General features: G+C 41.6%; 1 protein-coding gene across 1 annotated transcript; it reads right to left on the reverse strand.

Moving 5' to 3' along the window:
* Positions 1 to 56,512: 56,512 nt before the first annotated feature.
* Positions 56,513 to 58,184, reverse strand: NOG (noggin). Its single transcript, XM_037400367.1, has one exon. It carries the CDS (start codon positions 57,410 to 57,412, stop codon positions 56,741 to 56,743), a length of 672 nt encoding a protein of 223 aa, XP_037256264.1. The 5' UTR covers positions 57,413 to 58,184; the 3' UTR covers positions 56,513 to 56,740.
* Positions 58,185 to 144,179: the final 85,995 nt, after the last annotated feature.

Raw genomic sequence — 144,179 nt, forward strand, 5'->3', positions numbered from 1 at the left:
CCCCTGGAACTCCCACAGCAGGGGTGTGAATATGGCCCTTCTTCACCATTTCCTTTCCACATTAGTCACATTTAGTCTTGCTCCACTTTCTGCCTCTGGAAGCCTAGCATAAGCACTGCGTCTGGTCAGGGGAGAAAGCAAGCATAGCATTTTCTGTAGGCAAGCATCCACAGCTCAAAACCACCTAATAACATGTCTCAGTTCTTCCTGACTTGGTGGTGTCTGCATTGGAGAGGCCAAAGGTAGCAAGAGAAGGAATTGGCCAGGACAAAAGTGCGTTGGCAGAGCTCTGGGAGGCACTCATGCAAATCCTGCCCACACAACACCTGGATCCATCCAGGGCTTTCATGATCGCTGGATTCGCCAATCTTTTTTTTAAAAGCAAACAATCAATAAAAGTAGAGAAAAAAATAATCAAGTAACTGCTTGGCCTGAAACTTGTTGCTACTCAAGAACTTCCCACATTGTGCTAAGTGAAAGCAAAGTGGGAAGCGTACTCTTTTGGGGTCCAATTCGCACCCAAGTTCTGGGCCTCAGCAACATTTGTTCTTCCAGTTCTGGTTGGGCCAAACAAGCAGAGTTCAGGGCTGAGCTGGCCGACAGGCTGGCTGATTCTGTGCATTTCTCAGGGAGAGATTTCTGAGAGTCCTTCAGGAACCCGAGATGGAAAGTAAAGCTGTTGCTCACGTGGGGAAGTCCTTCTGCACACCAGCTGCAGCAGTGTGGCAGCCTGCAATCCAGCAAGGGGAATGCCTCCACCCGGAGCTGCACATGTGGAACCGGCTTTCCACTTACGACACCCACTGCGGCCACCGCAGAGGGGCACAGCGGCGCTGAAATCAGCATCTGCAACAGCACGCGTAAGGAGGAAGTTTACGGGAACACTATGGCTGTTCTTCCTGCATCTCTCCCTCACCTGCACAGGCAACAAACATCTAGATTCCAGTTCTGCCAGTCTGCCTTTACCAACCTTTACATCATCTTTATTTGACTGAATTAACCCAAAGATTAATTTATGAACCACCTCTGTCATCCTAGCCTTTTCCTGTCATCTAGAAGGCAGGACTTTGTGTTTCTTCCTCTATCTGGAGAAGACAGCCTGAATCTTCACCCGAGTTATTTGCACACAGAGAGACCTTACTCAGAAGACCAGCTTCTAGGACTGAGACATACAAGCAGAAACAGTAACTGGTGTATCAGGCTTCCTGGTGAAGGTGAAGATACAACATTGTGGGACAAGAAAATCAACATCACCAAATCTGTCAAATATCAGAAATATTTCTTCCACAACAAAATACTGCCTGCGCTTGATCATTACTGCCAACCGCTTACTATCATTTAACTTCAGTGGGAGCAGCCTTATTTGCATGAGGCATAATTGCTTTGTCTTTATGGGAACTCGACATCACAATAAGCAATCTTCTAAAGACCCTTACGTGCAAATTATTAATTCAAGGTAAAGATCTAGAACCATCCAAGAGACACAGAGACTGCTGAAGCAGAGGTACAGGTTCTGGAAGGAGCAGCTAAACACCTCATTAACTGAGCTTCATGCCGTTTAGTCTGAGTGACTGAATATTTCCAACACAATTGAAACTGTGGTTCTCTGAATTAATGTTATTTTTAATAAAAGGAGGCGTTAAGTTGCCTTCTTTGGTGAGCATTGTGGAATGTTTCTAACTTCCCTACCTGGCATGGCTGCATTCGAGCGATACTTGTGAGGCACTTGGAGAAGAAATGTGCTATATAAAATCAGAGATTATGCCAAACCTCAGTGTTGGATTAATATGTCTGTATGAATTTAGAGGATGAAAAGCCACCTTCCATTTGGTGGCAAGGTGTCAAATCCCAAGTTAGTGTAAACCGATGCAGACAGTTAATTATAAGAAAGTTATTCCTGACAATCTGACCCTGGTCCGTTTGCCTGAAATGAAGCAACCAAAATCCTGGGTCGGAACATGCCAGAAGTTTGTATTAAAACAGACAGCTAGAACCTAGCTTTGCATTTTGGGCCTTTCTTTAATGCATATTTTTATACCGATGATATATTGCTATATAAATGAATTGCAGCAAATGCTCGTAAAGAAGCCACAAATCAGCAGAAAGATGATTTATAAATTACAGAATTTTAAGAGTATTAGATCTTTTCAGACTTTTTGTATATTCACCTGAAATTGCGGAACAAGCAGATACACTAGGTCAAAGTAAGAATAAGTTTCTGTTCAAAACTAAGGAGTGAATTTTCTGTCCTCTCAAACTCTATACATCTCTCCCATGATTTGGTAAATGGTACTTTGTGGAAACTCACTCTCTGCTAGTGCACAAAATTAGGACGCTGCCATCCAGTCCAACAGCATCGATTCCCCTTTGATTAAGAAAGAGCTGAGCACTGCGGCAGCAGTAATATCTCAAGCCAGATCCCTACTGCTACAGAGGGCACAGCAACACAGGCTACAGCAAACAGATCTGCAGGACCATTTTCAAAGTGGTTTCAGTGTCTCACTGGGAGATTTTTGCTGGCTAAATTAGCAAAATTCAGAGCATACATTAGGTCTGTGACTGCAGTTAATGAGTCCTTTGTTTTATTAGATGAATTGGTAAGGAGGGTCATTTTCTAATACATCTTTCCTAGCAGAGTAAAATATTCACCACTGAAAACAGCCATAGGCAATCCATTATTTTTATATTACCCATGTAAGTTGCTCCTTACAAATAATGAACACTCATAACTAAGCACTGCTCAGAAGAATAAATGACTAACCAGATTTTATCAGTACACAAGCTAAATTCAATGATTTATGAAGAAATCTTAGTCCCGTCTAATGGAATTTTCCCAAAATAAATTCATGTAAACAACTTGCCACAAAGAGGCAGTCAGTGCTGGTTGGTATGTGTAAACAGCTTTAACAGTTGAGAATATAATCTCCTTGACTGCTGGGCAGTCTGGGGAGATTCATGCAGAGTCTCCGTTCAGAAAACCACCTTTGGCTCTGATCCTCCTGACATCATAATGCCACCCATTTCATTAGTTTTTAGTAAATGCTACTATCATCGTAGATGGGTAGAACAATTTTGCCTCTCAAAGCCAACACATGAATCCCAGGATGAGAGTGACGGGTGGGACTGGTAGGAGGAGGTGAGAGAGACAGAAATGGCAAAAAAAAAAATAATCCAACTCCTGAATAAATGTATCACAGTGTATTCAGTTGCCGGTGGTGGATTACCAATACCTTTTTACATGTTCCTAGAATCAAGCTGAAAGTACAATGTGGTTGTATTAACGTGTTGCAGTCATTCTTAACATGTTTCCAGGGGAACTCCTGTTTACACGGTCTCCAACTACAAAGTGAAGTCAAATATTTAATAAATTATCTCACTGATGTTAACTAGTCCTGTTAGGAGATAACACTGAGAGCAATGTGTATAAACTGATCTGTGTGAGTGGCTCAAACTGATTTGGGCTGGCTCCCAAACAGCCTAGAGCACAGCTTTAAACCAAACCAAGCCATTTTCAGTTTGCATCATTATCTGCAATATTTCCTTCTCTGCCTTAATTCATCCTCAAAGGCAACACATCACAGTCAGCATTCAGTTCTATTAGAATACGGGCAAGTGGGCGGGCTGGCTGAGTACCAAAATGGCAAAGACAGTTCACTTTTTCTAATGACTATTCATAAATACAGCATCATTAGCAGTTTTATGGGGATGATAGCTACAGTACAGCGTGTTCTGCTGCTCAGTGGAAGAAGAAATCCTGCACTATACACACAGATTTTACAGGCTCTAATAAGTACCTTTTTTAGATTTGTACAACTTTCAAGGCTTTTTACAGCTAATATTTCTACATTAGCCTGATTCCCCAATATGTCTGCTAGACAGATGAAGACTGATGTTTTTTAAAAGGGACTAGTGATTTTGCATGCCTGTTCTGGGTTGCCTAACTTGAGCCAGCCCTGAGAACAGCCTGATAGTTTGAGGATTTCCAAAAATCAGTTCCTTTGAGGCGTCTCAGCATAACACCTCATCAGTCTCTCCTCAACTCTAGTCACTGACAAAAAAAATAAAATAAAAATCCCCAAACACTCCTTGCTCCTGAAGTCACTGCTGGAGTTGGACAGGGTGCTTCCTTACAGAGACGTAAGATTTAATTTGCAGCCACAGCCAAATGCTGCTGTTAGATAGCTGGCGATTACGATCTCAGCCTGGAGATGATCGAAGTGGTTTCTGTGACTTTTATCATGTAACTCTAAGTTTAGATCAGCACGAATTAGATCAGTATTCACTTCCACCGTCTCAGACAGCTGTCTGATCAGCTCTCTGTCACGTAACACGTGAGCTGCTTTGGACTACAGTTTCTTGACCATCAAAATTTTGTTTCAGTTTTTAGATTCCTTTTCGGTTAAAACAAAAGGAAGTATCTTCAGCCACCTGAATTAAAGGATATTATCTGTCCATGGCTTTTACATTAGAATGGTTTCATTTAAAAATAAGAACAGAATAGTTTAATTCAATTATTGGCACAAAAATAATACCAGTATCAGATAATGGAGACTTCCTAGGAAAGATATACCTGATGTCAGACAGCCTCATAAGCAGGCTGGCAGCCAGTTCTAATGGAAAAACAGTCTGTGAAGGATTCCCAGCATATTATATTCCCAGGCTTTTTAGAAACTCTTTTCTGCCTAATCAAAAAACAGAAGCTGTGTCTTCAGCAGATATAGAATAACATCCTTGCTGAAATACATCAGCCCAAGATCTGGCCCACAGCATGAATTTAAGATGTTTAGCTACACTTGAACCCAATTCCTTTTCTACCCACCTAGCTTTAATCAGGTGTGACAGCACTTGAAGTCAGTATGTTCAGGGCAGTGTGAATGAAATGGGAAATCACGCCAGCTCAGAATGACGGTGATTTACAGTGACTTTGCAGAAAAATATCTATCATGAATAAGGCATCTGAGAAGTCACACCTCTGTCCCTTGTCCATACCCACGTGCATGTACCTGCTGGCCAGTTCATATCCTATGGCTCACAAAACTGCTCATGGAGTGGGATCAACCAGCCTTCAGCTGCAAGGCGTGCAGTGAATGTGGGATCAGAGTGGACAGGTTTAAAGCATTCTGTGCAAACACGGATTAATCTACAAAAGAAATTAATGAAGCATTAAATGTGAGTGGTGTTTATGCAGCATCTGGGCTATACAGAGCTATAACTGTGACACCTTTGAAACCCCCTTCTTAGAAAGCTCTTTTCCTAGTCTCCTCTTTATAAAACATTATTTGTGGTCGTATACATGGAGGCACTGTATGCTGTTGGGAACTGCAGTAGCTTAGTTTACCAATACAAGTATTTCAGGCCTCTTATGGGCTATTTGCTAATCTTAATATAATCCTGGAAGATGAAATTTATAACTAGCTTTATGCATAGGGTATACCCAGAAATAGCACCAGTCTTCCAATCATATGGGATGCTGCTTCCACAAATAATGGATTTTCACAGTGTTGGGCAGCACTTTGGTTAGTGCATTGCAAAAGCAAGCAGGAGGAATCCCTGCTTTTTGTCCTGCTTTCACAGAATCACAGAATGGTCAGGGTTGGAAGGGACCTCTGGAGATCATCTAGTCCAACCCTGCTTTCACTCACTCTGTCAGTCAAGACAAATTGTTTAATCTCCTTACACCTTATTCTGGTAATCTGTAAATAGCTATTCTGAAGCTTAATTACTATTTGCAAAGCATTCAAGAACTTCCAAGGAAAAGCTACATGGAAACATAAAGTATCGATGCTTGCTCCTTTGAAATTTTGGAGCTTTTCATTAACCATCAAGAGGGTCCAGTTCTCCTCTTAATGACATCAGCTTTATTTCACTACAAGTCTCCAAAGTAATTATTTATGTTGTTGTAATAAGGAAAGATTCAGGCTGAAATTTCCTGCTTTCAGAATTGACTAAAGATCTTTGAGTTACGAGGGTAGTTCAATTTTAAGCTGAAACGGCCAGCAAGTTTCCCCAGCTGGTTATTCCAGACATCCATGCCATTCCCCTTCCTTCCCAGATTTTTGCTCGGCTCTCTTTTTTTATCCAGCAGCAGATTATTGTGGCAGTTCACCTTCCCACAGCGTATGTCAGGCTTTCACCTAGTCCAGGCTTACACCACTTTCAAAAACTGGTAATATTTCTCACATCTGGAAATGGTCAGTAGCAGGGGATACAATTCTCAGTTAAAATATAAACATAGAATTTTCTATAGTATATCGTATACAAGTTTGAAGTATAGTTCCACTTATCATCTGTGAATTGGATCTTTGCAATCTACATTTCATGGTGGCAGAGGACTTCATGAAACTCAGCACTTCTACAGGGCAAGTTGAGATTTTTTGTATTTTCTACTTAACCACCATTCAGATGTGCCTGTCATGTAGGTCCCCAACCCCTTAAGATCTTTTGACATCTCCAGCATAAGCACTGGTGCCACCTTCACATCCTACACTGTAGTCAGCTTGAGAACTTGTCAGTCTTTGGCCACTGGTGTCCCTCATCACAGGGCACGAATAACTTTCACAGTGAAACCTCTTCTCTCTAGACACAAATGCCTTTATTCTTGCTTTCTGTCATAACTTAGCCTGCAGCTATTAGTAAACTAACAAGCAGTAATATTTTCATATGGAACTCTTTTTGATGAAATCCTCCTCTTTATCCCTCCTGGGGGCCATTGCTGCAGCCCTCTTCTGTACCGGGAGTCCCGCTGGCGGCTGAGCAGGCTGCGGAACGGCGTCCTTTGGGTGTTAGTTTTGGAGTAAGCTGACAGCTCTCTGCAGCTCCCTGCTCGGTGTGTTAACCCGATTATGTTTGACATCTGAGGTCAACAAGATCATTGGAAAAGTCCCATTGCTGATTTTCTGAGGAGTCTCAGAGTTTTCTCCCTGACAGCTGGTTGTTGAAGTGCCTACCACGGATACCGTAACCAGATAGGAAAGAAAAATCCTCCTACAAACGTGGTCCTGGTGACCGCTGCTTTGTGCAATTGCTCCTTATGTGCACACATGAAGTATCTTGTTTGTCTAATTATTGGGATGGTACCAGAAACTATTAATAGCTATAAATGCAAATGTTGACTGTCTACCTGAGCTAGTGAAAAAAAAATCAGAGCTGCTGTGCTTTATGTAGGTTGGATATGCTAATGTCACTGACAAGGGGGAAAACAGTCTAAAAAGGGAAGATTAGTAAGAAATGGCATATACAGTTTTTAATACATGTCCTTACAAGAAAGAAGAATTTATTTCCATACCTATGCTACTGTATTAGGGATATTTAGATCAAATCCTAAGACACTGCAAATTGTTTAATTTAATTTCAATCCAACTAGCAGAGCAGCCACCAGGATCTCCAGAATAAGGAGGCTATTTTGAAAATTTGAAAGCGTAGCAGAAAACTCATATTTTTCCCCCCTTTTTTTCCATGTTTCCATTTTCCTTTAGATAAATTTTAAGTCCTTATGGAGTGCTTGGGTCACATTATCAAGCTTTTGCCCACAAGTACAAGGACTTTTCAAAATGAAAGCTGAGATTCTTGTGCATCCATATGAGACAGGACTGGGGCTCCAAGCAATGCACCAAACACTGTTAGACTTCCAGTAACGTGCCACGATTTACCATCACTGTATTGATTTCAGCTGAGCAGTGGTAATTTACACCTGGCAAGACAGTGGTCTCTGATTTGTCCATGAAGCAATAAATTTGATTCTGCTCTGCACCTATAGGGTTTTGTAGGCCAGATACCGTTCACAGTTGTCCATATATATATATATATAAACGTGCTCACAGATGTGGCACAAGCATGAGATTCACTTTCCTGTCCTTTTCCTCAGGCACTCACTGCCAACCCGAGCCTTGGGCATCTCGCCTGTGCCAGCTCCGTGACCCCAGATGCAGCCAGGTCAGCTGCCCTGCCACCCACTTCCCCGTGCTCTGAGGTGCACGACCGCAGCACAACAGAGATGGTCTGGCATTTGGAGTCACTTGGGACACCTCCGTCCCCCACGTGAGGCACAGCTCTCTTGCCTTGGGGATGCCACGAAGCAGCCTGTTGTGAGCGAGGCGCAGGACCATGCTGGTGCTCCTCAGGGCACAGGCTGGCCCTACCCATCTATACATGTCCTATAAGTATAAACCAGAGAACTGTCACCTACTAGCAAAGCCACCAGGGCCCCAGGACAGCCCTATGTGGGTGGCTGCAACTGGCCACGGGGTGGCGCTGTTACCCCAAGTTTTGGAGCTGGTCACTCATCCTCCCCGCTACAGCATGGAGCAGACAAGAACACAAAACAGCTGTCCCTTTAAAAAGTAAAAAAAAAAAAAAAAAAAAATACCCAACTATCTGGTATCATCTCTCTCTCCCCTTTAAAATGCCCCACTTTTTCTCCCCTGTCCTCCCCTCCTCTTTTCTCCTGGGAACCAGGATTCCTAAGCTCTGCTTGGAACCAAAGTTCAGATTTTTTGGCAGCGCGCAGGGACTCAAATGAGAGCTAAATTAAACCTTTTCAAAACTTCCCAAGCCAGCCGGTAGTAGACAAGAGGCACATTCCAGGCCCGTGTGGGAGATCTGAGTACTGAGGCAGACAGCAAAGGCAAAGGTGATGCTTTCGGCTTTTGCAGAGGTGCCAATCTGTCTGCCCGCGCAAAGGTCACTGCTACTGTCCCCACGAAAATAAAAAATCCCTCCCAGATATTTTCCTGGCCAGGCTAAACATTTGTTGTCGATTCCAAAAAGGATAGTACAGCAGTGGAGCGGCACGCTGGGATTATGGGGTGGATTTACAGTGGCACCGAGGGCAGGGAGTGGAGGCAGGAGTGCTTGCTGGTAAGGATGCAGTTTGTATTTGGGAACAACAGAAGGCCACACAGAAGATGCTGGCAGGATTAGGCAATCCTTATCCTTCCCTGATTTTCTGTTTGGGTCTGCTCCAGAGCGTACAGAAGACAATGGAAAGGTTTCCTGCTGGCTTTATGGACAATGACATTCACTTGCCATTTTTTTCCTTGTCTTTCTAAAGCAGCTTTGAAGTACGGGTGAGAACCACATCCAACAGAACAGGGGTGAGGAGGGAATCAGTACAAAGTTCTTTTTCTAGCACTGCATTGACCTTCTGCTGGGGATGCTTGGAAAACCAGCTTTGGGGAATTTTGCATTTTGTTGCAGTTTCATAACAGTAGGACATTTATTTGGAAAAACCAGAAAGTAGTGATTTTTCTAAGTTTTAAACCAAGATTTTTTTTTTTCCCCAAGATAAGGGAAAAGGACTAGTTTCAACCATTCCCCCCCCCCCCAGTCATTTTGTACAAACTGTTTCACTGAAATGATTTTGAACAGCAAAGTTTAATGCAAGGAAGATCTGGTTTCATCATGCATGGGCCACGTAACGCTGACTGCCACTGAGGTCCAGCTGGGTGCACCATAAGAGAGCAGGCCTACATTATTATAATTTTCTAAGTGTTTCTCTACAAACACCTAGGGAGAATCACCATTACCAGTCTCTAATGCAGCCTGGACAAGCATCTGACAGGAAGGACTGAGATAGAGTTCGCTCTGTTTCAGAGCAGGCAGAGGGACTGAGCTAGACTTTAGGTCTATGATTCTATGGCAACACCACAATCTCTGCAAAACTGTATGGTTTGTTCCCAGAACCATAAATCTAGCCTGGCATCATTGGAAACTCAGTGTTGGAAAGCTCAGTTTAATTTCAGATTTATTGCAGTAATCAAAACTGAACAAAATCAGCCCAAGACCAAGCCTCCTACCTGAACCTGTGACTTGTGGAGGGAAAGCTGCCTGAGTTTTCTGGTACTTACAAATTCCTGCTGGATCAGAAATGTCACAATCATTTTATGTCTTGGCTTTCAGTAGAACTGGAGTCAGAGCTGTTGCCCCAGACAAACAAAATAAACTCCTGGGTCTTAGTCTGTTGGCTGGTGATGAAGGCATAGTGGAGTATAGTAATTTTTGTTGAATTATCTAATATCCTCATGTAAATGAAAAATTGCAATGTCAGGCAATGACTGAGCCATCCTTTCTGTAAACATTAATCTTCACTCTATGGTTCAGTGTTTTCCTCGATGGTCCCTACCAAAGTCAGGGAGAGCAAAAATATATCTGCAATTTTATGACTGGCCTCCAAGCCCATAGAATTGTCGTCCTTCATGTGTAAAGACTAAGATTCTGATGAACAGTGGGGCCTTAAATGAATAAAAATTGATTTATTTATTTTATTCAAATTCATTGATCCATCTATAACTGACATCATACTCAAGTCCACGTGCCATCACTGAAATTTTTACTACTGGGGTACCCAAACACTAAATAAATACTGAGTCTCTAATCAATAGGTCCAGACCAATGAGTACCAAACCAGCAGTTACTCAAAACTGACGTATCACTGCTTTGACTTAAGGCCACCTAAAATTTTAAATTATTTTAAAATCTAGATGTTTGAATTTTGCTGCACTTAAAGTAGACAAGCGAACCATTTGTTGTAAAAGAATGTAAAGAGTTTATACCTTCCACTGGAAAAGCACTGGCCAACCTCCTAGCGAGATAACAATCTAATTATATACATTTAAAGTGACATTTAGAGGCCTCAGTACTTTTCATATTTGATCTTAGATCTTAGAGCTGGCATCTGTTTCTCCTTTTAGTTAAGAAACTATTTACATATTCCTAGGAGTATATCTCCAATTAGATCTTTTTCAGAACTGCACTCTCAACATTTCATATTAAGTTTCTTGGCAGACAACTATCTTTTTCTTTAAGAGATTTATTTATTCAGTTGGATACTTTTTTTCATCCTTTGCCTGGGCACTTAAGAGTTTTCGGCCTCACTATCCTATAATTAGAAAAATGACCCTACTTAGAAGTTTTAGAGCTCTGCTCCAAAATGTCTTCTTCCCAGTTCGTTTATTTATCCACCTTTTTACTGATGTGGTGTCATCTAGTAATCGCCTTTCTAACACGATCTGCAGCAGTACAGTGGAGTAAATTTAATCAGGCATTTAGAAACTTACGTTATCAAAGACCAACATCCAAAACAAGAAATCAGCTCACTGAATGACAACGAAATACTTCTACATTTATCATTCAATGAGAAGGAGAGGTAGGTGGGGAAGGCAAGAGGAAGACAGGGAAGATATGACCCTGCTGAGGACTGTCAGAAAATGTGAGTCCTTTTAAACAATTCCTTCTTTCTAGAGTCTACGGACCTGTTCCTACCCCAAAGCGCTAGGCAGAATTCCCTATTGCCTCGTTTCCCTGATCAAGTCTGTATATATTTTCTGTTTAGTTTTCAGCTAATTAAGTTGTCTGCCCAGGTGTCTCACCATGGACAAAATAACCAGACACCAGCTCCCCAGCATTTCACCCACCCCCTTCCCAGGGCAGGGGCACAGAGGCATACTATTGCTTTCTCCAGATATCTGACAAATGGATGTCTTCTGCAACACGCCTAGAAAGTCACCAAATCTGGACTCCTGTGGACTAGGGTAGGAAGCCAGGATTCCAGAATATTTCAAACTCCTCATAAAAGACACCCTGTCAGCACCCTCTGTGCAGTGCAGCAGGGTGGATTCCCCCCCAGCACTGCTGTTGACATCAGCACAAGCAAGACTCACTGTATCTGTCCTTAGTGGCACCACCATGAATCTCATTGACCTCTGAGTTATTCTTCTGCTTGACACTGGAATTCAGTTTACCAGAAATAGATATTCAGGATTTAGTATCTAAATATAAGAATAATAAACCGAAGCAGGCTTTAGCCCGTTAGATCTAAATTGCATTTCCTTACTTGTTACAGTAAAATGTTAAAACCAAGCCTAATATGAGTAAAACTTTACTGGCATCCAGCCCAATTATCTACGTACCACACGAGTGATACTATCTGCACTTTCTGACAGAGAAATAGGTGTGCTGCAAGATTGGTCAAAAGCATTTTGTGGGATCAGACTCAGGTGCGTACCTCCAGACGGGGCCACCAGAGCCAGAGAAACCTTCCCAAGCCTGCATCAGGGCACGGAAGAGTCAGTTGTGTCACCCATTTCCAGTGTGCAACTGTGTAGCCTGAACATCTCATCTGCATTTTACTCAGCTTTTGCTTTGAATCATTCTCTATAGGAACCTCTCTCTGCTCACCATTTAGTAGAACCACCATTTAAGTCCTAAAGAAGTGGCTGCTTCCAGCCATTCCCCAGCTCCCACTTCATGGGGGCAGGGCAATCAGGGACAATCCAGACCCACAAAATCAACTTAAAGCAAGTCCCTTGTCTCTAAAAATCAGATTAAGACCCTGTAACCAAAGCATTAATTTGCTACGGTTTATAATTTGTTTTAAATAATCTCCGATCCATATAAAGCAGTTGGAAACTCTTGTGATAGTGTGTTGATGGGCCATCTAGAAGCAGGCTGCCTGGAAATTCAGAATTGTGAGTGATCGGTGCATTAACTGCTCCTCCTTTACACCAGTGTCAGTCCAGCCTAACTCTGGGGATTTCAGGGTAATTCCCTCCACATTACAAACCAGTGAGACTCCGGTCTCCAGTGCAAGACACAGGCTGTAATTCCAGCTGGGGAACGGGGTGTGGTTTGCAGACATCGATAAACCATGGCACATCCCCTCTTGTGGTTCATGATGTCATTGGAATGACTCAATAGAATTACAGCCTTATGTCAATCTGGGTGTATATTATTCTATCGAAATTAAAGCTTTTGAAATAGGACCTTATTGTTTTTAATAACTTCAGTTATATAATTCCTTTCTCATGTTAGTGCTTCAATAAACATTTCTCATGTTAAATTTTACTCCAGATCCATCCTTGCCAGTTTTAGGCTCAGAACTGATATATTGGAATAATCCTCTTCGTTTTAAGTCCCACAGACACTGCGCTGTTCACATGATGTCATTCTGTGTATATTCCTTCATTTACTACTGGTGAGTCATTATTATCGTAGCTAATAGAAAGAGGATTATCTCTTTATTAAATCAAAGGCATGGCATTTTGTTGTTGGTGGTTCACCTCCTTGATTTTTAACCCTTTAGATGACATGAATCGGGATTTTTCAGCATGGGCTGTCATCCGTGAGAGGCACAGAGCTGCTGCTAGAAGCTTACCACAAAGCGGTCGGGGATCGTAAGACTGTTAATTCCTCACCCAAGATCATACAGGAGGACTGTGACAGAGCAAGTCACATGGAGCCAAAGCAGCATAAGAGTCTTTCAGTCTGGATTTTAGATTCTCTGATACCCCCCCTTTTTTTTTAATTCATAAATTAAATTAATCTGTACTGCAACAGCAGTGTTGTGATTATAATATATTGCAGAGACAGTAAAAGCACTCATAATAAGTTATTAATAAAAGTGAAATGATCAATATTGTGAAAAAAGTCCAGTAGGAAACAGGGCTACCTTTCTGTGAAAGATGAAGTAATGCTACTCTACAGTTTAGAAAGACAAGTATTTATTACAATAACCTTTTCTAGGGAACAGCTCTCATGAATAGAAGTTTTTTCAGAAGGCTGCAGAGCTTTGAAGAACTGAAAGATCAACTAGAGAAATTAAAAATGTCTGCATTAATACAGGAACTAGTCAGAAACCAGGATTTCTTTCTAGTAGGAAATTTCAGTATTTAAAATTTATTTTCATTCTAAGTTTAAATGTCAGATTTTCCCCATAAATCAAGATTTCTAAGACTTTCCAAAATTTAGAATTAGCTAACCATTTTTTTAATTACTATTACGTAGAAACAACAAAATATACTAATGCATTGTATGTTATTAAATATCTATCTTTGCAACCTTAATACAAAAATGAAAATCTAAGCATTAATTAAAATGATGAAGTCAAATTAAAATACTTCAAGTTCATACAATTTCTCTCAACAAAACCATGATGCTCTTTTTAACTGTCCCCATGGAAAATTTTGCCAAAATTGATACCCTCTCTGAAGAAGCATTTCAATTTTAGTGAAACTGCATTTATCAACAGCAAACCGCTCTGTTGATACAATTTCAAAGGGCTCTATTTAATTTAAACAGTGATCATTGCTGTGATAGAAACAAAAGCTGTCCGTTTGCACTACTGCAAGAAGAATGAGTCCAGAAAGCAGCTCCTAGACCTGTGATACCTCTTTACAGCAATCTTAAAGTCTCCACGAGTGGCTGGCAAGAGACGCGTTAAAAGTCTGCCATCAATCGTGGCTTTCTCAGATTGAAAACAAAAGATGCCAAGTCAGCCATCACCTTAGAGGAAAGAGCAGCTGCGGGTAGAATGTACAAGACTGAATGAAATCTTACTGGCACTTTTCCTTCTCTTATCTACCCTGTCACCCATTATCAGACAGTGGATTATAATAAAGAACACAAGGTTGAAACACAATTATCCATGGATGTGTTTGAGGACTCACAAATCTGCTAATGTTACTAACAAGCCAAGCTACCCATTGCAGAACACATCAGCACTCCAGACGAAGGCTTAACTGTTAATGAAACCTAAATCTCAGCTCCAGAGATAAATTTCAAGCTTCTTGTGGCTTAAACCGGGAAGCCAATACATCATGGAAACTTTTAAGAATTATCTAAAGAACAAGTCATGTTGGTAAGTTGCCATAATTAAATCTTAGCTGATTTCACATCTGAGGGATCTAAGAAGCAAGACGTTGTCACTGAAATTGTGCCTTACGTTTTTGTTACAGCATGTCAAAATCCACCACTAAAATACTGTGACAATGGTATCAGAACCAGGGTATTAATGCTTTTAACAGGAAGGAATAAGCTTCTGGATTCACAGTCCTAACAGTATCCTAACAGCAACCAGTGTCAGTCTGGGACCGAGAAAGTCAACAGCTTTAAAGATACAAGTCCTCAATACGATGCTGCTTATGTAACTAGGAACCTGGAAATCCAGATTTTCTTCTCACTTTTGTAACAGATTTCTGTTCTGACTATGGAAAGACCTTTTCTCTTAAATAAAACTTACCTTTTATAATTATATTGCTAAGTTATGCTATTATAATATTCTTTACAGTTACGACAATATTTGGAAAGAGATGCTTATTTTGGAGTAAGAATGCCCTTTTCCTTTAAACAGGTATATAGCCTTTTCAGAGAAGCGCAAGATAAATGGGGAAAGAGTGGGAGAAACAAGGCATTCTTATTCCAAAATAATTATCCAGGCATACATCTGAAATGGGATAACTACAGTGGTATAGACAAGCTTTAAGACAAGCACAGACAGGCTTTATGAGACACCTTGGGCCCAGGCCACAAAATACCTTCAGGATTAGGGTCCAGACCTTGAACTTGACTCGATACTCTCTGAAAGGACAATTTGGTATTCTCATTGTAGCGGTTACTGAGGACGGGCGTGACGGACAACGTGCTCAACAACAAAATCTCTGTCCTTCAGCACTCCATCTGTACAACAGGGATACATAATGGGGGTAATACACGTCACAGAATCATATGTATAACCATGTTATAAAAGTTTTTTGTTAATCACTTCTGTTTAGGTTGGAAATATCTAGAGATTAATAAGAAGCTCTGAGTAGTACAAAAACACAGAGATCTTGAAAGAAATATAGTGGTAACAGACACATTGCTTTCATTAACAAATCAGCTGCACCGCACTGAAAAAAACATACCACTCTTGCGCACACCAATCGTTAGGAGCTATTTCACCATCTCTGTATTACATATAAAAATGTAGAGATTTGTGTGAATGGCTACAAAATGTATAGGTAGACGCGATGCTATACTTGCACACACAAGCTTCCACAGACCCAAGCTGCTCCCCACTAGAGGGGGGAGAAGAGCAATTGCTTTGGCTAAATGCATGAAACAGAACAAAATCAAAACCACAGTCAGGAGAGTAACATACAATTCTAAATGGAACTTGAAAACTTGAGAAGTCATTTAAGGGAACCACATTAAATGCTAAAATGTTTAATGGGACCCATGTGTCTCAGGCAGAGAAAGAGAGTGAGAGAAATGTAACAGAGGAAATCAAGGAGACAATATGTCTGTGCGACTTGTTCTAATTAGGGGCACAGTGCTGGTGAGGATCATTCATTATAATTTAGTTAAATCTTTAGCATGGCAAAGGCACCTCGGTAGAGTAGTGTAAAACAAAAGACTCCCAGTCATAAACCAAGTTAAGGCCTACTGAACAGAGGTTAATTTCAGTCATTTGCGAACGCTAACGGCAGTACATCCCACCAACACCAGCACCGCTCCAGCTAGCAGATGTCTGCAAATTTGGCACGTGGGGGGTGGGACTGGGGAGGGCAGTGGCACATTGTCTCCAACTTGTCTGTCGCTTAACTGAGTGGATCTGTCTGTTTCTTTTAGCAGGGGTGGGAAAGGAGTTCAAAGAAAGAATCAAAACAATCCATCCATCCAAGCTCGGGAATATCTGAACTGAGCCCAAATATCACCAAGCACTTCCCAATCTCTGCTTTGAAACAGGAGAACGGACGATGATTTGTAGCAGTTTGGGATGATTTACACACACACAGCATGTGTAACGCTGCAGTGTTATTTTAAAACTTAGAAAGCATCAGAAGCCCGAACGGCGGTCAGGTTCAGGTTTGCCTTGCTGCACGGCACAGCTGCCCAACCAGCTTCAGCTGTGTTTCCCCAGCGCAAATTAGGGGCACAGTGGGCCTAATTGACATCGCATTTGCCATTGTGTATTTTAGGAGTAATTCTATTTAAATATGGGTCAGATTCTTAGCTGGTGTAAAGCAGCTGAGCTGCCTGCATTCCAGTGCAGATAAACTAATTCACACCAGCTGAACGCCGGGCCGGCGGAATTACATTGCTGTAAATCCAGCGCGAGATCAGAATGGCCTTAACCTGCGTTAGCACTGGTGGAACGGAGAACAGAATTTAACCCACAACATTTTGACACCATTCCAAATATTCGTAAACCCCATATTAATTTTGAGTGTAAATGTGCCAAATTCACCCTGGTGTCATTCAGAGTCCAAAAAAATTACACCCTAGGGATAAATTTGGCTCTGCATGTTTAATCTAAGTACAGGGCATCATCCCAGCAAGGAAAGCAAATGAGCAATAAACATAAGTTTGCTGTTGGATGTTGTCTCCTTACTCCTCCGCTTTCTAGTACATTTTGTTTTTGGAGCTTACTTAAACGAGCAGTTTATGGTTTGATCAAGTCCTAAACAGGAAACCTAAAGGGTTTATAAAACATTGAGCGTTCTCATTACAACTGACCTAAAAATCTCCAAAGTGGCAATCTTCCTTTCTATTATACCTGCTGGTACCGTGACAGGAATGTTTTCTAGTGGTTAACACAGACATCGGGGAGTCAGGACTCTTGAGGTCTCACTCTCAGCTTTGCCACTGACTTGTTGTGTGGGCTTGGGGGAATCATTTCAGTTCTTTGTGCTTGAGTTTACTTATACGGTGTGGGACAATTAATGATTGCCGAAGGGCTTTGGGTTCCTCAGATGAAAACAGAGGGGCAGTGTTCAGAAGTATGACAGGAATGCCCTCCCCTTTTCTACGTGACATTAGGGTAACACGCTAATCAAATTACACCATAAAATAGCCATAATAAACATTACAGTACCATAAAAATAACAATACTACTACTAAGACATAAAGATAATAATACAGAGTCATTTATAAAGCTGCTCATTACCATGTTGCCAGGCACCTTAAACACAAAGCAGAGTGCATCTTGGACCAAAATTGCTTTTGATGCAAGTGGAGCTCCACTGAATTCCGGAGAGACCATGCCCAGGCCATGCCAATCAATGTGCCACTACTCAAGTTACAGGGAATTTTAGCAGTTTTCACCTGAAAAAGTTCTGGCCACTTACACAACTCCTTTTTAAACCTCAGCAATAATAAGTTATGATAAAGCATGCAAAAAGGAAACCAAAAACCTAGATGAATTGCCTTTTCCTGACTCTAGAGCTCCAACCCCCACAAAACTTTTGAAACAAGGTTTTGGGAAGTGCTCCTTGCCCTGTCCTTCAGATACACTGAATATTGTTTTCCTTCCATTTGTGTGAGATGGCAAGGCCCATTTATTCAGAGATTGTTTCCATTCACTGACATAGAATTTCTTCAGTCTAGGTCACCAGCTCACAACTCAGGGCTCACCAGTATCGGACCTTTTTCCCAGCTCCTCCCAGTACGGAGGTTACCAGCTCAAGCTTGCCCAGCCAGGGCAAGAACAGGACAAAGCCACCACACCAGAGAGGGGGAACTGGGGGCACAGTACCAGGACCAACAAAGCCTGGGTTTGTGTTGCATCTGCCGGTGACTTCATCCAGGCTGCTCTTGGCCAAGTCACAGCACAGTCTATTTTAAACTGATTCTGCCTCTGTGTATCTTTGAAAGAGGGATTATGAGGGCTGATGTCTGCAGAGTATTTCCGTGATGGACACCGCTATGTGACATGTTACTTTCTCCTAGCAGCTACCAACTCATCACTTCATACTGCTGTAAGTCCAACTGCCTGTATTTCCTTAGTTTGAGGCTGCAAAACTTTCTTGGCTGATGTTAACTTTTAAGACTTAATGAAAGCAGTAACATGGACTTTTCCGGGAATTGCTACACAATGTATACACTACATACTACACTGCCTGAACATCACTAAGCAGACTGTTAGATACCAGTCCCGGGTTCATCTATAGGTTTGTCCAGACAAAGCTGTTCACCTGCTTGCTGAGTTGCAAAGTAAATAAACTCTAACAGAAAATTACCAAATTTGAATTGACTTTATAATAAAAGTAATTCCAGTGCAACAAAACACACAAGCCTCTCACACAAAGGTATAGTGGGTCGCACCAGCACAAAGTCTGTGATTCAAACCAGCAGAAATACCAGGAACTAGGAGCCAATTTATCTATCTACCTGTTAACAGAGCAGAGGAGTGGCAAGTGGCGCAAAAACTGTTTGAATTACTAAAAGTTCCCTTTACCAAGTGAGGTGACCATGCACTTAAAAAGTTTTAAGCTTGGTTCAGTGGGTAGGGGATCACTGATTCAAGAAGTGAGCTTCATTTCCAGCTTTCCTAGCAGGCTACTGCGTAAGTAATTTCTTTCTGTGTGTCTCTAAATCTCCTAATTATATAAATTCCAATTTGAACATTTAAAATGTCTATAGTTTAGACAGTGGATGAAAAGAACAAGACTAGCATTAGCAGCCTACTCTTTCCATCTCCCCACTGTCAAGGAAAAGGAAGCGTACAGTAAAACAGCCAGATGAACACTTGTCTTGCTTCCAAGTGTTTGAAATAGCTGGGCTGGCTGCTCCCCAAGGGATGTGGGGCTGGAAGTGATAACAAGACTGGGGGGGGTATGACCTTGCCAGCCACTGCCCTGTCCCACAGTACCTGAGCCAGGTGAGCAAGGCAGCCCCAGGGTGGCAGCCACATCTCCACATCTGGGGGTCCCTGGTGACAAGGTCAGGCTGAGAAGTCAAGCCAGGACCAGCTCCGGTGAGGTTAACCAGGTCAGACATTGTCACGGGCCTGCCAGGCAAGCCCACAGTGATAAGACAAGTCCAAGACCAAGCAGGGAAAACAGCCTGCAAGGCAAGGCCAGATCACAGGGAGCCACAGCCAGACAGAGCCACGACAGGGCTAGTGACTCCAGCAGCAGCAGGGAACAAACAAAGAGGGCAGAGCCCAGAGCTGAGCTTAAATACAGCTCCTGGACCCGTGGTGGGCAGGGGGCAGGTGAGGCTGGCTGGGGTGATGAAGGCCTGTTAGCACCTGTAGGGCCCTGACAGAAAGAACATTTGTCAGTTTTTGCTAGGGGAAAACCAGAAATTAGAGGTCAAGGAAAAACAGGAATAGAGATTTTCTGTGGGGAAAAAAGTATCTTTTCTTCTTTTCCCTAAAATTTAGAATATTCAGCAATATTTATCAACTCCACAACTGGCTAAGGAACAGCAAAAAAAGTATCTCAAGTTGCTCATAAAAAATTACTGGTATTTAGGATGTAAGGACTCCTTAAACCGTTTTTTCTGAATTAAGAATAAATCACTGACATTTTTGGAACCATATTTTTAAAAGCAATTTGAAGTGGAAAAGGAGAAAAAGCTGGCTTCTTTATACTGGCTCCTGTGATAAAGGGTATGCTCCAGTCAGTGGCCTCTGAACTGCCATACCGTGAACTCTCCTGAACATGATAATCATGCAAGTTGAATTTGTCAGCGAGATCATTACACCACCTGCTTGTAGAAAAATCACCATTCTCTAGCTAGTTCACAAATGACTTGATTGGCATAGTGAGAAGATGCAGTAGTGCTGCAACCTGGTAAGGCATCTGTAATACCATGCAGTATAGTCTAGTTCCTCCACCTGGTTCATCAAGATACTTGGTCCAGAATAAAAGAAAAATGTCAAGAGAAGGGATAACGAGTTGTAAGATAAAGAAATTGTGAATGAAGATAGTAAAGCCTCAGTGTAAAAATATTAGCATACACAGCCACTTGAGTGAAAAAGATCTGTACCATGCAAGAACGAATGCCGTGTACAGAAGAATCTAAGTAACATTTTCCATCTCACAGTCTGATACTCAGTCAATATACAAAGTGATTCAGTTTTCAAAACATCTGAGAAGAGACATATGCTAATGAAAACCACCAGACCCCAGGTCACTTCACATTCTGATGCCTAACTACAGTGGGAACCTACCCTTAGCTGGCAGCCTCTGGAGGTACACGTGCAAGTTCAGAGCACAGGTGGGAGGTAATCTTGCCTCTTGCAATTTTGGAGAATACACAAAAACCCCAGTGTGGTCAGCCTAAGTTTCTGCCCAGCTAAATACCATTCCCTTTAGTAAGCCCTTGCTTTCTCACAAGGTTTGGAAAAACTTCATAAATGTGTATGAAAACTGAAGTATAGGGAAATGCTCTGATTTAACCATTTTTAGACATTATGAAAGTATCAGAACCGGAAATACAGCTTCAGTGCTTCAGCTTATGGGCTCTTATCAAGACATGACTGACACCCTCAGTCACCTTGTCAACCTACTGAGTCTTCTGATTTCCTCTCTGTTGCTGACCATCACCATTTGGGGGCTGACAGTGTAATACTGTACTATTAACCACTCAGTAAGACTCCACAGTTCCATTTGCAATTATGGGTATCAACTAGATTCCAGACCCAGGGTCAACACCATTGTCCACGGAACAGCCACCGCTTTTCCACCTTGAGCTGTAAGATTTGCCCCGATGGGCCAGAAGGAAGTGCAAGGTGCAAGTGTTGTGTATGGCAAGCCACCTTGCGTGACGTGCCGTGCAAAGACCTAAGAGTCAGAAGCCCTCACTTTCATGCTGCTGAGGCCTCACCCCGTGAGCTGAGGCAAGACTACTCCATCACTCTTTTTGTTCTCGGTAGACTGACTGATTCTCCTGTTGAAATCCAAGGGAGTCTGAAAGCATTTAACTGCCTCACAAAGATATGTCATGCGATCTAACATTCTGAGCGCAGAACTGGGAGCCAGGAGCTTTTAATGGTGCCTGTAGGGATTGGAGCCAAATCACTTAACCTCTTTGCTTCTCATCCATAAAAAGAAAACTATGCTTGTGTTGCTGGCTGGGGTTTTATGAGAGTTAATTCATAGACCTGTATGGAAAATGACTCCTCTTCTGCTTCAGAAGTGCAAACTTTTTATTTTAAAAAACAAAATATGAATAATTTCAACAGAAACTAAGAGCCTGTAAACAGAAGTTTAAAATTTTGGCTCAATTGTTTGTGAGGGAAATAAACTTCTGCAGAAGCAGGCGTCCATTGTGAAAAAGATGGGGTTTTTTTTGGAAATTCAATTTTCCACTGAAAAACAGTTTTGACAAAATATTTTTGATCAGCCCTAACATAAGTGAGCCATTTTGCACTTAGAAAGTGCTGCGCTTGCAAAATACTTAGCAATCCTCCCATTGACAGCACACCCGGTGCCAAATAGTTGTATTCCCCTTAGCACAGTGAAATCATCAAGTACTTGCGGCTGATTTGCATCGTTTTTAATTTGTTTGAACAAGCTGGGCCAGATCCTCAGCTGGAGTCAATTAGCAATAAAGCCAGCGGCGTAACGCCGCTTTGCACCACGGAAAGCTTTGGCTCCTCGGTGCGTGCGAGGCCGAGCCCTGGCCCCGCGGTGCCACCGGCGCCGCCGCTAGAGGGCGCCGCCGCCGCTAGGGGGCCCCCGAGGTGCGGGAACCCCGCGGCCGCGGGCAGCGTGGGGGGGGCGCTGCCGCAGCCCCCGGCCCGGCGGGGGGAGCCTCAGGCGCGGAGAGGAGGGGGGACACGCTGCTGCAGCCCCCGGCCCGCTCACCTGCCTGCTGCTCGGGCTCCGTGTCGCGGCGCGGAGGTGCTGCCAAGGAGCCGCGGTGCGCTCGGAGGAGCGGGGGCAGCGGAGCCGCAGCGCCCCCCCCCCAGCCCCCCGCCGGCCGCTGCCCCCCCGGGGCGGGTCGCGCCCCCGCCGGCGCTGCCCGGGCTGGGAGCGGCGGGGCGGCCCGTGCCGCCGCTGTCCCGCTCCGCTGATGGAGCCGCAGCCGCAGTTGGCGGGGCAGAACGCCCCGCTGCCCGCGCAGGGCTGGCGGGCCAAGCTGTAGCTCGGCAGGGTGAGTTACTCGCAGGCGTTTATTCTTGTTGAAGTTACTAGGGAGAGCATTAGCCTAGCACCGACGTAAGTGGGATGACTGATGTAATGAGCTGCTGATGTGAGTAAGGCATTCACAATCCAGCTTCTAAGTACAAGATGCCTGGCTGCTCGGGAAGAAAAGCAACAAGGTTTGTCAGGTCAGGAGAGAAAGTCTGTTTAGTTCCAGTGTGTCTTCTGCAATTCTCACAGTAGCAAGGACAGATTTTGCCAAAGTCTGCCGTAAGTATGGATGCTGGCTCTTAGCTGATGGTAACAGGCAAAACTGATACTAAATGCAGCCCCTGCCAGCATAAGATGAAGCCTCTTGCTGAAGGACTTCCAGCTACAAGGCTAGAAACAGCAAATAAGCATGTCATACTCAGGAAACATTTTCCTACTGCCTTTATTCAAGTTCAGTGAAGCCAACTAGAGCATGGTGGGGCGTTACAAACCTGGCTGCACGGCTGAGAGGCAAACTGAAGCTGGAGCCTGTGATGTGTGCTTTGGGCAAGCAGGGTGTGAGGAGCCACCAGCCCAGGCACAAGGGCTGCAGACCTCACCGGGTGGCAGTTCACCTCCAGTGCCATGGCCTCCTGGGCACAGCCCGGGGCACAGCTAGAATGAGCTGGACTTGTGCCTCCATAGTGGGCCGTGTTCCTGGTGCTGATCCACTAAATTCAGTTTTCAAAGAGCATCAGTTTGCTTCTCTGTAACACAGTGAGAGCCCCAGCAAAGCTTCAGCTTTGCCAGGATATGGGTGTTCTCCTGCAGGCTGTATGGGGGCCTCTGCAGCTGTAAGAAGGGATGTGCCCGTCCTCCCTTGGCCTTGCAAAGGGCATGTTGCTCAGGTGGCTCATCGTTATCTTTCCAAACTAAAACCAGTAACAGTACCCATTCCCTCCCTCTCAAAAATGGCCTACTATCAAATACAGGCATCCTGGAATAGCCCTGACCACAGACACGCAAAATATACTTGCTATGAAATAGGTGAAGTTACATTCCACCAGGTCTATGAGCCACCAGTGGCAAACCCAGCAACAAGAAGACAACTGGAATGTGGATGTGGTGCGCAAGTGTGGCATGTACACAGCCGTGGCAGGCTGTCACTGCTTGCCACTTCAGGAGCCTGGCACAAGGCAACTACCACTAAGGCTCATCTGAATAATTCCCACATACATTCCAGATGTTGACCACATGGCTTGCCTTTGTAAGGTTTAAAAATAAGAGGGGTGAAGGAAAAAAGGGTGAAGTGTTTTTTTTCTTCAGTGTCCATATTTATTTTCTACACAGATGTTTGTAGTTGTACAGAATAAATAAGCATAAATCAGCCCTCTTTTTTTTTTTTTTTTTAAGTGCACTATATGATTCATATTTATGGAACGTGTACAAAACTCAGTGGAGCTAACAGAGCTAAGCTGCAGACTGTTGACATATAATAAAGGGCTGCATACTGGTTTTAGAGACATGAAAATCCTAAAATAACCACATTGATCAAAACCACAAATATCAATATTGCTGCTCTCCTTGCTCCATTTTCACCCAGCGGGCCTGACCCGGCAGCCTCTCTTCCAGCACTCCACGCAAGGTGCCTGTCAGCCTGGGGAGGCTGTGCCCTGCACGGGGTGTCGGGGCAGCAGGAGCAGCCCTGCAGGGAGAGAGGAGGCAGGTGGGTGAGGGCTGGGCTCCTCCTGTGCACAGCTCCTGCCCCAGCAGCCAGCTCCGGGCTGGATGCGGTGCTGCCGGCCTGCCCAGCAAATGCAGGAGGGGAGGTGGGCTTGGGTGAGCCGGTTCCTGTTCTCTCCAGGAGCTGGGACAGGGCTTCAGGGCTGCTGCCAAAGACAGGCTGTTAACAGAGTAATTAAACTCTGCTCAAATAAATCTGAGAGAGATATTATTTTCCCCTACGGGCTCCATTTGTTCAGAGTTCTCTCTTTTCCTGCCTAATTCAAGCCTTTTGTAAGTCAAACGTGCAAGCCCAGATGAAAAGGGTAAGCCTGTAGAGGGGAAATACTCCTTCAAGGCTGCAATACTGCATCTTAACCTGGAGAGGGTGGAATGGAATATGACATCACTGAATGTCACCTCCCAAGAAGCACTGTCTCTTCAACACTTACGGTACAGGAAGCCCCGAATGGTCTCTGCAGGGATGTACCGATACTATTTGCTGTGTATCACTCTTCACATACCAGCAGTGTCACAAAACCGTTTTGGCCCCAGGAGAGCTAGCTCTCAGGGGAAATCCTTTTTCTCCCTAGCAGTGACTGAGCTGGTGGCAGCTGATAGCACAACGCCAGAGCCATTATCTGGCTTACCCCTGAAGTTGATAATGTAACTTTGATGCTGAGCTGTAACTGCTGAGGGCAGAAAATGGATTAGGTAACTGTGCCATAAAGGTGAAGGATGGAGGCAAGTGCTGGCTGCACCATCTCATGCCAGACAAGTCAGCCGTGTCACCACAGTGGTAACATTTAATGGCCAAATGGCCACTTTCATTCTTTTAGGGGTCCATGAGGCTCCAACATTAACAGCTAGTTCCCAACAGTATCAGCACAAACACAGTATTTTGACTAAAAAAATCTCTCGCTTTTGTTAAAAATAAAACATGTTTCTGATCGGTTAGATGACTTTAAGCTCTCACTCCATTGCTCTCTGGTACTTAATTCATGTGCTTTGGAGGCAGAAAAGGTTAAGGAGATGCTACTGAGATTTGGATGGCTCATCCTAAGTAGCCTTAAAAAGCAAATGCCTGGGCCGCTAATGCAGTCCTCAGTCCTGCTGAGCCCAGTGAGCAAGCTACACTCTTAGTCACCTTCACTGTGAGAAGCCTTTTTTACATAACAAACTCAACCACAACTTCTCTAAAGACATTTTAATAGGAGGAAACTACAAAACACAACCAAGACCACAACTTCTGCAGAACATTAGGAAATAAAGGTCGTAACGCTGGTGATTTTTAATATACATGAATCATAGACCCAAGGTCTTTCCATGAATCATAACAGAAATGTGAAGAGTGGTATGGTCTATTAAAAAAAAAAAAAAAGAAGAAAAAAAAGGGTGTGGGGTAGGGGAAGAGGTAGGTATATGCATGCTGGTAGTTACTGCTGGTTTATATGATGAGCAAACTTTAGAAGGTCCCAGATGTTTCAAGTCTGAACTAACACCTAAAGGCAAAAGGGGTCAGAAAGAGCTCCCTGAGGTGCTCAGTGGGGCATATTCCGTAAGGAGCAGTGTGACCGAGGGAGGGGATGGGAAGACAGGCCTTTTCCTAGAACGCCAGCTGTTCTCTCCCATTTGCCATAGATCCAGCCTGGTGAATTGCAACAAGGCCTGGAAAACACTGCACTGTCAATGTAAGGGTAGATACTGGAACAAAACAGTGCCAATAAATGGTTGGTGCTAAACACAGTCCTTCATTCTCCCATTGCAGTATTCTGCTACAACTAACACTCACCTGTATCTGAAGTAACCTATTTCAAGCTCCTCAGCCTGGGTTTGAAGTGTGTCTGACAAGAGTTTAAAAAAAAAAAAAAAAGTTAAGTATCTTCCACAGAAGTTTTCAGGTATTCTCATTTCTCAAAAGATTCCTCTGCTAAAGGCTGACTGAGTTGTACTACTTCCGTTCAACATTTTGATTTTGTGATTAGCATTCACCTTACTCAATGTAACAGCAATTATGACTCAGAATGGGTAGATCAATCTTCAAGATACAGGCTATACTGTGCCTTTGGGCACAGCCTCCAAAACAAGGGTTGAAGTGTTCACCACAGTGTCTTGAAAATAATCCCCAGGGCATTCATGACTCAGAGACACACCTCTGAGTCACTATTCTTTCATTACTTCCTCTTGGTCTTTTGGGGTAGAAACTTACTGCTGGTTTACACCAGCAGCTAATTACAACATCTTCCTGCTATGCTGAGCTTGCCATTTTGGCTAGTGACTCTAAAATTAGAGCCAACATTCATTCTTTGCTCTACCTACTGGAATAAGGAAGTCACTTGATGAGTGAATCCTGTTCATCACACCCAGATCTGAAGCCGTAGGGTAAACTTTCTGAGTAGCCCAATTCATTGCCGTGGAATTATCTGCTGAGTGATGCAATACTCAGGCAGGACAGCAAAATGTAGTTTAAAGCTTGTGATCATTGAAAGAGATGACATGAAAAGCACTTTAAGGTTGTGAGACAGAATAAGGACCTATCATTAAAAAAGTCCTAGGAAAAGCTGGGGAAAAAACATTGAACTCTGGTTTGCAACTCACATTGGCTATGGGAAGAACTATCAATCATCACATCAATTGAACCTAAGCTTCTTGCTGTCATTCTTACCCAAAACAGCTGAAATCCAGAGTAGCTCAAAATAACCTGAATCCTTACTACATCTGGGATCAGATCTCCATTACGTACCAGTCTCTTGGTACCCAGGGTTGAGTCTTATTTAGCTAGTGATTGAGAGTGAAAAGATATCTTTCTGTGTCATAGAATATCACCACTCTCGCAGATGCCACTGAATCTATTTCCTTCAAAGTAATGAAGTGAGATTGTTTATGTGAATGCTTTCAAAGAGCTGAACCTGCGAGGTCCTGCTCACAGTTCAGGAAATCGCAGAATATAAATCTGTCCAAATCAGCCAAGCTCATACAAAATTCAATACTGGAACACAGCGACAGCAGCAACATCTTGTTCTTTTGGTGTAATGACTGTTGATGCTAGGATTTAGGAGGATTATGTCGATTTAGGAAAAAGAGGGGAATATTAATATACAAAATTGTTAAATGTCAAATCAAATCCTTTAATAATGTGTGTGTCTGGTTGAGGATGGGAGTGCTTTCAAAACTAGCTACAAATATTCAAGAAATCCATTTGGCAAGTTCAAACAAATAGCCCAAATCAATTACACACGCAGTATTCTTAAGGGGACACATTTTCAGCATAGTATGTGGAGAATTAAGCCCTCTGCTCCCATTATTGTTAATGGGATTGGCACACCCAATTCCTCATACACATGGTTGCAAGTTTAAAGCCAACAGATAAAAATGTGATTTTTAAAATAATGTTTTTATATTTTCTAGTCTTTCCTATGTAGTGTAACAAAGTTACTTTTGCGTTTGCTAAGAAATCTCAGTGCATACACTTAGGGTTCCCTGGCCCTACGTGTACTCATAGCTGAAACTGGGATGGAAGAGTGCAGGAACTATTCCTGACGGCTGTGTGGAGAGCTTCAGAGAGAAATCGAAGCTAGAAAATAAGAACTGTACTTTGTAGGAACTGCTAAATGTTAGCCCCTACTCTTAAGCATTTCTTATGCAGAACAAAAATAAGTCCCTCTGAATTTTCATGTGCAAGAATCAGAGAAGAAAACAAAAAGCTAACAATTCCAGAGTAACAATTAGTGTAAAGCTGCTGGATAAGCTTTAAATCTCTGAATCAGGGATTAGAAGCCAGTTGTCTCACGTTCCAAGTAACTGTCCCAACTGCTACCTTACCGACTACTTGAAATGGGTGGAAGGAACAGTTTCTTTCACTCTGCCCTTCTCTGATTTTGATCCAAAATTCCTTTTTAAATATCAGAATGTTGAATCAAGATTCAAAGTCTGCTTTGATAAACTGGTATTTTTCTACGGAAAAATAATCTGACAGTTGCAGTTAGTAATAACCATTGCTTTTGTCAAAGCACCCATGTTAAATTCTTTCAAGAAGATTCTTTGTTTACCAGGTTTTAGATTGGATTTACACTGAGTCAGGAACCCCTGAAATCTTTCCCCTGACCGCAGAGCACTTGGAGATGTGCCCTTTTCCATGGGCTAAAACGGCACCATTCAAACTTAGGTGTGTCTGGATGTCCTTCTCATAGCAACACATGGCAAAATTAAGAGTGAGTCTCTAGAAATCTGGTGCCATTTTTTAAGTAAGTAGATTTGGAATGCTCTCATCTGCCCTAGTGTGATTACTTGGAAGAAAACAGATCAAGTTCTGATGACCAGAATTTGATGACTTTCTGCAACAAGTTCACCAATGGATTCCTCTCTAATACTTCCAGTCAGTAACTGTTGGACAGCTGCGCTCTCTGCACTAATACCTGTATATTTCTCCAGAGTTTTTCACTGTAGGTGTACTATTGCTCAAGGGATAAAAACAAATTGTCTGTTAGTATCTAGAGGTTGGAGCCAGCTTCACAGTTAAGTGCTCTACACGCAAAGGACTGCAGAAGCGCTCTGTGAACTTGGCAAAAGAGCCCTTCAAATTCCAACAACAAAGTTTTGTTCCTGATATTCTGGCTAGCTCTTCTATGTTGAGTTCCCACAGATTTAGTTTACAGCTTAATTCAGTCTCCTAATTACACCCGTGTAGTCCAGTGAACAGGGTGCTAAGAGAATTTTGGAAAAAAGTGCTATTTCTGGCTTTATAGTTTACTTGCTCTGTGCTGCTATATTGCCTACTCCCTTCCCTCCTCTTCCTTCCTTAGGTGGGGTCTTTAGGAAAGATTCTCAATTTTTTGTAGCCAGGTAAGTGACGTTCCTCCTGATTTTCACCAGTATTAACCAGTAGAGGACTAGGTTTCAACAATGTTTTATGTAGACAGGAATTACTGAAACAGCAATGGTGGCCTTTCTGAAGGCATAAACTATTATGTTGAAGACATCTTCTGAAGCTGATAGTGATGGAATGGAAGAGAAGGGGCCAAGCTGTCTTGAATATGGATCCAGAAATTACTTAAATTCCATGAATCCTTGTACTTTGGTTTTGACTTAGAATGTTTAAGAACATGGTGTAAAACTAAGGTTTGGTTCCACAGCTGGTGTAAATTGGCATATATCCATTTACTTCAATCTGAAATGTGCTCCTTAAAGGTCACAATACCTGGAGAGTGTAAATAATTAGGTCTGCCGGTCAACAAAGCCTGCCAACTTGAATTAGCTGTTGGGCCACTTGAGTTTAAGACAAACATTGACTATTCATTGGAGAATGCTCTTTGCAGTTACTGAGACATCAGTGCCATTGCAGGTCAATATTTTCTCTGCAAAGTCCTATCTGACAGTCACTCTTTACACTTTCCCAAGCAACAAATGTTAAATTCTTTCAAGAAGACTCTTTGTTTACCAGGTTTTAGATTGGATTTACACCAGTGAAAGCCAGGAGGAAAAGTCATGGAAGGTTCTTTATGGAGTTCTGCGACGAGTGATTGTAAAAACCCCTAGCAGTTCAGTACAGACAGCATAATTTTCACTGGGAAACAAAACCTATTCTATGATCAGTCAGGTTTTTTACTTAATCAGAGTTTCCCTCAAGATACTCAACCAGCAATTCATTTGCCTAGTGGAACATCCTTCATAAGCAATTTCCATAACAATTGCCTTGCAGAACATGGTATGAATACATTAAAGATAATGTGTAATAAAGTGGATTATAGTTTAATCATTGTGAGATAGACATACTTCAAGCAGCTTATGGAAGTCATTTATATAAAGCCCTAGAAATAAAGATCCTGTCTGGTAACCTGGAATTTTAAGGCTCAATTTTTAAAAGGGGAAAGAAAATGTGGGTGCAATATATCTATATTAATAAAATATGCACTTTCAGAAACCACACTGCTATTTACTGTAGATGCCTACTTTGCCTAACATTAACTATTCACTGGAAATCCTGTCTGTGGTTAGGAAGACATGGCTGCATTTTCCACATGTAAATAGCCACTTCCCTATGAAGTGGCCTAAAATCTGTGCTGAAAATAATGCAGCAAGTACATCCCAGAGTGCACCATCGGTCCATATGAAGCCTTGCAACACAAGGGTCTCTATTCAGTACCCCAACGCAGTTTTAAGAGTGAAGGTGCAGTCCATACTTCAAACCCCATTACAGACTATTGCCCTGCAGAAGCCCATTCCATGTGCAACCTGCTGCTGTGCCAGCATGGATTCTGGTGTCTGGAGAACATCTCTCCATTATACCAATGTTATTGGATCAACTTCTGTTTTCTAAAAATGTCTCAGCAACCTTCCTTGGTCTAATGGTAAAGTATTAACCAGCATTACTTTAGATCTCCATTGACTCTCATTAGTCTTTACATTAGACTTTTCATTAGCCTTTTCTGGACTAGCAGAACTCTCTCTGGGAGAAAAAATAAAACAACAAATAACATTATCAGACCATTTGTGTAAGGCTTGGCTAATTCTGGTCAAGCAGCACAAACATTATTTATACACTGCAGTTAATTTCTCTTCATTTAACTGTAGCATCATTTCATTCTGTCCAGTGCCCTTTTTGCCTCCTGATAGTAATTTATATCTATTACAGCATTACAAAGTGTTCGAAGAAATGATGTAGCAGACTCAGAATTATAATGTCTTTTCATAAAAAAACCCAACTCTTACGACAGTTTGTAAATATTTATTGACCTCTGTTTGCCTTCTTGTCCTAAGAAACGTGTCCAAACTTTATAACCACAGTAGTGAAAGAAATATTTTTAAACATAAAACTTGAAAATTACTATTCCAATGTCTTCATGCAAATCCCAAAGCCAAGCCTTTATGTATAAACACTTAAGTATTAAGAGGGCTGGCAATACTTCTAATATAAAGTATGTGGTGAAGAGAGGGCCTATTTTACAAAAATGTAACAGGCATATAAATGAAATATGCTAAAGACTGTCACAGTTGAAAGTATTTGGAAGAAATGTTTAAAGGGATGGGGCTAAACTCTGACTACTGAAATATAAGTTTAACTTGCAGTGCTGCTTGAGATTATATCAGCTGGGGGGATGTGTCCACTGTCTAAAAATAGGAAAAGAAAGACTGGAACAGCTGTCACAGGGAATTTTGCTTTCAAGAAATGCTCTATTGTGACAGTCATTGCAAAGATAAGATTCCTTTCCAGATGAATAAAAGGGGTGGGGATTTCTGTGAGACAGAAAATGTCAAAGAACAAGTGATCTTCAAGATTACGGTTTCAGAAGTCATACTGATTAAAGCTCAGATCTGTACCTTTCAGAGCTGGTATGACTTCATGGTTTTGGTATTGGCAAGATTTCTGAAAATGCCACAGTATCGACTCAGAATTGTATTACAGCCATGAAAGTCAACATGCATTTCAGGACCGAAAAGGAGCCCCCCGGAAATACAATGGACGTTACAAGCTCTTGGAAATGGAGTTATTCCTATAATTACTAGGTTGTGTTGTCATAAACGGCCTAGTATTTGCCATGAATTGCTCTGAACATACAAAACATAGGGGTTCTCAAGGAATAGCACATAACGACTAATAAGGGAATCTTTATTAATTGCATTTCTAAGGTATGCTTTAGTATAGACAGATTAGTGATACACTGATTTCTAGTTATAATGGCTTGATTTCAAGTCTTTGGCACGCTTACCTCCCCTGTCTTACTGCTTCTGCTGGTTTTTGACTTTCATAGGCAACAAATGGCTTCAGCCCATGCTTGACTTTAAGAAGATGACTCTCCTCTTAATGGCAATAGGATTATTTACATCCTTGAAGTTATTCAGGTATGGAAGTTTCAGACCCTCTCCAAGTGACAAGAAGGCTAGGCTACTCTTTGTTTTCATGGGAGCCAAGCGCAAAGCTCGACTCAGGTCCTCCTGTTGTTATTAACGCCAGCACTGCACCATGTATGTCAGCAGCAGAAATAACAGAACCATGCCAGCCACTGACACTCCAGAGGAAAATTCTTCCTTGGCGGCTTGCTTGGTGGCACGTGATGAAAAAGTCACACCATGTGCCACAACTATCACACGACTGGCCAGCCTGCTCTCCAGGGTAAAATAGGTCAAGACTGAGATGCCCTGGCAGAGCCATGCAGGGAAGTTTGCATAATGCCTACCCCACTACATCTGACTTGAGCCAGTATTATTAATCACTCGCTTTCATGAGCAGTAAATTCACCCATAAAATTTAATTAGAAATAAATCTGTAACTGCATTTTTAAAATAAGGCATATGATACAAATGCCCATTAAAGGAGTGACATGAACACCCACTCGGAGCTTTACTGGGGAACCAAGAAGGAGGGTTTCTTTGTTGTTGTTGATCTGTAGCAAGTTTTAAAATACTATAAAAAATAAACATCAAGAAGCATTGTTTTGAAGGGGTAAGTTACACACCCTCTGAAAGAGATCTCTTGTCAGATCAGCACCCAAAACTGAACATGCTATTAGGCAGACTAAATAGTGAGCACAACACAACTTTGTATCACTAGGGGCCTCCCATATATTTGCCTAGACTACTTGGAGCTGACTAAGCCTTTTTCCGTGTTAAATAATAATTACATTTCTGGAAGAATTCAGCCCCAAATATTAAGCATTCCAGCCAGTCCGTCCAAAAGCAGAGGGAGCAGTTGCTGATCTATAAATACTGCTGCACCCAGGAGAAGTGAACGTTGCGAGAGTCACTCCGCATGGCCACCGAACCTCTTCACATCACTGCTGTGCAGAAAGGGGCTCCGCTGGGCTTGCTGCCAGACTGGTGTAAGGGAGCCAGCGCAGGTGTAACAAGGATGAAGCCACATGTGTCAAGAGACCTTTTCGGCCAACTTGCCCCCTGCCCCGCCCCAAATCACTGAACTTTGTATTCCTTGTTTGTACTGCTCAAGACATTTGCAAAACAAACTTTTTCATACATGATTTATATGCAAAGCAGTTAAAAACAAACTGACCTTTCTCACCCATCAAAAAGTCCAAGCTTGTTCTTGTATCCGATTGCCTACTTAAAACATCTGAGATTGCTCTTTGTTATGCATGGATATGCTTTTGTATGTGTCCCCTTACAGAAGTTCTGGGAGGAAAAGCAGTGAGGGGGTTTTGCAAGATGTTAGTTCATTTAGCAGATGGAACGGCTGAGAAAAATCGGCACCTATTTTTCTGGAAAAACAATGTTACATAAGCACTTCTGTAACTTTGTCTGTTTCATAAGTAACCTGGCAAGTTGAGTAATTCACATTCTGGGTATCATTCTAAAGAAATATTTCTAATAATCCTCTCTGTGTACAAAGCGGTATTGCCTCATCCTGGTCTGGCATTTAATCTACTAGATACTATTTTCAGAAAGGCTATTTCCAAATCCAAATAAAAACAACAATCTCACACTTATATAGCACCTTTCATCCTAGAAGATTCCAAAGAGCTCTGCAGAATTAAAACAAAACAGATATGTTGGACACAGGGTGGCTTCATTCATCTCTGAAACGCAGCCAGCTCTGGGCTGAGGCATGGTTAGCAGCAGCAGCTCGGAGCAATGCTATAGAGCCGCTTGCAGCAGGGATGACGGACTCCCCGAGTCTTTTCCTCTGTATCTTACTACAGTGACACTGAATTCTGTGATGTTATTTGTGATTTACACATGATGTTAAACAGGCTGGGCTGTAGCTCAATAGGGAATGGAAGGAAAACTTGGCCACCTCCATTGCAATGCCCTGCTCCCCTTGCCACCCTGCATGACAGAGATTTCAAAAACTGTAAAGGGTGGAAGAGGGGAAAAGAACCAGAGACTCAACAGGCTCCTAAGGAAAATTAAGGATATGTAGGTATCATCCCCATAAAAGTCACAAGCAAAATAAAAATTCAGCAAGCCTGCATTCTCCTTTTCAGAGCTTTGTCTGCCCAAACACCCGAAGGCCATCCTGGCCAGCACAGAACTGGGAAAGGTCTGAGCCAGTGTAACAACTGCATGGCCACATCTTCAGCTGAATTGGAAATCTTTGGAATAGTCCTTGAAAGCATTCCAGCAGGAGCAACTGCCACTCTTACCGGAGCAGCGTGGGAGCGTTTGGGAGGAAGCCACCCTCGATTCCTCGCTGCCTGGTTTAATGCAGTTTGCTATTATTTACCTTCAGCACCTGCACTGTCAGCTGACAGCATCAGAAATCCCAGCTCTGGAGCAACTGTTAATAACCAGCAGGTTAAGATCCATTTTCTCTCCTGCCTTGCACACACATACTCTTACTAACTCGATACGGAATTATTTTGTGAACTTTTTTTCCAGGCTCTTTTTCTGCTGCCTCCAAGTGTCACAGCATAACTCAGTCAGGCTGTACCAGGATCCAGAGCTGGCCATATTATAATCTCATTTAAAGATACGAAGCCATAATTAGTGAACTCTGAATAACCATTCTGTATTATGATGTCTAATACTTGTCTTGGCTAATGCAAATACAGGGGAAAGGGTATAATCTTATTTATATGTATCAATGAACTGAATATATGTCTTTACAAAAACCCTGCAGTACTTTTGCCTGCACAATTTAATCTGTGGCACCGAAACTGCACATTAACTGCTTATACTAAGTTGTGCCTTGATTTAAAAAAAAAAAAGGAAGGGAAAAAAGCACCAACCTTGTTAACCCTCTTACCAGGCTAATACTTCATTGAAAATCCCCTTGGTTGTAATGGATTTTTCTTTTTATACATACTTTATACAGCACCGTATTAAAGTGGCTTTTTATAAACACAACACATGAGGTTAATAGCTGCAGCCTTGGTTAGGGGTTTTTTGTACCCTAAATCTCTACCAAGACGGTTATATAAATGCCACTATTCTAAAAATAAAAAACAAAACAATCAGGGAAATGTTACATTATCACACACCATATTAGGCTATTAATGATGGCAAACCAGGGCATGCTATTTGTGGGTGAAATAAAACTCCTTACAAAAAGAATCCATTTTCACCTGGTCAGAACCTACCTTACTGCAGTTTCCAGCCTGAGTTCAGGAAATCTTTGAAGGGCATCTTTAACTACAGGCTTGTTGCATGCATGCAGCAGCTCTTAAAGGTTACGCATTTACAGAATTTCATTGACTAAATGGGATTTTAATACATGCATATGTGTTGTCTTGAACTGCCTATCCGTGCTCACACAGATACCAGACATAATGCCATACAGCTTTGAGTACAAAGAAATTCAGCATTCCCAGCTACTCATGGATTCCCAGCTCTCCTGATACCTGCTATTCTGACGATGCTTACGATACTGTCTGTACTATGCTGTTTCCAACTAAAGAAGCAAAGAGGTATCAGTATCTTTTCACAGATTTTTAGGCCAGGAGAGTTTTTAAAATCTCATCTACTTTAAAATACAGTCCAAATAACTGAAAAGTCATTAGCAGCAGCTTGTAGAAGCTTCAAGGGTGTTTTACTGTTTCTGATGCAAAACTTCTGGTGTATCCTTCAAAAGAAGCTGCTCACACCCCCTCATTTTATGGAAACTTGCTTGGGCATGGTTTTATCAGGTACTTAAGAGTAATTGGGAGGGGGGAAAAGTATAATTAATCTAGAACTATAAAATCAAGCATCATAAATTAGTCCACCTTGATCAGCTACAGCACTTGGTTCCTCAAAATGATTGCATTTGCCCCAGGCCTTGGCCTCCAGTAACTGCAAAAGAGCAGCCAACAGCTCCTTTTCTTTCTTCTCCTTGGATGATCTCTCATTGATCTAGAGGATCCCTCACAGGGTGGAGTGAGCTGCTCTGGGCAACAAGTTTTGCTGTCCGCTGGACTGGTACTTCTTTGCAGTACAGGGACTGACAAGGGGGATCGTGCAGCTGCAGTGATGCTTGTGCAGTCACGGGCATATACTGCCCTGAGTGGTTGTAATGGCAGGAGGAACCACCACGGTTCCCACCTCCATGCTGGTAGACATCGTTCCGTCACTAGGGTGTGAGTGCACACTTGGTTGCTCAGGGGTTTCTAAGCTCTCAGTAGAACTTTCAGAGGTGTGCACCCATACTAGTGTTTTACTGCCTGTCACTGAAAATTTATTGCTCACTGTGCTGGTTTTGTTTGGGTCACACATTAGATTTTACTGTCTTAGAGCAAAATTTTGTGTGGATACACAGGAACAGGTAACATATGCCCCAAACTTTAGGATATAAACTGTGTCCTAGTTGCTTTTGAATAAACCAAGGATATGATTTCAATCCTTACATATGATGTAATCTTTTAGCACTTCTGGACTGGCACCTTACTTGCAGCACTTATAAATAAAGACTCCTGTAGTGCACAAGTTTGTCTGAGTTTTGGAGACTGTGAAGAGTTATGGTTTGTGTTGTTGGTATCTGTCACAAGCTACTTCATAATCTGTCTTCAGTGTAGTAAAGTGGGTGTTTTCATCCCAGAAGGAGATGTGGCTCAAAGGGAAGAGTTTCTACTCTGGCTTCTGTTCCTTGCTTTGTGACGGACTCTAAACGGCCTTTGATATTTATGTGAATTCTCTGTGAACATTAGAAATATGTCTGCTTTCTAATGGTAGCATGATAGGTAATTTGAAAAGTACTTGAAAACCCTCATACTCAGTAGCCAAATACAGAAACCACAAACCCAAAGATTTTCAGAGCTGTATCATTTCCCTGCTGCTCGATTTTGCAACTCTACCACTCAACAGGCAAAAAGAATTGAGAACAATGCATTTCACAGACATCATTTAATTGCATCCATTAAGAAATAATTAGGATTTGTGTTCAAGCAGTCCCACCAAAGACTGAAAGTCCCATTTGACCAAGCACTCTATAAATATGTTTTGTACTGTCACATGAAAGGTGTGTTGCCCAAGGAAGCTTGTGGCAGAGATGAACATTTAACTGAGCTCTTCCCAGAGCCCCCAAGCCGCTTCTGCCAGAAGAACACGTGCCTTCCCATTCCGTGCTGAGTCTGATGGCACAGGACCATCCAGACCATCCACAGGGAGCTCTGAGTGTCATCTCCTAACTGCTCTGGGAAGCGAAATACCACAGCTGGTTCTTCTCTCACTTCATGGGAAATAAGAAATATTTTCAGTGTTTGTGGATCTTTCCACAGGCTGAAATATTCTATCTAGACAGCTTTTATTCTGGGAGAAAATAGTCTAGGCATTTTCTTAATAATTTTAGCATTGCTCACTCATTTTTCTTTTTTTCCCCTTCAATTCCTCTCTGTCACGAGAATTAAAAAAATTCCATTTGAAATGGAACGTTTTCTTTAATCCTATAAAGAACGAGTATAATTGATTCAACTATAAAATTTATAGGCATGGAATCAATGCTTATTATAGTCAAAACATGCCAGGTCACTTCTTTGTGGCTGGTTTAACGCTGTTCCGTTAAGTATACTGTTAAATGAAAATGCTTTAGTCTAAACATGAAAAGGTTAGATTGTATTACATCTGCACAACTCTGCGTGACTGTTAGTATCTGATTTCAGGGTCTCACATAGAAGACCCTCCATTGTTTTCTTTGTACCTTCTCTCTGGGGTAAAACTAACTTTTGACAGTCACAGTAAGTAGCTGCTATAATGTAGATATTAATTTAATCTGGAGCTGTATTAGTCCTTAAATAGTTCAGACCTTGCCTTTATGTTTTGGTGGTCAGGAAAACACTGAAAAATTGAGTACAAAGGCAGCTTAATCATGGCAATGATGGCAAATCCTTTCAGTCTCTCTTGATTTTCTGTTCTCAGATGTCTACCTTCAGGGCTAATTGAAAAGTTGCAACTGTTAGGCAGACACAGTCACTCCTGTAACTACAGCTCTACTCCTCGGACTATTGAACGTTTCTACACACTTAAAAGTTTGCAATTAAGCTACTAAACTTTTCAGCAGATGTTTTTTGCTAAGCAGCAAAGTGTTTATAACTTTCCTGTTGGTGTAGAACCATCACAGAAATCTAATGGTGGAACATTTAGTAGGTGTATTTTATTAGAGCTGGATCCAGTCAAACAGACTGGAGATCCTCTGGTTGAGCAGATTCCCATTTCCTTACTACTCTGTTATTTCATCTTCGTGGTGTGCCTGGTGTAGGCATGGCACTTCTGAAACAAAACAGCGTGGGGAGGCTCTGATGGCGTGGTGTGACTGTGCTCTGATGCAGCAGGATTAGATTTCAATTCCTGGGCCTGGGTTGAACAGGTGTAATTCCTGCTGAACCAAGTGGGAATTCCACAGTTTTAAATAAAAACAGGTCTTGGCCCATTATCCACTTACATGCACTGTGCCCAGGGGCCAAGACACACAGAACTGACAAGGATTGGGGTTCCTCAAAAGCTCAAAGCTTTACCACATAGGGCTTAAATAAAGTAGTGTTTCAGGCAGCAGGGAGCACGTGCCAGTTTCATTTGTCTGAATATCGTCACTCAGAATAAAGGCCCTTAAAATCACTAGTCACTTTCCAAAAAAACCAAACCCCCCAAAATTATAAATCCTAGCAATGTCAAAGCCTAAATAAACACATATGTCAGCTGCCAAGATCCTGGATGTCAGTTTTTAAGGCATATATTGCCCCAGACTAGTCTGTAAATAATTTTTGTTTTTATTCAGGACTTTAAAACCACATCACTAGTGGGCTGGACTTATGGTTCTTCATTTGCATATTCTGTGTTTTGACCTAAATTGAGTTAAATGCAGAGGGAGAGGAAACGAGGGTCACATTTCATTAACAAAATAAAGCAGCTTGTGTGAAAACAATGTCTATAGTGATGGAAAAATATGCAACCGAACTGAGCCCTTCACTGGTTATTTAACTAAAACAAGGTCTCCTTAATGACAAACACTCCCATCTTCAATTGCATCACAGACACTAACGGAAAAACTTGGCATCTCTCATTGTATGGGAATATGAGGCAGAACTGGTGAGGACTTTTTCCTGCCATCCCCTTGCCAACTGTACATTCCATCTGACTGAGGATTACTGATAATTTTTGGCAACTTCGTGGCTACAGAGGACTCTTCTGTACAACTATTTATTTATCCAGGACTTCAGGAATTTATTTTTAACAGAACCTTTAAAAATGCTGCAAACACAAAATATGCTAATTGTATTAACAAAAGGATTCCTACAGCAAGCTTACTTTTTTTTTCAAGCTTACTTTGGGGCCAAGCTCCTCAATTGGTGTAAGTTGGTAGAGCTGCTCTCACTTCAGTGGATGCCTGCCAAATTTACAACAGTTGAGGATCTTTCCCAGTAAAGCAAAATGCTTATAAAAATCTGAACGAAAGGGAGTATTTAGACGCATTTATATTCTTTCCCTAGCAGTAATACCAGGGAAACTTTGACAGCCGTGTCTCTGCAGCTACTACAGGAACCTAATTTGCCAAGGCAGTATATATAGACACAGACCCTGTCGGAGCGCCCTAACAAACTAAAGTGAGAAAACAGGTCGAAGATATTATTCCCATTTTACAGAAGAAAACCTGAAACAGAAAAGTGGTCTATATGGGACTGTGAGAGTGGCTTTAAGGACCTGGCTGTCTTCTGACCACATGGAGCCTTGTAGACAGCCTGGAGACTGTGGAAATCTGTGGGCAGCTGGTGCGACCATGCCTTCTGAAGCACGATAATCCACCTGACACTTCGGACACCTGGGGTCTTGTGTGATCGAGAGGGAAGGCTTCAGCCATCTGGAGGCATCTTGAAGGCGAGCCCCCTGCTCCACGGGCGAGCCTGGTGGGGCAGCCTCAGCAGGGGGAGCAGGGGGGCAACAGCGGAAATATGGAAAATGCCCTGCTGAGCTGAACAGGAGCAGGTGGCAGGGTGTCTCTGAGGAGGGGAAGCAATGACAGGGAGCTGAGCTTGCCTAAAGTAGCTTTAAACCACCACTTCATTAACTGTCTTTTATTTTCTACTAAACCAGACAGAAGTGACTCCAGCAGAGCCCTGGGCCACCTCTATCCGGACATGTAGACATACCCAATTAGATTATGTAGCTTGTCAAAAACTTCTGACAAAGCTGAGAACTAAGCTCCAGCCTCCTGTGTCCCCATGCAGAGCACAACCTACTATTCCCTAAATGTCCTGGAAAATCTCAGGACTAGATTAGAAACTATTACTTTCACCACAAAAAATTCAATGACAACTTTTTGGTTTTCAGTGACAGAAAGCTGAAATGTTTTAGTTTTGGACAAAGTTATTCCCCTCCACTTTTGGGTACAGAGGACTAAAGAATTTTTACAAGAAAACATTATTTTCTTCCTGGTTTTAATAGAAAGTTTGTTACCCAGAGTCTCACAATTTTTTCTGAATCTTAACCTGAACATTTTCAGATGCCTTACCAAAAGAACTAAAAGCAATTTTTTTTACAAGACCAAGTTTCCATTAAAAGCCACGGCAAAAGGGATAATTTTTCTATGTTTTCTTCCTCTTCATCCAAATTGTGAGTGGCAGGAAGGAGGGAGGCAAAGGGCTGCGTCCCCGCAGCACCGCTCTAGGACTAGCTCTGGGAGGAAGGCATGTAGACCTGGCACTAGCCACAGCCCCTTCCTCATACTGAGCAGGGAGCAGAAATTGCTTTTCATCTACACCTGCACTGACCTACCTTGCCAAGGGGTTCCTGGCCATGGCATTCTCCCCCTCAGCCCCTCCCCACCACCTTGTCTCCAAAGGGATGGTGCACACATGTCCAGAGACTCCGCTCCAGGCAGGTTCACTGGCCCGTACTCCCTGCATCTCAGAAGAGTTAGGCTGTGTGTTTGTTTAGTGGGCAATTTGCACTCATTTAACTTTCATGGACTCCTGAACTGCTTTTGCTATGTTGTTATAAATCCTGTGTGAAAATTTTGACCATGTTTTAGAGCAAATAAGTTAAGCGGTAAATGGGCTGTTAACTGTGCTCTGCCTCTCCAAACGCTCCACTGGAACTAAGGACACTAAACTCCTGGCTTAGGCATCTAACTTGTGTACCTGACATAACTAAAGCTGGGCAGTATAAGTGCCTTTGGATTATATCTCCTGTGTTTGGGTTTTAAGTTAGTCAACATCACCTTTGCCTTGAATTAAGAATACATGCACAGACTATGACCCAAGCTCCGCACAATAACTTACTGAGCTATGGCTTCACAAGCACATGCCTTAGTGCTGAGCAGCACGGAGGCTGGCTCACAAGTATCTGTGTCGCTCTGAAGCAGGAAAAGCATTTTTTGAGAAAAAAAAAAAAAGAAAATTTCTGCTTTAAAAGATTTAATTAATTTAAAATGTAAAATAAATTATCCATAAAGTAACCCAAAGAAGTTAAATGTTCCCTTCGAGGGAAATTCTCACTTTTTATAATTATCCCTTTTTCTAATAAACTAGTAATTTATGTAATCCATATAAAACCACTAACACTCATTCTTCTATTTTTAAATAACATTGGATAGCTTTCCCAAAGCTTATTTTATTTTTATGAGAAGGATTAAAAATCATGATGGGCCATATTCTTCCACACTTCTATCTGCTGACAAGTAACATACTCCTGCCATAATACCAGTGAGTAGCTGCTAGGGATGTGTTGTTGTGTGGAATTTGCACCACCCCCCTGGCTGCGGAGTAATACCAGGCTGACAGATTCACTGCTTTGAATCCAACGCCATCTGATTTGGAGCTTGTGGAACAAGTCATAAATCAAGCGATCTTTATGTTTCTAGACAAACATTTCAAGAAAAACAAGGATAAAGGATCTCTATATAGAGCTATTTGCTCTATCCATCCTCTTACCCAGCTTAATATTTTTATTGCTTCACAACGAGCCTACATACTGTGATTTGCCTAGACTGTACAGGAGGAAGCTTTACCATTTCAAAGACCAGGCTGCATCCCTGGTTTTTACCCAGAAGAGGAGCATGGGAAGAAACTGCAGCTAAGTCACCATGCTTCCCGGGGCTCGCTCTTCCTGGGATGCTCTGGTGCTCCAACCCGTACCTACAACATGCAGAAAGCATAATCCACCCTTCGGTAACTGTGTATCAGTGACTCAACAGTGCTTTGGTTTTGGATCCAGTGTAGGGCTAAAGTGCAGCAAGACTGAATGAATCGCACTAGGAATGACGCAGTATCTTAGATGGCATTGCAGGCACAAACCGAGGGGACACGTGACCCTCACCACTCAAACAAGCCGGGGGTGAAGTCTACTCAGATAAGAAAATCCTGCCTGTGCTCTCATACTTCCCCTCTGCCCCTTATTCCTCTCTCAAATAATTCAGATGTTTTAGTCCTTCCACACAAAAACTGGAGCTTTAAATTAAAATGTCATCTGTTAGTAAAGAAACTAAGCTATGTTTTTCATTCCTGAGAAAGGACTCACTTATGCTTATAAGTTGCTAGTGATTAAGCAACTGGTATATTTTCACACTCATTAAAAGAAACATGGTGTGTTCGCCTTTCTAAGAAAAGGCATCTTGTTTGTAATACTGTAATACATTGGGAACACCTTCTAATTGGCTTCTAGTGCCCCTTGCCAAAATTCAGACACAAGTTTGTTTATTTACACAAGGAAAAAAATAAAACATTGTATAATTAGTCGAGTAATGGACTCCTAAATTCAGCAACTCAGAGGTATGCAAAACTGACAAACTTTTTAAGATTCCATTTTGGTTTATGAAGTATCTCAATAGGTAGCCCAGACTGCATCATGGCTATTGTAGCAACGTGCTGCTCAATGTGGTGTTTGTGTCGAGATGGAAAACTTTGACATGTTTGATTTTTATGCAAGTCAATTAACTTGTTTTTTAAAACTGTAAGGGCATGCTTTGCAAATAAGATTACTTACTATAAATTATGAGAACATAGGGCTCCATTCAGACAAAAATGTTACACACCCCTTACACATGCATAAGTCTGCAGAATATAGTTCTGCACCCTGACAACCTATTCAGCTAGGGGTAGGAGCTTATTTTGGTCTATTCCATGGGGGCTTTCCTAAAAAGATATGAACAAAAGGGGATAGAGACTTAATTAGAATGTCTCTCTACACCCCACCTTCCTTTGCACCACCCAGGCAATTCCAACAGGCCAAAACCTCTCCTTATGTGGTGAAGGAAGGATTTCTTTTTTCAGTTAAGTCAGCCTACAGCAGAATTAGCAATGGTATGTCCCCGTAACCACAGTACAGACAGACATTTGGCCATTCCCACCTGTGAGTTCGGCTCTCAGCGCTCACACTTAAGCATGGTCTATTGACTGCAGCCATGTCCATCTGTTAACACAACATTCATTGTGCTTGGCCCCAGCTCAGATGGGGCCTTTACACCAAGACATCAGGGTGACACTGTCCCTGGAAGAAATTACATTGAAGCCCAGAAATGACACGCTGCTAACACAAATGGAGATTGCAGGGCTACTGCAGGCAGCACAAATCATTTTCATTTCATGCAACAGGCATTTGGTCAAGACTTCTTGCTTCCAAAATGCAGATTCTTCGATGGGTGCACGAGAAACTCAGGATATCTATTTGATATTCAGAATACAACACAGAGAACTGCAGATACGTCCTTGGGGCTTGGAAGCAACCACAGTGCCAATACATACACAAAGCAAATCCAGAGACAAGTAGGAGTCAGAGAAAGAAAAACTGCAGAATTTTGTCCAGGTCCTTTCCCCTTTTACACATGTGGAGAATCTTTACCTAAGCAAATCATCGCATTGATTACACATGTGAGTGAGAATTACTTGCATGAAGAAAGGTCACTGGATCTGGTCCCTGCTCTATGCACATTGTGATACAAAGCCAACTCTTACCAAGTCCAAGACTTGTTCCTATTAGCTCTGAGTATTAGGTTAAGGCAGAGGAGACCACACAGCAGAGCATTTTGTCTTCCTTGCCAGCTTCAGTCTAAGTAATGGAGTCATTCTTATTTGAGTTTGATGTTAGATAGTTGGTTCTAATACAAAGTTTGCAGCACAGATAGTCCATACTGCAGATTACTCCTTTCCTTGAAAAGTCTTTTACCTAGACAAAAAGGTTAAAAACAAGGAGAGAAGATGGAGAAAATTAAGGGATGAAGCTTTTCGTGTCCCCTGGCTATGTTCTGGACAATCTCTTCCACAGACTGCTATTAAAGCAAACTTTTGGCTTAGAATGGCAAACTCATAGAAATAGTTACATACACTCACAGGAACACGTGTATGCACATACACATTCAGAAAAGAAGTTTCAGTCAAAAGACTTTCCAAAGTTCGATGCCCATAATTGTGTTCAGAACAACATAAGATGCTAGTCTGATCAGAAATCAGCCATTTCATTTACCAGAACTGACCTGCCACATAAGGAAAGATACTTCCCATTCATCAGGAGAACCAGCGTGGCTACGTGTCTCTGAGCAGCCTTACAATGTCGGGTCAACTGTTGTTACTGGCAAGACACTGCTGTGGAAAGCCTGCAACAGAATCAGGGACTCATCACTACCAGTATGTGTTGCTATGGTCACCATTGAAGAAAAGCAAAATCATTTGAGAAGGAAATAAAAGACACTTTTCCACCAATAGTGACAGACACACTAATAGGTTAGTGATCCTGGTGGAATGCTAATCAACAGCACATAGAAAGACTTGGAAGTCATGCAACTTTTAATATTCCTAGTGAAGGAGTATAGAAGTAAATTCACGTAATACATGGCCACGCACCCAGGATTTATAGTACTACTTAGTACTGAGAGCACAGGCATTCATTTTAATGCCATGGGTAAGTCAGGTAACAGTTTGTTTTAAAAGTCTTCCCTCACAAGGATCTCAGCTACCAGCCATATTCACCTGAAGAGTCCGTCCACACAGTCCTGCTGAACCAAGTACTTAATGGAGCTGGATTCCTTGCTTGCATAAAACTGAACAGCTCGCCCTACACCAGCAAAGCTCTGCTGATTTACTGCAGCTATGGATCTGGCATCTAATTTGAGCTGTGAGACAATCTAGTTTTTCCATTCCTCACAGCTCTGGTGAATAATTTAAATATATGCTCAGAGCTCACCGAAAATAATACATTTTCAAAAATTCTGGTGAGCTGAAAAATTAAAAATACTGGTTTAGACTCACACAAAATGCTCTGTTCAATCTTAAGGGTTTAATTTTGATGGAGATGGGATTTTGGCTTACATAGGTTAAAAAGGAATGGATTTTTGTAATTGAATGAGAACTTTCAAAATGAAAAAAGTAATTTCAAATTGAAAAATCAATAGCTATTACTCAGAAAACATCAGAACAAAGTATTTAAAAAAATATTGTTTAATGTTTTCAAAGCTGGAAAGTGGCCACATTTTCCAGCTGATGTGAATCTGTAAAATGTTACACTGCCACCAAGTCACCATTTTTGCCCCAGAAAACCTGCTAAAATATTTTTCTCAGCTATGCAAGTAGATAAATCTATTGACCTCAGTAAGACAGTTTGCACAACTAGGGCCAGAAGCATTTACTGTTTTAACAGAACCTAAACTATTCTGAGAAATGCACAGCAGAAATACAGAAAGGTCCCCTTTTCTCAAGGGGACCTTCAATCTAGTTGCATTTGAGTACAATTAAATTAATCCAAAATACTAAGAAGAGGGACAAGGGTTACAGCATGTACTATAGAATTGCCCAGTAAGGATAGAAGGCAGCAAAATCCTTTGAAATAAATAATATGAGTTACACATTGCAAGTGCCATTGCAGAAATGATGCTCAAGAGCATCTGAGGCAGGAGAAGATTTGGGAATGATTTGCAACAGGGCTATTTAATGCTTGTGGTAGAGCTACTCATGGATTCAGGGGATTCAGATGTATTATTTAGTGCTACAGCAATTTAAAAACATTTTTTTGTTTTCAGAGGAGATTAGGTTTATTGGACTGTGCTGTGTATGTGTCTACATGCTCTCTCACTTAGGAATATTGAATTCCTGACAATAACAAAACCCAAAAGCTATGTTGGGAAGAGAGATCTAGTAGCTGCCACTACTAAGGTAAGCTAAAGCTCAGCTGTTACTAAAAATCAAGGAACCACCACAAGGCCTTGCCCAGTGTGACAGACAGACAGACCGATCAGGCTTCAGGTCATGTCTCTTAGAGTGCCGCTCAGCCTATTCAAAGTTGATGTCACCTGGCTTGCAGTGCACAGGCAAGACAACGCTCCCCAGAAATGGGAGGGTCAGATTAGTGCTGTCCAGGTTTGGCTCCACATACATTTGGCAAATGAGCTCCAGAAATTCACTTTCAAGACATAAATCCGCAGGAAACCAGGTTTCACATGTTCCATGGCTTAATGTATTATAAATATTGCAATTTCCCCTCAGAGTTCAAATTATTGTTTCCAGTGAGTAGCACAGTGGGTCACTAGAGGCTGCAGTAGTAGCTGTCCCAAACTTGAACATAGGAAGATCTCTAGCAAACTTGTAAAATACGTAAATTATATTATTTTCTGAAGTTAAGTCTGCAGAGAAAACAGAAGCCTCCTACTGCTGCCAGCTAACAGCCTTCTTCAGGTCAAGTGGTAGCAGTCTTTGCACAGACACTAAAGATCCTGCAAGACACTGACAGGGGTTATTATACCAGATATTCCAGATACTAAAGATCCTGCAAGACACGGACAGGGGTTATTATACCAGATATTCCACCTAACAGTGACATGATGCTTATGCTCTGCCCCTCAACAGTACTGCTTTACACTAGAAGTGACCAAAGGAGTCCTTTTATCATCTTAACTCCAGCCCCTTTTCATCTTAACTCCAGCAAAACTGCAAAGGCTATACTGGAAGTTTCCCATGAGCTCCACAAGAGTGGGAAGTATAGCTTTAGAGTCCATTTATTTTACAGAAGAAATAAGGGGTAAGAAAAAAGGGTGATAAAAAAGCCCTTCGTTTTTCTAGAAAGCTCAAGAAATTCCACAAAGCTAAACTTGCAAAAGAAAACATGCAATTTCACAAAACGTCTACTATTTGGTCAAAAAAGATTTTAATCACAATATTATGACCACCTTCAGGGAAAATATGGTAACAGACAAAGAGAAACTTCAGTGACAACTAACTCCTGTGCCAAAGCAGAAGGACTTTAGGCAAGAAGAAACAGAAAAAGACTTCCAAAAAGACTTCATTTATTTTATAAACAGATTAAGATCTTCAGTCTGCATAAAATAACTGTACTGAAGTCAGTATGTTTATCCACTACATCTGCAGGGGCTGATGGAGAGGCTAAAATGAAGGAGGGAGGAGACTCAACCACTCCTTCAGCATGTGACAGCATCAACCATGCTGGTGGGAGGCAGGAGGAAGGACAAAAGTGGAGAGTGGGTAACACTGCCTTAGCTCTACACACACATACACACACACACACACATCATCCTCCCTTTTTCCCTACAAATCCACCCTGGCAGAAGATAGGGCTTAGAATCCAATGATTTTGCTTTAGAAATTCTCTTGCCTGTGAGAAACTGCAAGTTGTCTTCTTTTTGTCACTGACTTCAGAGTAAGAAGATTTGGAAATGGGATTTCCTGCGGCTCCTAGGAAAGTAATGTACCTAAATCCCACTTTTTTGTGTGCATCTAATAGTTCTTATTAGAAAAACAATACATAAAATCTTACTATAGCCCATTACAAAATGCACAGTATCCAATACAAACTTAAGCAATAGGGCTATATCTGCTGTTTTTCACTGTGTGATGTATTATCATTGCCTCCTACTGAGAGCTGGGAATTTCTGCATCCAAACCTCAAACCGTAGGGTTTTTCCCCCATAGGTGTCTGCTTGTTGAACACGATGCCTAAGCTTAGGCACCCAGGCCTGAAAATGTTAACCTTAACGTCTGTTAGCATCTCTCAGAAGCTTAGGACTAAGAGGAACCTAGTCTGGCTGTCTGAAAAGTTTCATTCAGATTGCTTTAAATATTTTGTGGATGATTACAGTCTGAACATTTGACTACATGCCACTTCATTAGACTTACTCATTTTTTTGTTCGTACCATAGATGGGAAATTAAAAATTATCTTTTTAAAAACTTTGATATTTAATTTCCCATAAGATATGAGAGATATTCAGGGCAGTGTCTGGAAAAAAATTAGGATAATTAGGTGTATAAATCTCTGCTTCATTTGAAACAACGCATAAAAGCCAACCCCACATTAATTTTTTTGCTGAAAGAACTTCAATAAGTTTTAAAGTAAGTGTTTCATTTACTGCCACATGCCACACATACATGGCAAACAGTTTATACAAACCACAACACTCAGCTGTTCCTGGTTAGGTAAAACAGCCCTCCCCTGAACACCCAAGCTGCTCTCGGTTCCCCCGGGACTCAGATACAGGGTGCTGAGCATTTCAGCCCGATCCAAGAGAGAACCTATGTACGTGTCTTACGTTAATCAGGTGAGCAGTCCTCCTGTGGAGGTGCTCATGAAGCCTCGGTTGAGTACATGCCTAAGACTTTGTTGGCTCAGACCAGAAGGCTCTGCACTTTTGAAGACAGCTTAAGTACAGCATAACTATCCCTGACCTGGTGGTCCAGCCTTAATGCCTTCTTCATGTAGTTCCTAGTGAACTTTATTAGACTTTCCAGTTAACTAGAATACTCCACTGTGTATATACACAACTGTATTAGGTTTGCATGGTGAGGTTTTGGTAGTGGGGGGAGGTTACAGGCTGGCTGATGTGAGAAGCTGCTAGAAGAAGCTTCCCCCGTGTCTGGCAGAGCCAACGCCACCCGGCTCCAAGATGGACCCACCGCTGGCCCAGGCTGAGCCCATCAGTGACGGTGGTAGCGCCTCTGGGGTAATGCATTTAAGAAGGGCGAAAAGCCTGCTGCGGAACAGCAGCCAGACGGGAGGAGTGAGACTGTGAGAGCAGCAGCTCCGCAGACACCCGGGTCAGTGCAGGAGGGGCCGGGGGGGCTCCAGGCACCAGGGCAGAGAGTCCCCCCCAGCCCGTGGTGAAGCCCACGGCGAGGCAGGCTGTCCCCCTCAGCCCATGAGCCACGGGGGAGCAGATCCCCACCCGCAGCCTGGGGAGGGCCCCACGCTGGGGCAGGGGGATGCCCGAAGGAGGTGGTGACCCCGTGGGCAGCCTGTGCTGGAGCAGGCTCCTGGCAGGACCTGTGGCCCTGTGGGGGACCCACGCTGGAGCAGTGTGTGAAGACCTGCAGCCCATGGGAAGGACTCACATGGAGAAGTTCATGGAGGACTGTCTCCTGTGGAGGGTCCCCGCGTTGGAGCAGGGGAAGAGCATGAGGAGCCCTCCTCCTGCGCAGGCAGGGACAATGTGTGCTGAACTGACCGCAGCCCCCATTCCCCGACCCCCTGCGCTGCTGCGGGTGGAGGAGATAGAGGCAATCAAGAGTGAAGCTGAGCCCAAGAAGAAGGGAGGGGTGGGGAAACGGTGTTTCAAGATTTGGTTTTATTTCTCACTGTCCTACTCTGATTTGATTGGTAATATGTTAAACTAATTTCCCCAAGCCCAGTCTGTTTTGCCAGGTTCAGTAATTGCTGAATGATCTGCCTGTCCTTATCTCGACACATGAGCCTTTTGTTATATTTTCTCTCCCTTATCCCGTTGAGGAGGGGAGTGATAGAGCAGCTTTGGTGGGCACCTGGCAGCCAGCCTGGGTCAGCTCACCACAGCACCAGATCTGGATCCAGTAAACTGCTCAGTGAAAAGGAACTCTTCACACCCTTCTGAAGCCAATAGCTTACGAGCAGATACCAGGCAGAGGAGAGCCACCAAACTGTTTCTAAGGCCACGAGAAAAAATTCTAATGTAGCACTGAGACTTAATTTAGGGCTTGGTTGTAATTAAGACAGTGAGGCCTACTTACAAGACCTTCAAGGTTCAAGTCAGCGATCTCATTTATTGTGCAAGTATTACCTACAAAACATTTTATCCACTTACTTCAAAAGAACATGATGAACTTGGAAGTCCACTCAATTTTAAAAGACAGTATTTCTGGTTGTCTCACTGGGCTGTAAAGTCCCTCTACTAATTTAAGCATGTTTACAATAATATTTATGCAGTATTTCTCACTACTCTGTTTCTGTATGAAAGAAATAGAGAGTGCCCTTGCAGGAACAAATCTATGCAAAGAGCAAAATAAAACCAACTAGATATGTAATTGTCTCTAAATGTCCAAAGCAAACTAGGAGGGGGACTGAAGGAAAATTATTTTCTGTCCATTTTTCACTCACAGACAATATTATAAAGTGCTTGGAATACGAGAAGGTTCATTTTGAAACAGAGGAGAGATGTTTACACTGGTCCTTATATAAATACGTATTGGGTTTATGTACTTCTTTTTCCTAATACTTGAAGTTAAAATCAGTTTATTTGTTGCTGAGAAAAGGTGCTGGATTTTTTTATTGCACAGGTACAACACAGCAGCTTGGCAAGCGTACCCTGAATCACAGCCTGTTCCAGCCTTTGTTCAGAGAAATGCATGTTCAGAGCTGCATGACTGGGGGTCCTATGAAGGGTAACCTCTAACCTGAGCCCTGGAAAGTTGCACTGCCTTAACTAAAACAGACCGACCCAGCGGGCAGAATGTATTTGTACTGGTAGGCATAAGATGCATTTACTACAAGGTAACTTGCACCGCACCACACAGTGCAGCAGGCACTTCTGATCAATACTGCAGAGTATGGCCTTTGCATTTGCTGCATCTTCCTCTGGACCACAGTTTTGCATCCAAGCCATGCAATAAGCTGCTGGGTGAAGGTCCAATATAAAGATATTACTATGCCATGAGGAAAGTACTATTAGCATTGTATCTATACAAGGGACTATACTGGTTATGTTCTCCCACATTAACTCCTCCCCCGCAAAACAAACACACCCCCCCCCCCCCCAACAACAATATGCCCTTATTGCTACTAACTCACTAACACAGATAAAACACCCTCATTCCTGTTGCATTTTGCTCTTTGGATTGAGAATCCTTGCAAGCATGTTAGTTCTGGTGGTGGCTTTGTGATCTGGATCCTGCTTGGTAGGATCTATGCAGAGACCAACAACTCACTCTACACAGCCCACTATGCAGGCATCAGATGACTGTGGCTTTCAGTTACTACCTCTGGATTGAAGCCAGAAGCCTAGCGGTGAAAAGCTCTTTATACCATTACCAATCCCCCGAGCCACCCAGTCCTTCTCCATTGCATACAGGTTTTTAGTGTTGTGCCTTAAGATCTGTTCTGGTTCTGAGTAACGTTCTTTGTGATGGGAGTCTTGCCACTCCCCCTCTCATGAGGGGGGAAAAAAAAAAAAACACATGAGGAGGGAGTGTGAAACCTATTTTCAAACTCTGTTATGGTTATCTGATGCAGCTAGTACTCTTGGATTCTCTAAGGGAGAGACTTGGAGTCCTGGGGAGTGTCTGTCTTAGGTGAAGAGTGGGCTCCAGCCTGGTCAGCGCGAAGCTCTGTGCACCTTCAGTCCATACTGCTGCCTTCAGCGTGGTGGTAGCTCTTGCCGAAGAGCACCCACGCTGCTGGAGGCCCTCACGGGGATGGCTTCTAAGCCTGCCGGGGTATCTGCAGGCTGACCTGTGCACACACAGGTTAGCCTGGTCTTCAGCGCTGGCTCAGAGCCATGCTTAACGGCAGCATAAACATACCCCTGGGGAGGGCAGAATGTACCACCAGTAAGTCCCCAGAGCATCTGTTCTCAGCTGGTTTCCACCTAAACTATCCACCTAAAGAGTTAGAGGCTAAACTGTGACATCTCTGCAGCTCCTGTCCTCCAGTTCTGCCAAGAAAAGTGGCTCGCTGTGACATTACACCCATGCAGATTTTTCTTGCAGTATCTTTTCTCTCAGACTCTTCAGAAAGCACATCACATGGAGCAGCTGCTTTTCCTCACAGAGAACGAGCTGCAGGAGACTTAACAGTAATACATTGGTACCCAGCTTTCACCAAAGAGGGCTGTAAGCTGCTGATCCTGCAATAACACCTCTAAGGATTTAGAGTCTTTAATGTTGATTGCTGAATATTTCTGTTCCCCTCTGAACCATTCCAACAGTTGTTTTAAGTGAATGTATTCATTCCCTTCCTTTTAACCATTGGAGCTTCTTGCTTGGTCTGGGAGCAAGGAAGAGGGAATGAAAGGGTCTCTTCAAATTTGCTGTAGCTGCTCTCTTAAAAGAGAGCATTGACACAGATCCTGCAGCTCTCGTGTGTAGTAAGCCTCCCAGAGGACCTGCACGCACAGAAAGGCTGCAGGATCCTTGCGGGCACTCCAGGAAGAGTGTGGCTATTCTCCTCCCCGCTGGATGAGAGCGTCGTATCTATTCCTAGCATGGATCTACCAGGTGGCAGCATTCCCCTGCCAACATACCTTTGGTTTGGCTTACCTTGAAAGCTATGATGTTATATTATATGATGACGTCATTATATTTATTTCAACTTTCAGTGAAGATTCCTGGCAAATCTCTAAGCTGGAATATCTTCTTTTTAATGGATCTAAGATCCAGCCAACATGGTGCAGATTACATTTATATACACAACCCAAGTAAGGTGAACTGCTAGGAATTTTTTTAGCAGCTGTTGACATTACTAAATTATTTCTCTATTAAAACTATGGAAGAGAAAAACTTGTCCAGTATTTATACAAACACTACTGCTCTAATTTCTAGCTGTGGTTATTTTTGTGATGATTCCATCATGCACTCATGAAATCTCAAGAATTTATCTTTGCAGTGGTATTTTGAAAATGACAAAATGAATTAAATAGACTTTTTCAGTTAGGTACGTGTGAGAGGACACAACACTAATGGTATGTGTAACAAAGTTGTCCTAGTTGGTTCTTTTTCTTCACACTATCTAGACTCATTTTGAATGAGATTATTACAAACGTCTGGACAACTTACTCTGGTCTACTTTTTATATGCTTTTATCAGCCACGTTACTCTTAGCACTTTCAGATTAGCCTACAGCATCACAACTTTCATTAAAAGTCACATGCTTTTCCTGACAAAGCAAGTATAAAACACTTGAGAATGCTATGTAAGATACTGTTCTGCCCTGGCAAAAATAATGGCTCAGATGCTAAATCAAATACCATCAAGGAACCCCCTTGAACACTGGGCCTTAACTTTACTAGATTTTGAATAAACACATGGTGTGAGAGAACAAATTACTCTGGATAAACACTAACTACACTGACAAAGAAGATGAAGTCCTGTACTTGTCATGAGGAGCTGCAGCACACAGGTTAAATGACTCAACTGAGGTTATGCAGCTTATGGCAGAGGTAGAAATAATTTTACATTTCCAATATTAAGCTTTAAAACACTAAAATTGCAAAAGAAGAAACTGAAGAGTAAGTAAAAGCAAACTTTCAACCTTTCCCTTCTTATTTCTTCCCCACAGTGGTCTCTGTGAGGTCTTATGATGCCACTACAAAGAGCAGCAAACAAAAATTGGCTGTGTTATGAATTGATTTCAATTTAAAAGAGCCATAATTCAATTTTGTTTTAAAAACATATTACAAAATCTAATATTAAAAAGATTTGCATAGAAACATTCATCAGAAAGATATTTTATTTGTTTGGCTTGAAACACTTCCACTACAAGCCAAACATTTCAACACTAGGGCAGGAGGACCAGAAAGTGAACCTGACCAGAAACAACAGTGAAAACTACTAGTTTATTTTTGCTCTACCAGCTGACAAAATTGAGTTATTTATTTAAAAAAAAAAAATCACGGGCCTTGTGGATGGTGAAACTTGATTTTTTTAACCCCAAATATTCTTGTAAATTTATTAGTAACAGGGTGTTATTAGTGGAGAAAGCATGTATGTACCTATGTTTTACTGATTACAATGACTATCAGATTAAAAATAAGCCAGATACGGTGACGGATATTTAGACTATATTAACAACACACTTATTTTGTACTCACATCACACAACTACACACACATCTCTGGACACATAAAAATTTAAAATCTTTAAGCAAACAGTCAGAGGTGTTTCCAGATGAAGTCTCTGTTTGCCCCATTGCTTGGATCACAGGCAGATAAATCACAGGGTGCGTCCCCTCGCTAAGTAGTGGGAATATTACTTCAGTAAAGTTTGTTAATGGGGCAAAGGACCTTGTATTGTAATCCAGTGACATTTTCAACCTTCGGAGAACTTTTGTTGACATTCCCGAGTCCCTGGCTGCCATCCCAGCATGAAATAGTTTCAGTTCACATAATTCTTGTGTTTACCAGTCATGAAAAACTCTTGCTTTTGGCATTTTTTTTAAATAAACTTTTTTTTTTTTTTTTGCCAGTGAAACTCTGTCTAAAAAAATATTGGCCCCAGGCATAGAAGGTTTTGCATAAATTCATATGTGATGAATGGCTGATTTTAATGTTATTTGGGTATTTGTCAGAACCTAACAAATATACATGGTAGTGGTGGTTCATAAACTTAAACATCTCAATATACTCTTTCTTCTAGAAATAAATTACGTTTGTTTGCCCTGCCTGGAGTCCTAAGGTAGCCGACATTAGGAATATTTTAAATGTGATCATCCATCCAGCATGTCTTTCAGGCGCCACGAAGATTAAATGAAAGAATCATAAGATGAAGGTCTTTAACTTTTAATCCTTTTACAATGAACCCTTAGATAGACATGGGGGCAGGGTGCCTTCTATGTGAGTAATAATGCCTCTGTTCCTCTTCACTAGGTTAATGAATACCCTAAATGTCCCAAGATCTGATTTTACCGCCCCCCCCCCCCCAAACTATTGAAATTAGAAGCACTGAGACGGGCGGTAAAACGCACCGAAAGAGTGTGAGAGAGGATGAATATGCATTGGGAGATACGCGAACTAAACGTTAGAGAAAGCAGGGCTGGGCTGTGTCAATGAAAGCGCCACGGGTTTAAAATAATTAGCATAGATTCCCTCCGAATTGGGGGGGTGGGGGGTGGTAGTTTTTTGATTCCAAGATAAATAAGGAAAAGGCTTTCTGCACTGTCAGGGCGCCTTTGAAGAACACGTGGAGCGTTTGTTTTTGCAGTTGGTATCTATGAGATACGAACCGTCGGGTCTCCCAGCACGTAAAAGTCAAATACTTGGTCAGCCGCGCCGGGCCCTTCCAGCGCGGCGGCCCGGGGCCGCGCCCCCCGGGGGTGCCCCGCTGCCCGGCGCGGAGCCCCGCGGGCCGCCCCGCAGCGCTGGAGCCGGCGGCCGGGGGGAGCGGGCGGCGCGGCGGGGCGGGGGTGGCAGCGGGCGGGCGCGGAGCTGCCCCGGCGCTGGCGGGAGCCCAAAGAGTTAACCGGGCTGCGAGGGGCGACCGCGGCCGGGCAGGGCGGTGTGCGAGGCTGTCATAGGATCAGGCTAATAACGTGTCTGCGCTGAAAACCCCCAAAGCCCAAGGGTCAAGTTTCAGCAGTGTCCCACCACAATGGTAGGTGTGAAAGACACGTGTCCCGTTGTAAATGAAATGTCAAGCGGTTTAAAAAAAAATAAATAAAAAATCCCAACCCAGCTGCCATCGAGCGCGCCCTGCCTGCGCGGCCGTGGGTGCGCGGCTCCGCGGGGGCGCAGCGCTGCGCGGGGCCAGCGGAACCCCCCCGCAGCCGCTCCCCGCCTGCCCCACATGAGGGGCCGGATCCCCGCCGCACTCCTGCGGTGTAGGTGCCAGAGTCCCTCCTGGAAGAGCGGCGAGCAGGTTCCCACCTCCCCCTGCCACCGCGAAACGTCCTGCTGAGCGTGGAGAACGAGGAGGAGAGAGAAGAAAGCCCCCCCGAAGGCGGCCAAACCAAAAAGCAAACAGAATCCAAACGGCTCGTGTTTTAGTGGTTGACTTTAATTCTGCACTGCACTTTTTACTACAAGGATATAAAGAATAAATAGCAGATACTCTTCATTTACATAGGATTAAGTCATTCAAACTGTTCTCTCTATTTACAATAACGTTGTGCTCTAGGCGTTTATTCATTTTTATTTAAAATCTAAAGTCCATAAGGAAAAAGAAAAAAAAACCTCACACACACGCTTTCCGAATAATGGAAAACAGCTTTAAAACGTTTTCTTATCAAAAAGTTTGGTTTGTATTTTTTAATCCTTTTATTAAAAAAAAAAACAAAAAACACAAAACCCCCAACAAAAAACCTACTTCGCGAAAGCGAAGCGACTTCTCTCAGGAATATAAATACCAAAAAAAAAAAAAAAAAAAGATACATTAGCAACGATCAGGGTAATAGTCTTAAAAATACAGTAGACGCTGATTATTTCACGTATAATACTGACCTTTTAATAGTATATTAAAACGGTGCCATATATACACACAATATACATTCTCCTACACGTTACAGTGCATTACAACGTTAACCAGAAAGCAAATGTCTTTTTTATTTTTGTTGCAGCAAAGGTCCACGTGAGTCCGCTGGAGAAGGGGCAAGAAAAGGTAAGTGCAAGCCCTAGCAGGAGCACTTGCACTCCGAAATGATGGGGTACTGGATGGGTATCCATGTGCACCTCTGCCCTCCCCGGCGCTGGCACCTCCACCTCAGGATCGTTAAATGCACGGACTTGGCAGGTTTGCAAACCATGCCTTCTGGGACTGAACAAGACCTTTTACTGTAGCAGCTGCCCACTTTGACGTACCGGGGCCAAAAGCGGCTGCCGAGATCGTTCCACGTGTATAGGACCGGGCAGAAGGTCTGGGACCAGAGCCACATCTGCAGCTTCCTGCGCAGCTTCTTGCTCAGCCTGTGCTTCTTGCCCGGCTGCAGCCCGTCGTAAAACTCCAGCCCTTTGATTTCGCTGGGCATCGCTCCCGAGGGTCTCTGCCTGAGCAGCAAGTCCAGCTCAGCTAGATCGTCCACTCCCAGCCGGTCCTCGGGCAAGGAAATAGCCATAAAGTTTGGGTCGAAGTGTCCGCCCATGAGGTTCCTTAGCAAGGTCTCGTTAAGATCCTTCTCCTTGGGGTCAAAGATAGGGTCCGGGTGCTCGATTAGATCCACCAAGGGCAAGTTGTCGCTGGGAGCCGGTCGGATGTGCAGATAGTGCTGGCAGGCGCCCTGCTCTAGCCGGAGACCCAGCAGAACCACCAAGGCGTATATAGTCACCAGGCACTGGGAATGATCCATCCTTGGGAGACCGGTGGGGGGGGGGGGAGGGGGGGGAGAGGGGGGCTGGGTTCACCAAACAGCAGGGGAAGAAGGTGCAAGCAAATACATCAGAAAACTTGTACGGGGATATCCAAAATAGCTTGTCTTTAAGGGGGATCACCGCCGCTCCTCGCACCACCGGCAAAGACAGCCCCCTAATAAGCCCGGAGAACAAGCCCCCTGCAAACTCTCTCTCGCAGGCTTCTCTATAAAATTTCTCGTGGTGGAGCCGCTCCAAAATTCTGCTGCTGCTGCTGCTGCCGCTGCTTCTCTTCACCCTCCCCGGGAAAGGGAGATGCCTCTTTTTGTTGCAAATTCTGCTTGCCGCTGCCGCTCCTCGTTGCCTGCCCGTGCGTATGGAAGAAGTTGCTGCCGATTCTTCCTCCCCGCTCCTCTCCGCCGTTTGCAAAGCAGCCTCCTCAGCAGCAACAGCAGCCACGCACGTTGGCACCAGTTTGTCTGCTTTGCAAGGACCCAAAGCCTTTAAATTTCCTGCACTTTCAGCTTCATCTCCATGGAAACCACAGACTCTCTCCTAACCCACCCCACCCCCCTTAAAAAAAAAACCACACACACAACACAACCCCCACTCCCACAAAAGTCCAGGAGAGCGCGGCTTCCCCCTTCCCACCCAGCAGGCACCCTCTGCTGGGGAAGGCTGAGGCGGGAGCCGCCGCTGCCTCCCCCCGCCTTCCGCACGCCGCCGCTCACGCGAGCCCGCCGCGCCCCGGGAGATGCTGCTCTCGCCGGGGCAGCCGCCGGCCGGCCCCGCTCCGCCCGCCCCGCCGCCGGCTCCTCACTCGGCCTCGCCACCGCGCTCCGCCGCGCCGGTCACCCCATGGCGCGCAGCCCGCGCGGCGGCGGAGCGCGGCCTCCCCCGCTCGCCCCGCGCAGCAGCGGCCGCGGCCCGAGCGGCATCTCGCCCCGCCGCCGCCTGTGCCCCCCGCCGCGGCCGGCGCTGCCCGGCCGCTGGGGGCTGCTCGCCCCGCGACGCACATGGGCCCGCGGTGCGCTGCCCGCCGCGCCCGCTGGCCGCCCGCCCGCGGCAGACGCCTCCTCTGCCCGCGCCCGGCCGCGGCCCCGGGGCCGCGCCGCAGCCGCCGGCCGCCTTCCCGGGCGGAGCGAGCCCTCTGCTGGCGGCGCCGCGCCGCGGGCCGGGGCGGTGGGCGCGGGGCGAGCGAGCCGGGGCGGCGGGTTCGGGCGCTCGGGGCGGCTCCTGGGGCGAAGCTGCCGGCGCCGTGCGGGGGAGCGCGGCGGCGCACAGGGCTCGGCGCACGGTGCCGGGGCGGCGGCTCCCGCGGGCGGCGCTCAGCCCCGCGGCCCCCGCCGGCGGCCCGAGTCCGACATGCCCCGGGGGCCGCCCGGTGGCTCCGCTCCCGCTCCCCCTGCAGCGGCTGCGGCGGGCTGCGAGGCTCCGCTGCGGTCCTCCCAGCACGGGCTTAGCCCCTTCCCAGGGAGCCCCGCAGAACCAGCACTTGCAGTGCCGCCCCCGCGCCGCACAGCGCGGGCGGGTAGCCCACCTCACAGCAGAGGCATCAAACGGCTGAAAAGCTGCGCGGAAACGCGGCCTGCGCTGCGGGGTTCCCGGCTGCCCGAGGGCGCTCGCCGGGCGCGGCTGGAAGGGAGGCAAACGCTCTATTAGGGTTTGAGTAAAATTTCCTGAAGTGCTTGAATCCCATTCCTGCAGGCTATTTAGGCACTTAGGAGCCTGAGTTTAATGGGACTGAAGCTTAGCCATCTCGCCTAAATTATTTATGCATTTGTTTAAATGTGACCCTTCAAATGTAGGTTCATGATGAAAGTAATACATGGATCGTGTTACCCAGGTTGAGTGTTTTTTCTAAAAATGAACTACATTTTTTCAACTACTTTCACTCCCTAAGTTAGATTTAAAACAATTCTTATTTTGCTTTATTCCTGAGCATGTAGGGCATTTGATAAATAATACATCACTGGAATAAATGCCATGAAGAAGATGGAAAACTGACCCTAGCTGTACACCACAGAAGGAGCCTCATGGTGACACTTGCTACTACAATGTCACGCAAGGATTTGCTGGAGATTTTTACCTGGAAATTTTGGTCTCTGCCTTCATCTAGAAGCAGATAAACTTTCATTGCTGAGACCTGCCATAAAAGTTGTCCCTGGTAATAAGTGAAAAGCCATACCTCTTATCTTTCAAAATAAATTTTCCCAAAATTCAAAGAGTAGAAAACTTATCAAGAACAGAAGACGGCCATTCTGCTGAATTCAGGACTTAACTGAATATGACTTTGATGCCAAACTGAATATGAGAGAGCAGGGAGGTGCTAAGGTCTGCACAGAACCAGTGAGTGAGCTCAGGCACAAGCTGCTTCTTGCTGGGGTTCTCACGAGGTCTTGGCCTGTTCACACCATGGCTCCACTCCTGCCTCCTGGCAGGCAGCCTGCGGAAGCTGCTCCTCCATCACCAGCCGGAGCTGGGGAGACTTTATTCATCCCTCCATTATTCACACACAGCCCATATTTTTGCCCACCCTGTGGGACAAAATGTTTCTTAACACACTGGCGCATAAGCCCGCACTCAAAGCTCGTCAGCTGATCTGTGGTTCTGGGAAGGATTGATGTGACTGGTTTCAGGAGGGAGCAGTTGTGAGGGTGGCTGATGAATCCTAACAAGGTGTTAATGTTTTTTTTGGGGTGCCTGTCTGTCTCTTTCTCTGTCTTCCTTCACTATGCTCCTACCTCCAGCCAGTAAGTCACCTGTAAGTCACTGCATATATTTTGTAATCCACTTTTAAACCACCTTGTCTAAACACAAAGGCACAAATAACAATACTTGGTTAAAATAACAGCGTTTTGAACAGAAAGCAAAAATTCAGAAGTTACACCTAATGTCTTGTATTTCTTCATTAGTAATAAATCCAGTTTTACTCAGCTGGTATTTGAAAACAATTCTTTAATTACCAGTCTCCAAGTCTAAAAATAAAGCCTGTCAGGCCTATGTCCTGTCTACTTCACGCCAGCTGTGTTTAGGATTCTACACTCAACACTGTGAACTTCAGCAAGCACTCGAAGACCTTTCTCTCCTGACCCGGGTTACCTGGAGGAGGAAGTGTTTTCTGGAAAGAGGCTGGTTCAGACAGACTGCCTCTTTAAGGTACAGAGATTTGGTCTGAGCAGAGCAGGCTGGGGCTCAGTAATTCCTCAAGCGCAGGTGTCCATACAGGGTGCACCAGGCAGCTGGCATGGCTGTGAAAGCTCGAGGGATGCAGAAGTGACAGAAGTCACTTGTGGCCCAAGAATTTCTTGGTGGAATGGCTGATAGCAGGACTGGGGAAGAGCTGCCAGTAACAACTCTGCCAGAAGCCTCTGGGTCAGAGGGAAAAGAAAATGGTTTATTTCAGGGTTTGCTGAAAACAGCAGTAAATGAGACCTGGAGGTAAAGGGCCTGATCCAGACTCTGTGCATGATGCCAGCCCCTCCTGGGATAGGGACAGAGGCCAGCAGCTCATAGAGGCCTTAGCTGGTCACTCTACTGGCAATGGTGCATGAAGCAGAGGAGAAAACAACTCCCTTTGCCTCAGCTTTATTGGTTCTGGAGTGCTGTCAGTAGTAAAAATGTGTTTTTTCAGTAGACAAGGCAAATATGACCTTCCAGGCACACAGGAAGCCAATGTGGGCAAGAGTAAGATGCCACTTCTGCAGGGTCACATCTCTGATGAGGAGAGAAGAGGTATGCAGCCTGCACTGCTCTGCTTATGACTCTGGAGGCACAGCTCTGAAAACACATTATGTAAGGATCTGTTTTCAGTCTGCAACAGCAAGGATGCACAGAAAGAATTCAGAATAGATTTGTTTCCCATTAATTCTACTAACAGAAAATGGCCTGACCTACTTCACCTGACCCAGTGCTCAGGGACATCCCACTGAGTTCAGCCCATGGTGTCGAATCAGTCTGGTCTATGAGCAACAGTCTCAAGCTTGACGCATGGAATACTCTAAAACACGGAGGGAATGTCACAGAAAGTAATAAAACACTAAAAAACTGGGATGAGGAAGAAATATGCCAGGTATGCTCAGAAGAGCTGTGCCTTCCTTAGGAGTGGAGGCTTCCTCACAGTTGTTCTTTTTTCCCCTACACTAAAGATCATTCAAATTAAGATCTAATTCACGATCTCATTGCTTTTCACTTCTTACTTTGAAAAATCCATTGGCATGAAACAAGGATTGTTTCTTAAAAAAAGGAAAACCAACAACATAACTGAGTGAGTCCTCTGCCCAGCTCTCATGCGGATTTCTCATATGGCTTTGGGCAATAAATTGCATAGCTTTGTGCTTTCCTTGTTTGTAGAGCAGGAATGCTAATCCTTGCCTCTTGCACCGAGATGTTGGAGAGTTTGATTAGATGCTACCAGTAAATCCGTATCAATGCAGAGCAAAGAATCCAGTTTTTTACTAAAATTATAGAGGAAACTTGTGATTGATAGAGCAGACAAATTTTAAGTTTTAGGTCTAATGAGCTGCTAGACCAGCTCCCTCTTCCTTGGTCACACCCCTATATATTTTGTAAGAAAATCCTTACGGATTAATTTTCTACCTTTTTTTTTAAACTGTGAGTCCCTAAAAAAATTCTAAAGGAGATGCACAACTTTCAGGCATTTTACATAGTTCATATATATATGCCTTATGGCAATCTACCCAGTCTACCTTATTAGCTATCAAAGGTCCGGTATGACCTCACCCAGGAATCCATGCACCACAGGTAGAAAATCACTGTTCTACTGCTTTTAAGCTGTATTCTTTAGTCTGGAAAGACTCAGGGAGATCTTGCTGGACCTTTGGAATGTGGTGCTGCGTCTCAAGGTACTTCATCCATTTCCCTGCCCTTTTCCTGATTTACAGAAAGGGCCACAGAACAACCATCGTATTAACAGACTGCACAATATTAGCAGGTGATCAGCTGCTCTGAAAGAAAACAGTTATGAATCACATGGAAGGTAAACATTTGTTGAGAGAGCAAAGTTCTACCTTGAAATCCCAACAGAATGGAGACAGGGAAGGATACATTTAGCCAAGAACCTGTATCTGCAGTGATAAATGATGTATAAATAATTTGTATTTTGAAACTAAGCTCTGGGATGAATGTTTTATAGTGGAGTAAATTCTAAGATGACTGATGCATTAAAGCAATGAAAAAAAGCAAAAAAAAAAAAAAAAAAAGGAAACCCTCCCAAATAAAACAAGCTAGTTATTTCTTAGACTTTAAGTACAGCTATACGTGGAGATGTATCCATTATCTAAAAAAAAAAAAAAAAAAAAAAAGAAAAAAAAAAGACGAGGCTGTAAAAGAAGAGAATAAATTCTTGCAAGGTCCTTAAAGAATTGCTCTATTTTTCTCATTTCATGTCATTCTTGCTCCTAAAATACTGAGCCTCCTTGATACTCAGCCCACTCCTCTTGCTCCTGCATTTTTCCTAAGGTATAGACTTTTGTCTTTAGAACAGAGCTTGTGCATTCATCTGCTGATAAACTGTTTATCTTAGCTTTTATGAGGGCGCCTTGCTGCAAGCCAGCCAGAGACAGGATCCTGGGTGTTTGTCTTTTTTTTAAAAGAGGGTCCGGGAAGTGACGGGTATTTATACCTCCCCTTGGCTCTATATATCATGGGAGGTGGAACTCCACTGTCTCTGTTTCTCGCTTTTTCTCTCAGCAGCGTCTTCTGCCGTAAATCTGAATCTCTCAGAACAGTTTTCTTGGCTGCAACCCCACTTGGAGGAATTAGGTCTTTTTATTTATTTATTTATTTACGCAAAAGGTTTGCAACAGAGGAAACCCAAGGTTCTTCTAATTCCTCCCCCTCCTCTACCCCACCTAACTATCCTGCTTTTTGTGCCAAATACTAACATCTCAGCAGTCAAGAGAAGAGACCAGAGCCGGTTAAGCGTCTCACAGTTTGCAGACCAATTCATTATAGAGAGAGAGGCCAGTCGGAGAACTGGCAAACATGAAACAGAAACCAAGGTATTTTTTATGTTAAAAAATGACACTTATATTTACAAGCAATGGCTCCTGACAGGGATCTGAATTTCCACACAGGCAACATTGTTTATCCAAACAAACTCCCTGTAGCAGCATATATTACATATATACACACATGACAAGTAGGAATGCATTTATCCTTTTTTTGCCAGCCTGCTTATTAAGATAAACAACTACTGAGATAAACCAAGTTTTTATTATTCCTTTTTTATGAAACACTAAAGACAACTGAGTGACAGGGATTCAATGAACTGAAAAATACAGCAACCCCCCAAACAAGCCCTGTGTGCATGTGAGTGATTCATCGATGCCAGCTACTGAATAACCCTGATACATAACATTTCCCACCTCTGATATTTAAAAAGACCCCCTCGCCCTTTTAGCACCAATGGAGCCCTTCAAATGTTTTATTGCTAATTGTCTAATGCTATGTGATGAATGGCTGCTTGACTGAAAATGACAACCCCTTTTCTCTGAACTACTTCATTTTCCTGGCTCCAGTGGGGGTGAAGAGGAAAAAATAAATCCCATTACATCATATTTAGCCTGTTGGTTATGAATGAAGGAAAATTAAACTTCTTTTAGAAGTACTTCTATCAACTAAGTCCAGAGCCCCCAGGTCCCTTGCACTCAGTAAATGTTGCCTCAGATGCTGGGGCAAAATGTTCCAAGAGACTCAGGAGTTTTTTGGAAGCACAAAACCCCAAAGGCAGGGTCTAATCCTGAGCAGAGAGCCAGGGGGAGCAGGATCACAAATATATCTAATTCAGAAACCCCGGACTAAATCTAGAATGGCTGCACTTTGTGCTCACAAGTGTTTTGGCTACAAGGTAATAAAAGAGCAGAATTTAGCCCAATATGTAAAACAACTCCTGACTATAGTTTTGCTTCAAGAATAAATGCAGCAGAGGAAGATCCCACAAATTCAGAACTGCTGCTTTATTAGGCAGTCTTCAAATTTGCTCTGGCTAGAGTATCTGCAAGGATAAAGGAGTTTAAATAACTAGAAAAAGATTAAACTGCATGTCTTTCCCCAGCATTTTGTATTTACCACTTCTTTCCCGCTTCTTATGCTTTATCCCTTTAGGGAATCTGATCTCTTCAAAAGATCACAATGATCAGCCAAAGTTGTGTGCAGAGCATTATCTTTGCAGCCACTAACAAAATGTCACAAAATACAAACTCCCAGTGGCAGGGCTGGCTGTGAAAAGCTGTATCTTCAATAGGATACTTTTCAAAGAAACCTGTAACTTCAGTGGCAAATGGAATGATTTCCCCTTTCTCTCACAAATGATGAGGCAGACACACACATGGGGGTATGGGATTAGTTCAGATACAGAAACATAGACAAAGGAGACTGATTCCAAACCTGCTCATGTTCAGTATGAATCTCTGGGATGTGTTTCTTTGGCTTGGGAGTTTCAAGTCTTTGCTTGTGAAGGCAAAGGGACCCAGGCGAGTAAAATAATGAATCTAGGCTTCCCAGACACAGGTCTGACATTTGCTCTCTCCCTCTGACTCAGGCTTTGACTGAGTTCAGGGATTAATTAGGCCATGCAAACGAGTTAGGTTCTCTCTTCTGGCAACCTGGTCACGTAGGGAACCCCCACCCCTCCCCTTCCCCACACTCTCCTTCCCCATAATGAAGCATGACTGTAGTAAAACAAGTCTTTTGATGGTGCCTCTTCTCATCACTTTCAAGACAAACAATGTCTCAGAAGCCCCCCAGCTGCTTTTATTTTTCTTATATCTACAGTTACATCTTGGGTGTGTTTACTCTTCCTCATTAAATATGTTGTTCCCCTCCTTTTTTTTTTTTAATATCCTTCCTTTATTGCAGTTTACACAACACATCAATTACAGGATAGAGTTAAAAGCTTTCAGAGCCATTCTTGGGTATAGAGCAACATCCCACACCACCACCATCTCTAAAGGAGAATTGACACAGGGTATATAGGGTATACTAGGAGTATAAGACAAACAGCCCCACAGCAAGCAAAGAAAGAAGTGGTCACAAATTGCTACTTTTCTCACAGCAAAGCATCACTTACGTATAGTCAAACTTCCTTTGATAAGCCTGAGTAAGGACTTTGGTGTTTTGTTTTGTTTTTTTTTTTTCATCAAAAATATTAACAAGCAACCATTACCCTTCTCCTATTAATACAAATACTTGGAAAGTCTAAGATGGCATAGTAAGAAAAAACAACCTATCATAGGACTCACGATCAGCTAGACTTTCCCACATACCCCTTGGTCTTAGGATCATTTTCTTTCAAGCAACATTGAAATAAGAGGACTTCAACTGATGCTGCTTAGCAAGCCTTCTGAAGCCGCATCACCTTTTAAAGTACTTGTTTGCATAATGAACACATCAGCAGTTCAATAAGATGCCAGACACAATGGCCCATATTTTAACCATTATTTGGATTTGTTTTCCCTCTCTCTATATGCGTGTGCATGCATGTGCAATTGTTCCCATGTAGGAACAGCCTTTCCATTACTCCCATTCTTGATAAGTCAATGTGTCTTTGGAACACTATTCTGTTTTCATTTACAAAAAGATCAAAACCAAACAGAAAAGAGTGTTGCCCTTACCACTGTGGAAGTTCCACAAGAGTTCTCCATACACTGAACATGAAGGCTAACTTTTGTAAGCAAACTGAGCACTTTAACTCAAATATTAGGTATTGAAACAGACTTGACAAGGGATTCAGAGAAGAGGTATGCCTTTGTAACAGAAAAAGTAGCAAAAGGAACACCGCTGCATTTAAAATGTCTCATGGCAGAGATGGCTTTTTATGCCACTTTGACTTAATATCTCTCCACTTTTCCCATCAAAAAAGAAGGCAGGAATAACCTTTCTCTGCAGACCCTAACCTAAATCACTCTCTCTAGGGGGACAATTCAGCTCCAGATATCAGAGTCTGCCTGTCATCATTCTGTGTTAGATCTCTTAAATAAATAAATAAGCAGCTTTCCCCCACCAGCCTGAGAGCCCTTGTGTGCCTAGGCTTAGGTCTTGCCCAGTGGCTTACTGCTGCAGGACCTGGGGGGAGCAGGGCAGGGGGCGAGGTGGGGGCAATCGCCCTCCAACACTGGGAACTGTTTGTAAATTACCCTAAGCTTCCCTTAGTCATTATTCCATTAACTGCCTCTTGGTAGATCTGTCAGTAACTAAGCTGGGACTTATTTGTAGAGAATCAGAGGCTATTTGCTGTACTAAGTGAGCCATGAGAGCGAAAGGGTTTGGGATTTATTTGTAATTACAGTCGGGATTTTTTTCTTCTCCTTCTTGCCTGGACCCCACTGGTACTTTCATTCACATTCCCTAAGCTGAAGCTGGCGCCAGGATCACAGGCTGGCCCTGTGTTTATGTCATTGAGACTAGGACAATATTTCAGTGTGGAGCCAGACCGCAGGGATCCACTCTATAAAACCCTCACTAAAAATAGACAGCCGCCCTGCCCCCAGGCCCGCGGACCGCCGGCACCCTGCGTGGCGCACAGCCCTCGCCTGGGCCACACTCAGCCCTCCCCACTAGCCCCTGCTAGCCCCCGGGCCCTCCTACCCCCATCCCATCCCGTGCTCCCCCCAGTGAGGGTCCCCACGAGTTGCCCCGGGGGCTGGCGGAGCCATTCAGGCTCCAGCTGGCAGCGGCAGCCCCCCGAGGCCTCCTGCCTGCTCAGTGCGAGGGGATGGCACCTCGAGGTGCCCGGGCTCCCTGCTTGGGGATGGCGGGAGCGTGCCGAGGCCGGCCGGGACGCATCCTGCACCAGGGCTCTGCTCAGGCCGCAATGCAGGGACAGCGAGCAGTCCCAGGCACCCCTGGCTTGCTGGGCTGTGGTGGCTGTCACTGGGAGAGTGACAGATACCTGAAATAGCAGTGCCTGGGACTCCTTTCCCTCTGTAGCTTGTAAAGGCGTGCAGAGAGACCCCAGCGGGACAAAACTGGGTCAAAGACTTCACCTCTGTCTGATAAATCTTTCCTGCAGCAAATTAAAAAAAAAAAGAGCCGAACATTTCCATCTCATAGCTGTCAATTTTATTCAGAAGCATGAACCGGGGCAAATCATTCAGCCTTTTCAATGGCAGTGGTGCATGATCCCGCAGCTTGGGAGGGTAAATGTAACTAGAGTGTTTATTGATCAGTTCAACAGCTATATAGATAAGATATGAGGAGCTTAGCGTGCAGATTTTCAAGGTAAGAGCCTGATCCTGCAGCTTACATCCTGACATTGGAAAGGGCTTCATTCAAGAAGCCTGTGAAGTAACAGAAAAAGCTCACGTGGATTTTAATGGGCAACAGAGTCTTCCAAAAGACAGCAACAAAGAGCAACTGAGCCTCTTGATTCCCTTAGATCCCTGTTTGTTTAGCTGCTGAAAAAGCATACTCAGAGGCAGCAGACGTGAGTGTGCCTACACACATAGGTATCCCGAGAAGGGATGCTGCTGCCACTGAGCACCAACGAATGCCAGTCTCCGAGAGGAACAAACCCTTCAGGGAATAGCTTCCTTCCAGATTCCTGTCACTGAATCACTGTCCTGGCATAGGTCATGTTTATTAAGTCAGCAGGAACTGGACTCAAGCTTGAATGCTTGCTCAAACCAGTGGCAAAACTACAGTGTGTGCAGGGGAAGAGCCAGATGCTGAGCTGTGACACAGAACAGCTGGCAGCGAACCGCAGGGTTTGCCTAGCCCGAGGACCCTGTCTGACTCTCACCCAAGGCCCAGGCCAGCCTAACTGTTCTCCCGCGGGGCTGCACGGCTCATTCCTGGTACAGGTGCAGCCAGTCACCACCTGAGCGGGGATGGTCTGAACTCAGAGCTCTGAAATCCCAGGCAGTGCTTTAAAACCCTGCTGTGCCACACTTGACACAATGCAACTTGACTTTGAGTTGATTGGCTCAAACTACATCATTCACTGGGCAAAGAAGCCATTTTGTACAAGGAGAGAAGACTATTGTATCATGGACCGAGCACGTAGGAAAATAATGGCTCCTTGTTGAAAGGCTGTTTTGGAAATTTTCAGAACATCAAGAACACATATACAGTGGTATAGAAGGACAGCCGTGGTGTTCTAAAGAGATGTATCACAGACACTGGGAAGAGAATCCAACAGATTTCATACAAACCGGCACATGTTTTCTGCACCATGCTATGTGTACTCAGCGCTTGCTCAGTGATTATTCTGTCGAGTTCAGCCTCTTCCATCAGTTCACCTTGCTTTTTCAGCTAAATGTATCAGGTGAACGCTAGTGCAGTGTAATCAGGATCCCTTTGCAGGAGGCATTGTGCATGTGTTGAATGGCAGCTCCAGGTCTGGATTCTGGATCTTCTCAATAGATTCCACAGATGAAAAGTGAGAAGATAAAAGCACACAAAGTACCAAACCGGCTTGTCCAATGTCACAAAACAGCAAAACTGAGAAGAGGGCTCCACTTTCCCTGCTTAAGACTGTCTCCTGTCTTTTGTAAGAGTATCATGTTGGCAGAGAGAGGCCATGGGGCCTCATGGATTTCATAGCATCGTCTAATTTCATTACAGTAGAAGTTAGTCATCAATTAGAAAGGGAGATCCAAATCAAAGCTTCATGAAAGACAACAGCAAAACTCAACAGCGCTGCTTTATCAGCTGGCAACAAACATGACAAAATAAGAACTGTAGCTACAGGGAACAGTTGTGCAGTGTGTGAAATACTGGTTGCTCTCTGCTCAACTTCTCAAAGTAATCCTTGCAGCAAGGAAATACTACACAGACAAAATTTACTTCAGAAGCAGCCTTCTAAATTTAATGTAATTGTTGCTTTTGTGGGGCTTCTCACTATTTTAGCTGAATTCTCAAATACTAATCCTGGGGATAGAGGACCTTCAACTGCCTTCAGTCAAAAGCGTGATATATAAAGGAATGAAGCTGAAGGGCCTTCATGTGGAGGAAGCACATTTTTGGAAATGAAGCATGTTCTATCATGTGCCATTAGTGTCTGAGAAATGGCCCTGAATTGTTCTCACACTTCACGCTGCATCTTTTCACTACTTGAGCAAACGCTGTCTGTTCCCGCTGTACTTCTATAGCCAGTGTGTGGCCTTCTTTTTTCATCTTTGGAGCTCGCCGATCGTATACCTGTCAATGAATATGCAACGAAAGGAGACTATTGCAGAAATAGGACTCTCTCTGGTTTATTACAGTAATTAGATGCTGAGTAGTGAATGAAGCAGAAGATTGCAAGAAGATAAAGGCAATACTTGCAGGAACTGACCATCGTCACAAAAAAATGAATTCTCTGAGTTCTGCCAAAGAATCCCTGTGCAGTAGCATATAAACCACTGAAAACTCTTCCACAGGTGGCCACTAATGTGTATGTCTCATTTTCGACAATGCTTAAGCTATGCAGCCTCAGTTGGGACTCCATTCATAGCAGGGCGTGCATTCACAACAGCTGCAATTCAAGCCAACTGGAACTGTGCTTTGAACATAAAAAGTCCTGATATGAAATACCAGCTCTTAGGTGGCTTGAATAAGCACACCCACAATTAGGGGATACTCGATAATTTTGACTGTAGATCATCTATGTCTTGGTTCTCCAGCCATAAAATGACATCACACCCATGGTGATACTAGAAGATTAAAAAATATATCCTTTCAAAGATTTATTATTTGTATTATCACAGTACCTAAAAGCTTGCACATGGACTGACCATGTTTGGTATTCTACAAATGTGTAAGAAAAAGGCATCCCTGCCTTCATAGCATAAATTAAAACCATGAGGTAACAGATGGTATGACAGAAGAAAGACAATGGAACAGTACTGTCTGCTGGTTTGCTTCAGCACACCTGTGCCTCAGCACCTATGCTCATAATTTTTTTTTCAGATAAAACAGAAAAAAACGCTTTCAAGAGAAGGCTTAAAAGATACAGATACTGTAGTAAGACCCAGAAAAAAATATCTGTACAGCCTGTGCACTATGCTATACAGCCTGTGCTCTGTACATTTTGATGAATGCAGTCTCTTTCAAAAAGTCAGTGCTGTGAACTGCCAGTGAATCTGTTTTAAATAATGCTGAGTGCTGGAGAGGTTGCCTCCATACAGAAATGATCCCATATTAAGAGGTAAAAAACCTGTCTACATATACTACGGAAGGACATGGCAGCTTGAGTTTTCCACCTAAAACAAAACAAAGTCTCTATTATAGTTATTTGTTTATTCTCTGTACTGCTGCCTGGCCAACCCAGTCAGATGTGAAGAGCCCACTCTCTCAGGCCCTAGGAATACAAGCTATAGGGATTGCTCTCACCACCGGTACCTTATTAAGTGATGGCTTTCCCAGGTCATTTGAAAGGTAATCACTTCTCTTAATTTTAAAGGAAAAGTTGTTCTGAATCTGCTGATCTCTGCAAAGTGAACAAGCAGTCCAGAGAATTTAGTAATCAGCTGGATTTTATACATATTTTCAAAGTATTGCAGGTGTCTGATGTGGGAGCAATCTGCGGACTCCCTTGAAAAGTTCATGGAAATGTATTCCTTCAAGTCATTACCCAGCCTTTCTCCCTACCCTCTACCATTTCAGGACAGGAGTACATATACAGCTCTCTCTTTTCCTTGGCATCTGGACAACTCTTCTACTGTCACTGCCCTGTAGTCCTCAGCTGGCATAAGAATTCCAAAATAAATGAGCGTGTTGTAATCAGGAGAAAAATATTGTGTCCTTGTGGTGTTGATGTTTTTGCAGCTCAGCTTCTCAATGGCCACCACAAGTTGAGCTGCATATTTCTTTACAAAAATATGCTTGCATCGGTAACTTGGCAGGCCACTCACTGAATAGGCATTTAGCTACCTGTTTACTGTCGCCAACAAAGTTCAGTTGATGAAATAGGGGCGAAGAGGCACCCTGAAAAACAGCACACGTTTAGCAAGTCGGCGGCCAGTCTTTACGGCAAGCAGACTTGTACTGCAGATCTGGTGGCCAAGAGGCTTTCACAAGTTTCTGTGAAACCCAAAAGCTAATAGCAAGAGCAAAATAGAACAGAACGTCTTTAAAGAGACAAAGATACTGACTAAATATCTAAGTTTAACCATGTTTCAAGAAATCACATAAGCAAAATAAGCCTCAGTGGGTAATTTACAAACCTGCCTCCAGGCAACTAAAGAAGAACATGAGCCAATACTCAAAACCAGCAAGGAAGTACTTAAAGGTGTGTGGCTGTGTGCAGTCACACAGCCCGAGGGAACGCATTACCCAGAGAACTGAAAGGGCCAGGATGGCATTTTTAAAGCACTCACTGTCAGCTTAGCTCTGCCAACTTTATCTCCTGCCAAAGCACATCCAAAAAGGCAGGTCTTACCTGTGTTCATCTCCCAGAACCAACACTCTTACTGGGGCCATTCAACTTCCAGTATCTGTCACTTCTTTCAAAAAGTGTCTCAATGTCATTTCCAGTAAAACTGGATGCACAAATCCAGGGTTTTTTTAATCTCCCAATTTGTTTTAATCTGTAGCCTCAGTGCTCCTGCAAGTGTTTTTGCCTGCCCCCCATCAATTCACACCAAAACCACCTTCAAAGTACGCTAATTTGCACTTCCAGCCCATGCCTTCTTGCCAGCCTAGAGGGTGCAGGTAGAGCCAGAGCTGTGTATTTGTTCAGGTTGGAAGATTTAAGTCATGACCACTCATGCTGCCCATAGTTTTCCAATGGCCTTTCAGAGGTCGCAGGGGAAGGACAAGCTCTGTGGCCATAGACTGGGGCAAAGTCAGCACCAGGAGCTGGAGGAGATGCTCCCACACCCGGGCGGGCACTGCCCAGATGGCAACGTCACCACCGTCCGGGCAGTACTCACTCCTGACTAATGACAACCCAGCTGATCAGACTACCTACTCACTCCTCAAACTGTTGAAGCAGCACACAAGTGTTAGTGCACTGCTGCGCTGGGCTCTTTGCTTTCTCCAGCACAGCTCAGCAGATTAGGACAGGGACAGAAAGGCCGCAGAGGAATACGTACAGCACAACTGCACCATTTTTTCCACAGCTGTGGATTTTTCTTTTAAAAGGGTAGTGACTGTGTGTTATGAAAGTCCACAAAATATGAAGCTAATAATAAACTGCTAAGCATCATGTGGAGTCTAAAACTGCTTAATTTCAGTGGCTGCTAACATGCAGGCTATTTAGACTCGTTAACAATGTAAACCAAAATAATTCCTGTATGAATTAAAGCATGGGAGACAAGAACTGTTACACCAGCAGGAGTCGCTAAATTATGCTGAAAATATGTACACCAAATGTACATGGTGACATTGGCTCTTTTTCCACAAATTTCACATAAAAGAGAATTGCCATACTGTACCATCCAGTATGAAAAAGCATTCAATAGATATTTTTTCATTTAAAGAATAAGCCAACACAAGAGACATTTTCCAGAGGTAAAGTTCAATCCATCCTTCAGTTTTTCTTATAACTTTGCACATAGCCTTAAAAAAACCCCAAACCAGACTTGGACACGCAAATTCGGCTGAAGTGTGACCACCTGAATTGATTTTTCCTTTAATGACTTCATCTTTATTCATTTCCCTCAACTTTCACAGAAATTATGCGTGCGCATGAATAATGCATACACAGGGCCAAACACAAACTATTTTGAGAGCACAGCTCCTCCTAAATTTTTTCATGGGAATACATACTGTGGTATATGTATCTGATGGTACATCAAATACACTTTTAGAGTTCATCATAACTCACATTTTTTGTTTTTCCATACTTAAAAAAAGGTATTGGGAGGCAAACAATTTATTACACACACCCCCCACACCCCCCATCTAATAAGAAATATGAATTTAGAGGGGCAGTTAGTGCAAAGGGCCAATCAATCTTCAGCAAGTTTCTCCAAAAATTAATTGTACTCCCCATTTCTACACAAAACTGCTCCAGTACCAAGACACAGGGTCTCACAATGCAGTTTCTTTTTGATTTTGTTGTTGGGACACCTTTACAATCTGAAGCACCCTTCTCAAGAACAGACATACTGAACAGGAGCTAACAGCCCTTAGTCATCTCTTGGTTAAATGAACTAGAAAGAGTTGCCTAGGTATCTTGCTCTAAGGAATGTCTTCCAGTCCTTGAATCATTCTTACAAATCTCTGCTGATACTTCTGAACCTTTCTGAAGTCTGACTTCCAGAACAGATGAAATACTTGCATTAGTATGGATCTGTATGTGGTAAATCTGGTCATTTGGCAAAGAATTAAAGTTAAAATAATGGGTTAAACCCGAAATAGAGGAGACAGTTAGCAAGAAAAATACCAGTGAAAGACATTTGTTTGTCTCTTCAAATTAGATTTTTAACATGAAAGCTGAAAACTAGATTATTGCCTACTTGGAATATAATCAAGAGCTGATGCTCAGTACAGCTGCATTCTCTCCAGCTTTCATGGCTTCAGTGGATGCTTGAATGAATCTTCAGTTTGTTTTTAAAATTAATTGCCAAAACGAAAATATTTTTCCTCAGCATTGGTTGAACTGATTTTCTGTAAACTGATTTAGCAAATAATATGGAACATGTTGAAAGTGAAATAATAAAGCTATCTGTCACAAAAACAATGGACCTCTCATCATCTTGCACATTAGTGGCCCAACAGTATGGATCTCATTTACTTCATACTTGCTCCAAAGTGAAAGCTATCATCAAGTATGTAAAGGATGTTCTATTCATAAATGGTAACTACATTTCCTTGAACATAATTTTATTCAATGGATTTAAAAAATACAATATTGGACACTGGACGCAATCTCTGCAGAACATAGGAGATCAGTGAGTGCATGGGATAAATTTTCTTCTGTGTTGCCCCTTTCCCCAATATTGCGGGAGTCTGCTGATTTACTTTAAGCAAAAATATTACCATAAAAACTCCAGCTGAGTAAATGGGCTTTTCAAAGCTTGTTGCATTAAGCCTTTTATTTTACCTACATTCTTACCCAAATCCTACCTTGACAGATGCAGATAGAAGAACTATGGTCTTTGAGTAAGTCCAGAATTGTATATATTCATCACGTATTTGTATTTTAAAAAGCAGTACAGTTTCAGTAGCCTCACTCTTTGAAAACTTGTAGGACCCAATGCCAGCATGAAGCTCGACACAGAAATAGTTACCACTTGAGCTTACACAGAAGAGAAAGCTCCATCACTTTTCAAGTACAATGCATTAATGAAGGGAGAAAGTCAACAGTGCTAAATTCATCCTGAATGTTAAAACCACGGACTGCAATGGCACTAAGGGTCAGAGATGAGTTTGGCCTTCTGTGGCTTCGGCTATCTAATTTAATTAACATTTACGTTCTAAAAAAACCCCCATTTGCAAGTACTAAGTAATATGGTAAATATGGAACAAATTATCAGCAACAGCAGGGGAGACTTAAAATATGCATCTTGCGTTTGGAGTCGCTCAGAAACCTGTGGTGATGCCATCACTCAAACAGAGTAATCTTTATGAGTTTAACTTTGCCAAGAATGCATGTGCAAACCATCACCCAGCGACTCACCCGCACGGAGGACACACCAGCTGCCCTTGGCTGTGGAACTGCCCAGCCACGCGGACCCGTGCCTGAATGCTCTTGCACAGGAGGTGTCTCCCAGCCACTTAGGGCCGTGCTTTTCAATCTCTTCCGATTTGAAAACCCTCACCGCTTTTCTAAGGCGTGACGCGGATCCCTGTGTGGTGGAGCTGAAGGGTGGCGATGGCTGCAGGCTGCTGCCTGGGGGGCTCAGGGCGGCCATGAGGCAAAGGCCTGTCCCCGCCACTAGTGCCCCAGCCCAGCCCTCAGCGCCCCGCTTGCCTCAGAGCCCCGAAAGCGACCAGTACCTGAGAGGTGACAGCGACTGTCGGTGGCTGGCGTAGAGGAGGTGATCCACGCGGGCTGGGGCACCATGTCTGGGTGGGGACCTGCCATAACGTCGCGTCAAAGGGCCCAGGGGCTGTGGAAAACATCGGGCGGGTTTTTTTCATCGCCCTCGTTTATGACCCCTTGGTTGTTTCCCCCCTCCGGCCGCAGAGCACCGTAGGCCGTTACCTCAAGGGCAGGGCACCCCCAGGCGAGCCTGGAGGCCGCCATTACCTCAGGCTGCCCAGGAGAGGGCGCCGCGCGGCGGCGGCGAGACGCCATTTTGGGCGGCGGTGCGGGGCGGTGCGGGGGGGCGCGGTGCGGGGGGGCAGTGCCGCCCGGGCAGCGAGCCCCGGCCCGGTCCCCGAAGCACAGGCGGGCCATCGGGCAGCCAGAGCGAGTGGCACCGGGCAGCCTCGGCGCGGCCGAGCGCCCACCTGCCCCGCCACAGCACACAGCGTTTTCCCGCCATCACAGCACACAGCGTTTTCCCGCCGCCACAGCACACAGCGTTTTCCCGCCATCACAGCACACAGCGTTTTCCCGCCGCCACAGCACACAGCGTTTTCCCGCCATCACAGCACACAGCGTTTTCCCACCATCACAGCACACAGCGTTTTCCCGCCGTCACAGCACACAGCATTTTCCCGCCGTCACAGCACACAGCGTTTTCCCGCCATCACAGCACACAGCGTTTTCCTGCCATCACAGCACACAGTGTTTTCCCGCCGACACAGCACACAGCGTTTTCCCGCCATCACAGCACACAGCGTTTTCCCGCCGTCACAGCACACAGCGTTTTCCCGCCGCCACAGCACACAGCGTTTTCCCGCCGCCACAGCACACAGCGTTTTCCCGCCGACACAGCACACAGCGTTTTCCCGCCGTCACAGCACACAGCGTTTTCCCGCCACCGCGGGCTCGGCAGCGCCAGGGCTTGGGGCTGCTGAGGTGTGAACCTGCACAGCCGCAGCGCTGCCCCAAAGTGGTGAAGTTAACGAGGACGAACTGACTTAGGCTGTTAAATATATATCAATGAAAAATACCGGTAGTGTTGCAAGGGGTGTTAGGTTGGCATGGAGGATGATGTGGGTATTTGTGATATGCAGCAAATGCAAAAGACGGGATAGGAGGTTGTGACTGAGCTCCCAGCTCAGCTCTTGTTGGCGTCAGGGGAAGCTCTGGGTGCGCAGGGGGGGCTTGGGGCGAGCCCTGGCGCTCGCAGCAAAGCAGGAGCACGGGGCAGGAGGAGACCACTGCTCTCTTTGCTGCCTGTACTGAAGGACAGAGCTGCAAAGCTGAGCAGCACGAACCAGCATGATTTAGCAGAACCACCAGCCTTTGTAGTGACTTTTTGTAAAATTCCCACCTCTGGTGTCTGAGGGAGGGTGAGGCACGCGCGGTGCTTGGCAGTCATTGACGGGCTCCCTCGGCACCTGCCCGCTGCCCTCCTGTGCGGCACAGCCAGGGCTGGTTACCTGCTCGCTGCCTGCGGGGACGGGCTGCGGAGGGTGCTGCCGGGAGGGAAATGCGGCCAAGCCGCAGGGGGACGCATCCCGGCTGGGGCCGTGAACACGTGCAAAGTGCTGCTTGCACACATCTTCCCGAATGCAAAGACAACGAGCAGCTAAGAACGGTGCAGGGGTACGGCCACCCCTGCAAGACGGGGCGAGGGGCCGGCGGCGCCCCGTGGCTGCTCTGACAGAGTCCCTGGAACAGCCCGCTGCGGCTGAGCCCGTGGCGGGTGCGTTTGCGCATGGTGCATCTCACATCTGGAGACAGGCGGCGCGTAGCTCGTGGGCTGGACCTGTGCCAGGGTTAAGCCCCCAGTAGTCGGAGCTGGATCCCTGGTAGCACTCGTGATGGGAGGTCAGGCGCAATGAAAGAGCCCTAGTAGTTTGAGAAGGAACACACCAGCACCTCTCCTGATGGGAGGTCAGGCGCAGTGAGCAGGAGGGCCCCCCTCGTGCTGGCAGCTCCGTTCCAGTGTTTGGCCGGACTCCAGAAGATTAAAATAGAGCCTTAGACTGTCCCCTCGGCAGCACTGCCAGCTAGAGCCCTGACAATCCTGGGGTTGTACTCAAACGTGAGTCCCTCGGGAGCGTGGGCTTTACCCTAACAGCTGAGGCACTGAGTAGGTCGAAGCAGGCAGGGTTATTGCTTTTGTGACTCAGACTCGAGGAAGAGAGGGATCAGGATGGAGCCACGAGAGAGCAGGGGATCGGAATGAAACCACAAGGCACAGAGGGGGAAGGAGCAAGTGTGCCCCAGAAGAAAGCTTAAAAATCCTTGTTCTGCTGGGGCCGGGTTTAAAGCACGTATAGCCATGAGAATTGGATGTTAAACTATTCAAGCCCAAGTTCTGATTTAGCTTCTTTCTACAACTGTTTCAGGGAAAGAGAAGATAAGCAAAAAAAAAACCCCAAACCCCACCCCCCCAAACCCCCAGTATTTTCCTTTTGCAAACATTTTAAAAAGCAATATGGGAAAAGGCGAAGGCCATGCAGGTTCTTGTGAAGAACTCCTTGTAGGTAGAAAAGTCTTTTGTGGTCCAGAACTGATCACAGCTGAGGGGAACTAGAGCCACATTCTCATACACGTGTGACTAATGGTAAGTGCTGGAACAAGACGCCTGATTTTCAGAAGTGAGAAGCACTCCCAAGTACCACTAAACCCCACAGCAGCGGCAGATGTCGGCATTTCGTACAGAAGGGTGTTTCAACCTCGTCAACTATTACAGATTTATTTATTACCACTTAATGAAGGCATCCACACTTGAGATGTTTTGCTTCAGGATTTTCAGAAAGTGATTACAAACACTGCCAGGCAAAACATTTTGGCATTGCATTTTTTTTGGAAAATCAAATTTGGTTGACATTGTAAAATAATTTATTTTGAAAAAAATCACATCAGTTCAGTAAAAAAAATCCCCATATCACCAAATTCAGTGATTTTATTTTTATATTTCCAAAACAAAGTATTTATATTTACTGGTATGAAAGGACGCTTAATCTTTAAATTAACTTTAATGTTAGTTTATAAAGCTCAAAAATTGCTGCTCAGTTTAGCATTTTTTTCTTTAAAACTGAGTGTGTATATGAGCAGCTGAATCTACCTGAATTTTTTTCCCCTGTGTGCTTGCCATGATAAAGATGAACTTAAAATCAGAATAATTAGACCCGTTATTCACACAGGTAAGGAGCAGAAGCCCTACTGATTAATTAGGATTAATTATTTAATATTTATTAATTAAAAACTCTTAAGAAAATAGAAATATTTTAGTAAGCCTTGTCTAAATGAAAATATATTTGTTTGAAAAGAGTTTGAAAACAACAGTCTGGGGAAGAGAACGGCGAAGCTTATTAATAACATTTTTTTCTGTGTTTGCAAAACAAACAAAAACCCCAAATCAAACCCAAAGCTTTTATTTAAGGACAGAATTAAAAAATAAGTTAACAGTTTGCTCAGCGAGATGGCAGTTTATATAAGTTAATACAGTTGAATGGAGCAGCGAAATGGTTATCTTTTGCTGTCAGAAGAACGAGTCAAAAACATGCCTATAAGAGTTTGTTAGCTTCTTTCCAGTTGGTTTAAAAGCATTTCAGTAAAACAGCATAGAACACAGAGGCAATTATAGAACAGCACTGTCCTTCAAGAAACCATGGCAAAGTTGTTGCAAAGGTCTGTAGGAATTGCACTGTTCACCTACTTATCTTCTTAAATAAAGAAGAAATCTCGGCTCAGGGCAAGCAAAACATACGAACAACCAGGCTCTAAAAATGCATGGTACATGCAAAAATGCAGCAAAGTAATTTAAGTACATGCACACAAAATTCCTTCTTTGTCTTGTGGTGTTTTTTCTAATTAATTTCTTGGGTTACTGTACATGCCTAATTACTTGCATTTGGCTTGGGTTTTTTTTTTTCTTTTACTGACTTAGTAAATGTGGTAGCAATCTTAAGGTTTTGAAATTAAAAATCAAGGAATCAGAAATGACTGACAGTCACATTTTATCTTACATTTTAAGAATTACTTTGCTCTGCTGCTTAATTCCGCTTTGGCTGTGTTTTGAATAAAATATATTCCATGTGAAAATATCCACAGATAACTCCAGTAAGATGCTGTTATTCTGAAGCTTGCAATGCCTTGGCATGTCATGGCTGAAATACAGACATTTGTCAACATTTACATTACCATATATACTTGTGCACAAGATACAGCTAATCGACTGATGATTTTATAAGGATGCCAGCCAGAAAATTGTGTCCCTGCTCTGTCACAAGCTCTTTGTGTGATCTTGGGCATGTCACTTACTCCAGTTATGACATTATCTGTACAAAAGGGAGAACAGTACATGGAATGTTGAGAGGCTCAGACAGTATGGTAGTTAAAATATGGTTAGCAACCTGCCCACCTTTGAAATAAGGTAAACAGTGACCCAAAGCAGAATTCTTCCAGTTTTACTTCAGTATTCAAAATGTGGAGTTGTTCGTATTTCTCTTGCTTACATACCGTAACCTAATTTTATACTACATGGGAAATGTTGCTGTGCTTTTCTGTCTACAAGAATATGTGAAAAACAGAGGAATCACAACAAAAGACTGTGTTTCACTTTTGTAAGGTAATTCCCTCAGCAGGTAATATTTGGGGTGTTTCTTGACTACAGGCAGGTTATACATATCTGCAACACGGTACTGTTGCAATGTGGCCTGGAAGCAGGGATTCACACCAGGAACGCACAGCGGATTCTGCCAGGCTGTCACTGTAAACACGCAGCCGAAAGCTGCCGAGCCCCTGCGACAGCCCTGGGCTGGGGGAGAGGGCTCAGCCTGCCGGCCTGCGCGGTCGGGGTGCTGCTCACTGCCTTGATGCAAAGATGCTTGCGTGGCAGCAACTTCTGCGGTTGTAATGCATGGATTAGAAGGGTGCCACTACAAATCTGACTGCCCAGATATCACTTCTGTATTAAGGCATTTACATTTATATAATTTGAGTTTCAACTTCTGTTGACTTTGATGAGAGGTTATTTTTACCCACAGACTCTGGAAGCCATGCCTATTTCATTTAGGTTTCTGAATATGTAGACCAAAGTCAAAATTTGGAGACCATATTTGAAAGCTTGGCCTTAGAAAAAGTCACTTCCCAATAAAAATAAAAGAATTCAGGGAACAACACAAACTACATTCAGATTTCCATGGATTGTAAAGCTCATATACATGGGTACTTGAAGCTAATCAAATGGAATGTATTTCAAAAAATACAGTTTAAAGATTATACACAAGTACACATGGTATTTAGGATTATGTGAATGTATACAATAGCATTTTTTTGTTAATGAGGGAGAAGACAAAGTATATAATTTTAGAAGATCACAGGAGCTGTAAGAATGCAAGAGCACTTCAAGTCTTCTAAATCTTAAAAGAGCTAGGTTTCTATGATATTAGATCAAACAAAAAAATCTATGTTAAGAACATTTTTATGACAACGATTAACTTGAATAAACCTAAGATTTCTTTTACTAACCAATCTTTTTTCTAAAATAGTATTTAATATCTGAAGTTATAAAAAATATTTGTAGTCCTGAAAATTATTTTTATTGTCTATTTTATGTACTATACATGCCTCTTTCAGGAATTATTAAAGAAGCATGAGTCATACGGCACTCATTTACTCTTGGCTCATGGCCATCCTCAATATATATTTTGCTATTTTCAAACCATTTGCAGGTACATATGCATGAAAATATTGTTGTGTCAAGTCCCAAGATCACAGTTAGCACAGCACACATTGTTCATCTATGTATTTACAAAGTTTTAAAGCACATAAAATTGTGCATTATTGTGTACCAAAGTTTAAAATTTAACATACGCTTGGTTGCATATATAGCAAAAAGTTACAATAAAAATCTGAACAAAGACAACCAATAAACAGCCAAATTGCTATGTACAAACAAGGCAGGAAGCAATTAAATGCTGCCTTGCACATTTCACTTAAATTACTTTTTCTCTGAGGGGAAAAAAACAAACAAGCCCTCTTCCCCTCCCCCAAGTCCCCAATAACCCTAAACAGTCTTCATTTTTATCAGCAAAAAAACTGGAACTCCCATTGCATTCAGTAGGGGATTCATTTGCATAATAAGGGAGAGAAATTTGGTCCCTATTATAAAATGTAGCAATATATTATGCAGTGTGTATCCCCCTCCCCCACCCCCCACTCCCCCAACACGTAACACAGCAGCAGGGTGGGCTCGCTCTCTGGGCCCACCTCCGACAATGGTCCCTGTGACCTCTGGGGGAATACTCCATGAGATAAAACCCCTTCTGTCTTCCTTACACATACCAGTTTTTACACCAGCATAAATGTGTTGTCATGATGATTCCACTGATCCAGATCCTCAGCTGGTACTGCGCCAGCCCCGTGAGCGAGCGGAGGGATGCCGATGTATACAGGGTGATGCCTGACTCAGCTTCAGTGGAACCACTCTTGATTTACACTGGTGCAAAAGAACCTGGAATGAGGTCCAAGGACAGCAGGATTGGGCCCAAACTGACCTTTATATAATAAAGTCAACCACAAGAAGTCTGTGCATTTAGCTTAAGATCTGCTGAATAAATTACTACAGTTCACAGTAATAAGGTAGATCAGTGCTACACCAATCACTTTCTCTAATGTTAGATCAATTTCACATAGCTTTTCCAAGAAGGAGAAGAAAAATAACAATAAACATAAAAAATATTATCTGACAAGCAAAAGAGGTTTTCTGTAGCCTGGTGACAGACAAGCTTAGTAACACATTGCCCTGATATAGGATGACTGGTTTAAAGGTTAAATCGTGCCCAAGTACTTGCTGTAGTACAGAAAGACGGAGGAAGATACTCTACCTGGCTCTTACTTCCCTCCAAAAGCCCAGTATGAGAGAGCTGGCTGGGCAGGAGCCCATAAACACCAGTACCGAGGAGGGGTGGTCTCTGACTGGTGGGATCTGTACAACTTTCAGCAATGTATGGGGCCAGCTCCAAAGCCCGTCATACCCACACAAGGGCTCCTCGTGACCTCACGAGTGCTTGCCTAGCAGAAGGGAGGGCGCCCGCGCAGGGGGAGCTGCTGGCCAGAGCGTGCTGCGGAGGGGCACGTGCAGCCCACCTCGGGGAGCGCTGCCCTTGGGGTTTGCAAAGAGTGTACTGGGCGAACAGCTCTGCTTCTCACTTCTGGGCATGATTTAGCCTTATGAATTCTACTTCATGGAGTCGAAAGATAAATTATACTTACAAATAAACTATTCTAGCTATTTAATGTTTTTCTGTAGTGGAAAAATCAGACTCAACCTGATGAAATCTCTGTTGTCTGAAAATTCAAGGCCTCTTTACTAAAAATACTTTTTGCTGATGGCAAAGTTCAACACCTCAGAGAAATTCAGAGTAAGTTTCCAAGCTGTACACTGTATTTTCAAGTACACTATACCCTTGTTGTTTGTAAGGCTGTATTAAAGTTTTACATAACAGTCATGAGCCATGCATTTAAACACCTTGAAGGAGTTGACCAGCAACTTAATGCGTTTCTTTATGCCATAGAGAATTTAAAGATGCACTATCTCTTTCCAAAGCACTCTAAACATAAATGTTCAGGATAAAATATTCCGTCTTCCCCCTCTCGCTTTAATGTCTGCATTTCAAACTATTAATTACAGGTTTCTCTGTGTGTGCTCTTACTGTATAGAAAAATCCAGTTGTTAATTAATATCTAAAGGGAAAGAAAAAAAACAGAAAACAAGTATGGGAAATAAATGCTTGAGTCACAGGTTTCTTGAGGCAAACTGTCCATGGGCAGACTGCCTTCTTGCGGATGCAAGGAATTCTGAGTGTAAACCTTGCAGTTTACCTATATCTTGCTTCCTACCAGCAGAAACAGGAAAGTTTTAGACCACTAAATGGGGAGATATGGTCCACGTCTTTTTTCCCTGTGGAGTCATAATATTAAAGCACTGTATTCTTTTCTAGCCAGTCCAAGTCATGCCTAGAAATAGGAGGGACTGGGTTCAGCCCAGGTGAAAACACACTCCCTGAAAAATGCAGGACAAAGGTTCTGTGGCAAGATATATGAATAAGAGAGAGATTTGCAAAGCCTAAGTACCCATTTTAGAGCAGAGCTTCAGCTGAAATAAGGTGGGTACAGACTCACTTGAATGAGCTGTGTGCTGGCTAATGAAATTCTAGTATGCAGTGGGCTCTGAGCCACACCGTTTCCCATTTCTGTGCAAGAATCCTTGGAGGGGCACTCTAGCTCAACCTGGAGAAAGGGTTCCTAGTAATTAAAGCAAACGTCTGAGTCTCTAACATTAATTTTATTCTTGATGGTGAGCCTTTACCTCTAAGCTCTACTCAGAAGAGTCACTCATGCCTTTATGGAGTGGGGACAAGGGTAAGTGTTCTGCAGGATTCTTCTGAATTGCAGTAGTTTCTTGTGAAATGTGAGCGATCTTCCTAAGGGAACTGCAGAAGTACTATGATTAGTATTATGACAGTACTTGAAAGGCACCACTTTCTACTATTATTTGTCTCTGGGTGTTCGTTACTATTCTTTTAAGGAGCTGCTTTAGTCAGTCACCCGCTGAATAGGTAGGGAGAGCAATTTTGAACAAAGAACACGTATTTCTATCAAAAGATAATTCAGTACTTTATAACCAGGAGTATTTAAAGTCAGAACCATCAATTACTATTTTGACTATTAAACTGTGTGGAAGAACTTCAGTCAGGAGGTAATGGGATCAAGGAAGCATGCCTCTGTGGCCATCATTTAAACACTACTTCTGTATGACAAGGTTAAAATCAAGATGGGGTAGACCGTGGCTAGCATTGGCACTCTCAGAGTCAAATTCCATCTTAGCACAGGAGATTATGACGAAGTCAAGCCCTTTCTACTAGAAAAGGATCCAGCACTTTGTTAGATACATGACTACTTCTGGAAAAGTCCAGCAGACGGAGTAGGCAACAGATTTTACATCCTAATCTAACCAGCAGTGTATACCTGTTCTGCTGTAGATTTTTCTACTTCTTGCCCTCGCTGTTCCTGAAGAGCCAAAGCAAAGCAGGGTGGGTTTCATTTAGGAACATCTTGTTTTATCTCATCGCTTCCTGCAAAAACATATGGCCTCAGCATATTGTTATTTTTATTCTTTAATAGACAGTTTTACGGCAGTTTTACTTAGAGGCTAATAGATTAGGAGAGCCTGGGCTAGGTGCTGTACACTGGAAAACAGTGTAAATTAGTTTGACTTCTGGATATGAGCATTACATTGTTCTGGCCCTCCCTGGTGAAAAGCTTTCTGCTAATGAATGTAATCTAATGTAGCAAGCTGTCACTGCCTTCAGGGACAGTGAACCATCACTGTTCGGTTCTATGGTGTGTGAGTCAGGTTTTCCCCGTGCAGTTCCATGTGGCATAAAACATACAATGTATGTCCTTCTAGCTGCAAATTGGCACTGACACTTCTGCTCCCCCCCCTGCATCTTCTCACCCACAGGAATTTTCAGTATGGGTCTCATTCCAACCCTGTGGAAGTGAAAGGAAGTCTTTCCATCCTCACTGAGCTTTGGATCAGCTAATGAATGAATGTTTTTGGTGCAAAAAGTGAACTTCCCTCTCCCAGAAAGAAAAGTTACAAACTTTAATCCCTTATAGAAAGTTTTTGCCCTTGTATCACTGCGAAGACTCTTCTTGGCTTCCACACACTGACCAAGCATAAAATAGTGAATAACATTTATTTTTGAATTTATGGATTGAGTTCACAGGGATTTTAATAGCACCAGGGTTATGGAAGTGCTATTTTAATAAGGACCACAGATCATGGGCCCAAATCCTTACCTTTACCTCAAGGACTTGTAAACTCAACTATTTAACTCAAATCTCTTTATTGGAGGCCTTAGAATGTATCCATCTGGAGGCTGAAAAATTGAAAGGTAGAAGGCTGCGCAAACATGGAGTGAGGGAATTTAACCAGCAGGAATGTGGCCTATAAAATTAAACTTCAAGAACTGTTTAAGAAAAACTAAAGCTTGTGCAACAGCTGGGGTTTCTCTCTACATTAGTTCATTTTTAAGTGACTCAAATGTTATGGTTCTCATTAATACAGATTTAATTTTTGAAATCATCTTCTGTAGTACTGTAAGTCTTATTCTGGTTGCAAAGGACAAATCACGACTCACTGTGATCTGCCTTTAGACAAATAAAGCATGCTAAAACACCACCTCCCACCCTCCTTATGATATTAATATTTATTGGTGGCCCACATAAAACATCTTAGATTTAAAATGCACCCCAAATTTCCCTAATCTGAATTGCCAGAATATCCCACTTGCAGACATGGTGACCAAATACCCCGGAAGTTTACCATGAATATTCAGGAACAAAAGTAGGGGCATTTCTTTCCAATGGGTGTTTGAAAGTGCCACCAATATAAAGAAATGTGCTCTTTTGTGGTGGGCAGAAGAAAAGACCAAGCTTCACTTCAATCTCACTTAGACCCCACATATTATTCCTTCAGAATATTCGGAATTCCTTGTCCTCATTCTGCCTGCTCTTGACCTCAAAGGTTCACCTCCTAAGCTTTTAAAATAACTTGCTACTTATATAATTTGAAATCTAAGCTCCTGCAAAAAACCACTGTGATAATTATGTCAGGCTGTGACAGCATTCAGAGATGGTGTTGACAGCGTTTTCTAGATATTGAAAGGATTTTCATTTCTATGTAAGTGGCTAGAAACTCTGGGTTGACTGTTACTAGAACAGTTAGCACTTCAGTTATATGCAACCTAAATCCATTCAAGAAGGGTGAGAAGTAGAAAAATTTATAGGAAATGGTGGAAAACAGGTTAACAGAAGTTTAGGACACAGCCCTAACATGAGGACACCAAGGATGTTACAGTTTCTGCTAACTTGCAGGCAGAACCTCTCATGCTTAAAATCTTGCATGCTCAGAAAAACATGAAAATCAAGAGAACTGCAAAACCTGATTATTAGATTTGCAGCCACAGACCGTTCTGTTATGTGGTGACTGTTACGACTCTACCTGCAAAAGCTGCAGATGCCAATAATAGTGCTTGCATCATGACAGATACCCCTGTATGACCAGAAATCCGGTGAAGTCCAAAGATTAGAGTTCTTTTGAGTGGCATGAGTTGCCATTTCAGAAGCTGGATTTTTACAAATGGTTTTGAAAGTAATGGCCCTGCACGCGTAATGCTCACTATTTCATTGGGAAGCAATGGGAAGCAATGCAGAAGTCTAGGGTTAAAGCGTGCTGCTGAAGACTTCTGAGACAGCAGAACCCGACTGGTCATCTGGACCCATTATCTGTTGCATAGCATTGTGCACATCCCTGTGTTCTACAGACTGTGCGCTCATTGCCCAGGACTTGTTCTCTTCACCCAGAAGTGGTGTTTTACAAGGTTCCACATGTATCCTATGGACATTCTGCCTTGACTCCTCATACTTGCCTTTCCCATCTTCTGGAAGGCTGGATGCATGAGGTAAGAAAGTGCTCCGAGACCCATAGATGGGAATCTTTAACTGCTCACTGGAGGTAGGTTCTTGAGACAAGTCTGGAGATCTCATGAGATGCTGAGTGTACACACCTTCAGACAGAGAGCCAGACTGTGTCTCGCTGTGCACACGCAGCCAACGATGATGCCGGCTGAAGTAGTTGTAATGTTGATGTTTCCCTAGCTTTTTTTTCCCTAAAAAGCTCAGTGGCTGCTTGGAGCCAGAGGACTTATCAATGCTTTTTGATGTAAGCCCTGACATCGTTAGATTGCCTATACTCTCTGTGCAACATTCAGCGTTAGTATCAAAGGCACTACCCTCCGTCAGGCCTTCTTTCAATGTTAGGCAAGGCTTCATGTCGTGGACTTGGAGAACGTCAGGTGCACTGCCACCCAGGCCACTGCCTGCCTGCTGGGATATGTCGTGTGAGGAGGAATAAATCAGGTCTAATTCTCTGGGGCTTAGTGCATCACTGGAGTCATAGTCACTGTCGGTCGGAAGGAAAACTTCAGAGCAGCCTTCTTCATCTGAGCAGGGCTGGGAACCTGCAAAGAGAACTGATTAACACTAGGAAGACAAGCACAGGAGAGAAATTGCTTAATTGTCAGTTATGTTTGGTTTTTGGTTTTTTTTCTTAATTTAGAACCAAATCTACAAATCTTAAAATGTGTGTGTGTTTCCTCTGTGGAACTGTGCATGGGCCTAGGTGACAGCAAAGACAGTAGTCAGGGAGGATTTGCAGATGTGTTAGAGAGGTGGTGGTAGAATTAGCAAAACCAAAAAGGATTAATTTATTATAATAAGTACAGGGAAGAATTTATTTTGAATTGGGACTAAGTTCTGAAGGGATCTGTTTTCTTTTATGTTGTTTTCACCAGAGTTCTTAGACATGGAGATTTGGGAGAGAGAAAAACTCTAATCCAGATTCTGGTTTTATTAAAGATGTCAGTTAAGTTACTTCAGATTTATACCTCTGTGACTGTGAGTAGGGTGCAACTGTATGTGTGTGTAAAAGGCTTGAGGCCAGACATGGAGGCAGATGAGCAAAACCCACCCTTTTGCCCATCAGGTGCTTTATGCATGTTCAAATCCAAAGCACGATTCACATTTGAATTTGTTGACCAAAACTCACGCTAGCACTGAAATCACTGCTCTCTTTTGGCTACAGAAGGATCAATAAAATAGTAAATAGTGGCATATGTGGCAGGATGGGTTGATGCGCTGGATGGTTTATATTAGATCCAAGAAAAAAAAAAAGTAGATTCTATACAGTGCTGACTATTCACTTTGACCTAAGGTACCATGTAGCACAGCAATAATGAACCAAGCCCATGTAGGACAAGGTAATGCTCTACTTTACATGGTGCGAGACCTAAGGATTATTCTGCTTGTAATACGGGGCAAAATAATAGCTCACAGAGAGATACTGAGAAAGAACCCCACTGTGCTGGAGCGAATTAAAGCACCACCATCTTTGGGTTTCTTTCCTCTTAACCTAATCTATTCAGAGTAGATTTATTAATTTTTCTTAACTGTATAAACCTGCCAATTTTTTAAAAAAACAACCTTACAAAAATGTTCACGGCAGTTGTTTAACACAGCATCTGCTTGCTTTTGTTTCTACTGTTTCATTTAATTGTTGCTTAAAAACAGCTCAGCAGAATGATGGTTTACATTTTTCTCCAAAGTCCTTATTCTGTTAGCAAATTGGGTATTACTGTTTAATCTGCTTCATCTTTATTTGCTGTGATCCATTTCTTTCATCAGTTTAATTTTCCCACTGTTCAGAGAAGGAATAATGGCCAATGAGGTGGGTACTTACTTGTTTAATTCTGTGTTTTAAAGTGCTTGTCTAAGACACTGAAAACACTGAGGTATGTGAAAATGAGTGTTAAATCAAACTACTGTTGGCACTAAAATTTGCACTGTCAAAACAAAGCAAGAGGAGCATTGGAAAGAATGGCTTCAAAGCAGAGGAACACTCAAAGCAAGGAAAGAAAATGACGATCAGAGAAAGAGAAGGTGACACATGGAGACTATGGAAAAGTCTGACTTAGATTCTGGACAAACTATTACAAACTATAGTGTAGAGTAGATAGGTGAGTGATGAAAAAGGGTCAATAGCTTTTTCTTAGTAACTCATGTCTCACCAGTCTAATAAAATGCTGAATTTGCACAATTAATACACAGGCATCCTGAGATTTCCGCAGAGCATTTGACAGGCTTCTTTACCACAGGTTTTGAAGCAATGAAGTTGTAATTGAGATGAAGGGAAAGCTCCCTTTATTTATTAATCACAGATTTTTGGTGTAGACAACAAGTGAGGTAGCCAGCTTTCACTGTGGATGGATTTTACTAGTTCTGGACATCATGGAGAAGTCAGTGATAACACTTGTCTCTTCCAACCTGTTTGTTAAATGATCTGGAACAGTGAGGTGACACAGTTGGCTGATGAGTGATTATTCCGAGTAGTTGAAACAAAAAAATGGTTGTAAAGATTGTAGAAGGATCTCAGGGTATCGAGTTGCAAATTTTGGTAAAATGATTGTTAAATACCTTGGCAGGTATGGGAAAGGTTCACTCCTTTTAGAAAAAGAACTGTACAAGTGAGTTCAAGGATTTCACCTGACGAACAAAGAAAGTTCTCTTACCATTCACAGCTTTTCTCCTTTGTGTCCTAGCCTCAGGTGAAGGGGGAGGTGAAGGAAGACAATCTAGATGTGAAGAGGTTGAACTGATTTTCTTTTGAGAGTGTTCCTCTGAAAGATCCACAAGCTTCTTTATGGGTAGGCCAGCTGCTGGCTGCTTGTATCTTGCATACTGCAGTGCTTCTGTGATCCATCTCATTTCTCTCCAGATCTCATCAATTTGCTGTAGGGAAAAAAATGGTGAAAAAGTACAGTGAAGTCTGTGTATTAATTTTATCTAAGTATGTAATTTCTTCAGGTGTCCAAGTAGGTGTGTAGTCACTGCCAACAGAAGCAGGATCCCCTGACAGGACACTCAGATTCAGGTGTTAGAACTGCCCTTTGGTTAGGTGCTTGTTCTCTTCCACCACTGCAGAGGCTGCTTAGAGCCATCACACTCTCAAATTAGGTACCTCAGTTCAAAACCTGTAGTTAACAGGGGTGAATCCAGGCCTAAACTCTGACATGGAAAGGAAATGAAATTGTCTTATGATGGAGTAAGAAATTGATCAATTTTGTAGCACACTTGAAAGTTGGTTTCGTTCTGTGTTGGAATGAAAGCAAGACTTCTTGAGGCATCCTTGCAAATCCAGGATTGTGTTCAAAAGCAGAGTGCTCAGAACAAACCTAGTTCTTAACAGAAGAATATACATACATGTGGAGAATATGTATATACATGGAGGGTTGAAGCACAGGTATGAGCCAAACTGCAGGTTTCTCCCTTACCATCATTCCGGTCTGTATACATTTTAACAGTATAAATCTACACTAAGACAGTTCTAAGACATGCCTGTTGATGGCAATAAGAGACAAATGCCTGAATCAATATTAGGATATAGCTTTAAGTATCTGCAGAGAGAAAGATGCTGTTTAATGTGGGTCTGAGAGTCTTTTAATAATGGAACACTTAACATCTTCAAAGTAATTCAAGATGTTTTGATGACTGAGCAAATGCTGCTGCAACCAGCAAATTACAGTGGCTGTATCATGTCCTTCTGCTCCAGTATCCCTTCTAGAACTTCCCTTGTACTCCTCTTTCTACAGAAGATTCTGCATTTAAAGAAGTGATCCTTCATAGTAATATTGCAATGTTGTCAGGGAATTACAGCCCTATGCAGTTACACAAGCTGCATCTGCAGGAATGCAAGAACGAGAGCCCTGGGTCAGTAAAGGGACAGGCAAGAGGGAGGGGTACTTCGTGCAGTATTATCAAATCGGGCAGTGGCAGAGGGGTCAGTGAAAATGGGACCGCAGACTGATACATTCTAAGTCCTCCAACACATACTCTTACCTGGAGATGCTTCTTCCTAAAATGCACATTCAAAGTGTGAAGTTCATTGCTGAGGGATACCGTAGATGCCAGATTAGCTAGGGTAGTTCTTGGTGAGCGGTTTGGGGGACAGGATAGCTGGATAGCTGGATCTTTGTTTTGACCTACTATGGCCACTTTTACATAAAGGTGAAATCCCGACTCCAATGATGTCAGTGCAAGCCTTGCCACTGAGTCAATTTGAGCTAAGAACATACACTGATAAGAATAGTGAATGGTTCAGAATTAATTCATAATCCTACATCATTTCAAGACTTCAGTGTAGCTCCATGAAGAGAATGTCAGTTAGCAAACGTCCCACCTATTTGATTTTGGAGATTTTAGGTTTCCTTTCCGTGATCCTCCCTCAGCCCTGAACAAAATTAATACTGCATGCAGTTTAATAAAATGCTAATCCTGATGCCATTCTGTAGTGTCTCCTGGGATAACGGACCAGTCATTTTAATGATTCTTTTACACTTTAGGAACATTTGAAGCATTATGCTTATAAATTATTGAAGCATTATAAATTGCCGTTTAAACTTCAGGTTTAGTTTCAGTGCCTGTATATTTCTTTCTTGCTGGCTGTGTAATATTCTGGTAAAGACACTCGAAGTATCTTATCTGCTGGTTGGTTTTTGGTTGTGTTTTTTTTTTTTTGTTTTTTTTTTTGTTTTTTTTTTTTTAATTTTTACTTTTCAGTTGCGCTCTGACTCCTTTTCAGAACAGCATTTATATAGACTCCCTTGCTCTTTACAATGTTTGGTTGTGTAGTGACTTCAACACTGTCTTAGATGTAGGATCACACAAATGCTCTTGCGGTTTGTGGTCACCATTGAAGATTGCGGTATGTGGTGGGCTGAGATACTTTGCCAATAGGTGAATACAGCTCGGTTTTTCATTTGAGAGGAAACCTGACAAGGCTAATACACTGTCACAATAATTCAGCACCAAAGCACTGAAGTTTAAATGTTCTCCCATATTTTCCCAGCGTATGTATCTGACTCAAAACACTGAGTCACATATATACGTCATGGAGTCATATGGAGAAGTCACATGGAGAAGAGAACTGTCTGTACAGTGCACGCATATTAATATACAAAACTATTTTTGGTGTGAAGGATAAGATTTTCCAAATGCTCTTGCACACTGGGAAAAAGCTAGATTTTCTGAGTGAGAATGGGAAGATGAGAAGGAAGGAGAGGACCTGAGCGGTGAAAGGACAATGGAAGATTCCTCTCTGCTGCATGCCAGGTTGCCAGAAGCTTCAAAGTGGGCAAGGCAAAGAGATCTGACTTCAAAGCAAAGACAGAACAGAAATCTTATCATCTTGTTCGTAATAATGGAGGGCTGAATCCCATTATAATGGGATAAATGGTTTGTCTTGGCCTCTTTCCAACAGAAGGTTGCTTGAATATGAAGAATATAGAGCTGTAAAATTATCTGCACCTCACTATGTAGAATGACAAATCAACTATGTCCATAGATGCACAATGCAAAGGTCATGAATTTTATCTATAAATAAGCAATTGCCAGAATGGTTTGGAAAGGGCAGGCCTGGCTGTGCTGCACAGTGGGGTGTAGTTTGAACATCCCTGAGTTGAGCAGCTGAAGTCCTGATCTGGGAACAGTACAGGAAAATCAGTGTGAGAGACAAAGGCTAAGCAAAGTAGACAAGTATGGTAACATTTGTGTCCTTCTGCGTTGGGGGGACTGAAGCAATATTACTGCATAGTGCTGGACTGACTTACAGATGCTTTTTGGGCTAAACTGCCATCTTAAATGCAGAGCTGGCTTTCTTCACTGTGATATCGTTGGTGAAGATTGTCTCCACAACCTAGTCTGAATTTCATTTTATTTTTTTAAATTGGCAAGTATCATAATGAAAATGTTCTCAATTAAGGAAGACAAAGGAGAAAAAACGATTGCACAAAATGAATGCCCAAGCATAGTGCTACTACATTAGATGGGAGGGAGTTTTACAGGCAGACTGACACATTTCTTTATAACAGTCTAGTATAAACTGTCATTTGATTTTACCCATAAAAATCCTTGTATAAAAGCAACTACTAAGGGAAATCATGTTCTGGGTTTGAATTTCTAAAAACAGGAATTGCACTTTGATACAACTGCTCTTTTTATGATGTCTGTGAATAATTCTCCATTTAGATTTCAATTACAGCCCTAGCAGTTTTAAGAAAGCCACCTTAAATCTCCTTGGAATAGTCAGAAACAGGACTATTACCTGTATGTAGTCTATAACGTGCTGGTGTCTTTGTTTGGCTGCAGCGACTTCACTGTCTGAAATTTGCTTCCCTTAGGGATTGCTGGGTTTTCAGAGAGTCCAGCTCTATGACAGCAGAAAGGCGGCAATACAGGCTTATAAATTTTTCCTTGTAACAGCAAAATGAACTGTGAAAAGACCAAGTGCAAAGGAAACATTGTTATTATTCTGGTATGAAATATGAAATCCTTAGTCCTTCAGTACACAAACTTTATTAACTACAATTGCCAACTCTGGGTGAGTTACTTTAAGCTAGAAATAAATATACAAGCTCTTAGTCTCCTCTCATTTACATTGGATTTACTCTGTAACTTCACTGATTTCAAAAGAGCAATTCTAATTTATATCTAAGTGAAGGGATAATCAGGTCCGTAGTATGCAACTCCAGAGGCTATCTTGCCCTCGTAGCTTTAATTAGAAGGCTCTTTCTAAGGCTTTTATAGCTCATAATTTCTTTTATCAAGAAAGTAGTGACATGACTGGAAATGGAACTCATCTTTTATTTTTTTAATTGAGTGTTTCAGAAAGAAAGTATCATTTTGAAGGATGATAACTTTCTCATGGGCTAGACTAGCTTAAATAGTAACTTAAATGTAAATGACTCAGTAGTAAAAGCATTTCAGTGATATCACAGTTTGGGTGAAACAAAACTCTTTTAGGTGTTATCATCATCCTCTGAACTCTGATGCAGAAGGGTAACCCAGCAAGTTCAGGCATGACCTCTTGCTTTGTGTAATTTGACTTTGGAGCAGCACAGAGCTCTCTGAGCTGCCTTTAAAAGAGGTAACTAGATAACGGAGTCCGGCTGCAGTGCCATGGAGCTTCACAAATGTTAATTTACCTGGCCTCTAAAGCTACATTATTCCAGAATCCTGCAATTGTCAGGCAAACCTACCAGTTATCTCTATGAACTGCAGTTACAGGCTACCAAAGCTCTGCTGAGGGAGAACAAGTTTCAGAAAATACCCTCCCATTCATTGGGCTTCAATAAACGCAAGCATACAGCGTGATTTTGTTATAGCAGCAAACGCAGTTGGGTTACTACTGCTGCTTGTATGGATGTGGGCATATTTCTTCAGGGTGTTTAAAGTGTAAATGCATATATTATCTTATCATAACTATTAAAAAAGAAACAAACCAGGCTGTATATGTCTACTTGTCCCTTGCAAACAATCATGGTAAGAATAATTGAAGGGAATTCTCAAACTAAGAAACCCAATCACAGAAGCGGCAATTAGCATAACAATAAAGGCTTAATCGAACATAGAAATCCCACAAAAAGAGTGAAAGAAAGAACTCTACATTCTGGTTCTCAATGATGCCTAGATATTGCAGGGATTAGTCTGAATACTGTGTGGCTTACAGTACATATGCCAATATGTGGTGGACTCTTGAGTGAATTACAGCTGCGGTTTCAGCTTCAGTTGCTGAAGTTTCTAGCCTTTGTGGTTTTAAGTCAGACCCTTTAATGTTACTTTAACAAATGTTACTTCAACATAGTCTTTTGTGGTATGCAATTATTATATTTGGTAGCCACCAGCTAATGGGGAATGGAAGCTTCTAATATTTGAGATGTGAACACAGTCACTTTATAGAACATCAGGGATACATATATAATAAGTCATACAGAAATGTCATCTGCCTTTGGCCAGATGATTGCTTACTTTAAAAAAAATATTCAAAAGTAAAATCCAGCCTTTCCATACTGTTTTCTCCACCATGAAACTGCTTTTCCACTGCCTAAACAGAGGTCTGCACCCAGAATGATTTTTGAGAGATTACTCTGTCACGTTTAGCTGTACTGCATCGTCCCATTCAGTGTCTATTGCTTTGTCAGCCCAATGCATAATACGTCGCAGAAGTGCAGAACGACTCCTGCCCCTGGCCTGTATACCATATAAAGAGCATTAAATAGTCTGTGTGGAGGTTAATTTCACCAGAGGTGAAGATGCTTCATGCATTTAATTTGCACAGCAGATGCAGCCAGCCACCTCTCACAGGGAGAAATGACATGGGCTCAATACACAGCCCAGCTGTAGGCTTCAGGGTTGCGTGTCAGGCCGGTAATAGGTCTGGCTTTAGGGCACCGCAGCCATGGTTATATGACCCAAAGCACTGAACTAACTCTTCTAGTTCAGTTATGTTAGTTTTATTTTGAGGGGGTAACTTTGCCTTGACAGATTACACCAGTTTATGTATTGTCTGTCTGTACAACTCACCAATTTTGTGGCAGCTCAGCTGTCATCTGTCCTCCCACAACCAGCATAAACCCCCAGTGCTGTCACAGACACCACTTTGCTGTGGTTGGTGTGGCATAAACACAATCAGGTATTCCTGCCTGATCCAAATAAGGCTTGTGGTGCATGGATGATGGCAGGTCATGGATCTATTTGACTGCAGACATGCAGTCCTGGTAAGACCCTCCATTAACGTCTAGTCGTGTTCTCCTACATTAGTGACTCCAACAGCGCTTAGCAATGATGTATCAGGAATAGTGTGGTAATGGTCAAGCACGGGAACAGGCTGCCAGGGAAGTGCTTGAGTCACGTCTCTGGATGGTATTTGAAAGACATGTAGATGTGGCACTTAGGGACATGGTTCAGTGGTGGGCTTGGCAGTGCTGGGTTAATGGTTGGACTCAAAGGTCTTTTCCACAACTAAACGTTCTATGACTCTTGATTCTGTGGTGTCACATAACACCAGAGAGAGATATCAACTGAGCTCACATTGCCACGAGACACGTATTCTGTAGTGGCTCCTTGTGTACTGACTCATCCGTTTTGGCTCGTGTCTTTGTGCCTTCTCCAAGGCAGAGGAAAGAAAGAATCCAGTTTTACAGTCCCAGAAAGAACAGAAGAGACTAATGTGTCAGGCTCAGCAGTCCCCCATACTTATAATATTCTTCCTATAAAGAGCTATTAATTCCTTATGAGCTGCTTTTATGTGGACCCTTTCTTTCCTCTGGGACCGAAGACGCAGAAAAAATGAGAAATAGAGGACCTTGAAGCTAAGCATCTTATGCCTCAGTGAGATAGCTGGAAAACTCTGTTTTAGGGAATTCTTACCAGTCAGCAATGCAGTGGAACAAGAGGGGTGAATTTGCTACAGCAGAGGATGAGCTCCCTAGAGAAGCAGATTCAAGTCCAGTGCTTTGGCATTTTTCACGACAGGCTTTTCCTGCACCAGAGCAATAGGACTGAGTCTTCTGCATTTCCCCAGGAAAAACATGACCCTCATGTGGGAAACTCCACTCAGACCTTTCACTACATTGTGAGGGCAGTCAGACCTTGCAGACCATCTGCAATAAGGAACTGTAAAAATTATTCTCTACAAAACTAGTGATTATTCTTGTGACAATTTAGAGGGATTTTTTTCTTTTTTTTTTGCATCTCCTTTCACACTCCAGCCTTGCTATGTTGTGTGTAATTTTTGGTTCTGTTTTTTAAAGAACATCATCTTCCAAATAAGCTTATAGGCACATACTGGATAACTGTGGGCTTTGGTCTACGCTTTGCATTTCAATAATGATGGTTACAGTATATGCTTTAACCGCTCTGCTCCCTCTATAACTTGTACACAGTTATAGGTAGTGTTGTTGCCAAAGCCATCGTGTGATTTATTGACTCTCCACTGGGACAAGGGGGAAAACAGATACAACTTTGTGATTTTATTATAAGGAGACTGGGTTAATATTCTAGGTGAAGCAAGCTACTATTACCGAGTTCAAACATCTGAAGAGGGAGGTTAAGAAATCCTGAGTGTGGGGTTGTAAGGATTATTCTGTCCTGGGGCAGTGCAGACGTCGTCTGAGGCGGGGAGCAGGAGAAGAAAGGAGGACATTGTGACCCAGTTCCAACACCTCCTGTGTATACAGACGGAAGTGCTTAGCCTGTAGAGGGACACGCGCGGGGGAAGAACTAGGAGAGAATTACAACATGGCACTATATAAACAACACCCCAAATGATATAAAACATTAAAGAAAATTTGCACAACATCAAGCTTGGAATTTTTATAAAACATAAATATTTGGGGGGGGGGGGGGGAGCGCTAAATGTGGGTTCATGTCACTACATAAAATAAGATTTTAAAGCTGCAATGTTCCACATTAAAACAACACACACAGGCACAACCCCCCCTGAAAACAACATTTATGTTTCTTATTAGGCAGAAAATGATCACATGCCATGTGCTTTTCAAGATTATGATTGCATAATTATGTGAAAACATGAAAATGGATTCAATTAAAAACCTTTAAGATTCAATTTAGGGTTGGTTAAGAGAAATATGCAGCTCTCCCTCACACAGCACTGAAAAGGTTTAACAAGTGCTGCAGCACGAGAAAATGGCACACACAGGAGTTGGCCTGAGGCTGCCGTAGAGCTGCTGTGTGCAGCGCTGCATTTTGCCCTGGGTATGCACCGGTGTCACTGTCCATGATATGGTTACCACAAAAATAATAAAATACTTAAATAAATCTGTTGAATTAAAATTCAATTCATTAACATAGAAGTTAGTCCTGAGTCATCAAAACATTTACAACTATGTTAACTGCAAGGTCATGTTTATGTCTCTCTCTCATGCACAATAGATGAGCTAAATGCTTGGCTGAACTGCAGCCTAAGGAACATATTGCACATTGAAATATTTTAGTCCCTAGCTCAAAAGAAAAAAAAAAAAAAAAAAAGGCACAAAAGCTATAACCTCCAAACCTCCAAGAAAATACACCAGCACAGAGACCTGTACAGAGCCCTATTGAATTACCAGTGACTGACCACAAGCAGCACGCCATCTGTCTTAATTTTGGATCTACTTGAGTCCTTACTTGGCTCTTCACAGGCTAGACGGTGCAGGACTGATGGATTCCTTTTTAAAAGCAAAACCTAACCTTTCAAATCAAGGAAATGTAGAACTAGATTAATTTATTTTAAGGCCACATCTTTCTAGCTGCACAAATGGACCTTGAACTAAATATAAAGATTACTTACTTCTACTTCAATCCCTCTGTACCCTTGTAGACAAAAATAAAATGGAATTCATGTAAACAAGAAACAAACTCCTTAGCTTATTTCTTCATGGATTCTTTCACATCATAGATTATCCTCCCTGACTTTATTTATTCACATACGTATTTCTTGTACCTAAATGTAAAGCCAGAAGCCAGATACCTCTCCTCACCCACAGCAATCTGGAGGTCTGGAACTATGTGTTTTTAAAAGTGCTATGTTTATCTGTGTGTAAAAGAATAGCAAAACACTGTGCCTTCGGCATGGCTTCCATACATCCTCACTATTACCTCCAAATGAACAGTCAGTTGCCCTGCTTGCCTGGAAAAATACCTATTTTTCTTTGCCAGCTGGGTGTAAAGGTGCTCGCAACTACTAGTTTCATTCAAAAGTGCTTATTTGCACCTGCCTGAGGGTTGCACAAATATGCTAGCAGATGCAGAAATAGGAACTCACTGAAAATTTGTGTCTTAATATTGTATGTTCAATATGCAGGAAAATACGTTGTCTATTGAAGATGTTCCCTGCATGCACACTTAGGATAATGGAATACAAAACTTCTCTGCTGTTCTTTTCTTGTAGCCCGTAACATTTAATACCTACTTGCAAGTAACACAGTTTGTAGCTTTTAGTTGTGTTCTTAAGAATCAGTTTTTAAAAAGGTGATAAATACCATAAAGGAAAATACCTGATGCAGAGGTAGATTGATCTGTTTAAGGAGAGCTTTCACTGCCATCTGGAGCTCATACAAGAACAATTGAGTAGGGCAGTCTGAAGTATGATCCATACTTTCCACAGATTCTGAGCCAGAAAGTGTTTGGATCCATTCCCACTCATCTCTGTATGTTGAGTCAAGTTAAAATTAGAAATATAACAAAAGTTCAATGCACAAGCAGGAATTCAGTGTATGTGCATTTGGGATCTGTTGATAGTTTAATCCTCATACAGCAAAACATTCTAAACTTGTGCAATCCTGATGTTTATGGTTAAAAATCTGACTTGAAAAGTTCAATTTTTCTAGCACATGTACATCAGGCTGAACATTCCTTGCAAACCTCTGAAAGTCCAACTACCTTTGACATATTTCACTAAGGCTTCACACTCCGGTTTTCTTTTTTGCATACTTCATTCCTTATCTACCATGTTATTGTTAAAAAAAACATGCATTGGAAATCCAACAGTGATAATTAGCAGGAAGTTTAATTTCTGTGACAGACTCTCTTGAACTCACTGGAGCCAAAGAACTTCCTGGTTTGCTCGAAATATATCCATTTTAGACCAGATAAACATGGAATCATCTTTCTGGATCAAATCCTTAATTCACCCTGTCCAGTATTCAGTCTTGAAAAGCAGCCAGCACCAAACATTCAAGAAAAAAAAATTACAGGAAACCCTACTACAAGATGAGTAATAGATGTGGTACAATTTGCTCCTAAATAAAGATCTGATCTTAAACTTCAAGAATCAGAGATTGTTATAAACTCTGAAGCATTAGGCTTTATATTTCTTCCAAATTTTTTGTTAGCTTTAACTACTAACATTCTGGATATCCTTATTATCCATATAGTTATCCAGTACCTTTCTCCTCATGCAAAATTATCAGCTGGTTGCTTGAAATGATGTGGGATTAAAAAGCCCCAGAAAAAGCCAGTAAAATGCATCGCCCACTGGGCAAGGACTAGGCAGCACAAAGAAGTGCACTTGCCCAATAGACAAGGGAAGCAATGCCAAGGGGGAGAACGGCTTTGCAGAGCACAGCAGTTCAAGGGCTGATAGCATTTGTCTGAATATGTCTTTCAGTTGCTGCATGTTTGCTGTGGATTAGAGTGAGAAACCAGATATTACACAAGGGCATACACAGAAAGATCACCAACACCGCATGGTCAGTGAAAATCAGTAGACAAGGGTGACATTTAATTCACTGGAGGCTGAATCAGGGCTTCAGGCTGTGATCTTCCTAACAGAAACACGAAGATCATTACCACTGTGCAGAATCTGAGTGACTACAGGACACCGTCCTTGGAAGCCAGAGGGCTCATATGTTGCGTGTTCTGGACAGCCCTTCAGACTGCTGGGTGCACGCAGGGTGCCTGTTTGGTTCAGCGCTGATCTCTGTGATGCTACGCACCCGAGCCAAACTTTGCTGGCACCTATCATTTTGCAATGGCAGAATGCCTTAGTGTTTAGATTTGATCAGTTGTTTCAAACTTAAAGCAAATGTTCTCTTCCTACATATGTGTGTGTAAGTATGTATATATTCACTTACTTGGAGACATTGCTGTTGTCCTCGGATTTTAACATGACACAGGACGTTAGGCAACTTCTGCAACACAAGCACTTTGATTTGATCCACAGAACTGCAGAGTTTAAGGTAACCCAGATACAAGCCGGGAGGGAGGCGTTGCTGACTTCGTTTGTGATAGGAAAGTAGTCCTGTTTTAAGAGAAACAGTCCTACATAAAAATCTTATTTTTTCTCCACATAAGTGGAAGAGTTTGGGATCAAAAAGCAACAAATGTTTTTTATAGCTGTCTTTTGCTGTTTCAACAGTGTTCCCAATTCACAAACATTTAAGCACATGCTTGAAGGTATAATAATCTCTGGTAGTTTGGATGCACTTGGACAAGTTTACTTAAAGCCATACACAGGTTCCCTCCACGTCATGCAGGAATTGGGCCTAAACCCTGAGGTTTCAATCTTCTACAACTGTAGTATTTAACTAGCTTAAATAACACCCACCTCTGCGATCCTGTCTGATCATTTCAGCAGGGAGCTGGTCACGAAACTGATTCAGCTGAAAAACAACTCAGGAAAAAGAGCAGTCATTTTTCAGCCAGAGCAGTCCCTAGTTTGCGTTTGGTACACAGCTACACCGATGGAGCAGAGCAGCACTGGGAAAAACCTGTCACCTGGGGAAGGTGGGAGAGAGGGGCTGCATAAGCCAGTACTGTCACCAAAGAAATCCCTGTGGAGTCCCAGCCTACATCTCTCAAAAACTGTTTCTGTATCACCTGCTGTCAACAGGAAGAGTATGAGTATGAGTGTGAGCTCTATGAGTATGGAGGTTGCTGGTTTGCAGAATTAGTTAAAGGCTATGTTTTCTGAACAGATGTATTTATCAACAAATAGAGCTTACAAGGAATTAATAACAATGGTGGTATTTGCAGAAGCCAGGAGACATTTTTAAGGCTGTGTATAGCAGTCCCCAAAACTACCCTAAAAATGATGTCCGCTGCCATCCTGAGAATGTGTGCTTCTGCAGTGGGTGAGGATTAAGACACCTGGCCTCATGCCTTTACTCTTGGAACCATCAAATTATCTGCCAGTGCTATGCTGGCTCTGACCAATGCAATTAGAACCCTCATTTTCACAAGCACTTCATGAAACAAAATACCCATTCGATGATTAAACAAGTAATAGAAGAAAGGGTGGCATTAGATAGGAATGTGTAAAACCATTAGGGGAACATTTTTTCCACTAGGATCTCTGTGGAAATCTGATCAGGCCTGCATTTTGGGTTTTCCTAATATAAAACTTTTGCCCAAGATTGACATTTTTCTACACCTTAACACATTTTAATACATTAAATCTAACATAGATCAGGTAAGTTTTATTGTCTTTTGGAAATTTTTTTAACGTTTCTAAAACCTGGTAATGTGTATTTTGATTGCCTGTCAGTTTCCGGTACAAAAAGCACAGTCTCTGCCAGGAAAGTGCCTTAATTCAAAAATTAACCACAGCAGTCATCATCTAGTTGAGGGTGCTAAAGAAGGGATGAAGACAATGGCTTGTCTTCCTAGTATTTTGGGTAACCGTGCAACTGAGTTTTAGAGAGATTGGCTCCTGACATTTTGTGAGGAATCGGTTGCTGTTACCTACAGAGGACATGTGTTAATCTTTATGTGAGCTATCTATTCTTAACTTGAGGTCACAGATACCTTGATTCTTGCAGGGCTGAAACCCACACTTCTCAAAGATGTTAACTGAACTGACTATGCAAAACAACTTCTAAGATCGATCCTTACCTTGGTATTTTTCTAATTGTGAAGCCCAGGGCCATATTATGCAGAAATTAAAGGAGACTTACAGTCAGTAAAGAATTCTTTAGCAACTATACCAGGCTCCAAGGAACTCTGAACCTCCACAGAACAAGTTTATTAAGTAGAACAGTAAGGTTTTAAACCTAGATTTAATGTTCAAGGTTGGATGGAAAAATCTTATGGAGTGAGAAATTGTAAGTGTCCTGTATAGGTGCTTAAGAACATCCCACAGAATTTTAAAGGGTTTTATATCCCTTGCTACAGAATTCCTACAGCATGATTTCCCGAACTGATAGAAAACTACTATTCTCTGCTAGGTCTTTGAAGTAATTTCTTTAGAATCTCATGGATATTTTACATATTAAGGATCTGATCCAGACCCACTGGAAGTAATATAAGTCTTCGCTTTCAATGGGAGCCTTGCCATTAATTTTATTGGGCACTGGATTAAGGCCTAAAATTCTACAAGACTCTTCCAAAATCAGGGCTCTGGCACAGGCTTTACAAAAGCAAATAACATACAGTAAGAGAAAGTAAAGCGCTACCTGGATTGTTATAAAGCAAGATGTCTAATGCTGTGGCTCCTCTGGATTGAAAGGGATTTCCTCTGGCTTTGTAGTTGGATACCCTGCATCCATTTGCCATTAAAAATGAATAAAGACTCTCCACTTCTCTTATAGTAACTATCAGCATATTGCATGTCGATCCTTGATTGGCTCATAAAAAACTCTGCCTAAGTTGTGAGTTCCCAGCAAATTCTAGAAAAAATGCAAATTGTAAATGACAGTTATTCATCACATATCAGGAGAGTGGTATTTTTTGAAATTTTGTGCTCACTGACATCAGTTCTATTGACTTCAAAAAAAAAACCCTAGACACATAATGTTTCTCAACCCTTCCCCTACAGTCATATCATTCCGTTACAGAAGGAAAAGTTTTTCCCCAGGTGTGGTTTGTGGGTTGAATTGTGGATCTCCCGATGTATTTGGTCCAGCAGTATTTAGTCCAACTGTTTAATGGAGAACATCAGAAAGACTTACGACCCAAAGCCTTTGTTGAAGGCAACACTGCAAAGTAATTCACTTATTTTGACAGAACTTCCTATTTTTGCCCAGTAATGTAAAGATAAAAGATGCAATTTTCAAAAGCACTCAGTGTTGGTCTAGTGGATATTCCTTTGCTATCTCATGAGCCCTTCTGATGTGAATTTACTGAAGAGCTAGGTGCTTATCTTAACCTCCCTGTAACCAATGCCAGAGATGATACAAAATTATTCCTCTACCAAATTAATTCATAATGGACACTTCAAATATGTTTCTGTTAGGGTCCTTAACTATAATCTCCATTTTCCTGTTCTGTTTTTAAAATTATTCAGATTATTTTCAGCAACAAAGAGGCCCTCAATCTGGTGGTGAATGCAATAATTCTATAGCTAAATTGTGGTTGTGTTTGTGAAGGAACACAGAAGAATTGAAGAGACACAAACCCTGTTTCTTTTACTTCAGATACCAAGAATGTGCTAGACAAAACTGGCAGAAACTAACAAACTACCAGGGCAAAGCTCTCCAGGAACATATGTGAGGATTAAAGAAAAGTAATTTAAAAGACTCCACATAAAAATACATATTTTGGTCAAAATCCCTTTCCTCACACAGTAAAGGCATCTGCTTATAGGTGCAAACACACTCAATCCAGTGACCAGCCACTGAAGAGATTCCCAGATGTCTTAAAGAAAAATGCCTAACATTTAAAATATGCTCATTACTTTGTGACTTTTCAAGAGATCTACAGTAAGCTGGATAGAGATGGGGGTAGTTTAGAATGCAAACTTGAATTCACAGTGTAGCACATTGTATGTTTGGGGAAGTGCCGTACATAACTTAATGACACTGTAAATGGATAAATTATCCTGAATGATTATCTGTACTTAGCAGGCAATATTTACTTATAAACTGTATTATTAAATTGTTTATAAACTCTAGGTAGTCAGCACAGTGACTGCCCTTTATGTGGCATAACTTAGCTATTTCAGCTTTATGCATCCGTCTCCAGGGGATACTGCTGATGTCTGTATAACACCTTCCCTCTTCTTTTTTTAACTGTTCTGCCTTCTGAGGTTAGCCTCCATCACTGCTTAACACTGCGTGTCTTGAGTATACACTTTGTGTTAATCCGTGTGTCCACAAATCATTGTGTGTGGACAAATCATTGCAGTAGGGTATTAGCCATCTAGTTGTCATATTAATCCACTGCAACATAGGAATGTGCCTAGATTAAAACAGTTTTTAACTGTCACTGACCTGTATAGTCTGAATGGCATTCTAGCATAGAGAATGTGGGTACCTACTACTATGAATATGTTGACTAATTCTTATACTAAAAACATTTTGTGTCTGCTTAGTTTGGCACCCCATCACTTGTGTTTTGTTTGCTTTAGTTTGTAGTGGTAAAAACAGGCAAAATTACAGTCCCTGTTGTCTCTAAATCTACTGATCTAGCCCCTTAGCAGCTGTGTTGTCACTGGTCTTTTCCATTCTGTCCTAAATTCCTGCAGAGCCAGTCTATTAACTGCCTCAATAAAATGCATTCAACCGTATAACTTTATTGAGATCCTTCCATTGGTGGATCCCATTAGGCCACACACCGTTGGAGGTTGGCAGATCGGTGACAATCCCTGTGTTTGTCAGGGGACCAAGAGAACAGAACAAATGTTAAGGACAATAAATTTGCCAGAAATTCAACAGAGCAATATACCACATGGACACATTTCCTATATCTCTGTGCTTCAAGCTCTGCTCTTAACATCTCCAGCAGCAAATAATACACTCAGTGTACTAGGAGTCTTGTTTATCTCGACATGCAGTCCATGCATACTGGCAGTGCACAGAGGGAGTGAAACTGAACTAACCAAAGGAATACGTGCTACCTAAGCTGAGCTAACCACACTGGAGGGACCATTCAGCAGATATAGTTAAAACTTGCTCTAGTGACAGCTCAAAGGACTGACAAGCAGCTGCTGCTTAGCACAGGTGGTCCTCCAATAAAGGTACAGCAGACGGGCATTCCATATATTTCGGGATACTTCGGGGAAATCAGTCAAGACAGGTGGTTGCCCAGGAAGGCTACTCTCCTGTATGGCATGCTTTGCCAAAAGATGTAAAACAAACCCCACATGGATACTCTTAATAATGGTCACAAAGTATCTGGCTCTCGTAGCTGCTATAAAACCTAGCTTATTGCATGGCCTGGCAATAACAAGAGGGATGGCTATATGGCTAATACATGAGCCAGGCCATATGAAGGCCTTCATTAATTCCATGACCGTACCATAGAATTTTCTGGGAAGCTTTAGTGACTTCATTCAAACAAAAGGCAGGAGAAAGTGAGGCCTGGATATACTTTTTCTGTAAGAATCATGCACACATCTTTTTGAAAATAATGCATTTTGCCACAAAAGTAAGTATTTTATAGAAGCGTCTGCCTTCCAGCTAGAGAATTCATGTTATCATGAAACCCATTCTTCAAAGCTTTACAACAAATGCCAGAATGTTCTGCCGGAGAAAGTTTAATCACTGTTCGCATAACAAATAGTGGACTGAGACACAGGTTTAATTGACCTGTTCAGTACCACTCAGGTTGTATCTGTAGCACAGGTTGGAATGGAACTGTCCTGAGAGTCACGGCTATGCCTTAACAATGTGCTATGAATAGTGCATGTAGCGCTGCTGTCCTTACCAACTGTGCTGAGGCATCAGCACAAGATCTATGCGCCACTTAATCTCTCTTAATCTCTGTTTTTATAGGTCGAAATAGTTCTCTGCACAAAGGTACATTTCACCTTGAAAATTTTGGTGGTTCAATTAAGAAATTAATGAAAGATCAGTTTTTATTCCCCCCCTGACAATCCACAACACCATAGCTATCCTGCTAGTCAAACAGTGTAGTTCTGCCCTAGAAGCTGTACTTGAGCCGTTTGTAAGCCATGGGTGAATCAAGAGTATTATTTTGGCAACTTCAGCAGCCTACTTGTCCTTCCTGTTGGGGACAGAAGCTATCTATTGCTGCAGCTTCCCATATAGCACAAGGGAGTGCTAAATCTTCCCCACAGTTTAAATATTTCATTAATATATTAATAATTAATAATGAATAGGCCTTCTAAGAGGCTTTTGAGTAGCAAATATTAGCATTATAACTCTTAAATTCCCAATCTGCAAACCCACGGGCTTATCTGTGGTCATTATTTACTGGTTCATATCTGTGTTTCTTCATCTGCCACTATTGTTTCTTTCCTTTCCTTTTCCTACTCTTTACTTTTAATGTAACTCCTTCCTTCCAGCTGGCAAGGGAGGCTCAGTGGCTCATTTCATTGTAGACGATAGCGCTGCTCCGAAGAACAGGCCAGTGGGGAGTGGGGAACCATAGGACAGCTGGCAGTACTATCCCTTAGCAATCAGGAAATCACTAAGTTGATAGCTAGAAATATGCAACGCAACCAACCTGGAGCTGTGCTGTGGCTGAAAGCATCTTTTGCCTGGCTTGAAGTGCTGTTGATGAGGACACAGATATAGACATATTCTGCCTTAGCCATCTAATATCGTCCCACATGCAAGACAACTGCAAAAAGATAACCAGTTCAGTCAGTTTTTGTTCTCAGCATTTACAAAAGCAGAAATGAAACTAAAAGCATTTTGGACTTGGAAAAATCAGTAGATACTGCTCACTCTGAATTTCTGCGGATGGCAATAGCCTAAATAAACATGAAACAGATCTTGAGTGAGACACGAAGTTGTTCTGTAAACGTCATGCACCTGTTTCAATCGCTTTTGGGACTATGCGTCCCATTGATTGCGTGAAATTGATTTACTTTGGGGTGTTAAAAAAAAGTGTGAAGATATCTTGAATGATGGCATAACCACAATTACCAACTTTAAATTTCTAGTTATTTCTTTAGGCTTTTGCTCCTTAAATGTTCATAAAACCTTTATTTACCCAAGTAGTAATCACTTATGTAGGATCATACTTAAAAAAGTTAATTGTGCCATGTCAGTGACTCAGTCAGAATTTAAACCATATAAATGGTTTGTGAAAACTGCATTTTAACATGAGTGGAATGATAAAGCACTTCATCATTTAGCTTTGTAATAACAGTGTTTTGTGTATTCAGAATGATGAAGGCCTATGCATTGCTAGCAGCAAATACCTAGAAGCATATTTAACCAGGCTGCCATTACCTTTGTGAACCACAGGAAATCCTGCTAACTGAACTGCTGTGAGAGTCATCAATTTCCACAATTGGGATTTGATCTTCATTGGTTACTAATAAATTGTCCTTTGTAAAAAATATAACAGATAAGTAGAGTCCCCTAAGAAAGAAGGAAACATTGTCAAAAACCTTTCATGTCTGTTCACATCCATGCTCAATTTTAGTCAGAGAATTGTAGATGTTAAGTTCTGAGGAGACAATCAAATCATCTGGTCTTAACTTGTGTGTTATACAGACTCATGCAACTTCAGTCAGTGAATTCTGAAAAATATTTGGGAAGCTTATCACTTTAGATGATGGGAGACTACAGGAATCTAAGAAATTACAAATCAGTGCAAGCCACTGACATCAGTTCTAGTAAGAATTTTGCCAGAGTAAACGGTATACAATGGAGGCTTTATGTCCTTTAGAAATCAGAAGTTTTACTGAAACTTTTTGTCATTAAACGAGGGCTTAATTCTGCCCTCTTTACTTCAGAGTAAATCTGAAGTAACTCAGTTGAAATCAGGTGGGTTATTTTGGAGTTTACATTAGTGTAACTGAGTGTAATTTGGCCAGCATATCTGCACAACTGTTTATAGAGATCCATTCCTTTCAATATTTACCCTTGCAATAGTTACATACGTTAAGTAGCTGCCTTAGGGAATTTAAAGACCTCTGGAGAGCTCTTCTGAAAGAATCAACTCTTACCAAAATACAAAGAAGAAAAGCAAACTGAACACTCCTGGCAATGAAAGAAGAAATAATACAGCATAAGCAACTTCCGTTTGCTTTTAAACAAATTATCAGGGCTGAGGGTTGTTTGAATCACACTGGGTTGCCAACCTAGCCAAAGATGTAGAGTATTCTGGAAGTGTTGCTTGTGGCCATGGGCTATTAAAGCATGGTTATCTGAGCTCTGCGTTTTATGTTATGAATGAAATACACACCATAGTTTCATTACTAAGCAGCAGCAGAGGCAGTACTTCCAAATACCTCAGTAATTGCACTTCGTGTCGGCCACGAATTTTTTCACTCTGTTATATTTGAATCATTTCAAACAGTAACCATGAAAAGATCTGTTGATTTCAGTAGGAACTTGAGCATTATTTTCCTATCAGCTGCACCCGTCTTACATGTATGTGATTTGATCAGGTTCGTTCTGATTGATTGCTCTTTCATTGGTAGTGGAACTTTCACATATATTTCTAAGGTGCTTTTCCCTATTCTGTAAGATCAACAACTTCTGGCTAAAACTCAGAATGTTTGGGAGGTAAATGAATGACAAACCGTTTCAGAGTCTTCACAAACTTGTTCGATGAATGGAACAAGGTTGCTTCAGGCTTCTGGAAACGGATTGCTTGCGCCAGCATTCTGTAATTTAGAACTTTCTAAAATAGAAAAGAAAAAGAAAACCAAACCCAGCACTTAAATTTGAGTTCATATCTCATAAAGAATCTTTGTCTCTTGAACCACAATACTACATTTCAGGCCGTGCCCACTATGTTCCTTTCAAAAGACCACATTTAGAAACATGTTCACATACAACCTTTTGCTTGTATTTTTATTTCTTAGTGATCTGCAACAGCAATTTCCTTATGTGCAGCAAAATTCAGTTGGTAAAAATGTTTTGCTCCTAGACAACGTATAGCTTGAACCAATACTATGTACTCTTAATGTTCAGAATGGTTATGAATTTTGCAAGTGGTCTCAAAAATCCAAGAAGCGATTGAGCCATCAGTCAACATTTTAGGGTGCTGTAATTCCTCAGTTTCTATCCATATATAGCTTAAGTTTCCAAGAACTCAGTAATTGGTGCCCTGCCAATGACTAACATCACAATATCACCAGTCTAGCCTAAGTAAGCTTTAAGGAAACAACTAAATTGACCCTCACTTTCTCTGTATCACATTAAACACATGTGCTTTTGTTTGTTTTTTTTACCTCATCACAACTTCCACTCACCTGTATTGCTTCAGAGCTTTCACAGTCACATTTGCTCCCTAGTACTGGATTCCAAGGAAGAGGTGTTAACTCATTTGTTCACTTCACATCAAAGCTGAGACCTGCTGTGTGCCCACCAAGGATTTCTGGACCAGCTCTCTCAACAGAAGAATTTTATAAATTCAAATATTTGCCCAATATTGCTACAAATAGGTGATTACATTGTTTATACATGGTATTATTTTACCTTTCATGGAATTTGACATAATGGCTTTCCTTCTCTCATGCATTCCTGACTTCCCTTGTAAGCCCAAGAAAAACCTTCCAGTGGGAACTGCACCTCACAAGCTCTGTGAAACAGCTGTGTCCACCTGTATACCTGTAAATGGATTTTAGAGGGTATGCCAATAGATGGCAGCCTGGAACATGAAGGATTTAATGATATATAATATATTGCCCATTGTTGTCCACATATGGCATTTAAAAGGAACCGTTCGGGATTTTTTTGCATTGTCTTTAGTGATATCCCTCCCATTTAATAGTATTGTAAGAGAAACAGCAGAAAATTTAATTTACACAATGGATTAATTCTTCAGATATTTACTGTGATCTGAAAAGAAGAGAAAAAGAAAAATGTAACTGTGAACTACATCTCAGTTTTCCAGGATCTGACTGTTTATTTGGAATGAAGCATGGATAACCATCCAGACTGAAATATGACACATTTTGAGGGATACCCTTCTCCAGTGGGGGAAAAAATATGGCTCATGAAGAACTGTTTGCTGAAGCTGCTGATTGGTCTGCTTAGGTGTTTTCTGGAGTAACACAGTTCCCACTTACCTCCAATTCAGAATAGGAGGTGTCTGTCTGTGTCTCCCTAGTGAGTTCTAAGTTTGAACATTTTAAAGAACATCTAAATTTGCTATTGTCAAAACCCCATCTGTAGAAGTGCTCAACATATTTTTAAATGATGAATAAATTCGCACCATAATTTGCACATTGAAAACCAGAGATAAGAAGACACATTGTTAGCAATAATTACCACTCTGCTGAACAGCAAGTACAAAGAGAACAAGGTTCTATTGGGGGTGAAATCATACAATTCAGATGTATGAGACTTATTAGATCATCAAATCCATTGTATTTCCAGTGCAAACTTGTTCTCCATGGCGTAGTCTCTAACATACTGTTCAGTTTTGTTTCAATACTCATCCAAATCCACCACTGCTCCTTTGATGCAACTGATCTTTGTTTTCTTTTCCTTTTAAAAAAAATTAATTTGTTTTTCTATCCACATCTCCTCAGATAATTTTTATTTTACTGTGAACTTTTTTCAGTCTATCATGGTAATGTAAACCAAATGCTGCATGAAAACTCCTGTCTTACTGTTTCCTTCTTCCGAGGTTAAGACCAATTTAGGAATATAAATTTCATTCTAATTCTGCAATTTTTATTTTCTTCTATATTAAGGATGGAGGGAAAGAAGGAGGAAATTGCTGAAGGCAAAGCAACATAATTCTGTATAAAACACCCAGAGACTGCAGTATTAAAATAAGAGGGCACATTACAAGTGAAATATATGTTATTGGGCTATTCAGTGGTTTGGGTTTAGTCCACAGCTTTGCAGAAGCCAACAGCAAAAGAAATAATGTAAAACTAGATGGAGACTGTAAACTCTCCCGCATTGCTATTTGCTTTTGTTTTACAGTATAGTGTGTCTGGAAGCCAAAAACATGGAGCTGAGATTAGAGGATAATTTGGATCTACAGGAAATCGAACTTTGTTATTTAATTAACTAATAAATAACATAGAGTAACCTGTATAGAAAAGTACCAGTAACAACAAAGTAAGTTTACATTAATAAATGATACAGCAATAGAGCTGTGAGCTCTTTTAATAGGAGCTCAGGAGTGGCCAAGATTAGAGGGTTGCCAGTGATTAGATTTAGATCAGAAGTACTCAAACCTGGATTGAAACAGGCAATTAACTACCAAGGTATATTTACAAAATTAGCAGTTTTTCTCTTCTCAGGTAGGATAATAAATGTTTCTTTGCCATTCAGTTAAATACAACAAATACTTAAAAGCAACACAAGCTGGTTGTGGAAAAATTAGAATAAAGTTGCATACTCAGGCCACTAGTGTGCATCTGGGGTCTCTGCTCTAGAGGAATGTCTGCTATGCCATGCCATTTCTCTGAGGAGGAAGATCATCTGGAATTCTTTGTCCTATCACTAGACAAGCGGGTGCCTCTCCTCAAGTGGGGCAGATGTGGAGTAAATGGAATTACCTCAGCGCAAAATTATCTGAGATCTTAACCCCAGAAATCAGACAGCCCGTGGAACAGCCAAGTATCATTTAGGGTGACCCTGAATAGGAAGCAAATTAGCACAAGATGAGCTAGATCCCAGTCCTGTTGGAGAGCATAAAATGGGGTTTAGAGTTTTCACGAATTGTGTAACCTTATGAAAATACATCAAATAGCTGGAAACTTCCAGACAAATTCAAACTCAATTTAAAGCCACACATTTTTAGCAGTGCAGACAACTGACACTGGGATAATGTGCATGGAGACATAATTCCACACAGAAGTTAAAGGCATAAGTAGTGGCCAGACACCTCAATAGCTTGAGACCATGATAGATTCTGTATTACCTCACCTCTAGGTGGGATTTCTTTCAAAATGAAAATTCTGTATCTCATGATGAAGCTATTTGCATGACAGTCATATTACTGGGTGACATATTTTGGATTAGAAAGACAGGCTCAACAGCTGAAGTTGTAGCTTCTTGAATTGCCCCTGAAATTCTCAGTCTATGGCTTGGTTCTCAAGCCTGCTTTTGTAGATTCTCACAAATAATTATAATCTAAACATTTTAAATACCCTGTGGAATCAGAGATCCTTCTCTCTGTTAAATGCAATAAACTAGGTGCTCTGCTTGTGAATCAAATTAAAATTAGAATATCTTTATTTCACCTCTGACTTGCCTAGTAAAACACATTTCAACGAAATTTCAGAAAGAAAATGTCTGGTAACCTTTCTTAACGAAGCATTACACAATTACTTAATCCACTCAGAATTGTTTAGAAAGAATGATCTACAAGAAAAAAATGCTTAAAAAATACATTTGAAGTGTTGCCAGGACATACAACTGTAGTAACTCAGTTATGATAGTCTGTAGCATGGTATTATGAAGACAAATGGATGACTGTTGTTTATAATCATCAGGGTTTTCCAGAAGATTAAACATATGAAAGCAAAGCTTCCTAAGTAATTCCCGAGATTTCATCATATCACAGAGCAGGTTCAAAAGTAACAGCTGATCTAATTCCAAAAGCTCTTAAACTCACTGTACATTCCAATGTATTCTTCCTGGTATTTTTGTAAGCTTGTTTTCTTCAGCCCCTGCAATGCAAAGCATGGGGCAAAAGGCAGGCTGCAGTGCAAAGCCTGAATGAACAGACTTGGGCAAGAGATCTGCCTGGAATCTGGGCAATTTAAACCTCCCAGGTCATGCTGGAGCAGTAGCACATAGCTTTGCTTTTCTAGCTCCTCAGTATTCTGAGGCTTTTGCCCATGTTATCCAAGTAATCTCAGACCTTTTAGATCAATTACCCTCAGTTTTTTCCAACTCCCTTGCACTCATCCTCCACTCTCCTTTAGCCAGCCTGAGCAGCAAGAATGTGATACTCCGCAGAGAAGTCACTCCGTGAAAAGCCAAGGTGCCAGTAGCCCAGGTTTGAGTCCTGTCTCTGTCTTCACCAGCTTTAATTCATGCAGAACTTGATTCTGCTCTCATTTATAAACCATGACAAATCAGTGGTTGTAAGCAGATTCAGGCATACTCTACAAACAATGTCCAGCTATTTACTGACACCTCTAAGACAAACAAGGAAAAGAGAGGGTACAGTATTAACATATAATCAAAGAAGAGTGTGGTAAAGAGAAGCATGGCAAAGAACAAATAAATGCCTGGGGAGGTCCTCAGCTTATGTATAACAGCATATCCATGCTGACTTCTGCCTGTGCTAGACGAGTCATGCTAATTTACATTAATTAAGACTCTAGCTCAGGCCTCTGCATTATATGAAGTGAAAGCCATTATTTGGGCTTTTCAGTCATATACAGTAGCTTATCTCAGGTCCTTGATCAAACTCCTCAGCTTTCACTGAGGTTGATACCCTCAGATTTCACTGGCGTTCATAAATACCAGAATCAAATTTCAGAGTCAAACTGGTGTCATAATTCTTAGTTTTTCTGCAAACTCTTTGTCTTTTTTCTTACCAAATTACTGCAATACAAGGGATTGACATCAGTCATATATTTAAGGCAAATTCCAAAGGCTCTCCTATTATGTTACAGTCCCGTTTTATCCAGAACATTCTACTGTGTAATGCTAGCATTGCAAGCAATTATGAGATTTTTATTTGGTTGGAGGCAAGGGCGTTGCTCAAGCTGACTCCACAGTGTAGTACTGCCACATGTAAGCTCCTACATCCTCTTTCTGACATGCAAGAAAATGCTCTGAGCTAAACAGATTTCCTATATTGTTGTTATTTATTATTTAAGGAAAAGGAGTTAGGAAATCAACAACAGAGTTGTCTGTGCTTTGCTTTGAGACTGGGGTTAATTTCTGGAGCAGTGGAATTTTATAAGAACCAGGCAGTGGTATCAGATTCTCAAAAGAAGGGATTTTCTGCATGTTGTTTATAACTGCTTCTGTTCTGGGCTGCTATGTCAGTAAAACAATTTATACTAAGAGTATTTTCAGATTTCCATCACTTATTCCCTGTTGACTAGGAAGGTGGCTCGAACCACCTGAGATACGCACTAACTTCAGAAAGGAAAACTACCATGGAAAAAAGACTTCTTTAATAGCATGAAAAAGCAATGTAAGAGAATACATCAGCTGTATTTTCAGTAGTAAGACCACCTGCAAGTGATAATGCTTGTATGAATTTTAATTAGAGAAACAACATTTTCTTGCAGTATGTCCTTTTCCTTTCCCAGCAACATAGCTGAATAGTTTAAGTTGCTATGGTTACAATGGGTTGTGGCAGACTGTGGATCATTGTGATAGTGACATATTTGCACTTAAAGAACAAAGGCTGCATCTTTCCATTTCAGCCAAATGATTTTAGCCTGAAGTATTTCTATGATTTAAAATCAATTGATGCAGCTTGACATAACAGTCATACTAGGTGAAGAAAAATGAAAACTTCATGGTAGTTCAACTTCTCAGTTTAAAATAAGTTCCTTTGCAATGAAGCATTATTCCAGTTAGAAGTTTATTTTAAGAAAATAAATAGTACTTTTCAACAACCCGTATAGAACCAGAGTTTTATATATGCTTTAAAAAGAATGCCAAGCTGTTGCCTTGGCTGTTGAGCTATTAAAGGCACAGTCTGTTTCTCATGAATGAAGAGCAGAGCTGGCTGAGATTTGAACTTTCTCCGAGTTTTGATCCATTCTATTTGAAAATGTAGCAATCTTATCTTTCCACTGCATTGTGCAAGTATTTTTCATTATAGATTGGCATCACATCCACTAGAGTACTTAGCGTCTTCCATTTGGAGGCAGCCAAGTCTCCTCTTTTGATCCAAAACAGTTGTTAACTCTCTAAAGTATTTCTTTATATGAAAAAATAAAAGAGAGATCCTTGAAACATTTTAGTGGAATCCTGTGTGAAACTAATTTGCAGGAAAAAACAAATCAATAGGTGTGTAGGGGCAGAGGGAGAAAGGGTGTGTCTGAGCTTGTGTGCATTCTAGCTTTCAGATGTTTTCATCCAACTAATTTCAAGGGTTAAGAGCAAGATAGTGCGCTAAAGTGATTCCAGATGGGTCAATATTAATATCTTTCTTTTCCTGATGAATGAGAAGGTATGACCTAGTTAGAAAACTGCTAAAATTACAGGCGCCACAGAGGCTTCAGCTGGTGCCCTACCACATAGATATTTATACTTACCTCTGCAATTATAATGCTGATGAGCTGCTCTAACCTGCTGAAGGAGACGTTCCAGGGCCTCAGTGTGTCCCCTGTGCCGAGGTTCTCTTCCACTGCAGTCTTTCCAGTCTATTTAACAAAGGAAATAAACAGAAATGAAACACAAAGGTGCAGAAGATTTTAAAATATTTTCTTGCCTCTGATACTTCTTGGCTTTAGAGGAGTTTTACATCTGGGCATGCAGGAAAAAATGGCAGTTGTTTTTAAATCTGCTGTTGCTACGTGTACAATAAGTTTCCTTTGCCTTGTGCCAGCTAGGTAATTAATCATAATAATTATAAACAAAGAGCTCACAATCAGCTCCTAGAAGCTCCTGTAGTGACTGACTAGACAATGGCTATTTCTCTTCGGTGCATAAATGGTCTCTGTTACCACAGTGCCGGAGCTGCTCTCAGCCTGTACTGTACTGACACTCTCAGTACCTCACTAAGGTCACACTGCGGCTCCTTCTGCATTTTGTTGAGACACCAGGAGCCTAAACGGCTCTCTTACAGTTATAGCAAAAGCAATTGCAAAGCAGAGAACGAACAGCTTCCTACAGCTAGAGCTAGCTCTGTAGCCAGAGAAACATGCTCTGAGTAAAATCACTTCTGAAAATCTGCTCCCAGCAGAGGCCTGAACAAACGCTGGCAATTCTTGCCCTGGAGTCTACGCTCTGCTCAGCACTGCACTCGTGAGGCAAGAGCTGCGGTTTCTGTCCCACATACCTTCAACTACAAAAGACTGTTTTCACTCATTTGCTGCTAGCTACAATCTCAGTCTTGATCATAAAAACCAGACAATCTCATAACAAACAGGAGGATGAAAATGTGCGTATCAGGGAGGAGCTTTTAAATTCCAGACTTGACTATTTTCATACTTTGATTATAATGAGAAAAAAGTATTGCAACAGTTTCCTGATTCAAAGTAATGGTGGATCAAGGTATTAAGAGATCTGTCTGCAAGGCAGGCATGCTTCCATCTTGCTGGCATAGAGGCCATGTATGTATTCACAGCCACCAACAAACAGTTTGCTCACTCACTAAATATACAGATCTAGTTTCTAGTGCAAGTTTGGAGTCAGGCATTCCTTCCAATGGGCTGACTATGCCAGGGATATAAATACGTATTCACTGCCATTTGGTATAGCAGCTAGAGTAAGCCCCTTGAAAGGGTGGAAAGAGAAGACATTTGCTATCCTGATAGCCTGTGGGCAGTTGTAACAGCTGCAGAGTGGCTGTCCTGCACGTCGTATGCTATTGCAGAGATCACGGGCCAGTTGCATTTATAGCTCTGTGTAGGGAGGCCAGTTCTTAGATCTCCTGTGAGCAGCCCAGAAGAACCAACTGATAGTCAATCAACCAATCTCAATCAACCTCGTGGTTTCTCTGTGTCAGTGGTTTCCAAACTTTTTGAGCCTCCAGGTTGCTGACTACCTTAAAAATGACATGGAAATCAGACCAGCTTCCTTCATCGTCCACCACTCACATGCTAATAAATAAGCTAGCAATGTTACTACCTGCTATGATTTCACAGACCAGCTGCACACTCTGGCCACCACTTTCCAGGCTGCTCCTGCGTATGTGGGGGAAACAGGAGGACAGTGGCAAACATTCACTGCCATGCTTCATGGGTGCATCTCCAAGGATGTCATTAACCTCTGGTGCTCTGGGATTGGAATGGATGAGGATTAAGCCCTGAAGCTTTCATTTCCTTTGCGTGTTCTTCTGGCTGCCGTTACAGACAACTTTGCAGAGTATTAATGTATTCACATTTAATTTTTAGCTTAGGGCCATATTTTGTTACACAACACTGGTGTAATTTCAGGTTGCTGCCTTCTTGCCAAGCAGGAATCTGCTGGTTTTCAAACCCAGTGGTGAAGGCAGTCACATGGATAAATAAGTGCTTCCCCCAGTAACTGCAGCATTAAATAGCATCTTCTCTTTCAAGCTCTAATTCTGATGTTAGTATTACTTAATGAAAGAATTTACATTTAGGCTCTGACGGTCTCACTTGCTGTAAAGCTTACACATGTGTCACTAAGGATACTTAATGAAAAAAAACACATTCTTGCCAACTGTCTATATACAGTGAGCTAAGTCTGCTTAATGATTCTGTGTTCATCAATAAAGGAAATATACATATATAGCCATGAAGAAACCTTTCTTTTTGCTGTAAACTCAGAAAAAGATCCCATATATATCACATGATGCTCTTGCTGTCCTGCAGGGAGATCCAAAAGCCTGCTCTTGTTACCTTGGCTGCCTTTCAGAGAAGCACCCCCACAATGATGTCCCAGGCACTTCAGTAGTGCTCCCATGGATGGTATTGCTCTCCCTGGTGGAAGCAGGGTCTTCACCAAGTTCTGAGCAGCTGCACATGACAGCATGGCCCTAATGCCAGCAAGTCTAGGACTTTCTGCTACTCTAAAGCCCAGAATCCCTGAGACACTAAACATGGGAAATGAACTTAAATATCTGCATAGATTTTGTGTTGATCCACTGAAATCTGCAGGAAAACTTTCCTTACATCTCAAAGCTTTTGAACTGGCACATATTGTCAGATTTCAGAAGGTTAATAATAGTGGACAAGAAATAGACAGTGAAGACAATGCAATATGCTCAAAGCAAAAGTTCATATTGTACAAAGCTACAGTCTTAAATGTCACGTACCTTTCCAGGAGTGCAAGTTCCTTAGGGATATTCAGCTAAATAACTAGCAGCTACTGTAAAAGAGTGTGTTCCTCAGCTGATGTAAACTTTTGTTTTGTGGGGCCAAATACCTGGCTATAGTCAAGGTAAGTGCATGTTATGAAGTTACTCATACTCCAGAGTAGTGAGTTATCCACATAGCCAAGAGTAGAATTTTGTCCCACGATTGTAGCACATTTTTGTTCTCAAACAGACTATTTCTTTAGCCTAGTTCTGGCTTTATTCTGGGGTAAACAAGAGCAAAACTGAAGCAAAATGGGACAATGGTACTGCAAGAGCTTTGTTTATCCAACCCTTTCCATTATGGCTGCTGAGCATAGGTACAGCTTCCTTTATTTTCCCACATTAGCATGCAAGGTTATTAAATTGTTACATTAGCCTTATAAAAACAAGTGCTAATGCAATAAAATGAAAAGCCCCACTTTACTGCATCAATCAATACAAGGGAAGCTGTAATATTCTGAGCCAGTTTGGCAGCGAACACTAAGTCTGGAAAACCAACTAACAATACAATGTGATTATAATAGATTAAAAATTGCAAATGAAAAATCATAGTCCTAACGGAGTCTGAGAAAACCTGTCATAGGTTTGAAAAGGAAGAAAGGCTTTTGGACACGTGTGGAACATTTTAGTGCTTAATAAGGGTTAGATCCTATCAACATGCATGTCCACATTGTTTTACATACAGGATGCTCCAAGAACGATCCATTGCATGGGATCTATAATTCTACAAGGCAGAATATAAAATAACATTACGATACATGTCATACATGTATGTGCTTTGGTTCTAGCAGTTCAAATTCATGTTTTGATCCATTCAGGCACTGACAAATGAGGTTCCATATAGCAGAACTCTATTAAGAGAAATGAAGGTCAAAATACTTCTTGTTTTTTTAAGTGTGACTAGATGAAAATGTACTGTCAAAAGACTGATGAAGAATAAAAGGTAAGACGTATACATATATGATTATTTGCTTATTTTTGAGGGGTGGGAGGAGCTGAGGGCTTTTATTGATTTAATTCACTCCAAGATGACATGGCAATTAAATCATGATCTCCAGAATATTTGTCTTTTTCTGTTTCTGAAGACATTCTTACAAAGCAACATCACTAATCAAACTAGGAGGGCAGACAAACTCAACCTACTTGAAGGAGAAGCATTTTCAGGAGTAGATTTGCGTGGAGGTCCCCATCCTCTCATGTTGTATGCTGAAACACGGACATAATACCTCTGGCCCTGCAAATGGAAACAACTGGAGTCAAATCTATCACTTGACTCAAAATCTTGGCTGTAATAACTGGAAAGCAGTCCCTCCCAAAGATGTTTTCTTTGAAAAACTTGAATAGCTTTCATTGGCATCAGCTGATGCACCATGACAGATTGAAACATAGTACAAAGATTTCAGGACAGGTTATCTGCTGAGCATTAACAGAACACACCAATTCCAGCTGACAAACCACAATCTCTTCTACCAAAGCAGAACCCTAGGAACTCTTATCAGACTTCAGGAATAGGGACTCTCCTTTTTCCTGTGGTATTTAACAGTCTTTCTAGCAGCCCAGCAATGGAAGAGGCTTTGTTTGGCTGCCACTGAAATCAGTCAGACCTTTATCACGGATTTTGATGTATAAATCTAGGCTAATGGAAAGCACTTTTAAAAGTCTAACTTTTAATTTAAATATGATATACACTGTGGAGAGAAAAGACAAACACACAGTAAGCACTATTCTTAACTGCTTATGGAAGTGACTGTGCAAGCTTGCTTGATTTTAACTTAAGAACAGATACTGTTTTGTTGTTAGAAAATGAGAAACAGAGTAAATGCATATTGTGGCTCAGCTCCCTGAAAGACGGTGTGCTTTGTATCAAATATTTCTTCAAATAAAAGGCTAGAAAAAAATATTTTTTTTTCTATTTATGTAGAAGATTTTGTACTGTGTCCATTGCTTACTATTCAAAGTCAATTCTCTCATTTTGAGAGCCCATATTTTGGGGCACTGGTCAAGGGTCACATGCATACCTCCCCCTTCTATAACTTTGTAGACCTGATTCAGTGTGCAGTGAATTCAGTGGAAAGGCTCCAGCTCAGTGGGTGCTGGATTAGGCCCCTCTGATGATGTTTCCAGTGCAAATAGTTGCATTATGAGCAAGCTTTATTTTCATCAGGTATTTTGTGAATCAAAATTTGCTTGCAAAAATGGTCCTGAACAGCCTGTAGGAAAAAGACTTTCAGACACATGGTCAAAACTACTCTGCTTAAGAATCCATATGAGTATTCATAAATTTTCTCTATTGCTGACCCAGTTCTTATCAGTGTAAAACTTTTATACAAAAATACATTACAAAAATGAAGATGATTGCCATCAATGTGTGTGTTCCTGGAAGAAGCAGAAGAGAAAGAATGTTATTTTAGCTATTGGCCATCAGAGTCAGGACTAGATCTTTCACGAGCCTTTGATTTGCACCAAGGTTATCCTGTGATCCACAAAACAGCAGCTTTCAGTCCAGGCTTTTCTGATCTCCCCTAAGCATGACAACTTATAAAACAGTTCATGCTGTCTGTTTATTCCTTTGTGACTTTCTGATTATGGATACCAGACATATTATGCTTAATGACTGGAACTTGTTGCTAGAGGAATGGCACACTACAGTTATTACCAACATATTACCAGGCATGGATGAGAATTATCAGTGTCTTTGTATCACTGGTGCAGCAGGGGCCATCAAGATCTAAACGAGTCATTTGGTACTTACTGTTCTGAGACCCATAATGGTGCACCTCAAAGACTGAAGGTTATCCATAATTATTTCACCAACCAAAGGAGAAAAGTCTTCTGAAGAGCTCCATTCCACTAGGAAACAAATAGCAGGAGAAAATCAAATCAGATACCAGTCCAAGCAAAGTAATCAAAGTACTCGAATCATTCACAGGTTACTTTTTCTCTTAGCAGTTTCCCATTCCATGTGGATACAAAAAGTCATGTTTAACAGTAATGTTTAGCAAACTTCACACAGTAATTAATTATATCTCTGTGTATGAGAGAGAAAAGCAAAATATTGCTCACAAGCTTTTCAGGAAAGAATGCTTAAAAATACACTGCAGTACAAATTACCTTCAGTCAACATTTGCCCTCATTTAAACAATTTCCTTTCAAAGAAAGAGAAGCAGTGGGAAAGAGTAAGCAGAGGATTTGGGCCTGATAATCCCATTTGGCGGTTTAGACATCCAAACCAATAAAAAGTACTGCTTTGCAACTGGATCTACCTAGCTAGGCATGGGCAGAGTCCTTTTGGTTCCACAGGTTCACAAAATTCTCATCACCAGGCCTTGGCTAATTTGTATTGAAATATCCTCCTCGGGACTAAGATCCGACACTCACCAGAGTCTCTTCATTGGTTTCAGTGGATTCTGGCTCTCTTGTCCAGGCCTGCTGCTGCTGTGGTTGCTGAAATTACAGAGCTCCACAAGCACCTATGAAGTTGTATCCACTGTTGAAGTGAATTCAGTGGTGCTGGGCTGACACATCCTTCCCAACCCATTTTGCAGCCTAAATTACAATGGGTACCTTCACCAAAGTGCTGCCGTCAACTTGTACAGACAACTCATATTCCTGCTTAAGGAGTTATGAAATCAGTAGTCCTACTGTCAGTACTCTTTGTCAGTGATTGCAAAAATGAATGTGCATGTAAAATAGTATCAATCAGACCATGAAAAACCACTAGACTTAAAAAAAAGTATGTCTGAAACTGATGGCTGCAGGTAGGAAAACAGCCTCTTTTGCTTTAACTATACTTTATTAATATTTATTTATGATTAAAGGTTAATCCTGGAGTCATACCTCTGGGATTTAGTAACTTGTACCTTCAGACTCAACTTCCAGGAAAACCTTCAAAACATAGTGAAATTAATCTCTTAAATTATTCTACTGTAGGCATGGGAAAATCCCATCAATATTCTGGATTTACACTGAAGCAGACAATTCAACTCAAAGGTTTCCCTCCAAGATTCACAAAATAATTTATAGATATTTTATTTGCATATTTTTTAGTATTGGAGTCACTAATTTAGAATAAATCAGAGGACAGAGATATTTTAACTTCAGCATGTGGAATTTCAATTTTCTGGCCGTGTCATACCGGTATTTCACGTTAAAAGAAAAAGGCTTCGCAGAATTTTTTGCTCAGCATATACAGCATTTAACTGCCAACACATTTTTCTAAAATAGCTAAGTATTAATAGCATAACTCATTTTTCCTTTCTCTCCTAATTGCTCCTTTTCTGTGATTGCAGTTTGTGAATACACAGCATGTTCTGCAACATTTTTGTGTTTGCTGCAATGAAAAGGATATTGGTTTTGTCTATGGTCTTTGAACTTTTTCACTGCATATTTTTCTAGTTTTCCACGGGTTTTAAATGTACAATTACTTCCACCTTTAGTGGAAGCTATCTCTGTACATTAGAATGAAATGTAGAGACTGTTACGTTACCATGTTGTAGGTTTTTGTTGACAACTTCATTATAGGAATACTTGTAAGTACCATCAAACTTGATGGCCTGTCAGAGGTTCCACTGTAAACCATGGGGTTTAGTGTTTATAACTCCACCGTATTAAATCATTGAGGACATCATATACATGCTGCAAACTTAAGACACGTTGTCTGTTTTCCAGAAGGATAAAATGGAGAAATTCTGTTCGAACTGCTGAACATGTTATCAACAGGCATGTGGTCACTTCAAATACCATTTTTTTTCCCCAAATATTCGTGTAAAACAAGATAATGTCACTCGACAGATTCTGCCAACAAATCCTGCCTTCACTGAAATCCCCAGGCACGACTGAATGCGCCTCTCAGCATGAGGGGCAGTGGTAAGGTTGCACTTCAGGCAGCACAAAACAAAAGCCAAGGGTGAAATAAGCAGCTTTAAGCTGCTTTTGAGCTTCCCGGTTTTTTAGCTGTTCTATGGACTGGAGACTGCCCAAACATAAACTGGTAGCTCAAGAAGTATATTTAAATTTGGGTAGCTTACACAATAAACATTGCAGCCCTGTTCTTGATGTGGGACTCCTTCTCAACCCTTCCACTTGTATTTTGGTGTTTAGAAAAGCGCTCCTAATATGTAGAGATCATAACACACTGCCTGAAGAGGAATTAACTGCCTTAATCTAAACAGGATTGCAATCCTACACATTTGCAAGCACGTGTACAGCAGCAACATCATGATACTAGTGTTATGACTAGCAACAGCACGTCAGTTTGTGCACAGAAATAAGGACCACTGAGTTCAGAGGAAGCTGTTACCAAGGGGAGAGAAGGCTGACATTGCCTTTAAAGCTATCTCAAGAACAGCTGAACAAGTGGGTTCTGAAACAATAAATCACAGCTTTGCTCTGATGTTCTAGGGCAAACTGTAGCCCCAACTCATGCTGCTAGTGAAACACCAAGTGCAGGGCCAACACCCCCATCCAGTTGCTGGGGGACACCACGATCTACCAGTCCCTGGAAGGACAACTACTCGCTAGGGAGAGCAGCCAGGTCTGCTAGTCCTTTCACAAGGTACTGACACTATCACAAGGGACCCTCTGGTTCCCTCAACCTGCCGAGTCTTCACTGGCTGCTAGGCTGAGGCTCAGCTGGGCTTCCCATCATACAGCCAGTAATGCCGGCATTTTGCACTTATCTCTTCAACTTACACTGTGGTGGCTGAGACCCATGAAATTGAAAACATAGGAACATGATATTAGCTTGTGGATCAGGTTATGGTTATTGTTATGACTGAGAAACCCCCTTTTAAAGGATATTTACAAGATGGTGTATACAAAGTACTCAGAATTCAATTTTGAAATATATGTATTTTAAAACATCCCATTTGGAAAAAAACCTGCCCCCCAATTTCAATAAAAAATTCCATAACTGAAAAATAAATATTTTTTGAACAGCTGTGTTGGATTAGTGCCTTCTTTCCCCCCTTGTTTCAAAGTACTGCTGAAAACATATCAACAGTATACACTGAAGCATTGCTATTTTTGACAAAATGTCATTCTCTGACTCATGATATCTGTCATAAAGAAGCTCCTGAATTTTTTTAAATTTTTTGCTTACTTTTAATTTTAAGAAGTTGGGTTTTTTCTGCCATGATTTCTACTGAATCAAGTGAGAAGGGGTTGACATGGTATAGTTTTAAAGAAATGCAAATTAAGTCATTTATCACTTAAACTCCTGTTATACATTGCCAGATTTCAGCTTTCTACCATAATGGTAATCTGAAAATAATAGATAAATTTCAGCTATAGTAATTCATTGGGTATTAAACCTTTTAGAAGAACGTGAATACCACTGCCTCTATTTTATAGATGGGCAAATGGAGGCAAGGAGAGGTAGAGCATCTCATTTACTCAGCAGGCTGCAAAACAACAAGGTACAAACTCCTATGACCTGTATTACATTTATTGGGCCAGAGCTGCTCACACTTTCTGGCTGTGTGGGATATATATATTTAGTTCTTTCTGGTACCAATACAAAGCTACACAACCATGGCCTTACCCTTGTGATTAATGTGGATCTAAAAATTATGTAACTTTGTGCATGAGCAACCCATCATGAAGATTTTGCTAAATCTTTGCCTACTTTCTGAGAGAGTGCTGGAAGAGACTGCTTTGGTAGCAAACAAAAAATACCAACCATTTTTGTAACTCTGTAGTACTTGGGACTTTAAGAAAGAACAAAAGGTGAACTAACCTCAGCACTTTAAAAGTTCAATATAAAAATGCTCAAGCGTAGAAACTTGAAGATGAAGAGGGTCCTTTATAAGAGCCCAGGAACAAGAGCTGGTCTTGTAGACTGTACCAGCTGTGCTGCAAAGGACCTGAAAGCTGTTGGGTGAATTAAGGATGGAGCATGTTCCCGTCCTGTTCTGAACACCCCAAAGGGCTGCTTTGTTGTGAACGCTGAATGTCTTTGCTGTTGCGGCTTTCCATCTGACACTTCACGTTATGTCAGAGCAGGGGTTTTTTGTGTGTTTAATATATTGGTGACTATGTGTTTTAATGAAGGTGCCCTGTATTCCAGAGCTAGCAAATGCACGATGTGTTGCTGCGGTCGCCAAGATAAGTAGTAATTTTTAAATAAACAGCAGTATAAACAGTTACATAAAACTCATGTAAATTGCTGGCACATAATTTTAGACTGGCTTAAGTTATGTAACTTACTTGTGGCCAAGGGTGTTTTTTTTTCTAATGCTCAATTCATGCACTTTAAAATAAAGGGAGAAGTTTGTTTTCACCTGTTTCTTTTCCATCTGCTATCTTTCTGTTATACTGCGCACACCTTAAACAGCTTATCAGAGAGATTGACAGACAGACAAGAAGCAAAGTGAAGGCACAAAACATCTCCTGGCCTTATTGTAGATTCATTCAGGAGCACACCTCCTGACTCAAATAAATAGCCTGAGCCACAGTAGAATTTGTCACTTCTCTTGGCATTTGTTTTTGCTTGCACTTAAATTACTCACTGAATTGCTGAGTAGATTAATTAGGCTGAGGGACATGAGTCCTGTTGCTAAGTTGATGGGGTCTACAGAATAGTGTACTGAGCTGGGATTCTGGGTTTTATTCATGTATTTGGTACTGACTTGCTATGTGACCTTGGGCAAAGCATTATGCCACTCTGGCCTTTAACCCAGACTTAAGCAACAAAGATTCTCCCTCCTTTGCTTCCTCTCCATGTCCAGGGCCTAGGCTGAAGGACACTAATCTTAGCTTGTGCTTCCAAGGGCCTCCAAACAAATAATTGCATTGTTCAATAGCTTCCTTTGAATTGTAAAGCTGAGAGCACTAACACCAGAAACCACTTCACACCATGCCTGCTGATCTTTATGAAATAATGTTAATAATTTACACTCGTAATGTCTTAGAAACTTGATTTAAGGATATTGAAAATTCATGTGAATAAAATCAGGATGAAAGTACCTAAACAAATATTTAGAAGTATAACACAAGTGAAGAGAATTGAACACTATGAAAAGAAGGAATCAGTTTGTTGGTGCAGACAGCATCACCAGCTCAGAGAACATAGTTTGCAGTATTTGGTCAGCTCCTCCTAGCTGCCTTGAACTGTTCTTTCCAGCCTGAATTAAGAAAGGAACCCAATTTTTGCAGATTTACGCTCAGGCTCTGTTCATTGCCATTCTCATGTTTGGAAATTCTCCAAAGAATGATAGAAGAAAGACAAGTCATACCAGCTGTAGGGAGTACTGACAGAGATCTCAGCATAGTGCTTCCATTAGGAAAAAACAAATGTTGGCACTGAGGAGTTCGTATTTGTTCCCATGGATTTTTTTTTTTTTGTGTGAAGGGTATATCCATCCATAAACGCACACTAACACAGAACGCCTGGAACCAGTTGCATTCTGCTCAGTAAGTGTAGAGAGGGAAAATCTGATATGAGCCACAGCATTTACAAAAGGGACAGGTGAACTTCTAATCTGTTTGTTCGTTTTGGGACTCTGACTGGGATTTACTACCAGTGTCTGAGGGACTTAGGCATATTGCCGTGCAAACACAGAAGTTAAAACAGCGTAGTCATGGCCTAGGACTAAGATTTCTAGGTACTACTAAAAACCTGAGCTCCTAACTGCTATAATACTAACGTTCATTGTTTTGGATCTTTGGATCTTGTCTATTTCAGTTATTTCTGTAAACTTATTCAAGACTGTACGGGATCAGTAGAAGCATCAATAAGGCTGAAGAGGAATGAAAAAGATGCAGACAGCACTGTGTCCACCTGAAGTAGATAAAACACAGCTGTGTGTTAGTGTGAAAGAGCTACTGGTGATTCAGAGGCCTCTCCTCACAACAGTCAGAAGGAATAGTGCCGAGAAGAGTACCAAGAAGAGCATTCCTAGCCTATTCCTAGAGAGCACATCTTCATTTGAAACTTCTGTGGCTATAAATCTTCATGATACTCGTTTCAGAGAATTGTTTTGTATCAAATACTTTATTTGCAGTAAAGCTTCTTCCCAAACTGCCGTGGGCTCTTTGACCTTTCAAGCCTGCTGATAACTGATAATGTTAGCTAACCTTTCTTGTGGCCCATCTTTCTGGATGTTCCTTTGGCCCAGATCAGAACACTGTATTTTATGTCTTGAATGTTTATGGAAAGTGTTACGACAGCAGGCTGGGTGTCAAAGACACATCTTTGCTTGATCATGATTCACTAGTTCATTTATAGCAAAATCTATGTTATATAAATGATTTATAAGATACTATTCTTATTGCATTGTAATAAAATTCTCATCAGGAGAAAATTAAGAAATTGACCTTTTTTTCTCAAGTATTTAATTAGTGTTTCCTATTAGTAATTCTTTATCCATTTTTAATGAGGTCAGCTATTCCAGTACAAAAAGAAATTTTTTCCTTTCTGTTAGTGAAAATGACATCTTACTAATATTTTATAATAACTAAGAAAATGTGCCATGTGGGTGCACATTGCCTTCCAATGTGGGCCAGTGGTTAAAAAGCTACCATGGATTATAATAACAGCCAAGATTTGGGTCTCAGCCCTGCAATGACAAACATATCCCACTCTGGCTGTAGAAAGAAAAGTGGAGAAAATACATGTTAGAACTGTGGAAAGGAATTTGGAGAATAAATGGGGTTCTTATGCAAAGGCTTCACATCCTAGAAAGGTATAACAGGCTTGGCTCTGGTTCTGCAATTTCCACTCCCAGTGGGTATGTTTTACTCATGTAATCTGTGTAACCAAAGCTGGTGGGGAAGCTTGTGAACACAAGGAGTACTCATTTGCATGAAGCATGCATAGATTAGGCTCAGCTTCTCCCCCAAAAATATAATACATTAAATCTAATTAATAATGAGCAGTTGGGAAAATGCAAACAAGTAATCTATCACACTGTATGAGACAAACCAGAACACTGACCAGCAAGCACTGTTAACAAAGAAAGTAAATACAGAAACGCTGATTCCAAGTAACCCGTTCAAGGGGATTCTCCTTTGGTTCACCTGTAATATGTTTTTAAAGAGGACTTAGCGGCACAGATATTGATGAATCATATTTAAGGCTTTTATTTCTTTACAAACTAATCCCTACAGTAACTTAAAGAGCTTTCACCTTTTCCTAGCAGTGCAGCCAGGTGTTGTAGGCAAAACGATCTTGATTTGAGGAAGTTTTACTTAATTTCATTTATTGCCAATTAACACAAACTTCTGATCACTCATTCAGAGTGAGAGGAAAGAAAACATAAACAAACAAACACACATTTAAGTGAACACCTTTCCACTGCCTTTCCCAGGCTCAACTTAAGCCAAACACCTATCCCTCCCCCTTCCTACTGTCAACTTCCCTTGTCCTTCACCATGGGGTTTACACTCAGCAATGGCTTTTCCACCACATTTAGAGCTAGCCAGGAAAGTTGTGACCAGCACCTGGCAACTCCTGACCTCCCCCCACACCAGTGTCCCTTGGCTACTGAAACCTGTCATATATGCCCAACACAGCACTCAGGCGTGGGCTAAGTAGGTGCTTATGTACTAACTCATTGGGTGCTTAGACATGAGCTAATAGGGTGCTCATCTGTGAACCATCTGAGTGTGCATTAGTAATTAAATGGGTGCTTATGCATGAACTGATTGGGTGCTCATACATAAATTGATTAGGTGTTCATGCATGAACTAATTGAACACTCATACAGGAAAATGGTAAACCCTGCAATTTATGCTCAATACATGAGGTAAGAGATTGAAGCAGATCTAAAGGCTCGATTCCAAATTTACATTCATTTATCAGTTCTGTGGGTCAGATCTAATTACTAGAACAGATTCAGATTTTGGGTTGGAGAGACAAACTGACTTTGTTTTAGACCCTTTATGCTTGTAAATGGTCCAGAAAAGTCATGATGGACCAGAGAAGACTTCAGACAAAGCGGTGAGCAGAAAACTTTGCCATAACCCCTCTGAAGACATTCTGGTTTTGTTTAAGTCTCCAGTGAGGAAGCATTCCCAAACCCACGAATCAAAAGATCTAAATCAGGAACCTCCTCCAAGACAGAAGCTGAAGGTTTTGAGTTCCAGTCCGGCTACTGACTGTAAAAAAAGTCACCTCTCTATGAAATACCTATGAACTGGAAGCTATAATGCTTGGCCACATGCAAATAACTTAAAAACCATACTAATTTTGATAAGTCAAAGTAAACGTAGAAGGTAAAACAAAGTCTAAAATTCAGCAAGATATGAGCCTTTTTTCTTAGACACTAAAGGCACTTAGAAACTAGAGCCTGTATGTCTGGGTTTTCTCATAGCCATTCATCTTGAGCTGCTGTTCAAAATCCTTATAAAACACAAGCAGAAGAATGATTGAATTGAGTAACTGGTGTCTGATCAACTACATCAGTTAAATATACTGTCACTTAATATGTGACCCATGTTCAAAGGTGTTTTAAATACATATCAACTTAAAAATAGAAGTTATTAATTTTTATGTTGTCCAACACATACTACAGACATTCACAGGCGTTAGAAATAGAAAGGTTTGTTTTAACATTTATACATTTGCTGTACTTGCTAGGCATAAAAATAGAAGTCAAATTGCACAGTCCTGTTAGCTACGAAAATGTAATGTGCAAATAAAGTGCCCAGGAGACCTAATAAAATGCCATAAATGAACTACTGTAAAAATATCAGACCACACCTATTCAGCAGGATAAATTCAAATGTCTTACACAAGAAATGTATTCTCTTTTTTTTTTTTTTTTTTTTTTTTTAATGGAGTAAGAACTGTTTTGGGGAAAGAAAGATGAGTTTCAAAATATACAAAGAAACTTTGAATAAGTGAAAAGGATTTCAAGATCAAGTTGAATGCAGAATGCGTACTTAATTCCACAATAGACTGGAAGAAGATCAAGCAGTGACATAACTTCTCTACTTTAGAAAGATGCATAGGTATTAATATTAAAGCACACATTTTCATACCTTAGATTCACTTCTACAAGCATTCATTTCCATAATCAGGGTTCTTCTAGAAATCAAAGATAACACAGACTTGCTGTCTTGGACTTTAACACTGCTATGTGCACTGTTAATTGCCACCAAAGTGGGGAAAAAAAGCTGGAGATGTCATAGATATATATATTTAAGGCTTTGTGCAAGCTCTGCCTATAATACTAGCTAAATCTGTCTGGAGTCAAACCTACTGTACAGTACTAGGAGGATCACTGCAGGAAGCCTGCTATGGACAAATCCAAATTTGATCAAACATGGCAAGACAACTATTGACAAATCAAAGACATAATTACAAAAACATATGGAATATGCTGTTTGTGCTCACAGGGACAAGCAGAAGCCCACGCAAAATGATGATTATTTGGTTGTAAAAGGATAACCCAATACAGAATCACAAAAAATATGTAGATAGTTTTGTAAAATCTTTGAGGTTTTTGACACCGAAATTTTCAACTAAAAGTTTCCGGTGGCACAGTGAGATGTCAACTGAGAATCTCAATACAGATGTTTTTTGAGCTACAGAACATATATCATACAGGTCCAACCTGGCAGGCTTTCCTCGTCCCATGATCTCAGGTGCTGTTCCTTAATAAAAGGCAGCTCCATTCATCCTTTAGTTGAGACTTCCAATGGTAAACCAAATTGCACCAGCCTTCCTGTACAAAGGCATTGACTATAACCAACCCATATCATGCAGACATGTGATAGCAATAAACTGTGGCTACTGCATATCTAGCTAGGACCGAACCAGTGATTTAAGACAATTTAAATTATTCTCATGCAAAAAATTCTGAAATGACCACAAATTGCCTTGGAAGAAGGGAGGCAGGGAACGACTTTTGTCAAAATTCAAGCAAGACTCCTTCTCCTGATCTAAGCCAACATGATTTTTTTTTTTTTTAAGAGCTACTTTGACATAGAAAAAAAAAAAAAATATCTCCGTCCAACAGAAATCCTAGAAGCAGCTAGGGCAGTCCTGACAAACATGAATATTCTGCTAAAATATCAAACTAAAAAAGGTAACAAGGGCTAAAGTGGCCTAGACGGCTTAGCATCACTATCTGGAAAATAACTTGGCTCCAATCCACAGCTACATCCAAACAGAGAGAAGATTGGCCCTGTTTGCTATATCAAACATGGCTCAGATTTTTTTCTCTCTTCCTCTCTCTTCAAACATAATAGTTTCAGGCGCTTAAATAAATTAGCTCAGCTTTGGTTATACAAACTGTTTCATTTTTTTGCCCAAAGGGATATCGATATTTGTTTAAAAATGGTAAATAATATATAAACGGAGATTTTCCATTGCATAGTGATCCTTTTTAGTAGGTAATGTGCTATGTCCATTCTTCTTCCTTATCCTATACTTGGGGATCACAGCATTGTTGTGTCCCAATAGACTACTTCTATTGGGAAATGGATGAAAAAAAAATTATGCTATGAAGAGGTTTACTTGTACTTATTAAATATAAAAGCAAAATAACAATCAGGTTTAAAATGCGCAGAGAGTAAGTGGAAACAAATTACGTTACCATTACTTATAATTATTTTTTTTAAAAGCCTTATGTGTGTGCCTTGTGTGGACATGTGAACCCTAGAAAGGCTAATTAGTGAAAGACAACAGCTCTTAAAAGCCCTACAAGCACTTGCTGCTGAGCTCTGTTAGGACTGTTACTGGGAGGCAAGTGGTGCCTATCTGGATTATGTTGCTGCTAGGATTCCTTTGCATCAAGACAGTTACACACAGTGTAGCTCTAGGATAAAATACATCATGCAGTAACAATATGGCAGTGTAACAGAACATTTTACCCTAGCTTCAACTGTGCAAGTTATTTTGTACATTAGTGTGGAATGTTTTGATTGTATTTTCAAAGATGTAAAACTAAAGCAGGTCTTAAGTACTTCCACAATGGGATGTGAAGTTTGACTTTAGGGCATGATTAGCCAAGGGCAGGGTTTTTGCTACTCAATATTACAGTGATTCTTCACATCCTTCAAAACTGGCTGGGGTGAGGTGTCTCTGGCTTTGACTCTTTCTCTAGCATGGAGCAGATTATTACTGTTATTATTGATTTATGTCATGCCTGTCTGCTTCCAGCCCCAAAACACTTTACTAAGTTACAATATACATAGGAATAATTTCACATCAGCCCGACCATGCTGTAGCCTTCTCTGGAGGGAAGCTGAAGGGAGCCATTAGGATGGTGCCTGCAACATTAAACAACAATCCAGGAGAGGAAGTAAAGAATACTCTGGCTCCTTAAAGCAATGGCTCAACAGAATGCAGTCACTGAACTGCCATCCAGCTGGGACACCCAAAGTCAATACCCGTTCACCCTGTGTGGTTAAAATTAAATCTCCTAATGAAGTGAGATGGTTTTAGTGGTTAGAGAGTGAGTGCAAAGTATTATTCTCCTGTATATTATTTGTAAGTTATACAGCTAACAAGGGAAAAGATCACACACAAGAAAATAGCAGACAGTTAGATAATGTTCCAAGGCCAGTTTCTAAATGACATTTGGGCAAATAAAGCTTTGGAAAAACTATGTTGAAAAAAAGATGACACAGAAAAAAGGAATTGGCAGTTTCTCACTGTTTTTAGGGAACTATGCTAACCAAACAGACTGATGTCAGTTTTTATCCTCTGTAATTCAGGTCCAGAGAAAAGAACAGTATGGTATTAGCTTCTGTTAATGAGCAGGTATTCCCTAAATATTGCTTTAAATGCTCCTGAATTTCAATTTCTTAGAAAAAAGAAAATAAATTATTGAGGGGAAAAAACCCCGCCCTAACAGCTAATTTTGTCTGTGGATTAGCAAGTGTTTAGATGGTTTCTGGATAGGAGGTTTATAGATCACTAAAAAGATCCTCACACAAGGTTATCAAGCTCTCCTTTCAGGGCTAGTAATTGCTAGCTGGTTCTAATCATTCTTGCAAGTGATCATTTGAAAGGTTCATTTTATGACCCCTCAAACTAACACAAAGAATCTCACTCCATAATGTAATAAACAATTCTACACCCAGTGCTTAATTAATTCCCGAAAGTCACCAAAGAAGCTATTAATGATCTTCTTTTTATCTAACCATAAATATGCAGTCTCCTGGGATAATGGGATTTAAAAGAACATTCTGGCAAAACTAACTGTCCAACTTGATAAGCAAAAATGATCACCAATGAGAATATACAAAATAAACAGCAATGCTACCTAGTCTGATTAGAAAGTTAGGTGCGGTTGGATTATATTTGTCTGAATATTGTGTTTACCAAAGAGGACATGGTTGCAAAACAGACTCAACCTAAATGAATACATAAAAGAAAGATACTACAACTTTTAAAAAAAGATTTTTAAAAAATCAATTCTATTTGGGAATTTGCTTACTGTGAAAATATCAACAGTCATTATAATTAGAGCGTGGCCATATTTCAAGGTTGTTTAAAATATATGTATTAAAAAGATAGGCTGATATTTTCAAGAGACCTTAAGTATTTTAGGAGCCTACGTATTGTTTTCACAAGTAAATCAGCAGTAGGAAGCCTTAAATGAAATTTAGTTTCTGGCAACCCAAGCTATTGCTGAAAATTAGATTTAGGCTTCTAAAGGGCTTTGATGTTTTTGAAAATCACACTTCCTGCAGCACTGCACAGCTGACTAGGTGTAATACAGTAATTTACCCTTCTACTGAGGCTATCAGGAATGGAATCACTCTGATGGCTTTACTGATGTCTGGGAGGTTGGGTTTTTTTCCTTACACTTTAAAAAAAAATTTTCCTGGACATAGCCAGTGATGACTGGAACCTCTGACCAGAAACAGGGGGGGTAAAGAAAGACAGACTCTGCCTTTTCCAAAATAAGCTCATGCAGTCCTTTGGGAGATTGCACTTGATGCCAGCAGAGCCTGTGCACCAGCAAGTCCCACCTTCAGTAGAGCTCCCTGAGCTATTGGACCCTTGATGGACTGGGGCTTTTTGAATCTCTCCTGTTGAAGCAATCCCTGTGACACCCACACAGAGAAACATGAAATTCTCCTGCCCCACACAGCCATTATGTTTTTGCTATATGTATGGAAATCCAAGTTTCAAGTACTTCTCAGATGAGTTTTTGATTATTAATACAAGGAAACAAACACAACAGGAAACGTTAAGAGAGGCACAGTGGGAAATAACCAAGAATTTTCAGGCTCCCCACCCCTTGACTCCCTTGTGCTAGGTAAAGGCGGCCTCAGATCTTCAGAACAGTGCTTTTCAGTTTCTTGACCTGTGGAAGGACTCAGGCTCCCACCGGAAGATGGACGCTGTGGACTGCTGCCCTTAACACTGAAGAACATACTGTTCCAAGCATTTTAGAAAACCTGGAAGTTCCTTTAAACAGGAAATTTTAAAATTTCTCATTTTGTTCTAATCTTCAATAAATTTTTTTTTTTTTAATGTTGGAATTTCCTGTGGAACAGAAATTCTGTTTTAAAACCATTTCTATTAAATGCTATTCAGATGGAAGCATTTTCCTATTCATTCCACTTTGCAACTAACTGGTGCCACCCCAAATGTATTGCTCTTCCAAGAACGATGTGGCAGCCCTGGAATACTAATTAGTTGGGCTGTATGATGCCTCTGCCAAAAGTTTCAGCTTCAGAGGCAGTCCTTTAAGGAATGGTGGTGTGGGTTTGGCATTTACAAGGATACACATGGTTTTGGGAGCCCACAGGCACCAAAAGTTAGCTTGTGTTTCATAACTGCTCATCTCAACCCAGTCATTGAGTCCTAACCACAGTGAGTCAAGCAAACTTCTTCAAAGCACTCATGGAGAAAGCTTTTGGTTAATTTATTTTTGTTTTTTAATAAAAACTGTCTTTGGGGAATCTTTTAAGAAAATTCCACTTCTAACAGCTATTAACTGGGAAAATAATTATATTCAAACATTACTGGCATTGTATATAAATGTTCTTGTAGATAAATAACTTTGTCACTTAGTCCTCAGAGTTTCTACATTGTAAGGTAAATGAACATGTCTAAATCCAGTACCTTATACTTGGTCACCACAGCTGAGTTGACACTCAGAGGTTCTTGGAAGGTGACAGTGAGTGATGTACTGCTTGTTACCATGAGACAGACATTGGTTGGCGCCTCAGGGGCTCCTGGGAGAGAAGAGAAAACATCAGCTCTTCAGCACAACAAATCCTATTCAAACAATGTTTCTGAGTCTTCAAAGAACCCACTGAAAATCACCCTGCAATTGTGAGCTTTGGGTTGTAGGTGTTTGTGCTGTCTGCCTTTTGAGCATTTTAATTAGTGCCCCTGCTAACAATATCCTGCAGACACCATTTGTTTCTATCATGGTTTTTGGCTCCTTTGGTTAAAAATATCTTCCTGCATATATGTAACCCAATAAAACAGATTCATGCTAATTATGTCAATGAAAAGCCTCTATAAACTCTTGGGGTGGGTAGGAGGAGAGAGAAAGGACAAAAACCACAAAGAGCTAATTAAACCTTTATGGTTTCACTAACAAACTCAAATTTATCAAATAACAGAAAACAATTTTACATTACTGTGATTCAGAAATTGCAAATTCCACAAATGTTTCAGTGCAATAGTTCTAAAACCTTGTTACTCAGTTGAGGCCCAAGATTATTTTTTTTTTTAAAAAGCTCGATTTGCAGAATATTAATCAGACTCAATTCAGAAACCCCAAACACAAAAAGTCATGACTTACTGCTGGGATTGATTTAAAAAAATCATTACACATACTACTAAATACAGGAAATACAGCTAGTAGTGTATCTAACACAAGGAGCACTAATCTATCTTGAAGAAGTAATCTTAGAATACAATAAATTTAGAAAATTATCTGTAAGTAAATTATATAAATTGGTTGTAAAATGTTAATGGCGATGATTGTATGTCATTGATATGATATGGCTAAAAGATCTACAGGTGGAAAAATCAGCCCTGTTTTACTCCTTCCCTTGGGCCCCACAATTCACATTTACTTTGGGTACAGACTCATTTGTACAAACTGTTTAAAAGTAACCCATTCTGTGACCTCGCTGATGAAATGTTATACATGGATGCCAAAATTATGATTATGTTTTCACAGTTTTTGTGTGTAAAATGAAATTGCATTGTTTGATCAGATTTTTAGAACTCCATTCTTCTAAAACAGAATACATTTATTTTTTAAAAATCAAATTACAACAGAAAAAAGGCCAATGTTCCCATCCCTCTTTCTCCCTATTCATATATTCTTTTCTAATCATCCTGGTTTAAACTCTGAGCACATTAAATGAGATCAAGGAGTAAATGAAGAGAAATAAGCAGGACAGAATCATTAGTTCCTGAACCGAGTCTGGAGGTCTAATTTTTGGCAGCCCACTCCTTTAGGAGCAATGTGCTTGCCGCTCTCAGATTTGGTTCTCGATTGCTCTAACATCAATTTCCTTCTCACTCTTGGGAAGGCCATTTAGACATATACCTCATTTTTCCCACCCTAACATTCGTCTGCTTCATGTCAGTGGTTTGAGATCAGTTAGTGAGAGTGTCTTTGCTCAACAAAGTCAGAGTGTTCTCAGTTGTAGAGTTCTTGTCCTATGGGACTTTTGCAGCTATTTTCTTTCACTACTATCCGCGGTGCTCGTAGCCTGCCTTCATCGGCTTGGTATAGCCTGTATCCTCCATTCCCATGAGGTGGTTAGTTGCTTCTCTTTGTCTGTGTGTCTGTACCAAGGCCTTCGATTCCTCACTTGTGCGGAAATCAGTAACATCGCTGCTGCTGCTTCCTGGACCAATGACTTCGATGCACTGACCTGCATTCCATGTTAAAACTACCAGAAAAGGGGAAAAATAAGTAATTGTCTGGTAGACTTATGTGTCAAAATTCTGGCCTTATCCATACTGGTATAAACACATGGAAGGTCAAATCCCTGAACACTCTTGTCTTCCGGTAGTTATCTTATCATCAATGTGGATTACAGTATGCCAATTTAGACACTTATGGATCTAGCCGCTCAAATGGGATTAATGAATGCATAAATTGAGCAAAATTTTTCTTCCAGTGTTTCTCATATGCTTAAAAATGTTTTTATTAGACTGAAATGCATATATGTTTTAGTTGGGGAAATTCTAAACATGAATAAAATAAATACAGCATTTGGTTTCTATCCAACCCCTACTTGCTGTAATATCCTAAGCTTTTGTAGAAAAAGAGAAGGTTGTAGCAGTGTATAAAACACATACCATATATAAATTCTACAAGCAAAGAGAGATCTAATTGGTAAACTTAAGAATGAGCGTTTTGTGCCAAGAGCCATGGCTGGTATGGTAATGGGTCCCTTTCCAGGTTTTCTTTGTGCCACAGCTTTGCCCATGTAATATCTAATCAGTCCACTGACAGACTGGACAGATAGCGAGCAGCTTCACACACGGAGAGTTGTTTTCTCCAGTGCTTAGAACAATTTAATTGACATTAGCAGTTCAGATTGTCTGTATTGAACTACTGCATGCTACATAAAAGGTGAAAATGAAGATCACATAGTTTACAAACTAAGATAGGTTGATTTAGCACAAAGTCCTCAAGACTGCCCTAAACCAGTTCCTCAATTATCAAGTGAAATGGGGGGAATCGATTCCTTTTTTTCAGAAATGCTCCTTAGCCTGAAACTGTTCCAATATTTGCAGTTTAGAAAATAGGACTCTAAAGGTGTTTAATCTGAAAAGAAATGCAAACCACTGATCTGACATTCAATATGCAGGAAATAATGTACACGAGCAGAAAATCTGAACTCACAGAAATAACTTGCAGAGAACTCTGAGACAGCCTTACTTTTAAAGGCCCCTATTTACCAAACAACACCTGCCACAGCACAAGCAGCTACAATGAGGGGAGTGTGCTGTGTCGGGACAGCCATGTCCCCCCAGCTCTGACAGGTTTTTGTACATCAAAACACCACATGAACAAAGATGTCTGCGCACACGAATTGTCTTATTCCTAAACTGGAATCTTAGTTATATTCTGGGACAAATCAGATTGGAAAGGACCTTCTCTAGTCCAACGTTCTTATTCAAAACAGGGTCAGATATAAGGTCAGACCAAGTTACTGAGGGCACTACCAGCCTGGTCTTGAGAACGTCCCAGGATGGAGGCTTTACAACTCTAGGCAACCTGTTCTACTGCTTTACTGTCCTTATGGTGAAAAAGGTGTTTGTTTTATCCTCTGAACCTCTCGTTTTAACTTTTGTCTCTCTTATTCACAACCGAAGTTTAGTGGAGTCTAAGAATAACCCTGCATACTAATGTGAAAAGTGCCATGGGATCTTTAAAGCCACAGGAGGAGAGCAAATAATTACTCAACGCCTCTGACATCCAAAAGGTTGTTTTGAAGAATGTTTGTCTCTAAGACTTTGCTTTCAGAAGCTGGCTTGAAGCCATCCTTCTTGAAGTTTGATCATCCTTCATATGGACATCAGAGACATATGGCTAGGCTTACTGGAATCTGCTGGTATCTTCAGAACTGCCCATTTACTGGGAGGCCAAAGGCGATACGATTTCCTGGATCCATGCCTGCAATAAGCATATAACACATCTGATAGCACAACAGGACTGAGAAGGAGTTTTTATGTGCCAGAACTTAGTGATTGAGAAATTGGCATTGGTTCAAGTTCTTGCTAAGGATCTGGCTTATCTGCTCAATCAATATTCTGATCCACAATTGTCAGGTCTTGGAAATGTGTCCAATTAGCCACAGGAAATTTTTAATCTTACTTTATTTGGGTTCACACGAAGAAGCCAAGCCAACACCATGAGTATATGATGATAAGGTAACTGAAAAGATAATGCAGTGGACTTTGCCTCTTCCCCAACTAAATTAATATTTTTAAATGCTGTACTCTATGACTTTCTTATTTTGTGTTTAAGAGATGTGGGGTCCTGTTAAGATTTACACTGTCTGAACTCCACACAGAACATGAAGATCATAGTTTACTTTCTATTTGTTTTATCTGCTGCTGTATCTTAGGCAGAAATGCAGGTGATACAGAGGAAGTTAATCTATCCTCCAGATCCGCTCTTCTACATTGTTAGTTTTAGGGCCTAGAATGATGATTTCAGTTTGATCACTACAGCTAGTATGGTAGAAAAGCAAGAGTTTTCTCTGTAGGAAGCTTTCTGTGTGCACTTGGAATGGGGAATTCCTCTACCTTGCAGTCTCCCAGATCTGTGCATCTGTTCTATACACTTCCAATCAGATTAAGAGATGTTTGTGTCCTGTCGCAAAATTGGGGTGAGTTAGAATTTTCATCAAAATCCCCTCCCCTCCCACTTAGCCTGGGGAAGTCTTGTTCAACTGCCCACCACAGAGAAATAAAAATGCTCCCACTGGGTGCTGGATCATGTTTTGCAGCCCTGAGATCATACAAACAGAAAGATGGGTTAAATACAGAAAGCAAAGCAGAAAGACTAGAGAGAATAGAAAGTGACTGTTATCAGTTCCACAAGAATGAAGCCACATACAAAGATGCTGTAAACCTTTGTTCTGAGTGCTGAAAATAACATTTTGCCTTTTGCTCTCAACTAGCAACAGTAAAACCTTAAGGTAAAAAAATGCAAACCAAACAATCATTTGCTTTTTATTGAGAATACTTTATCCATTATTTCAATTAGAAAAACTAAAAATCAAGATAAGTGAAGTGGAAATTTGGTGGGTATATTTTGAAATGGAAATGAGGTGGTTATATATTCATATTCTCTGTGTTCATAGGCATGTTTGCATTAATTACAGGAAATGAATACTAATTTATGATTGCCCCTGCTCGCCATCAGACTGCATTTATTTACAGATGAGGTCAATGAAAAATTAGTTTAGTCTTTTTTACTGCTGTTTAGAACACTCAAGACTGTGTTTTCCTCTAGATTGTCATGGTTAATGAATGTTGCTTCAGCAGTCAATCATGTACTCTAAATGCTGTCACACTTTTTTTAAAGCTCAGTCATGAACCATGACAGAAAAATAAACAAATAAATATAAAACTAAAAAACTCTTTTCACTGAGCAGCTACACTATGCAAAAATCTCCAGGGAAGGTTAAAGGAGGCCAGAATAAATGACTAAGTGCTGTGGACATAGAAAGCACTAAAGGTGTCCAACCCTGAGGGTCTCTGTCAAAAAACTGTAACACACACATGCACACACACTCTCCAGTGAAAAAAACTGGCAATGGTTAGTAGCCTCAGGTGCAATTTCCTGGAGCACCGAGAGTTGACAATGCCAGCACTAAATGTTGTAATTTAACTAACTTCAAATTAATGGCCGAGTCTGCAGTGCCGAACCCCCTCAAACACAGTCTCATTATAGCCTTGCTGGGAATGTCCTAAATATAGGCATTGACAGTTTAAAACAAATTCGCATACATTGTGTATTTTTAGACACAAGTAAGGCGTCAGAGGTTGTGTCCTGGTATACAGTTGATTAATTGGGTTGGTAAGTACCTCCAAACCACAAAATGTGCATAAACATGCCCACGGAGGAATACAAAGAGTTTTATAACTACAAATATGTAGTACAAGCAATATGGTAATTCCAGTAAGCAAGGCGGTCTGGTTTGTGTTTGAGTTTCTCTGGTTCTGTAGACTTTGAAATTCTCACTTAAGTGAGAGTCTGTGGGTAATGGAAATGATAGATTTCAACACAACCTGTCTCCTGAAGGCAGCATAGTCCAAATCAAAAGGATAATCCAAATAAACCAAAGGTCTAGACAGCCTATCGTCCTTTCATTTTTGATGACAAACTCCGTATTCAGGACCACGATCTTTGAATCACTCAGTTCCTGTTTCCGTATTTTTAAAGATTTTTTTCTCTGTATTGATATTAACTCAACTGCCCCAGTGTTAATCACCAACCTGATTCATCACTTGCTGTATCTGACATGAAGAACAAAAAAGATCCACTGAGCATGCATTCAACAAGCAGATATTGCTGCAAATGTCCTCCAGCACTGTGGCACTGTTGTTGGTATAATCATCTTTATGATAAAACCAGGGAGTTTTTCTTTGTACCTAATTTCCAAAACCAACAGCAAATCTAATCTCCTTATTAGACAATTATCTCAGAGAATTCAGTTTTGGTTCTTTACTTACAGTGTGGGCTTTCCTTTGCCCCAACATGTAGAAGGGTCCTAGCAATAGGGACGTTGTTTGTCAAAATGGCAATATCCAAAGGAGTCAGTCCCTCACTGTTCGTGTGTTCAGGTCCAGTTCCTCCAGTGTGTATTGGTAAAGAAGATCTGAACAGCATCCAGATCTTGCTGTTCTAACGGCCTCAAAAATAGCTTCATTGCACTGGAAATTCTGTGTATCAATAAAGAAAAAAATTCAGGTAAAACTTTCACATGTCAGCGTTTTAGAAATATATTGAGAAAAATCATTTTTGTGAGATTGCTCCAAAAATATTCATCTCCAGCCCAGCTTAGTTCAGGTAGTAACATGGAAATTTCATGGAAATTAAGGTCTGTGGGAAGATTCAGTAAGATTCAAACTCATACAAAACAAAACCCATACTTATTAGACATCTGTCCTGTAATCAAACAACATGAAGGACATTACAGTTTTCAGCGTGAAAGTGGATGAAAGTGATTTTGCAGAGTCTTGGACTATTGATTTTTCAACTCAAAATTTTATATAAAAAATATATAAACTCAGGTGACCAAAATCCAAATCAAACAAGCTATTCTGGAGAAAATCCTTCACAGCTCCGGTGTGAGCTAGTAATCGGTACTGTTCATTCAAACACTTCAGTCATTTCTAGGTGCTCATAGTTTTGCATTTAACTTCTAATTAGAAGCAGCTTTGAAATGTAAGGTCCTTAAATAAAGAAGTAGAAATGAGACTGAAAAAATTGACTATCTAGTGTGCATGTCCAGAAAGTGATGTGTCTGAATGGCAGAGAACACAAGCAGACAAAACCAAGAACATACATGGCACTGACTTTCGAGCAGGGAGGACCACCGAACCTTTTCCTTACCGATGTCAAGGAGATAAATGAATGCTATAATACAAAGACACCATCGTTTCTTAACTGAGCTGGGAGAAGCAGGTGCAGGAGAATAGCATGGCCTGCAGGCTCTGTTATGAGAACATCCTTCTGGAGCCTACAGTGATGACGTTATTTGCCAAGATTCTTTAAATTCTCTCCCAGTGTCCCATTGCCATCATTACCCAATAGGTTTTTTTTCCCTCTTAAGAATGAATTAGTAGAAGCAAAAGCCCAGCTAAACAAGGAGGGCTCAGCGTGTGGTCACATAAAGGAACTGAGATCTATTTAGACATGTTGTGCCAATAGGCATACTAAAGAAGTGGATACATAAGAGGGCAAGCGATCCAGCTACATGATGTAAAGTAGCTTCTGTGTCCTGAAACCCACCTGGAGGAAACACAAAAAAGTCTTATAAGATAATGTATTCTTTATGATATAATATTGAATTGAAACTGTTCTCTACTGTGATTAGAAATTAGCATTTCAGCCACACCAAAACTACATTTCTTTTTTAAATTGGTGAAGTTTAATTTAGCACATCTCTGTCCAAGTTTTGCTGTCAGTAAAACAACACTTTCTGAAAGACCACTTATCTGGTGGAATGTCTTTGTCTCCTCCTAAAACACATGAACTAATGGTTTGCAAGCAGTTCTGAAACTAGAGTCCACAGCTACACCTTGGGATTCGATCAGTCCTACAGGGTTTTTTTTTTCAGTTGTGCTTGAAGTTAAAAGTGTCTTCAGAAATTCTCAGGCCTTACAGAGAGCTTCTGGTCTACTGTTTGCATGTGAAGTCTTGGTGCCTCACTAAGAAATTGCAAAGATGATGTTATTTTAAAGTTTTAATGTGGACCCCACCTATGCTGAATATTAGGGATCAGCAGAACAAGACAACAGTACACATAAGATGACCTTTACCCAAAACTGTCAATATAGAAAATGAGTTATGTTAGATGACTATCTAAGGATGAGGTGAACTATGTATGCAGCAATAAAGCAAATCTAGGAGTGCAGTGCCAATTTGGAAATCTGCTTTTTAGACAGAAGCATAAAAGATAGCTCATGCTGGAGAAATATTTTTTCTGTAGATTTCTGTGCAGAATAAAAGACACTACTTAAACAAGTGCTTCACCGAAATGGGTCTCTATCCAATCTTGCTTTCAGATTCTTCTAGATAGTAAGATTCAGATTCATTTTGTTATCAAATACTTAGATCATACTTCCGTGTTAGGTGTAAGAGAAAACTATCAGAAAAAGGAACAGTTGAATGGTAAGCAGCTAGATTTATTATTCTTTATCCACTGCTCTATTCAAGGCAAAAAAATCTGTCTTTCAGGGCACATACTGTCATTAGAGAGGGTACATCTCCAGAAAATTTTAGAAAAAAAGGCCAACACATGTTTCTTTTATCATAAGATAAAACTTAAAATGACAGAACTTTTTACTGCAATGCAGCAATATTTCTTTTCATTCCAGTAGCTACACATATCTGCTGTATTGCTTATATAACACACCTTATCCTGAAATCAGAGAACCTACGCTTATTCTAGGGTCTTGTCCCTATTCTGAAGGGATGAAGGGCTCTAGCTAGAAACGAAAATAATTTTAATTGAGTTTTAATTAATTTTATTAAAAAAATATTAAAATAATTATTAAAAATATTTAATTAATGGTATGATTCTGATACATGCGATACATCATCAAATTTCACTCAAGACAATGGCATGCATTTAAAGCTGCACATCACTGTACTATGCATTCAAAATTAACATAAATTGAATCATTGATGTTCCACCTAGAGGGAAAAACACCCCAAAACGTGCTCCTTCATTCTTTGAAACTTCATTATTATGAATGCAGAACTGTGAACTGATAGACTGTTTGTTTCATATAAATTAGAAATGCAACATATATTTACCAGTTCTTCAAAACTATTTATCAACATTCTAAAAGCATTAATGTCATCACAATTTAAAACCATTTAAAATTCTTTTTCTCCTGATTTTGGAACTTTCTCTATAGTGTTGTTTATGTAAATAAAGGTAATTATGCGTCAGAAGCATCTGCATTTTGATCCATCGAG

This window comes from Falco rusticolus, chromosome 1 (genome assembly GCF_015220075.1).
Source record: "Falco rusticolus isolate bFalRus1 chromosome 1, bFalRus1.pri, whole genome shotgun sequence".
In the NCBI taxonomy this organism is placed as follows: Eukaryota; Metazoa; Chordata; class Aves; order Falconiformes; family Falconidae; genus Falco; species Falco rusticolus.

Excerpts from the sequence above, each read along its gene's own strand:
- NOG (XM_037400367.1), bottom strand. The coding sequence starts at position 57,412 with ATGGATCATTCCCAGTGCCTGGTGACTATATACGCCTTGGTGGTTCTG.